The 144179-nt window shown below is 33.5% G+C and overlaps 5 protein-coding genes and 7 pseudogenes across 5 annotated transcripts; 7 read left to right on the forward strand and 5 right to left on the reverse strand.

Moving 5' to 3' along the window:
* Positions 1-4011: 4011 nt before the first annotated feature.
* On the reverse strand, positions 4012-5778 carry LOC120198821 (pentatricopeptide repeat-containing protein At4g11690-like). The gene is given in 2 exon segments (XM_039200084.1): positions 4012-5180; positions 5183-5778. Coding segments are annotated over 2 exon segments (1719 nt in total). The 5' UTR covers positions 5733-5778.
* A 23584-nt stretch (positions 5779-29362) lies between these two features.
* On the forward strand, positions 29363-30786 carry LOC120198833 (annotated as a pseudogene).
* A 17211-nt stretch (positions 30787-47997) lies between these two features.
* On the forward strand, positions 47998-51347 carry LOC120198834 (probable protein phosphatase 2C 4). The gene is given in 5 exon segments (XM_039200090.1): positions 47998-48692; positions 48695-49857; positions 49960-50073; positions 50668-50932; positions 51037-51347. Coding segments are annotated over 5 exon segments (2196 nt in total). The 5' UTR covers positions 47998-48154; the 3' UTR covers positions 51153-51347.
* A 2961-nt stretch (positions 51348-54308) lies between these two features.
* Positions 54309-55815, forward strand: LOC120198835 (epsin-3-like). Its single transcript, XM_039200091.1, has 4 exons — positions 54309-54582; positions 54665-54787; positions 54866-55027; positions 55113-55815. Exons 1-4 carry the CDS (start codon positions 54446-54448, stop codon positions 55636-55638), a joined length of 948 nt encoding a protein of 315 aa, XP_039056022.1. The 5' UTR covers positions 54309-54445; the 3' UTR covers positions 55639-55815.
* Positions 55816-56445: 630 nt separating this feature from the next.
* On the reverse strand, positions 56446-58228 carry LOC120198837 (annotated as a pseudogene).
* A 6060-nt stretch (positions 58229-64288) lies between these two features.
* LOC120198818 (cyclin-dependent protein kinase inhibitor SMR14-like) lies at positions 64289-65457 on the forward strand. The gene has a single exon (XM_039200083.1). It carries the CDS (start codon positions 64676-64678, stop codon positions 65123-65125), a length of 450 nt encoding a protein of 149 aa, XP_039056014.1. The 5' UTR covers positions 64289-64675; the 3' UTR covers positions 65126-65457.
* A 25700-nt stretch (positions 65458-91157) lies between these two features.
* LOC120198822 lies at positions 91158-92664 on the forward strand (annotated as a pseudogene).
* A 646-nt stretch (positions 92665-93310) lies between these two features.
* LOC120198838 lies at positions 93311-96071 on the reverse strand (annotated as a pseudogene).
* An 8728-nt stretch (positions 96072-104799) lies between these two features.
* Positions 104800-109640, reverse strand: LOC120198823 (probable protein S-acyltransferase 16). Its single transcript, XM_039200085.1, has 11 exons — positions 109598-109640; positions 108577-108711; positions 108235-108274; positions 108014-108107; positions 107598-107694; positions 107343-107426; positions 107161-107201; positions 106998-107063; positions 106825-106884; positions 106254-106694; positions 104800-105533 (listed from the first exon to the last, which is right to left on the reverse strand). The coding sequence occupies exons 1-10, from the start codon at positions 109638-109640 to the stop codon at positions 106533-106535; spliced, it is 822 nt and encodes a 273-aa protein (XP_039056016.1). The 3' UTR covers positions 104800-105533; positions 106254-106532.
* Positions 109641-111266: 1626 nt separating this feature from the next.
* LOC120198839 lies at positions 111267-115185 on the forward strand (annotated as a pseudogene).
* A 16232-nt stretch (positions 115186-131417) lies between these two features.
* On the reverse strand, positions 131418-132513 carry LOC120198817 (annotated as a pseudogene).
* A 2790-nt stretch (positions 132514-135303) lies between these two features.
* Positions 135304-137454, forward strand: LOC120198840 (annotated as a pseudogene).
* The last annotated feature ends 6725 nt before the right edge of the window (positions 137455-144179 follow it).

Below are 144179 nucleotides of genomic sequence, written 5' to 3' on the forward strand. Positions count from 1 at the left end.
ATCATTGTGTGTATATGCAAAAGCTCAAAGATGGATCTTTCATTTATCTTCTCTTGTACGTTGACGATATGTTGATCGCTTCGAAGAGTCAAAAGGAGATAGACAAATTAAAGGCTCAGTTGAATCAAGAGTTTGAGATGAAAGATCTAGGTGGGCCAAGAAGATTCTTGGTATGGAGATAAGCAGAGATAGACAGAGAGGGAAGCTTTGTTTAACACAAAACCAGTATCTGAGAAAGGTATTACAATGTTTTGGCATGAATGAAAATACCAAACATGTAAGTATCCCATTGGCTTCTCATTTGAAACTTAGTTCTCAATTATCTCCTAAAACTAACGAAGAACGAGTGTATATGACAAAAGTTCCATATGCTAATGCAGTTGGGAGCTTGATGTATGCAATGGTGTGTACGCGTCTGACATTTCACAAGCAGTTGGAGTTGTGAGCAGTACATGCATGATACTGGAGAAGGACATTGGCAAACTGTGAAATGATTCTACGGTATCTCCAACAAACCGTGGATGTTGGTTTAGTTTTTGAACAGGATGAAGCACTTGGTCAGTGTATGGTTGGATATGTTGATTCCGATTATACTGGTGATTTGGATAACCGTCGATCAACTACTGGGTATTTGTTTACTCTTACTAAAGCCCCAGTAAGTTGGAAGTCTACATTGCAATCTACGGTGGCCTTGTCTACTACAGAGGCAGAACACATGGCAGTTTCAGAGGCTGTAAAGGAAGCAATTTGGCTTAACGGGTTGATGGAAGACTTGGGAGTTGTTCAAAGTCACATTAGTCTCTATTGTGACAGTCAGAGCGCTATTCACTTAGCGAAAAATCAAGTCTACCATTCAAGGACTAAGCATATCGACGTGAGGTATCACTTTGTGCGGGAGATCTTTGAAGAAGGAAAGATTCTACTTCAGAAAATTGCAACATCAGAAAATCCTGCAGATATGATGACCAAGGTGGTAACAGTAATCAAGTTCAATCATTGTTTGAACTTGATTAACATCCTGAAAGTATGAACACCTTGGGTGTGTGGCGCTTGTGAGCGCAATTAGAGGCACTATAAATTTGGGAGTTGAAGAAGTTGAGTAGGCTTGGTAATTTCAAGCCAAGGTGGAGATTTGTTAGATTTGTCTAGAAATTAAGTTGACAAGTTGGAAATTTCATCTTGGTTGGTGGCCAACTTATTGGAAATTTCATCTTGGTTGGTGGCCAAACTTTGAACATGTGAATTTTATATTTGGTGGCTAACTTGTACACATTGGAAAATTCTTTGGTAGGTGGCCAAACTTTGAACATATTGTTCTTGAAACTCAACTATAAATAGGCCTAAGTATTTCCATTAGAAATCATCACAAAAACAAGTTCTCTCTTCCTCTTGTATTCTTCATTCTCCCACTTTGGGAATTCTAAAGAATTCCATTTGTTGTAATATTGGCGATATAGTGAAGTTATCATCCGGTGTGGTGCCCGAGGAGTAGACGATATTCTTGTCAAACCTTGTAAATTTGGTGTGTTCTCTCCTTTATTGTTTTTTATTCGGTTCTTTTCCATTGTGTTTCAATATTCAATAGTTTGACAGGTTTATCCGCTGTGCAACCTTTGGTGGTTTTAATCTTGACATTTTAGGTCAATTTTAAAACTACGTTCGTGTGGGAAATAACCCGTTTTCCCCAACAGGTAAAAAGTTTCCAGAGCCAAATGACTCGGTTGTGACGAAACTAAGAAAGGATGCTTCTGGTTCGATTCCAAATCTTGTGTTAAAAATTAGATTTGGTTGCATTATTGTTGTTCTTTCCTTAAATAAACAGAAGTAGATCCGAAAAAGAAAGTTTAAAGCTTTAGCTTGAATTTAGTCCTCTAAGTAGATAAGTTGACAAAGGAAGGGAGAGATAACATTTTGGTACTATTTTTGTTAGAATTTTATGCCCCAGTGTAGTATTTTTGAATAATTACTACAATCCATCCGAACAGATTCATTTAAATAAAATTTATGCATTTATATATTGTGCACATTGTGTATTCGAACTTGAAATTACATGTAAAACAATAAGTGAAAGCAAGATTGATTACCTAACCATTTAACTAATTATAAGTTAAATTATAAGATTGTTTGTAATGCATAAGATAACTTATATTAGTTGATGGCCTAAATAAGTTTGTAGCCTAAAGAATTATCTAGAGAAAGTATTTTATGTTATGATAATTATGTTGTCTAAAAGTCTAAAGATGAGAGTTTTATTTCTACCAGAGCAGGATTACTCTTAAATAGAGTCATAAACGTGTCAGTTGGGACTAACTATGCATTAGACTAAACTTAAGATGAATTAAACTTTAATCCCAATGAAATGTAGAATTATATATGTGTTACTTGCATGCTTTAACATACCAAGAATCAATATGTCTCGAGTTAGTAGGCTGGTGGTTGGTATATTGAGTTTGTAACTATAAATGATATAAATACATTTGTATGGGTTAATTAAAAAGTAAAAGTATATCATCTCAATAATATTGTGTGATTGACTAAAATAAAACATGTTTTTGAGTTAGTCATCAATGATGAATGATTTAATTATTGCTTTGTGTGATAGTATTTTTATCATATAATGATGATTTATAGTAAATAGAGGGAGCTAGTTATTGAAATCCCTAGGGATTTTTTTGAGTTTTCTCCTACTCTTGGTTTTCAGTTAGATGCCGACACTTTTAGCATTCGTGAATTCGAGAACATCAAGAAAGATAATTAGGTTGAAAGCGTACTACTTTCAAAAAGTAGGTCGGGTCAATCAAAGTATCTAAACACCTCTAATAAGGTTGTTCATGAACGATTATGAGATTTTTTTAATTGTAACTTAATTATTAAGAAATGGTTAATCGTTAACGGTTAATTATTATTAACGATTCGATTACATGTTAATCTACGGTTAACTTATTACAATTATTTGTCAAATTTATATATATATATATATATATTAAATTATTTATATACAAATTTTATTAAATATATATAAATTATAAATAGTAGAAAACTATATTAAGTTATCTATATAAAAATCTAATAAATTAGAAATATATAATTATAAATTTAATTTCTTAACGGTTAACCGTTTATCAAAACTTGTAACCGCAACCTTAACCGTTAACCATCATTTTTAACGGTTCGATTAATTAACATATTAAATGTAACAGTTATATTTGTTAACGATTACGGTTAACGGTTCTGGATTTTTTTGAATAACCCTACTCTCTAAAGATAATCTTCCATCAACTTTGTATCTCTTCCAGTATTGGACATCAAAATAAACATGTACTTGATTAAAATAGAATTTATTATAGTGGATATCATGAACTATCTGGTTGTAAAAGAGAAAGGAGAGTAAATTTTTGTTGCCTAGCTGTTGTTATAGTTCAGATACCGAAAAATATAACATCAGAAGCGTTAGTATTCTAAAAGTATAACAGAAAAAACGTTAGGCACATATTTTTAACAAAAATTACTTAAGCACTTAAAGTTAACTTTGAAGATACTTTGGACACCTATTTTTACATTAAGCCTAATATAAATAATTAAAATATATGTTTTAATGTTAAATGATGAAAATAAAGGAAACTAAAGTGAGCACTAGTTGCTTATTTACTACTAAAAACCCTAAAATAAATAATTCCATATGATTAAAACCTTTATTTACTTTTGTTTATTATACAATTATATAAATTATTCATATATTCCTCCTTTTCGTTCAGTATAAAAAAGAGTTTAATTTTGTTATAGGATGTCCTATAATCATTAAATTTTAGTTGAAAAACTAATTTCTTTTATACAAAACTTTGTATTTGAAAATTTAATTTTATTCCAATCCTGACAGTTATGAAATGTAACCCCCCTTGTCGCGTTTAACTTAATATGAGTTGAATCCATCGAGTGGTCTCGGTAATAAAAAGAAATGTTATTATCCTGAATATATATTACCTTATAATTTTCCCAGACTACTAAAAAAATTTAATCTGAGCTAGATATCTTCAACAACGTATTGTGTTTTGTTTTAGAGATTAAATTATACATGGAGACTGAAGGTTTAAATCCAGACTCAATCATCTCCTTCACTAAAGCCTCAGCCTCTTGCCATTTCCCATCCTTGCAGAGAACTCCAATAACAGATGTGTAGCTAGCCACATTAGGAACCAGCCCTTTCTCCCCCATTTCTTGAACCAACCTTAGGGCCCTATAGGCGCTACCCTGTTTGCAATACCCCTGAATCATCATGTTGTGTATAACATCATTAGGCTTCAACTGCATTTCACCCATCGATTTGAATAGTTTCCATGCATCCTTCATGTTGCCCTTTACACACAACCCATGTATCAAGACACCATAGATGTAAACATCAGGAACCAAACCGGCCTTCTCCTGCATGAACGAATATAACTCGAATGCTTTCTCTGTGCTTTCCGATCTAATCAATGCATCGAGAACGATCGTATATGTTACTTTAGAAGGCCTTATACCTCTCTCTTCCATTTCCTTCACCAAATTAGCAACCTTCGTTGAGTCTTTAGCTCTAGAGAATCCCGAAATAAGAATATTATAAGTCACCAAAGATGGAGATTGACCCTTGGTTTTCATTTGATCAAATAAAAACATAGCCTTCTCCAACTCCCCACCGTTACAAAAACCATCGATTAGTGAATTATATGTAATCAAATTTGGACTTATACCAGACCTTTCCATTTGACCCACCAATTTCTCAGCCTCCCATAACCTTTTCTCCCTACACAACCCACCGATCAATATATTGTACGTAACAACGTTACACGCTACTCTTCTTTCACGCATTTCATCGAACATCTCGAAAGCTTTACCTATTTTCCCCTCGTTGCAGTATTCTTTCATCACAGAATTGTATGTGTATAAACTCGGAATCACCCCTTTACGCTGCATCTTCTCATAAAGCACTAACCCATCTTTCCCAAGTCCCTTTTTAAACAACCCATTGATTAAAACCGTGTATGTATACTCATTAGGAACCGGACCAAGCTCCTCCATTTTAGTAAACAACATTTTTGCCCGTTCCAAGTCACCATTTTTGCAGCACCCATCGATCAAAGTGGTGTATATAACAACATTTGGAGAAAACCCCAACTCTTCCATCTGATCTAAAAGCTCAAACTTTTGCCTAGATCACCTGCCTCGCAACACCCTTTGATTAATATCCCAAAACTATAGACATCCAACTTAACCTTCCCCTTGGAGTCTTTAAAAAGCGTCCAAGCTTTCTCGAAAGAATCAAATTTTATAAGGAAACTCAGTATGTTATTAAGACTATTGGGTCTAACGACAGGGTTTTTGTCTACCATTTGATTAAAATAATAAATGGCTTCATCGGGTAACTGGGATTGAACATGGGCGTTTATAATGGATTCATACAGAAGGATTTGATTAATCGAATTGGAACTAAGAGTGGGTTGAGTTAAGTATTGGAATAGAGACAAAGAAGAGAAGAAAGGAGAGGAGATTCTACCTGTGATTACCTGGAGAAGAAGGGACTGAGAATGTAAGAGCATGTTGGAAGAAAGAAGAATGTGTAGAGTGAAGGCTACGGATTCATGGGAGTGTTGCAGGCCTTGGAGGATTGAAGAGTTGAAGAATGAGAGAGCTTTGAGAGGTGGGTTCTTCACCATTTTTAGAATGAGTGCTCGAGTTTGAGGAGCTTGAAGCATCATGGTTTCGGCTTTGGGATTGACTGGGATGAACAAGTAAATATATAATAAGATTCTTTTTTATACCATTGGTTGTAAATCTAAATTGAATATTGTAAAGATTTGTAAGGTAATGATTATTTTAATTTGTTTAATTTATAATGTTAAAATTAAATTTTGTTAGAGAAAAATACTAAAATTGCTGGCTCTAAGGTAGTGGTAACGAGAAATGGCTATAAGTATTTTTGTATCTTTTGCTGATTTTTTGTTATTTTTTTGCTTTCGGAGAACAAATATGGACTTACGGGATCCCTTGTCAATGGTCACAAGCATGTCAAGAGACTTTCCCTTGAATATCCTTAAGTGCCAACGAATAGGACATTGATAAGGCACAATACATAATCTAACATCATTTTTTCAGAAACAGTCATTTTGTTCATATCCAGTTTAGAGGAGAACAACCAATAACCTGAACGATTCACTCTAAAAGCCAATCCGCTATTCTTTCAGTTCCCTTCTTTGGTTTCAGTGCGTTGCTCTCTAGCTAGGAATAGGTAAAACACTTGATGCCCCGTAATTATATCTCTTTGAAGCCGTTTATTGTTTCTGATAATCATCGACAATATACGTTGCCATCCTTGGCTTGATCATTTAGGACTTATGGCACCTGGAGCTGGTTATTGCCATGGAGTATGAAAGTAATGCTTTTGAGTTGTACTTGTAAATTGCGGACATCGGAAATCTGGGGTTAGAGTGTTATGGTTTGATAGTTTTAAGTGGCAAGTGCAATGGTTATGACCATAAGCATGAGCCGATCATGTGAGATTCCTATTATGAGACTTCGAATAAGCAACTAAATCAATCCGTCTTGGCATTATGCAATCTTGTTTATTATTATGACATAGATTCATATACAACAGAAAAAGACAATTGTAAGAGATCTACAAACAAAAAAGTCCATCTAAAAGCTCATCGAAAACCAAATCTTCCAGCTCAAGAGCCACAGATTCGGCTTGGGATTGAAAGATCATCCAAGCATCTTTCTCCATATCCCGATCCACGATATCATCCAACGATTGATCATGTTTCAGTTGGAAGGCCAGGTTCCTACTAACTTTTCTCCACACCTCTCGGAGAACAATGTTTCCATTAAACATTAAACCAATGCGACAGCTTAAGGGCTTGGTGAAATAAATAGCTGTTTTTTCACTGATCTCAACGAGTGCTTCATTAACTAGATCGAAAACCAGCCTCTGATCATTATCACAGTTGGTTCCGGATTCATCAATGGAGGAGCATTCAAGTCTTGGGTGCAACAATGTCTCCAATTCCTTGAACAACGAAGGGTTCAATGGTTGGTCTGGTGAGTACCATGAATGGAGGCATTTGTTTTGTAGGAAACCTGATAGCTCCAGAATATTTATGACATAATTGTAACTGGGATCATCCTCTTTATCATATTCAAACAACATGGTGGCCTTTTCTTTTGAGAAAGTAAATGTCTCTACTTCACATTCAGGAAGGTTTTGATGATTCAATGCTGGACCTGGTAAAATTTTTTTAGCTAAAACAACTTTGATACACCAGAACAAGTAATATATTCATATTGAAAAAGTAGAAAACTTTACCTTCTGAAGTTTTTCGAGTGAGATCTTTGCTTGGATTGTCTCCAAAAGCACTCTCTTGTTCTTGGCGAGGGCCCATTTTCTCCATTAAGTCACTCGGTTTAGCAATGTGTTCACCATTTATATCTATCAATAAATTAGTTGAACTCGAATCATGGCTGATTCCTTCTCTCATTTTCTCCTGCAATTCAGCTTCCATAACAGCTTCTACTAGTTCAAACTTATCTATACCTTCATGAATAGTGATTATTTTTGGTTCATTATGTTCATCGTTTTCCTTGTTTTCATCATAGTTTAGGATACTCCCAATCGGAACCTCGAAAGAAGGACCATCACAAGACACCGCATGTAGGAGGGAGCGGAAGGAATCATTATCAGATAGAGATGAAATACTTCTGAAAATCTTCAGACCATGAAGCTCCCTTGATGGAACCTGACCTTCTTTGCTTAATTTCAAGCTCTTGGAGTGATACAAATCAGCCTCTTTGCTTACATCATGCTCAAACAATTTCGTATATCGATTTAGTGACTCGTTTATCGACTTTGTTCTTCTCATCCTATTGAGTCCACCATTGCAGGTTTCATTATCAGTGCCATCTTCATTTCGACATTTGTTATTGACATCTTTTATGGAAATTTGCTTGAGGGTCTGCTTAATTTTCTGCTTAAAATCTGAGTCTATTCATAACTAAGCGATTCCACCTTTGAGAATCAGATCCCTGGGACGATTGAGTACCAGCAACTGATTTTTCTCCTTGTCTGAATGACCAAACTTCCTTCTGCTTATGCTCAAGGGTACTAAATTGAAGATACCAAGTACAGGGCGAACCGCGTACAGGAAATGACCCGGATCTCATTAATTTTACTGCCTCGGAAGTTTGTTTTCTGGCCAAATGATGTGAAACACCAACTCCCGGATCTTGAAAAATATCTACTAATAGATCTTTGTTTACCTTGAATAACTCCAAATCATCCAGGCCTTGCTTACCGAGCTTCTTCGCATGCTGGCTAAAATTCATTCTGTCATGAATATCCTGCTTTTTACTCCCTAGAGTGTCAGCCCGAGACGAAGTCGAGCTTGAATAGGAGACGTGATCTCTCTTACTGATGAGAATAATTGGATTAATCCAACCGAAATCGAAACCTGAATATTCAAAATGATGTAGCTTTGGTGTTGCAGAAAAGCCCGGAATCCATTGCTTATGCTTCTCTTTATTAGTCGACGCCTTTGTGGAAGCTTTATTTGAGCTTTTGTCAGTGGTTGAGCCTGTTTTTATTGTTTTCTGTGGAACCAAGTAAAATTAGATATAACCCCATTGATATTCTGTTGCATCCAAATTAAGGAAAACAATTCCATTGCACGATAGAACAGCTACAGCTGTTATGTCAACTTACTTGCAAGTGATCAGCCTCAGCACGTAATAATCCTTGGGTTTCAATGACACGCTCCATGGAAATAGTTCGTGGATTTACACAGCCTGCAATCGATAAATTAATGCATATAAGCGCGCGTGCGTGTGTATATATATAAAGGATGAGACAAATAATAAAAATATCGATGCATAGTATTAAAGGATGAGACAAGCTGAGGTTTTACTTACATCTGCCATGGCTTCCTCTGTTGTACTTTCTGTGTCGGAAAATCTTTTTGACATTATACCATTGATGGTAGTCAAATATGTCCCCCATGCAATCTGTACCGTCATGATCATAACTCTCGAATTCAACATCATCAGCAGCTTGTTCATGAAATTCCTTCCCCATATTGAAACACAAGTAAAACCTGATTTAACAAAATAATACTAATTCAATGGCAAAACATTCATTAAAACAGCTGTTTTCAATGAACTTTGAAACATAAACACAGCAAGTAAAATAAACGCATTAAAGCCTCTAAAAGCTGACCTGAGATTTTGTTTCTGAATGAGACCCAGAGAGAGCTCAAATCTTTAAAAATCTATCAACATATGAAACAAAGAAGAGAAGAAGACGATGAAGGTACTTAGCCTAAAAACCAGAAGAAAAACAGTGTGAAGGCTCACAGTTCACCCGCCAAGACTTGTCCACAGTTTTGGTTTTAGGCAAAGATCAGTCTCAAACTTAAGCTAATATGGCCAATGGAGTAAATCTATGAAGTAAGCAAGGCGATACCAATTAACATTAGCTGACCAACCATTATAATATTATAACAGCAGTAGATAAAGTTAAACACCCACTTTCGTGCAGATTACCGACTCTTTTTACCCTTTGTTATTATTATTGTTATTTTGTAACAAAACATGCATGCATGATGTTTTAGTGGTTGTGAATTCAACTAAAGAGTTTTTTTAATAATTTAAATGATTATAATGTAATATTTATCCAGATTTTTAATTAATTGGTAATGTACATAGATCCTGCAACACAGCTGCTCAAACTTGAATTCACTCAAAGAGAACAATATTAGTGAGATTATTCGATAAATTCTTCAACTAAGAGTCAATAATGAGTCATATATCATTGAAAGGTATTGATTGCGATTCTTGTTTTTTTAGATACAGTTAATTAGATAAAAATGGAAATCTAATCCACAGGATTGTTACTAAATTTTTGGATTGGAGTTTTCTTTCAACTTAGTTGGAGACAACCGCACATATGGCACACCTTATTTGGGTTAATTAGGGTTCTTTCTAGGTGAGAAAAAGGGATTATATTTCATAACTTCCATTTTCAAATGGTTCCAAAGAGAATTTGTTCTCTTGGAATAGATAATTTTTAACGTTTTATAATGTCAATGCTGGAAAAATTCTACGGTGAACGTCACACACCAAAACACATTATTAATTAAATTATTTTTTATTAAGTAAATATTAAATGGATAAATTACACATTTAGTATCTAAAATATCACTTTTGTTTCGTTTTAGTACATAATTTTTCTCTCTAAATCATGTCTAATGTTTAGTTTAAGTTTCAATTTGGTACACCGTCATTATTTTTTTTTAATTTCCACGTCACCTTTCTCTTTCTCCATCAACATTTTTAACTAATTTTATTCAATCAATTAGTATCTAAATCATTCTTTCCCCCGCATGAATTGAAATTTGGACTCTTGAATGATATGCAACACACTCAACCATTGAGCTAAGCTAGTATTTTGAATTAATTTCACCACATTTTGTATTTAACTTATATAACAATATCACAAATTAAAAATTCCGATGATTATAAGATTTAAATATGAGACACTTTAAATTAATGACCAAAAGTTTAACCACTCAATTATAGTGTGAATATCTTTTTATTATATTAACTTAATACTTACTTATATCATTACTAAATTAAAAGATTGTTTTTTCACTTTATTTAAAAATAAAAAATAATTAAATAATTTATATGAATTTATAAAATTTATATTAAATCATTGTAAGAAAAGTATATTATTTTAAAATATATATATATATATTTAATAATTTAGAAAATTATATTATTTATTTACTTGAAATAATATTATTTGTAATTAATTTATTTAAATTTAAATAATATTATTCGGAACCAAAGTGATAGTTAGGTACTAAATGTGTAGATTACCTTAAGTTTTAAATTAATAAAAAATAAATATATTATTTAAAAATAATATTATTTCAAATAAATAAATGATAAGTTTTTAAAAATTAAATAACTATTTTAAAGTATTATAAATATAATTTTTAAAATGATTTAATATACATTTTATAAAAATATATGAATAATTATTTTTTATTTTTTTTATTTCCAAATAAATGAAAATTTTATTTTTTTCATTTAATAATGATATAAGTAAGTATTAAGTTCAGTATAATAAAATTAGATTTGCAGTATAGCTGAGTTGTTAAGCTTTTGATCATTAATTTAAAGTGTCTCATATTCGAATGTTGTATTTATCAGAAAATATTGATTTTGTGATGATACAATTATATAAGTTAAATACAAAATATGGTAAAATTAGCATAAATAATCAGTATAGATCAATGGTTTAATGCCTTGCATCTTATGCAATAGGCCCAAGTTCAATTCACGGAACGACAAAGAAGATCTGGAGAATTAAAAAAAATTAACATTTCATGTCGTGTCAGTATTGTTATATTAAAAAATAAAAATAAAGTTTAGGTATTAAAATAAAATAAAAATATTTGTTTAATTACTAAACATTTAATTGACTATATTGAAAACTCAAGGACTAATCAATCTAATTACAATAAAATTTAAATTTTAAAATGAATAAATCATTAAATAATTTTTGAGTTGTTTAATATTTATTTAATAAGAACAAATTAATTGATAATGTGTTTTAATTAGTCGTATTAACAGTGTGTTTCGTTTAAATGAAAAGGAAGTACAAAAGAGGAGAAAAAGGAAGAATTATATGCAAACTTGTATCTGACCTGCACCTTCAATTCGAACTAGTCAGGATTTGTCCCGTTTTATTATTTTGGGTTAATTACATTTTATTTCCTTTTCTATGTAATTTAACTTAAAAAAATTTTACGACGCTCGTCGAGTGTGTATATGCACCGTTAACGATGAAAATCATTAAATTAATTTATAAAACATTAAATTGTAAAATACTAAAGGTATAAGTATAAATTAATTAAAAATCTAAATTTAATTTAATTAAAATACAATATTTATAAAATATTAGTTCTTAGAGTAAACTATATCATTGACCACCTAACTATTTACTCTTTTTACTCTTTTTACTTTAACCACCGATTTTCAATTTTGTTAATCGGGTCACCTAACTATTTAAATCTTGTCAATCAAGCCAACTGATGTTAGATATTAATGGAGGAGACGACGTGGCAGTTAATAAAATTGGTATAATTACACATTTAGTACTCATTACTTACACATTCTATTAATTTGGTCCTAACTTTTAATTAATTCAATAAATTTAATCCTCAATCAGATGGTGACATGTGTCACTATATGATTGAATTTTTTTCTTAATATTTTTATTTAATTTAATATTTTTTCATACAATCAAATGGTGTCACGTGTCACCAATTGAATGAATAGAAAATAAGTTGAATCAATAACCACTATCAGTGGGTTTGAACCAAAGACGTGAAGAGAGGTAGCAAACGCCCCAACCACTGGGCTGCACCATTCAAATGACAAATCTATCACGACATAATATATATAGTTAATGGCAATAAAAAAAAGGAAAATAACTTAATAAGAATTCCAACATAGAATAACTGAATATACGATAATATGATATATATATATATATAAATATATGCACACACAAATATTATAACTGGTTAATACGTGAATGCATTTTATTTATATTTTAAATCATTTTAATGAAAAATAAGAATAATTTTAATATATTATAATTAAAATATAACGAAGAGCTCCGTTGACTTAGAATTTTTCTAATAGTTGATGGCTTATTGCAGTAAGCATTTTAGCTTATGCATTGACTTGTTTATACCCCGGTTAGAGTAAGAATTTTATATTTTATTATTTATTCACTATATATTTGAAGAAAATTTAGGAGAAACTTGATTTTATTGAATTAGTCTATTTTAATATAAAGTTGTTAAATAAGATTAGAATCCGATCGATGTTATAATATTTTAATATATAAGATATGATACATTTCATTCCAATAAAATTAAAATAATGAAGAAAATTATTAGTTTAAAATATGTAAAATGATACATTTCCATTATAACATATTAAATTCACTTTTATTTTAATTTTGCATTAAATGTGATTTGAAGTATAAATAAAACATATTCATTTATTAATCAATTATAATATTTGTTTATATACATTTTATATTTTCATACTATTCAATTATTTCATGTTAGGACCAAATTAATATATTGAATGTGTAAGTAATAAGGACTAAATGTGTAATTATATAAATTTTATTAATTGTCACGTTATCTCCTCCGTTAATATTTAATGGCAGATGGCTTGATTGACAAGATTTAAATAGTTAGATGGCCCGATTGACAAAATTAAAAAGCAGTGGTTAAAGTAAAAAGGGAAAATAGTTAGGTGGTCAATGGTATAATTTACCCTAAAAAACTAATATTTTATAAATATTATATTTTAATTAAATTACATTTAGATTTTTAACTAATTTATAATTATACATGTAGTACTTTATAATTTAACGTTTTGTAAATTAATTTGATGGTGTTCATCATTAACTGTGCTCATCCATGCTCGTCGAGCGTAGAAGCATCATCCTTTAATTTAATATCTTTTTACATGATTTCTTTTTTTCTTTTACTTGTCTAATTTCTACTATTTTAATTTAATCTTTAATATACTTATAGTTAATTTATTCATTTGTTATAATTTATTATTGTTATTTTTGCAACCAACATATTTTTTTATGTCGTGTTCATAAATAACCTTTATTTTTTTATAATTCCATTTCATTACCGAAGAAAGCAGAAGAACCTGCTACAAGAAACAGAGCGTTACATAAACAACAAATAACACAACTAAAATCAACAGAAAGTAGGATAAAACAGAACACTAGCTCAAATACCCTAGCTGACACAGAGGGTAGCGTTCTTCTGGTTTGCTCTGCTAATAGACCAGACACTAAGACGAATACTAATAAAATCACGGATGCATTCAACACATCGCCCACCAGTATGGCTCTATCCCCAAATAATCTGTTATTTCTCTCCCTCCAGATTCTGTACACATGGCCAGCAAGTGCCAGTTTCAACAATTGTACAATAAAAGTCTTACCCTTGAGGAGTTGAGAAGCCCATGCCAGCTCTCTATCCCATGTACTCACGTAGCGTTTGATCTCACACAAAGACAAAACATTGCCCTATAAATCCCTTGTAAAACCATCCAAAAAAATAGATGGTTGCAAGACTCAGTGTCACAAAATAAGCAATTTTCATTATCTATATTCAACCCCATTCACATAAGTCTTGTCCGAGTGGAAAGCCTATCTAGAATGGCCATCCATAAAATGGTATTATGTTTAGGGATACGACCTGGGAACTAAACCAACTTGTGCCAAGCAACCTTAGGCCCCTTTATATGTAAGTCCTCCCATATACACCTAAGGTCGCAACCAGGGCCAACAAATAAATGTGAGACATCATGCCTCAGTTTGAGAATTCTTCTGAAGCACCAGCTGGCATTTTGGGGGATACTCATATGCCAGAAGTCCAGATTTTCAATCACATACGCGTGAATCCATGCCACCCACATGGAGCCTTTGTTGGCCAATAGCTTTTTAATTAGAAGCACCATACAGGCTTTATTCCAGCCCCTATATAAAAAATACCCAGGCCCCCTTTAGACTTCATCAAACAAATTTATCTCCAACTAACTCGAGCAACACCATTTGCAGACAAGTCAACCCATTTCCAAAAGAAACGAGAGCAAAACTGCTCAACTCTCTTAATTATAGCTTGAGGGAGGATCATCTGCTGCACCAGAAGTTGGCCATACTAAACAGGATAAACGAATGAGCTGCAGCCTGCCAGCAAAGCTTAGGTGTCTATTAGCCCATGAGTTCAATTTGGCCTTAATCTTATCGATCAGGCATTGACAGTCCTTGTTGAAATCTTCCTTGTCACCAAAGGAACTCCAAGGTATCTCACTGGGAGAACACCTAATTTAAAGCCAGTAACCTCTTGAATGAAAGCACACAGATTAGCAGGGACACCAGCAGTAAACATTTCACACTTGCTAGCATTAAGCTTCAACCCCGATAGCAAGTAAAAGGTATTTAAGACAGATTGAACACCCATTACAAAATCTATAGTGCCCTTACAGAATAAGAGGATATCGTTAGCAAAACAAAGATAGGTTAGATTTATCTTCCTACTCTTAGGATGGAATTGAAAAATTCCCCTCAAAGCAGTTATATTCAGTAGTTTGGATAATACACTCATAGCTAGGACAAAGAGGTAGGGTGAGAGAAGGTCCCCTTGTCTAACACCTCTAACCCCCTTAAAATAGCCTACAAGGCTCCCATTAAACATAATAGAAAAGCAAGGATTGGTGAAACAAGCACAAATCCAGCCTATGAATTTATCAGGCAACCCCAAGGCACAGAGAATGACTCTAAAAACTCCCAGTTAAGTGAATCGAAGGCCTTTTGAAGATTGATTTTTAGTGCACACTTAGGGGAATTATTTTTCCTAGCATACCCCCTAACTATCTCCTGATCAAGGAGGGTATTATCTACTATGCTTCTCCCTTTGACAAATGCAGTCTGATATTAGTTATCATTCCAGGAAAAACAACAGACAATCGATTAACTAAAATTCTATCACTATCTTATAGATCAAAGAGCATCATGAGATGGGCCTGAAGTCCTTGACTGTACTTGGATTATGAATCTTAGGAACAAGGACAATAACAGTTGCATTAAAAGATGGTAGAATAAAAGAAGCTTCAAAACAGTACTTGATGGTAGCCTTGAAGTCCTCACCAATAATTGACCAAGCTTTCTTGAAAAAAAATAAGGATTGTATCCATCTGGTCCAGGGGATTTATCATTCCCTTGACCCCAGATAGCCTCCTTAATCTCCTCATCAGAAAATGCTCTACACAAGGAGTCAGCAGCCCCATAGGCAAGGAATAACCAAGTAGGTCCCTCATGGTACTAACATTGCAACCCTTGATATTAAGATCAATCTTCCCAAGCCAATTTTTAAAGAGTTGATCACCTCATTAGACATGTCTTCAAAAGAGTCCAACCTACTGCCATTCTGATCAAAGAGCACTCTGATGGTATTACTCTTTCTCTTGCTGGCAATCATGTAGTGAAAGAAATGAGTGCCCTGATCCCCTCCTTAATCCAGTTGGCCTTTGCCTTCTGCTTATAGAAGAGCAATTCAGCTTCCTCAAGGATTCTCAGCTCTTTTTAAACTTCATATTCCACATTAGCACAAATACCAACAATATCAGAACCCAAGTTTGCCAACTGGATTTTCGACAGCTCTCACATTTTTGTTTAACCCGGCCCGAAATGTCATTGAAATGTGTTTTATTAAGATCTTTAAGACAACATTTCAGTCTTTAAGCTTTAAAAATAAATTGAGTTGGATTACCTTCCGTTGGGGCCTGCCAAGACTCTTCCATAATTTGCAAAAACCGAGGGTGCAAGGCCCAAAAATTGAAATTTTGAAGGGTTTTGGCCTAGCAGCAAGAACAGGCTTGTGTAACCAAACAAAGGTAGGACAGTGATCTGAGTTACCTGGAGCCAGAAATTCAACCTCTGAGTTACAAAAGATCCAAACCAGCCAGAGTTAGTAAGGACTCGATCAAGTTTGCGGGCCAGGAAGCTGTCCTATTGTTTGTTAGACCATATGAACAAGGGACCTATGAGAGTGTGGTCAGAAAGTCCCAGCTCCTCAACACAATTCTGGAACTCAGATATGTCAGTCATCAAGCTAGCACTGAAAGGGGCTGAACTTTCCTCAGGATTGAGAATGACATTAAAATCCTCTCCTAACAACCAAGGATCACTACCCACAGTATTCTCATTAACCTGAGTTGGTTCCATAGTTGTCTTCGAAGAGCACCATCATTCGAACCATATATAGCGAAATATAAAGAACCTTACCCCCAAAATCTTCTTTAATAGAAATACATTGATAAAAAAACTGAGCAGGCAATATAACTTAAACTTTTCAGCCAAAGGACCCAAATACGACCATTAACAACATGAGTCCCAATCACCAAAACTTTGCTTCAAAATAATCTCAGCTTTATCCTCTTTCACTCTTGTTTCTAAAAGGCTCAAGATACCAATCTGATAACTAGTAGCCTAGCGTAAAACTTTGCTTTGCTTAAGGGGGTTATTAAATCCCCTTATGTTCTAGAAGCAAATTAGCATAAAATAGGGGTTGAGGAAGAAACACCACCACTTTCTTCCAATTTTTTTACTTTACCAACGTGTTCTTTTTTCTTAAGTTTCATGTCTTGAACAATTTTCTCAACACCAAGGGAAGCAATTCTCTGCTTCCTTCCGAATCCACCAGTAAGTTTTCAGGGTTAATGGAATTAACACCTCAAATTTATTCCTTGACCCGCCCAATGCAGCTTTACTCCTCTCCTTAGCAGGTCTACCTCTACCTCTTTTCAGTTGAGGATTACTACCATGGCTGGTAGCTATTGTAAAAGTTGCTTGAGTAGGCTGTAATATATCTGGGGCCCTCTTCTTACTAATGTTATCATTGTCAGTCACACTGCAAATCCCTTCCACTCAAGTAGAGTAAGCAGAACAAGACTGATTTTCAGAATTGCAAACCACATTTGCTTGAGTAGCTGTAAATATTCGAGGCCTTTTCCTTACCAATGATATCCTTGTCAGTCACACTGCAAGTCTCTTCCACTACAGTAGAGTAAGCAGCATAAGACTGATTGTCAGAATTGCAAACACATTACTATTACCAGCTGATTTATATAATCACAAGCCACATCACCATTGTCAATATCTAAACCATCCACCTTTTCCACCTCAGTACTATTGATGGGGCGATCAGATTTAACAGTCTCCTTTACTCTCCAAGCTTGAACAGTTTTAACCCCCTGAGGACAAAATTTACCCGAATGACCAAAACGGCCACATTCACAATAAGAGGAAAGAATCCAAGGAACTTTGACTTTAATCCTAGTCATTGTGTTATCGCAAAGCATAAAAATCAATGTGATAACTGACAACTGTCGTTTCAGTGTCAAAATAAATTCCTTTTTCTCAATTAATAAATAAGGAAATACGTAGTATAGAGAAATAAGGGTCGAATCCTCAGAGACTTAGAAAATCACAAATTTATGTTTGAATGGTTTTTAACCAGGCGAAAAATAGTAAAATGGGGGGTTTGCAATATGAGATTTAAATAGTAAAAACGATTAAATAAATTAAAGCAATTAAAGTAAAAATAAGATGATGAAGATTGTGAATAAATACGATAAAAATCGCCTCAAGCTTCTCTTTGATTCAATTTCCTTTAGATCATCGAATAAGATTTTCTTTTCGGATTCACGTCGGTTACTTTATCTACAAGGGCTATCCCTATGACTCTATCTTGTATATCGAATACCCAAGGCAATCTTTGATTCCGCTTCGGGAATTGATTCTATCAACATCAATTGTCGTAGATCAATTACTGTTTAAGTTCATGGCGACCGACTCGGATTGTTGCTTCGATAACCGTCAATTCCGATCTCAATTCCCTCTTGGTGAAGCTATCTTGCCAAGTGTGTTCCCAGGAAGTCGAATTGCTTTCTATAAGCTGAATCTTCCTCCCACACGTTTAATCGCAACAACCTCTTGACCAAAGTCAATATTTGATTTTGAAAACTGTTTTGATTTTTAAAAATAAGCGCAGAGATTGAGAGAGATATTCCGAAGATATTAAGGACCGATTCAATTCTTCCGTTGGAATTGAATCATCGCGACAACTCTCGACTTTTGAAAAGTTTAGCTAAGCATGACAAAAGTCATACTTAGCATTTTGAAAACAAAACTTAAAATAAAAGAAAAATGGTAAAAAAGAGAAAACTTTAATAAAACTAGAGAGAAAAGAAGAATGTAATTTGAGTGATGAGTTTAGGCTTACCCCAAGTGGGTATTTATAGCCTCTCAAAGCCTAATAGATAAACAAAGAAAATAAATAAAATAATCCTAAAAGATAATTATTTTTAATTTAAATTCAAACTTAAACTAGTCTCCTAATGCAACTCTGCTCGTCAATCTTCTAGAAGGCGTGCGGATGAAGTCTTCTATAAACCGCCGCTAACTAGACCTTCTAGAATCTGCCACGTCACACCACATCGTGGTAAGAGTCATGCCCATGTCTCCAGTCGTGACCAAATAAAAAAAATACAGAATTCGCCCGTTTTGTCACTAATTCTAGAAAGTAAGGACCTGTACGAAAACAAACATAACAGACCAATTTAGCAGCAATAATTCCACAAAACCGAAGAAATAACAAGCACAGATTGATGATTCTGAACACTCATCAAATTCTCCCTCACTTATCTCATGCTCGTCCTCAAGTATGATTAATCAAATTAGTCAAAAACACCATTTATCGTTATTTGTCAAGTTTCACATTTAAGGAAGCAAGGTAGAGACCACACTAACTATTCAAGTCAAGAAATCAATCAATTGAACATCACCAATTGGAACAAGTCAAGTGCAATTGTAATATCCATTCATTCATTAATCTCAATGCTCATAACTCAACACCTTACCGAGATTCACTCAAATCACTCAATGTGTTTGGGGTAAAGAAACGCTCAATGTCAAATCGACACGATATTACCATAAGCCTGCAAGTAAATCAAATCTCCACTACTAATAAGAATAAGAAGCATAAATCAAAGGGTCTTTTATTGGTTGTAACGGGGCTTAGGTAAAGCTAGGGAAAAGGCTAAATATACGGATAAAAATTCAAGGCAATGAACTAACAAATAATAATCTCAACTCCATCGGAACATTAAGCACAACAAGATAAAAAGACGACATATCAAACAACAAATTTCTTATGCATTTGTTTTCAAACTTTTGTTGTTATGTTTTCCATTTTTATTTCATGTCTTTTTTTCTTTTTCTTTTTTTCGAACAACATTTTTTTTCGAGCTGCTGTTTTTTTTCTTTTCGCATTCAATATTTTTTTCAATAGAGTGTACAATGGTAAAATTATTCACTTGCCCTGAAAATGTAGAAAAGAGGGATAAAATAAAAAGGCTCGGGTTTATAAATGTGGTGAAAACAAAGAAGCAGGAATAGGCTCAAAAGTGTTTAACTAAGGGGAAAAATGCATGGGTAGGCTATTTAGTGTGAAAACGGGATGGTTAATCCTAAGGTGCCAAAATCATTTTTAAGCATCATGTTCATGTGTAATCTCGACAGTATTCAACATACAGGTTCTAGAATATCAATACCAAATTTGACACACTCAATCAAACAAAATGCGAGCAAAAATGATATGCTCGTAAAGGCTCAAATCTCACCAGATTGTTTCATGCGTTGAGCTAATCACATTTCAACCAACAAAGGCATGAATATCACAAAAGCACCAACTTATCACAATTCATGTTATTCGCTATCAAGAATATCCTAACCTAAACAATTATGTGTTCTCAAACAAGCATAGCATTCCAAAAAAATTCAACAAGACAAAGACAATTAATGAAATTTCCGCAAATTCAACCAACACATACTAGATTCAAAACATATAGATAAGTAAAAGGAAATTCAATCCTACACTACTCCCCCTCACTTAAAGCGTTTTGCCTCAAAACGTAAAATTAAAGTGCAAAAGAAGGAATAGAGTTCTCCCCGGATTTAGTGTCGACCGCAGCCGCGGCCTCGGCTGCGGTGAGATGCGCTCGGACGTAGAAGTGGGCTACTCGGATTGATGTCGTGAACTGGAAACATTATCAGGTGGTGTTGTCGATGGAAAACCAGCATCTAAATCTCTTGTAAACCGAGATAATACATTAGTAATAGTTGAATGAAAATAGGATCTGAGTTTAGGAGTATTATCCGTTGTCGCCAAATGATAGGAACAAAATGGAAATCCAGTAGGAGTGGTCGAGAGGAAGAGGTTGCCACAGTTGGCATGGACTAAATGATGGAGATGACGAGAGCAACGAAGAGGAACGGTGAACAGTGCTTGGTCTGGGGTGGAGGAACGTTGGCGGTGTTGGGTCGGTTTCATGTGTGCACCATTGCGAGCAGTAGCGAATGGGTAGAAGGTCGGGTTGAAACACGTTAGCAAGGGTGTTGTGGTTTGGTAAAGTCAGTGACGGTGAGAAGAGGAAGAAACGATAATGTTCTTGTTGGGGAAGGAATGAAGTGTTGTGAAGAATAAGATAAGGTTGGGGATTTTTTTTAAATCTCTGTCGTGCATGGGAGGGGTGTTTGAATTTGAGTCAAAGTGGGATTGTTTTTTATGATAATGGGTGTTGAAAATTGAAAAAGGTAGATTGATGAGAATAAAGGTGGGGTCTATGGTATAGTAAAAAAATGAGATTGGGGAGTGGGGCGACAAAAAATAAATAAAAGGTGGGAAAATTTGTTTTTGGGTTTTGCTATCGTGCTCCAAGCCTCCCTTTGGTTTTGCTAACGTGCGCCGTTAATGAAACGGTGTGCATAGCTGGGCTTCTCCTTTTTCCGCTTTATTTACTGCTCAACATATTCTGAAATTAACATTGTTCGAATCGTAATTTCGCAAATCCTCGTCGTTTAAGTTTGAATAAAAATATTTGGTTCCTGCAAAATAAAATTAAATTAAACATGCTTGAATGAATAAATGAAATAAAAAGTAAAGATAAAAATAAAAAATGTAACGGAATTGAAAACAATGGGTTGTCTCCCATGAAGCGCTTTTGTTTAACGTCGTTAGCTCGACGACCTGATTCAGACTACAGGTTCCGTGACAGACACTTCCACTTCATTTGCTTTTTCCAACTAAGAATTTTCTTATGAGAAATTCGATAACTCTCATAAATATTTCTTCGAATATTTCCCAAATTAAAAATCTTGTCGAAAAGAATGGTCGTTAAAACATCTTTTTTACCAAAGAATGATTTATTCAAACAATTCCTCGATGGTTTCAACTTAATTTTTGGTGCCTACAAAAGGGAATGTAAATCTTTAGTTTTTAAAGGAGTTAAGATCAAATTTGAATCAACAACTAAAATATTTTTCAACTCCCTCATGTCGTTTTTTTATTATCTGATTCCTTGCATAAATCATCAACGAAGTTAAATTCATCATCAACAAGCTCAGTAATGCCAACAAAATTAATACTATGCACGTTGTCCGGATATCTCATTGCTTTATAAACATTAAATTTTACGATCTCACCGTCGAACTCCATAGTAAGAATACTGCTTCGAACGTCAATTTTTGTATTTTCCGTGCTCAAAAAGGGACGACCGAGGAGGATTTCAGAGCCACTGTGGCTACGATCATTTTCCATATCAATCACATAAAAATCAGGAGGGAAAATTAAGTCTTCTACCTCTACTAGAACATTTTCTATGAGCCTTCAGGATGAATAATTGATTTGTCGGCGAGCTGAAGTGTAACTCTCGTCTCCTTCAAAGGCTCGGTGGAAATTAAATTATAGACGGAGAGAGGCATTACATTGATAGAGGCACCTAGATCGCACATGGCTCGCTTAATCCTAACTTTACCAATTTTACAGGGTATTACGAACATACATTGGTCTTTCAGTTTCGGTGGTAATTTTCGTTGGAAAATAGCTGAGACATGCTCTCCCAAATTTACCTTCTCGTTTCAGGTTAATCGCCTTTTATTAGCGCAGAGATCTTTAAGGTATATGGCATACCTCAGTATTCTCCAGATTATATCAAGAAGCGGAATATTTATTTCCACTTTCCGTAATACATCCAAGATTTCTCTCTCATCTGATTGCTTGTCTCTTTTAATAAATCTTTCAGGAAACGGAGGCGGAATGTCATAGGGAGATGGCACAAAATTAATTTTTGATTCATCTTCATTCTTTTCTCGGGATTCTACGTCAATTGTTTCTTCTTCTTCATGGGAGTTCGAATTTTCTTCTTTCTTCCGGGATTTTGCGCTTATTTCCTTTGGGTCTGGTTGTTCAATAATTGTACCACTTCGGAGAGTGATGACGCTAAGATTCTCTATATGATTCGGCTCATTTTGTGATGACAACCTCTTTTGTGACTCTAATCTCCTCACAATTTGAGTCAGATAGCTCATTTTCTTGTCTATCTCTTGGAAATGGGTTTCAGTACGAATCTGAAATTTTTCGTGGGAAAGTGCTAACCTCTCGACAATTGATTCTAATGATGTCTTCTACTGTTGTTGTGGTGGTGGAGGTGGTCTCTCTTAATAACCTTAATTTGACCTTGAGATTTGAGCATAACTAAAATTCGGATGATCCCTTCATCCTGGGTTGTATGTCAAAAAATTTCTGATTGCATTGACTTGAGTTGCTGCATCATCTTGAATCAGTGGACAACCGTCTGTCGGGTGATCAGGTAATGCACATATTCCACATAATCAGTTTTGTCATGTCTTTCCTGCAACAAGAGAGTTTATGACTTCAGTTAACTTATCAATTTTATTTTCCAAGAAATATGAACTTATCTCATGAACCCTTCGAGAAGGTTCATTATTTGTGTGAAACTGTTGGGAATTTGCAGTCATCGTCGATATTAAGTCTCTAGCCTCAGTAGGAGTCATATTCACCAAGGCTCCATCGCTGGAAGCATCGTTCATCTTCATTTCCAGGGGAGATAGTCCTTCATAAAAGTATTGAATGAGTGTTTGTTCGGTTAACCCATGTTGTGGGAAACTAGAACATAACTTCTTAAACCGCTCCCAGTAGTCGTAAAGTGACTCTCCATCAAGCTGCTTGATTCCAAGTATTCTCCTTCGTAGTTCACTTTCTTTTGCCGTAGGGAAAAACCTGTCAAGAAAAAGACGAGTCATTTGAGCCCATGTAGTAACAGAAAAAAGAAAAGCTCTAAGTTTTATTTGGTCCTCGGTTACTCCCTATGGTCTCATGCTGGAGCAGACTATGTGAAATTCCTTGAGATGTTTGTGTGGATCCTCGTTTGGCAATCTGCGGAATGTAGGTAGGAGATGAATAAGGCCAATTTTCAACTGGTATAGAGTTTCACCTTGGGGAAAATCAATGCACATAGGTCCTTGTTCAGTGGGTGCCGCAGCTAACTCCTGAATAGTAAGTTCGGTCATCGGATTTATATTACCTGAATTTGATTCTTCTTCTGGGTTTGTTTGTTGTCTCTTTCTTTCCCGAAGTGCCTGTACGTGGAGTCTCCTAGCTTTAGCTTCGATCTCCGGGTCGTACTCCACTAATGTGCCCGGATTAGTCCTGATCATAAATCAAAAGCAAACAAAAATTAGTAACTTTGGCGATGTCCCCGGCAACGACGCCAATTTGAAAACTGTCGTTTCAGTGTCAAAATAAATTATTTTTTCTCAATTAATAAATGAGGAAATACGTAGTATAGAGAAATAAGAGTCGAATCCTCAGGGACTTAGAAAATCACAAATTTATGTTTGAATAGTTTTTAACCATGCGAAAAATAGTAAAATGGGAGGTTTGCAATATGAGATTTAAATAGTAAAAATGATTAAATAAATTAAAGCAATTAAAGTAAAAATAAGATGATGAAGTTTGTGAATAAATACGGTAAAAATCGCCTTAGGCTTCGCTTTGATTCAATTTCCTTTAGATCATCGAATAAGATTTTCTCGGGATTCACGTCGGTTACTTTATCTACAAGGGTTATCCCTGTGACTCTATCTTGTATATCGAATACCCAAGGCAATCTTTGATTCTGACTTCGGGAATTGATTCTATCAACATCAATTGTCGTAGATCAATTATCGTTTAAGTTCATGGCGACCGACTCGGATTGTTGCTTCGATAATCGTCAATTTCGATCTCAATTCCCTCTTGGCGAAGCTATCTCACCAAGTGTGTTCCCAGGAAGTTGAATTGCTTTATATAAGCTGAATCTTCCTCCCACACGTTTAATCGCAACAACATCTTGACCAAAGTAAATCTTTGATTTTGAAAACTGTTTTGATTTTGAAAAATAAGCGCAGAGATTGAGAGAGATATTCCAAAGATATTAAGGGACCGTTTCAATTCTCCCGTTGGAATTGAATCATCGCGACAGCTCTCGGCTTTTGAAAAGTTTAGCTAAGCATGACAAAAGTCATACTTAGCATTTTGAAAACAAAACTTGAAAATAAAAGAAAAAAGGGAAAGAAAGAGAAAACTTTAATAAAACTAGAGAGAAAAGAAGAATGTAATTTGAGTGATGAGTTTAGGCTTACCCCAAGTGGGTATTTATAGCCTCTCAAAGCCAAAGAGATAAACAAAGAAAATAAATAAAATAATCCTAAAAGATAATTGTTTTTAATTTAAATTCAAACTTAAACTAGTCTCCTAATGCAACTCTGCTCGTCAATCTTCCAGAAGGCGTGCGGATGAAGTCTTCTAGAAACCGTCGTTGACTGGACCTTCTAAAAACTGCCACGTTACACTGCGTCGTGCCAGGAGTCGTGCCCATGTCTCTAGTCGTGACCAAATAATAAAAAAATGCAGAATTCACCCGTTTTGTCACTAATTCTGAAAAGTAAGGACCTGTACAAAAACAAACATAACACGACCAATTTAGCAGCAATAATTCCACAAAACCGAAGAAATAACGAGCAAAGATTGACGATTCTAAACACTCATCAATCAGGAATTTTGGATCCAGCTGGGATCTCAAAACAAACTCGGGCGAATTCTAGTCTCTCTCTAGATGTTGTGATCAAATCCATAAGCAAAGGTTTGTCAATTGCATTAGCAATGTAGCTCAACCCCATTTTTTGAAAACAGCTCCATAGGGATATTGAACAATTGGATCCAAATAGGCATTCTAACTAAATTGAAATGTAATTCTTTCAAACTTGGCTCCCACTTCCTAAGGAATAATGGCTTATACTGAACGTGACAGAGACCATTTTCTAAAACCCAGTCCATGGCAGAAGAATTAATGAATGAAAAAACAAACAGATTTAGTCCAACCAAGCTAACCTTAACCGGAGCACCTTTACACCACATCAGCTTGACGATCTTCTGCAAGGAACCAAAATTCGGGGAAGCTTCAACAAACTAACCAACCAAAGCATACTTCCATACATGAATCCCTTCTTCAAACACGTGACGCGGGGGTTTCACAACGAAAGAGCCTTCAATCTCCGTCGGGGGAAAGAAGTCCAACTTTTTCTCATTTCCCGCAGCAAATAACTTCCTCCAGTCCATGAACGACTCACCAGACATAGCCCAAAAGAACCCCTAAGAAGATAACCAGCAAGAACAACAGAATCAAAGGAAGGAATGACTTCGTTTTCAGTCGCTGTTAGTCTAGCTAACGTGCATCGAGAGAGAAAACTTAACGTGCGCCATCCCCCACTTGGACAACCCAAATCAAATAACATTCTTTTCCATAAACATTTTATTCTTTTTTGAAATTTAATGTAATGTTTTCCTTTTATGTGATTAATGAAATAATATTCAAAATTGATGGAGTATGATTTTGTTAGTTATTTGAAATAGAAAAATATTGTTCTTTAACTACGGTATTGTTGTTTTATTACGATAATTAAGGAGATAGTGCCCAAAATAGGTATGTTGTGACCTCTTTAATTATTCATAATAGAAGAAAGTCTTTTTAGAGAAATTGAGCTTTTTAAATAGAAAATAAAAGTTAATGTATATATTTAGTTTGAAATAAGTTCGTTCTTTGATTGAATTTTCATTCATATTAAATTAAAAGGGTCATAGATTAGAATTATTTTTGATTTCATAATTTCAAAAATCAAGCCAACAGTCATTTTAAAAATATATATGTTTTGATTTTAAGTATCGTGAGGTGTTTTAACTTTCATTATACATAATCGACTCTCAAACCTAATTTCATTATTGTTTTCAAAACGAAATTTAAAAATTATGTTTTCAAAAGGGTTTTCCAAACTCTTTTTTATAAATGTGTGATCATAACTAATATGAAATATTTAATAAAGACTCTTGTTTTCAAAACACATATATTTTGTAAATAAAAAATGTTTTCAAACACATATAAATGTGTTTTAACTATTCTAGAACCCATTAAATTAAGAAATGTCTAAAATGCTCGTATTTCATATTTATACATAATCCTGAAATAAAATAATTAAAAATCTATACAGATGAATTGAACTTAAGACCGATTATATATGTTCTAGGTACTCTTTTTCCTTGCAACTCTTTATTTTTTGATTTAGTTTGCTTCGAGATTGTTTTTTCAAATATTTTAGACCATATAAGTTTCCTTTAATTTATATATGTTTTAGGTACTCTTTTTCCTTATAGATCTAACATTTTAAGTCGAATAGGAGGCTCAATTTTTTTTTTCCAAACATATTAATAATATAGTTTGGCTTGACAGTTTTATAAGCGTGAGATGTGAGTATGACATACCAATAGTTTAGGACGAAATTGAAATATTCATAAGTTTAGGGACTAATTCAGAATAAGGGTCTTAGTTTAGGGATAAAATTAAAATGATTAAAAGTTGGGGTCTAATTTAGAATGAGAACCATAATTTAAGGATAAATTGAAATATTCAAAAGTTTAAAGATTAGTTTAAAATAAAGATAATAATTTAAAGACGTGTGATGTAATTAACTCGCACACATTATATACTCTCTTTTATTAGTCTGGGCTAAACACAAAGTAATATATGTTTAAAAACTTTTAATCATTTGACAATAAACACTTGTACACTCCTATAAACGTGATGCTCGAATCTAAAATTTTAAGAAATAATAATCTTTTAAGTACTAAATTAGTTTGATTCTTACCGTTATACATTTTTTATGCGGTAGTGATGGAGATGATTGTTTGGCATTATAATAATAATATGGTTTTTATTTTATAAGATGTAGGGAATATTTGAAGTGAGGTTTGCATGTGGAGCCGAGTTTTCTTCAAATGGCAGCTTCGTGGATGGTTCGAGCAAGCCGAGACTCGTCTAATCCAAAAACCAAAAAAGAAAAGAAAAGATAAACACCCTTTAATCTTTATCGTTAAAATTCATTATATAATAAACGATTCTCTGCTGATAACGATTGCATTAATGACTCCCATTGGATCCAATTCCACTTGTTTCATGTTCAAATTCTATATAGTAAATTAATTTGAAATTTTAAATAAAAAGTCAAAGTGTCTCAAAGCTGATTTTATGTTCAAAATTTATTTACAGTCCATATATTATATGTATGTTATGGATTTAGTCCAAACATTTTAATTTGATATGTTCATTTTATTGCATAAATTCTAAAATTAAGTCTTATTCAAAAGGATGATTATTAGTTTATTGAGTCAAAGTCTATTATTGATCCCCGTAATTTTATTAGAAAAATAATAGTTACTCCATCTCAGTTTTACTAGAGATGTCCACAACTCAAAGCTCACGCCTTTCCACTTAAAAGGTCGCTACTAAAAGACTTGAACAACCTATAAGTCTGAAATCTAAATATCGGACCACTAGATCTATTTATCTTATTGCACTATGAACAATTCTAATAGCCCTATACCTGCAACATTAGATAAAACTATTACAAATTCTCCTAAATTATGAGGGCGAGGCTTTGTTTTTTTCCCCTTCTTCTTTCTTATTCAAAGTTTCCTTTTATAAAGAAACGTTGATGGATGACGATTTTATCATCATTCTCAACTTTTTGTCTAAATTAAAAGGATAGATCGTCAACAATCGACTTATTTCATTAATAATATTATTTTATATTTATTAATTATTTTTTTTAACTTTTTATAAGATTTGATAATATATATTTTGTTTAATAATATATTATTATAAAAATGATAGGAGGGTCTAATTGAAGGGTTGAGAAAAGTTAAGATAATATTATAATATAAAATGATTTGAAAGGACACGTGACATTAACATAATCCAGAGGAGTCTGTCTGTCTGAAGTTATTACAAAGATCAAGCTGTGGTTAGGACAGTAAACTTGTACATAATGCTCTTCCTTTTTTAGTAATTTCCATTTATAAAACCTCCTCTTAACAACAGTACGTGTCTTCACTCAAATTAGAGCGGCGACTGAGCATACAGGTATTTTTTTTTTTTGAAAATATCGTTGCTTTGGTGGGACTTAAAACCGTGTCATGTTGATGACTAAGCCTAAGTCTTAGCAATTCAGGCTAGGCACCTGCAGCTACTGAGCATACAGCTAACAAAAACAAAAAAGGAGCTGATTTGAATAGAATTGGAAACTATTTTCCTTTTTAATAATAAATTGGCAATACTATACCCATACAAGAATATTTTTCCTATAAAATAAATGTTTAATTAATATTTATAGTCTGGAATTGTTGTAAAACATCCATAAAATCAAATCATACTCTCACTCGCTCACTGTTTGAAGAAGCCTCTCTCCTCACAGTCCACCCATTCTTTCTTTTCCTTTCACTCTCAAACTCTGCAAAAGACAGAGAGGGAGAGAGCTTGAAGGCATGGCAGTTTCATTCCTTATTTCCCATATTGCCCATCTCACATTCTTTTATTCCCTCCTTCTGTCCTCCTCCGCCTCCTCACCCACTGCCGTTACTGATCTTAATATAACCTCCATTCTCTCCTCTTTCCAGAACTTAACATCCTTTTCCTCCCTTCTCAGCTCCACTTCCGTCGCCTCTGACCTCACGCGTCGCCAATATCCCATCACTCTACTCGCCGTCCCAAACACCTACCTCTCCATTCATCCTTTCTCCGACCTCACTCTCCGCCTCCCACCTTCCTCACTTGGCGACATTCTCCGCTACCACATCCTCCTACAATACTTCTCCTGGACCGACCTCCTTCAGATCCCGCCTTTCGGCATCCTCGTGACCACCCTACTCCAAACAACCGGCCGGGCCCCTGGCAACTTCGGCGCCGTCAACATCACGCGCAATCCGTTAACCAACGCCATTACAATCCAATCACCCTCCCCTGACTCCGCTTCAAAAGCCAGCGTTTTGTCCCTAATCAAAACGCTGCCGTACAATATCACGATCCTCGCGGTTAATTCTCTCATAGTCCCGTACGACTTCAACTTAATGGCTTCCGAAACCCGCCCTCCCCTCGGCCTCAACATTACCGAAGCCTTGATCGACGGCCACAATTTCAACGTCGCCGCTGCAATGTTAGCCGCTTTGGCGTCGTCGATGAATTCGAAGCCGACGAAGGAGGAGCTGGGATCACACTCTTTGTCCCCACCGACGGTGCTTTCGGCGATCTGCCGGGAAACGTGAGATTGCAGTCACTTCCGGCTGATAAGAAATCAGTGGTTCTAAAATTCCACGTGCTCCATTCTTATTACCCATTGGGTTCGCTGGAGTCGATCGTGAACCCGGTTCAACCCACACTAGCGACTGAGGATAACGGCGCTGGGAGCTTCACTCTCAACATTTCTCGAGTCAACGGATCCGTTGCTATAGATACGGGAATCGTTCAATCGTCTGTTACCCAAACGGTTTTCGACCAAAATCCCGTTGCCATTTTCGGGGTTTCCAAGGTTTTGTTGCCCAGAGAGATTTTGGGAAAGATTCGACGGGGGTAATTCCGAAGCTGTGGACAACTGTTCAGCCGCCGGAATTATCACCGTCACGGGAGAATTCTGCTTGGTTAATTAGCCCAGCTTCATCGCCGGAGGGTTTTCATGAGGGGATGAATTCTGAGGGTCAGATATTCCGAGCGCGAAGCTGCATTCTTGCTCTCTATTGTATAGTATTGTATCTATTGGTATGAGCTTTTTTTTTAACTCCAAATTACTGATTTTTTTTGGATACCTTACACAGTGAGATGAATTATTATTGGCTGCAAAAGAAGCCATTTTCTTTTGAATTTCTGGAGGAAGATGCTCATCTGTGTATGTCGTAATAATACTTTATACTATTAAAAATGCATAATTGTATAAAATTGTGGATAATCAGTGTATCGGTGCAGCATAACCTCTTTATTTAGCTCTATGCATGAATAAAACATCTGGGTGTTTGAAGTGCAATCTGACCAACCAGTTTAGCTAGTCTGAGTAATTAAAATTGATCTTAGTTTGAGGTAAATTCTGAACGTATGTAATAGAATTTGATTGAATCAAATTTCAATTTGGTTTAGTTTTATTACAGATTTAAAAACACAAGTAATTAAGTGTTAATTTAGTTAAGTAGATCGAAATTTAATTAAAATATTATTCTCTTAAATTATGTATATATAGTGAATATTTTGAGAGGATTACAAGATAATATATGTCTAAAATTTTTATTAGTCATTAATAATTCACACATACTTTGCTATTCGAACTTGAGACTTTTAGAAAAAAAATAATATTTTCTCTAATCATTAAAGGCGTTTCATGGGTTCTCTTAAATTACTATTATTATTATTATTATTGATAAATCTGAGGTGAAAATAATATAGTATTTGTTCAAAGATTTTTCAATTATTTAATACTAATCGGTCATATCCTTACATATGTTGTGGTGTTCGAACCGAGAACTTCAAAGAAAAATAATAAATTTTTTAACCACTTAATTCACTTGGTTCATATTATTATTATTATTATTTTATTTTATATAAATTTTAAATAAAATAATTAAAAATGACTAGAATTTTAATGCAAGTGTAAGGAATATATATATACCTATATAGATTTTTTTATCACCTCATTCCCAATCATTCAAGAGAGTGAAATGAGTTCAAAAATAAAAATTTAGGTTAATAGCCGACTGTGATCAAAATAGCGAATGGTGTGATGGACGATCATGACGGACGAAGATTAAAATCTGAATTGATTTGAGCAGAAGAATAGAGAAATAAAATGGAGAAAGAAGAAAATAAAAATAATATTTTTATGGATCATTTATGTTATTTTAATAATTTTTATATGGATTTATAATGATAGTATGTTCATATAAATTACTTTTTCATCACACTATTTATAATTTATCAAAAATAATTTAAAAATTAAAAGATAAAATTAAAAATATTATAATTCATCTATAATATTTTTATTCACTCAATAAAATGCAACATACATCATATGCGTACATTTTTCAAAGGTAGAGTAAGATCTAATGACCTTATTTACATGGATGGACTAAGGGGATAAATTGGGTTAGTCTCCTTCTGAAAATTTAAAATTATCGTATATTTTATATTTTTATATGTATTTTTTATTAAAAATCAATTTGTCCTCCTGAAATTTTATAAATTTGTCCCTTCTAAAATTTTAAAGATTCGTCTTCCGTAATATAAAATTGTGCATTTGTCCCTACTAATCTATACCGATCACGTCGAATTATAACAGAAATGCCTCTATATTCTCTATTCATATATGATTTTGACACGATCAAATATATCAACCAAAATTTATTATTTATCTAATATTAAAAACATAAATTACATAAGTTATCACTGAACTTTAGGCGGTGTGTGGTTTATATCAATAGATTTTTAATTAATCCAATTATAATATTGAACTTTGGTTTCAATTATATCATTGGATTGTTAAATTTTAATGACGTGATGACTTAAATGGATAATTGTCACTTTGATAACGTAGACAAAACAACATCGTTTTAGCACATCTATTGATCCTCAAAATGATGTTAGTATATATCGATCTTACCACTAAATTTTAAAAAATTTAGTTTTAGGGTTTGAACTTTTCCGACCACCACTTGGAGCCAATATTTACTCATTATCGATCGCCATTCATGATAAGATCAATATAAAAATATTTATATTTCACTCATTTTTATTCTCATCAAATTGGTTTTCCACGAAATCCATCTAAATGTTCATTAGCATAATGTAAAAATCAAACAAAAAATCATCATCCGCTGGATATAGGTAGGGGGAATCATCATCCGCTCCCGTGTTCATTAGCATAATGTAAAAATTAGTAATGTGGTGCTCCAACTTGTCTCATCTTCCTAATAAAAGGAATCCTACCTAAGAATGGGCATGAGGAAGTTCTACAGTGCAACACCCTTAATATATAGTTAAAAAAATGTTACTGGTTTTGTTATTATTTAAATAATAAAATCGGTAAAAAAATACTTAAAACATTGTTATTTTTACTTAAAACATCAATGTTTTTTAACAAAATCGATAAAGCGCTCAACAATAATAAAATCGGTAGAAATAATAATATTTTCAGTAATTTTTTACCGGTTTTGTTATTTAAATAATAACAAAATCGGTAGTATCTTTTTTTAACTGTATATTAAGGTTGCCGCATGTGATCATTTCCGATGGGCATGGGTCGGGTTTTTGGTCCGCCCGACCCGACCTGAGATCAAGGAACCCTCCACCCGAGACCCGACACGACCCGACCAAAACAAGATTTCACCCGACCCAACCAGACCTAATATATAACTTAAAAAACGACCCGACCAGAAATAATAAAAAATATTATTTTTATTCAATAAAAACAGTGACTTAATTAAAAGAAATAATATATAGAGGGGTATTATTGTAATTATTCCTGAATATATAAGGTAAAATTATAATTTTTTCCGGTCGGTATTTTTTATTCTAAATCCGAATCCGACCCAACCCGACCGAACATCATATTTAAAAAACTTGACCCGAACCTGAATTTTTTTTTATAAAAAAACCCGACCCGGAACCCGTCGGGTTCGGATCCCATGCCCATCCTTAATTCCACCACACTATAATTTTTTTTATATTTAATTTAGATTTTTAGAACTGGTATTCGAACTGAATAAAATGCTAAAATAAATAAGATAGTCAAATAAATTAAAAAAAATTAACCGGTTAATTTAGTATAAGGAATTATTTCCTCACTAGTTTTTAGAACATTATTCTTAGTTTTCAACTAATTTATAAATATATTATTGATTGAATTTAATTAATTCAATGTTTATTAATTTAAACTTATTAATAATATTATAAAAAAATAATCAACCCTTGTCTTCATTTTTAAGCCCAAAGTAACCTTACCAGCCATAGTCGACTCTTGTTTTAATCTATAGGCCCAAAGTAACTAATAGACAAAGAAGGTTTACCCCTTTTGGACCTTTCTCTTTTGATGGTCCAATCATGATAGAGATTAAACTAAGAACAGATGAATATGGAAGAAAATTATTATTCAACTGACAATAAATGTACATACATTGTGCAGGCAAATAACAATTCCTTTTATCTCTGAGGTTTTTTAATGAGTTTCGAATTAGGTTCTATGTTAATGAAAATGGACCCTTTTATAATTAGAGTAAGAAGAGGGGTTGGGGTTAGGGTTTCATAATGATCTTATTCGAATGAAAATATGTTTTGTCGTCCTTCCTTCAACTATCAACGTTCTTCTCAAGTCGATACCATGTTTTGCTTCAAGACATAAAATAATGTCACCGACATCTAAACCAGAAAAGAAATAAACATTTGATATCGGGGTCTCATGACCAATTCAATTTGAAATGTTATTTGAATTATGAGTGGATGAATTGGTCATAAGAAAAGAAAATAATTTTGGGTCAGTTAAAACAAATCAATCCCAAGATGTTGGTATTTTACTAGTAAATCTTTTGATATAATAGAATAAAAGAAAGTTGAAGACATATAACCAAAACGTCAAAGCAATTGAGTTATAGTTGGAATTTACCAACAATGACGTGATCAAAGCATGTTGCAACATTCGAAAAAACGATAGATTTTTTTTTTCATTTTATTTATGATTTGGAAAACAGTATGTCAAACCTCTTTATTTATTTTGGTATTGATGGTGGCACACATAAGACAAGATGTTATCCCACGGCACTAGATTAGGGTGAGACAGACAAGATGCCACTCGAGTGGTCGCGTGTTTTCCCTTTCTCATCAATTCAATCAGGTTGGTTTAAAGACGCAATCAATTGACTTATCACAAATGGTTGAGAACAGGGAACATTGAGGATTTACAGATAACAATATTATAACTGATTTGAAAGATATATGTTTCTTGAAAGTTATGATAATTTAAAGAATTTATACGAAAGTGTTTAGTTGACAGAAAATCGATGAATTTTCAAAATTATTTTCAAAGATATATATATACCCTATTCTCACACTAGTGGGAGATAGATGGTGGTGGCGATCTTGATAGCTGATGACAATGACCATGGTGGTGGCTCACTTGCCTCTCTTATTTTTTTTTTTATTTCATTAAATTTACTTTTAATTTCTACATTCAAACTCTCTCTGGATTACGTGTTTACTCGTGGCTAGCATTCTCTCGTTTAATATATCTTTCTTTCCAAGACTTTGACACCAAAATTCTATATTCTTGCAAATTAGGTTTACCCTTTTTCTTAATCAGAACTTCAACATTCTTTTTTGTAGTTTTGAACCCAATTTCTTCAATTAATTATATAAAAAGATTGTTTGAATCCCCTTTTTGCTTGTCTAGTTTGAAACCACTACCACAAAACTAGTATTTTTTAAAGTAAAAGAGGGAGGGTGACCTTTTTATTTTACCAATTATTTGTTTCTTCATGTGATAATGATTTTTTACATTGTTAAATCTGCAAAGAAAAATGTTTTTTTTGTTTTATTTAATTTGTGTAAGAAGAGTTGGAAGTTATTACATGGATGAGGTATTATATTTTTTACGTAAGATAAGGGGTTCGAATTATAGTGATTGTAAATGGAGTAAATTGAGCTGAGACAGTAGTCCTTAGAATGAATCTTTACAAAACACGATATAGACTAGTCAATCAATAGATTAGATACTAATAATTAATTTAAAAAGTAAGATTCAAACAAGTTGAACTTAGTTGTTCTTAGATGTCTGAAATATATATTTAATGGGCATTTAAACAGACACTATCCAAAGTCTAAACATAAAAAAAGTAATTTTTTTAATAGTCAAAGCGATTATAAAATATTATCTGTTCAAAATCTTTCTTAATCAATGACAATGCATATTTTAAGAGATAACAACACTCTCTTTAGTCATTAAAATCATTTGACGAGTTCAATATAAAAAAAGTTATTTTATAAGTTATTTTAAAAAAGTGTAATTCACTTTTCAAAAATAATTTTTATTTAAATAAGCAGACCATTAATATGTTTTAAAATCTCTCTAAACCACGTCTTTATATATAGAGATCATAGAAGACTCACAATTTTGGGTTATAGAGAAAAATAAACTAAATGGATCTCCAAAACCCTAAAAAGATTTGTGGAAGAAAGAAATGATGCCAAATAGAAAGAAGAGAAAAGACAATGAAGCAGACAGCAGTATGAGTCAGCATAGCATCTCTCAATTTGTATATTAATGTTATTTTTAATATGTCAAGGTGTTAAATACAAGCTTGTTTAATTATATTTAAACATATCGTGGTTATTACATCAAAATTTTAAAGACAAAAGTCCACCATGGTAATAAAAGAAAACACCCACTAATCACTAAACTCCAATACCAGCTCGAAACAAAAACAAACAAACAAAGCGAAATTAACTACTAAATAATCAAAGTTAATTATCAAATCATTATCCTAACTCCTGTATATTTAAAATCAAATTGAAGGCACCCAAAACTACAATGGTATGTAATGTGTATTTGTTTAATTGTCCACCTAGTTGAAACAATGAATCATGCCACTATCTTTCTTCTAGAATTGTTGTAATAGATTAAGGTTGATGAATCAGTCATAGAACACCCATTATATGTTTCTTGGTAATTAAGTATTATATTACTTTTTTTTTCAACTTAATTTATCATCAAGGAAGGATTTTGGTCTAAGATTTAGATTCCTTTTCCTTCTTTTTCAAGTCAAGATCAAACCAAACTAAGCCTATTATTCTCTTCATTTTTAATTTTTTTCTATTTATTGGAAAATAATATTAAATAATTTTGATAATAAAAGTTGATTATCAGTTTATCAGTCAAACATACACTATTAATCGATTAAATACATATGAAATAACAAGAGATTTAATATCTAAATTTTCGGTTGACACTAATCTTAAATTCGATTTATAAATAATCTCTATACTCTTTCCGTTGTTGATAATTTTTTAGTAGTCTACGGTGATTCCAATGTACTATTTGTTCCAAATTCTTTTAACCAATTGACGACGTGTTACAGATGTAATTGCTTGAATTTAAGACTGAAACCACTTGGCTTCAAAATTCTAAATTAATCTCTCTATATATGCATAATTTCATGTTCTTGGAAGAGGGTAAAGAAAAGAGGCAAAGTTTGGGTTAATAGTCAAATTAGATTAATTATAGTCTTCGATGCCATGATTATGTAAGGCACTAAGCTTAGAATGGGCAAATATAACAGCAATCAATTAAAGTGTGAAAATTATGCCAAAAAGTTTATTAATTAAAAGAATTATATATTAAACATAACAATACAACACATCATTTAAGTTCTGATTAATATTAAATTTTAGATTCGATCTTATACAATCTCCTTTCATCTTATAAAAATTATGCATCCAAAAGATTATACGACTTTGAAGATTCATTTGGAAATCTAAGAAAGAAAAACCAAGATATATTCTTCTTTATGAATATTAAGAAAACAAGAAATATTCGATAAAATATATATTATTAGTAAAATATAAGAAAAATAAGTTAATTAATGATATAAACTTGGTCAAACTAAAGATTTGAGGTGATTTGATGATAATAAAATAGATTGATTTTCATATGATATAAAAGTGTATATCTGACTATATAATGTTTTGAATTCTAGAAACATTCAATAACCAAGGCCAAAAGAACATGATAAGGTACGTATTTTCCTTTCAAATTAAATATATATTTGATGTTTTTAAATTTAAAAATAAAAATATAGTGTTTTTTTGGATTAGTCGCTCAATAGATCGATAAATTAATAAATTATTAAAAAAATAATAAAGTTATAAATAGAATGCTTCTTATTGGATTAATCGATTTGAATAAAGTTCTAGAACAAATAAAATAAGGAGATGGTGGCTTAGCATTTTACCCAAGGTTTACTCAAATCATGGAGGCTTTGAATTCTTGGATGGAAGTGGGAAATCCAGCTTTCAAAATTACTAGAGATATTTAGTCTTTAAAAGTAAAAGAATTATTTTAAATAAATAATGAAATATTTTTAAAAATTAATACACATACTTTAATTTGATATAAATAGATCATTTTATATCTTTAATATCATTCGTTAATAATTTTTCTAAAATCATTTTTTTAAAAATAAACATCTCAATAAAAATAATTAATAATATCAATTATTTAAATCAATTGATTACATTATAAAATTAATATACCAAATTATATCGATTTATAGTATAACAAGTAAATTTTAAATTTAAGGGAAAATTAAAACTATAATTGATTACAATTTAATTTTCTTAAATATATAGTTCCTAATCACTTAGTCTCCATCCAACTGTCTTGTGGACGTGTTGACGTCATTCAATTATATTATGTGACTAAAAACCATTTAACTTTGTCTCATGAGACATCACATGTATGATTTTTTTTAGTTTTCATGTGACAAGCATTTTTCTTCCACGTGTCCATATACCAAAATATGTAACCTAAGATTTTTTTCCTATAAAGTTTTAGCCTTTTTATTTTCGTTTTATTTTTCTAAAATAAACAAAGGCGACTCAAATTTAATTTTTGCTTATTAACTTTATTACATCAATAGAAGAGAGCTCCGTCTAGTTTCTTCTTTTAAATTTAACTTGAATTTTACAAAATTTTAAATAAAATATAACATAAATTTAAAATGATTCAAATCCAAAATGGATCCAAATACACATATTGAGAAAACTTAAGTGATAAATTTGAAGTGATTCGACTTTAAAATCTCAATTAATAAACTCGAGTTATACAAAATCAAAAATAATTTGAAATAATCTAAACATAAAATAACGAAAATAAGAAATAATTAAATTTTATGATTAATAGCAGTAACAACATCATCACAATAATAAGAATAAATTATATATTTTATCACACACTTGTTATTTAGTATATGTTTTGGTTATTCATCGTTAAAAAATAACAAAGATGTTAGTGTAATATTTTTATTTTTTTTAATGTTGTTGTAGCATTACCTAATCAATGTGCCACCGATGGATTGAAGCGGTGGTTCACTCACCTAGGGATTGTCAGCTTGCATAAGATATTCTGATGCTCTCCGGTTTAGACCAAGCAACCATCAACTCAAGGACCTCAATATGCAAGGAATGGATTGAAGGCACAACAGCGAAACTGGATAGAGATGGTTTTGCACGGTACGTGGGGCTCCTTTGGAATATTTGGAACTGTCGCAACAGATGGATTCACGATAGAGTGACAGAGGGATTATGAGGTGGTTAACACAACTTTGATGCTTGGCAACGAGTACAAAGAGGTCCTGGGTATCACAACTATTACCCCCTCTGGAATCGAAATAAGAAGTGGGGTAAACCGGGGAAAAACACGATTAAAATCAATGTTGGCAGTGCCTTCATCGCTAACATTGATGCTACGACCATTGGTATTGTTGCTCGCGATCAACATGGGATAGTGGTTGGCAGGATGGCGCGAAAACTGGATAATGCACATACGGCAGAATCGGCAGAGGCAATGACCTTCACATAAGGCATTCACATGGCGATAATAGAAGGGGATGCTATGTCAGTTGTGAATCGCTTGACGAATCAACATGAAGACATTTCGGTTGTAAGATTGTTGCTCAATTGCCGGGCACCGAACATCAAAGTACAATACGTCGACCGTGAGACAAATCGGGTGACGTACACTCTGGCTCATTGGACTTTGTCGAGGACCATTCTTTATGTTTTTTTCATGATGAACCAGAATGTATAAAAAAACAATGTAATTCTTGACACTATTGACATTTAATGAATTTTCGGTTTTATTCAAAAAATAACGATGACGTATTGATATCACCATTAGGTTTTTAATCGTGGTGACCATATTAGAATCAAAACATAACATTAGTTATGATTTTGAATAAAATAATAATTAAATGACCAAAATAAAAATTAAGTAATAGACGAGTGATCAAATAAATAGTTTACCTTAATAATAATTAGTAGAGAGGCGGTGGAAGTTTTAGTGTAGCGTAATAAATTGTACTAACCTACTTCACACAAATTAACAAAAGGATCAATATTTTGCTTTTTTGAATTGGAAATTTCGCTTCTTCAATATTATGTTTTGTACAAAATAGATTATTTTAATTTTAGGGCCCTAAGTTTTGAAAAATTACAAATTGTAAAAAACAATAAATACAAATTTTATCCATTCATTGGCATGGTCATTTAGTAAATTGATTATACATATCCATATTTTCACTTAATATATTTAAAATAATAAATAAATAAAATGTATAATGATAAAATTACCCCTAATATTTGTACAATTGGTCAATGTACACCTTTTTTTAGCATTTTACTTTTCGGTCGAAACATACTATGTTTCATGAAAACTATTAATTAACAATCAATTCATATTATTGATATGACATTCTTATATAAGTCTAATGATGATGTGGTACATATCACATTAGATGATTTGATATTTGTCACGTCATCATTTTAAGAAACATGACACATATTATATTATTAATTAAACATGTTTAAAAATATTACATTAATAACATGAGTTGATTGTTATTTAATTAACGACTTCAATCCAACATAATCTGTTTTGATCAAAATTGAAATGTTACACTAAAATACCGTAAAAAATAGGAACAAAGTGATCAATTGTGAAATTTTAAAGGGTATATTTGTCATTATGCCAAAGTCAAGAGTTGCGGATTATACTCGGGAAACCTGGCGTTGACAAAAGATATTAAGGTCCAGGTGTCAGCTTTGCCTTGCTTTATTTATCGATCCAACGGTGATGGTGGCACGCTTTTCCAGGCACAATTAAGGAGTGTCTTTCTTGTGGCCTTTTATAACTTTTTTGGATAAACAACATGAATAGTCACTTAACTACATAGTAGGTTTTATTTAGACTACTGAATTAAAATATTTTTCAATAAAGTCACTTAACTATTTAAATTATCGTATCAATTAAATTACTAACTATTAACTTTTAACAAGAATGCTGACCGCATAAGTCTCAAGTTCTAGTCTCTCTCACCCATGTTCTATATATTTTCAAACATTAAGATGCAACTTAAGATATGTGCCATATAGCCATCATATAATGGTTTTGATTCGATGGTTATGTGTTTAGCTTCCCAATTTGATTAGGCTCGAATTCTTCTTTTACCATTCTTATTCCATTTATTTATTTTTTCTAATTAGACGCTAACATTGAATTAAACTACAATCATAATTCAGTTGATATAATATGTAAATAATAAAAACTAAATGTGAAATTATATAAATTTATTTAAATGTCATATCGTGATTGAAACTTTTTAGTTGAGTGGTCAAAATAGAACTTATCCTATAGTTTAATGGCTATTCAGGTAGATTGCCTTTTCTATCCAGCTCTTTGACCTATTAACTATGCCTCCATTTATGACCTCTTTCAATTTTTCAACCCCTCCTCTGAGCAAACTATTTATCAACATCTCTATCTTGGCGCGTGGGATTTACTTTTTCAAAATCAAATTAGAGTATAATAAAAACTTAAAAGTTTAAATACGTGACATTTCATTCTTAATTTCATCCGAAACTGAAGTAATTAATTTTGATTTATTGTAATTTAATTATTAAATTTTATATATATTGAAAAGTTAGTTAATATTAATTACCACACAAATTAAATAATTGATCTTCATTAATTCTCCACGGATATAATCTTAGAATAATTGAGTCAGTAATTTAACAATGATATTCAATTTCATAAATTTTTAATAAAAAAAATAGAAGACTAACATCTTATTTTATGTGAAGTAGTTAAAATTAATTCATATTTTAGTTTTTATTTTAGTAATTAACCTTGCAAAGAGTAGATTAAACTGTTCATTGTCTAAACTATTTCCATTGCAATTTTTCCAATGCAAATTATATATAAAATTTAAATAATATTATACTTTTAAAATTTTTAAATATTTTTTTGAATATTATAATACATATAATAATTTAAATATATTCAATACCTTAAATAATTTTTAATAATATATTCAAGTATGTAGTATTATCCTAAAAACCTCGAAAGCTATAGATCTCAACGAAAGGATCCATCAAAAATTGAAACCCTTCGATAATATCCGTTCATTAAATTTGTTTATTTTAATTTTTAAAATTATTTTATTTAAAATATTTTGTTAAAAAACTAATAAATAACAACACAAATATTTTTTTTATTTTATCCATATTTGTCTTATTTTTTTACGCATATCAAAATAAATATATCAAATCTATCAATCATTTTTTGAGATAATTTTATAATTTTTTATATTTTTTATAATTTAATATGTGATCAAATTTATCTCTTAAAATTATATTTTTGGTAGAGAGACAAAAATGATTATACCGATGGAGTGTTTGTGAACTTGCCCAAGAGCGTGAATCCACGCTCTCAAAAATCGAAACTCGATTAAGAAGCAGCTTAAAACACCACTAATATTACAAGCTTCAATAGTTAATATTAGGGTTAACTATTGTGAATTCTTTTTCAAACAAAAAGAAGATACATTTTTAATTTTTTTTTACTCTTTACATTGAAAATGCATCTTTTTTATTTCCAAAACCCAACATCAATTATAAATTTCACTCAGTTTTAAAAAAATTTAAAAATTAACACTTTTGTTTTTAATTTATCAAAATCTGAATTTTATGGTCTATAACAATTTAAAAAATAATCTAATTAAATATATTAAAATTTATTCATTTTTAATTTGACAAATTAACTTTAACTTTTTATATCACACAAGATCAGATTTTGACATGTTACATAAAAATAATTAGTAATTATTTTTAAAGTGATAGATTTATAATTAAATATTTATGATTAAAAATTATATATTAAAAATATTTTATAGAAAATATATTTAATATGCATGTGTCAACATTCGTATGAGGAAAAGAAAAGAAAACAAGCTGTATGAAGTAATGCTTTATTCATTGTATCACTTATGTACAACCAACCAATGTATTTATATACATTTAATTAACAACTAAACTGCTATTAACCACCTAGCTAACTGCCTAACTAACTTGCTAACAGCTTCTCAACACTCCCCCTCAAGTTGGAGAATGATCTATGTCTTTCATTCCCAACTTGATCTTCAAGCGTTCATGCTGATTTGTCCCCAGTCTCTTTGTGAAAATATCAGCCTGTTGTTCCTTGGTCGAAACATGTATGGTACAAACAACTCCCTTTTGTATTTGCTCACGAACAAAGTGACAGTCAATCTCTATATGCTTCGTTCTTTCATGATACACTGGATTTGCCGCGATGTGAAGTGCAGCCTGGTTGTCACAATACAAAGTTGTTGGCTCATGGTGCTCAATTCCCAGTTCCTTAGTTAACCCTCTCAACCAAACCAATTCTGCCACCGTAGATGCTATGCACCTGTATTTAGCCTTAGCCGATGATCGTGAAATTGTGCTTTGCTTCTTAGATTTCCAACAGATGAGAGAATCTCCTAGTTTAACACAATAGCCTGAAACAGAACGTCTTGACATGGGACAAGCAGCCCAATCAAAATCATATAACGCAACTAAGTTGGGTTTACTCTTAGCTGAAAACAAAATGCCTTATCCTGGATTCTTTCGAATATATCTCACAATACGTATAGTTGCTTCATAATGAATTTCCTTTGGAGCTTGCATGAACTGGCTTAGAAGCTGGTCTGCATACATTATATCTGGACGACTGTGTGTCAGATATAAAAGCCTTCCAATTAATCTCTGATACATTCCAGTATCCTCTAAAAGTTCATCAGAACGGTGCTCAACATGCTTATCATACTCAGATGATGTGAGCCTTTGATTCTGCTCATAGGGGGTGGAGACACTACGTGCATTTTCCAAACCAGAATCTGCAATAAGTTCCAAAGCGTATTTTCGTTGATTTAGAACAATTCCTTCTGCACTTCATACAACTTCAATGCCTAAAAAATATTTGAGTTGCCCCAAGTCCTTCATCTTGAAGCTCTTGTGAAGAATATGTTTTAGCTCTTCTATCATTCCTCCATCATTGCCTGTAATTAAGAGGTCATCCACATAAATCAACATTATGACTATTTTTTACCTTCTCATTTTGTGAATAACGAGTAATCATGAAGGCTTTGCACATAACCACCAGCAGTAAGAGCTTCAGTTAATTTTAAGTTCCATTGGCGAGATGCCTGCTTCAAACCATATAATGACTTGAGCAACCTGCATACTCTAAACTCCCCCTGGTTGCGAAAACCATCTGGCATCATCATATAGACTTCTTCATGAAGGTCTCCTTGCAAGAAGGCATTCAATACATCCATCTGATATAGCTCCCATCCAAACATAGCAGCCATTGCAATAACAGTACGAACAGTAATTTGTTTTGCTACGGGTGAAAAGGTGTCATGGAAGTCAATCCCTTCACATTGACTGTAACCTTTGGCAACTAGCCGAGCTTTAAATATTTCAACCGAGCCATCAGAGTTGTACTTGATTATGTATACCCATTTGCAACCAATGGGTCATTTATGTGGAGGTAAATCAACCACTGCCCAAGTGCCATTCTCCTCTAGAGCCTGAATCTCATGTTGCATAGCTTCTACCCAGCGTTCATCACGAGCTGCCTCATGATAGGTTTTAGGTTCAACTAAGGAGGAAACAACAAAAGCTTTTTGCGAAGGTAAAAGGAAAGAAGAAAGATTATTAAAAGAGGAAAATGTACATGCTTGCAATGAAGTAGAAGAAGAGGATTGAGAATGACAAAAAAAATCAGATAACCATGAAGGTGGTTTAGTAACTCGAGTAGAATACCGATGAGAAGAACGAGGGACAACTTGTTGACTCGATAAACTAGAGGATGAAGGACATGAATTATCAGGTACTTGACACGCTGAACCAGAAGCTACATTTTGAGCATTCGTAGTTTCAAGGTTGTATGGAAACTCATGCATGGGTAAAATCTTATTACACGAATAATGCGATGTCACAACTGGAATATGCAAAAAGTCTCGATCAAGATCACTAGACAGTGTTGAAATAGAGAACAAAGGAGAATTTTTAACTAGAAATTGAAAAGGAAAAATGGACTCGTGAAACACCGTATCTTGATTGACAAAAAAAGACTTTGAGCTCAAGTTAAAAAGAACATAACCCTTTTGAGTTAGTGAATACCCCATAAAAACTGAAGGAATAGACCGAAAATAAAACTTATCATGATTGTTGGGGATAATAGCATAACAAAGACACCCAAAAACTCTAAGATGTAAAAGATTAGGCACCTTCCATGCAACATATGAAATGGTGTTTTCCAATTAAGAACCCTTGTTGGTAGCCTGTTAATTATATAGCAAGCAGTTTGGATACACTCACCCCAGAATTTAATGGGAACAGAAGACTGAAACTTAATAGCACGAGCAACATTGAGCAGATGTTGATGTTTTCGCTAAGCAACCCCGTTTTACTGGGGTATATAGACACAAGAACTTTAATGGACAATCCCTTGAGAAGAAAAGAAAGCACTGCCTTCATTGCTAAAGAATTCCCAACCATTATCACTCCCCACAGTTTAATTTTTCCAGAAAAATGATTGACAACATAGACAAAAAACTATTTAAGAATGACAAATGCATCGCTTTTGAGCCTAAGTAAGAACACCCATGTCATACGCGTATGATCATCAACAATTGTTAAGAAATACCGATGTCCACTATGTGTTGAAATACGATACGCTCCCCAGAGATCAATATGAATAAGAGAAAATGCAATTATCTCACGAGAATCACTCACAGGGAATGGTAGATGAGTTTGTTTAACAAGAGGACAAACACCACAGCTTTTAACATGATCAATACCAGACAAATCACTATGTAACTAGGACATTTTATTCAAAGTACTCAAAGATGTATGGCCAAGACGTGCATGCCATAATACGCCATTATCATATTTTAACAATGTAGAAGACAAACAAGATTTTTTTACTGGAAATAACACGACAACCTGACGAGCTAGATGATAACTTCAAAATGTAAAGACCATCATAAGTTCTACCAATCCCCTTCATCTATCCACTGCAAAAGTCCTGTATAAGGCAAAATTGTGGATAAAAGGTTAAAGAACATTTGAGCTCTTTGGTTAACTGTGATACAGATAGTAAATTGTAATGAAAATCTGGTACATGCAAAACGTTGGTTAACATATGATCAGGGGAAAAGGCATAAGTTCCTTTGTGGGCTATGTGTGTGGTTTTACCATTTGGCAGCTGAACAAACGAAGAGAAATCACATGAAACATGAGAATTCAATTTCTCAAGATCAAAGGTCATGTGATTCGTTGCCCCAGTATCTATAATCCAGTCATAATGCAAGGAAATAAGGCGAATACCTGCCATATGCGCTACAACTTGCATGGGCGGATCTTTTCCCAACAATTCAAGAATTTGTTGGTATTGTTCTTGTGTAAAAGTAGGGGCCTTATCAGGAACAGAGTTTTCAGCCAAGGAAGAGGCTGACTCTCCTTCACTATTCAAGACAACGTTGTTGGCAGCCGATCCCTTGCGTTTATTGAACTTGTAATCAGCTGGATAACCAACCAGCTTGTAGCATGTTTCCTTCTTGTGACCTTTGATATGACAATAATCACATACACCATTGAACCGTTTCTTGGTCTGAGTACTAAAGTAGAATGCAGTAGGTTCAAATACATTGGCCAATCTTCCTGTGTTTTGACGCTGACCTTCCTCTTGAACAAGCATAGATTATGCTTGATTTACAGAAGGTAATGGTTTTAATAACAGTATTTGACTGCGTACCATAGAGTATGAGTCATTCAATCCCATAAGAAAATGAAACAATCGTTGTTGATGAACATGTTCTTTATTCTGCCGAGAAACTTCACAGTTGCATATAGCGAAATGAGCAATGGCATCATATTCATCCCAAAGCAATCGCAAGCGTGTGTAATAAACCGAAATGGAAGATATACCTTGAGAATGAGAAACAATTTCTCGATGCAGGAAATATACTCGTGAACTGTCAATCTTATCAAAACGTTCTTTAAGATCTTCCCATACACGTAATGCATTGGAAGCAAAAACTATTCATGCAGAGAGTTCTTGACTAACCTATTCAAAATCCAAGAAAGAACAATGGCATTACAACACTCCCATTGCGCCAAAAGTTCTGGAGATAAACCTTCACGAGAACAAGCTTCATCTATAAATCCAATCTTGTTCTTGGCTAATAGAGCGATACACATGGATCTGCTCCATAAATTGTAGTTTTCCACCCCAGTTAGTTGATGAGAGACGAGCAAGGTTCCTGGAGTGTCTGAAGGATAAAGATAAAGAGGGTGATTGTAGTCGATTTGAGCTATCTCCGGTTGAACCATGATTGTATAGAAACAAAGGAAGAAAGATAGCAGTTGAATCAACTCACCGGCAATGAACTTAACCGGAAACAGCTGCCGGTGATGGCTCTGATACCATGTCAACATTCGTATGAGGAAAAGAAAAGAAAACAAGTTGTATGAAGTAATGCTTTATTCATTGTATCACTTATGTACAACCAACCAATGTATTTATATACATTGAATTAACAACTAAACTGCTATTAACCACCTAGCTAACTGTCTAACTAACTTGTTAACAGCTTCTCAACATCATGTTATGTAAATTTTAATTAATAAAAAATATGTTTATTTTAATGTTATATGTATTATTTAAAATTTAAGATTTAAGTTGAGAGAGTTTAATTTAAATTGTTTTAATATTTAAACTTAAAACTTAAGATTTAGTTTCTATAAATTTTAGAATTTAAAACAAAAATAAAATTTACAGAAAATGTATATAAAATATTTTTTCTTTAAACCCTCTCTTAGTCAACGCCCCCACCACTAACTTACACAAAACATCACAGTAAATAAATAAAGCATTAATCAAATGGCACCCAAAAAAGTGTGTTTTTCTCTTCTTCACTTTGAAGGCTTTTCTCTTTCTCCTACGAAAAGTCAACGTCCCTCTTCTCCTTCTTTCTTATCTTCTTTCTCATTCCCCTGAAATTTCAAGAGCAGAAAACAGGGAGAAAAGGGAAGAAAAGAAATCTTTCAAATTTTTAGTTTTTTTTAAAAAATTTGGTTTATGGGTAACGGTTTCTGCAAGTTAAGCGTATGTTTCACCGGCGGCGGCGGATATGCCGCTGAAGAAGCTCGTCGTAGAAGGGAAATCTCCATGTTACTATCGGATCCCCTCGACGAAGGTCTTGGTCACTCCTTCTGCTACGTTAGACCCGACCCCACTCGACTCTCTTCATCCAAGGTCCATTCCGAGGAATCCACCACTACTTTCCGTACGATCTCCGGCGCCTCCGTCAGCGCCAACACGTACACGCCGCTTTCGACGGCGCTGGTGGACCCGTACGTCAGCTACAGCAGCGGCTGCTTCGATAGGGCCGCGGCTTTCGAGAGCACGACTTCGTTTTCCTCGATCCCCCTGCAGCCGATTCCGAAGAGCTTTATAAACACTTCGGGTCCGATGTCGGGTAGTCTCGTTCCGGGTTCGGGTCCTCTGGAGAGGGGGTTCATGTCGGGTCCGATCGAGAGGGGGTTCATGTCGGGTCCTCTTGATAATATTAACAACAATTATAGTCGCGGGTTATTTTCGGGTCCACTCGACAAAGGCTTTCGGATCAGTTTCAAAGAAGCTTTTCTCATGGAGCTTTTGCTTTTAAACCCAGATCGAGAAAAGGATCTTTAATTCGGGTCCTCCAAAGAGCAATCTCGAAAACCGTTTCTCGCGGCCAAAATTCCGTCGTGGCTCCGATTAAAGGTGTTGTTTCAATTAAAGAACCCGAATGGATAGTTGGTTCCGAAAAGAACCCGATTCATAATCACAACGAGAATTTGACAGTCAGTAGCTTGAATCTGAGCAGTGAATACAGTTTAGACGATGATGAGTCAATGGGTAGTCAAAATCTTCAATGGGCACAAGGGAAAGCCGGCGAGGATCGGGTGCACGTCGTCGTATCGGAGGAACACGAATGGGTTTTCGTTGGGATTTATGATGGATTCAACGGCCCTGATGCTCCTGATTATTTGTTATCAAATCTATACTCCAATGTTCATAAAGAACTCAAGGGTTTATTGTGGGATGATGGGCTCGAACAAGCCCCTGCAAATTCCCCTGAAGACGAAGAACAGAGCAAGGACTTGGAATCAGCTAGTAATTGTTCATATGATGCATGTTCAAGGTGTTTAGAGCAAGAGAATTATCCCGGTGAGAAGGAAGATGTCGATAAGAATTTGGGTTCAAAACTGAAAAAAGGTAAGAATTCCAAGGCGAAGTATAAAGGCGTGGCGACGAGGTGGGAAGAGAATCAGAGGAGGTGGAAGTGTGAATGGGATAGGGAAAGATTAGAACTCGATAGAAAATTAAAGGAACAACTGAGTAGAAACAAGTCCGGTGGATCGAGATCGATGTCAATAAACCATGGTGATGTTTTGAATGCTTTGTCCCAGGCTTTGAAGAAAACAGAGGAGTCTTATTTGGATATCGCTGATAAGATGTTGATGGAGAACCCAGAGCTGGCTTTGATGGGTTCTTGTGTGCTTGTTATGTTGATGAAAGGTGAGGATGTTTACGTGATGAATGTTGGGGATAGTAGGGCAGTTTTGGCTAAAAAAACAGAGCCCGATTACTGGGTGGGAAAGACTAGGCAAGATTTGGAAAGGATCAATGAAGAAACTTTGCATGATCTTGAAGGTTTTGATGGAGATAGATCTGATGCAATCCCTGATTTAACTGCTTTTCAGCTTAGTGTGGATCATAGCACCAGTGTAGAAGAGGTAAAATTTTCTTACACTGATCTTTTTAGTACATAAATAGATGGTTTATCTACCCTTTTTTTACCATTGATGGATTGAGCTTGATGCTTTATTTCATTGCAGGAAGTTCAAAGAATAATAAACGAACATCCCGATGATGCTTATGCGATGATGAATGACCGAGTTAAAGGTTCTTTGAAGGTCACTCGAGCTTTTGGTGCTGGTTTTCTCAAACAGGTAATTCTGTCCAACTTTTAAGATCAAAATATATCAGATTAGATTTTGATTCCTTGGTGGTTTGAGAAATGAACATTTTTGGTAAACTTTTGAGTCTTTGAGCCTTTAAGGGTTGCCCTTTTTTAAGGAATATTGCCCAAAATTGGCCTAGTTATAGTCAAGGTTCTAAAATGAGACACATCAAAATATAAAAAGAGCAGTTCTTGTGGTACTAAGAACCATTTTTACAATTTGGTCAAGTTAAAGCTTCCTGTCCAAAGAATATGGCTTTTCAAAAAAGAAGAGTCAAATGATGTTCTGGAAATGGATGAATAGCATACACAGAAATAGATCTTTTGTTTCCCCTTTCTCGTAAAAAATTCGTCAATGGTTGTGATTGTTTTGCCTTATAAAGAGGGGGTCGTTTATTGAAATCAACTGTTTCCATTTTCAAGGGATGGGCTCTTGGAAGCACTCCCTTTCTGCAATGTAGTGAACCATGGTTTTGCTTTTTATGTTGCAGTTTGGATTTTGAACTTTTGTTGGATTATATTCGAAAGTTTCTGAATTAATCCCATGTTTAATGACTCTCGTTTCGGATTTCAACTATTCCAGCCTAAATGGAATGATGCATTGCTAGAGATGTTCAGAATAGATTACAAAGGAACTTCTCCATATATCACTTGTGCTCCATCTCTCCACCACCACAAATTAGGTTCCAAAGACAGATTTTTGATATTATCATCCGACGGTCTCTATCAATACTTAACGAACGAGGAAGCTGTATCTGAGGTCGAACTGTTCATCACAATGCAACCCGAAGGAGATCCTGCTCAGCATCTCGTCGAGGAAGTGTTGTTCCGAGCAGCAAAGAATGCTGGTACTATCCAAATACCAGTCTCTTTTTTAATCTCCATTCCTCATTTATGCATTATACCAAAAAATAATTCTAAAATCCAAAATACTTGGTGCTGCTTATTACAGGCATGGACTTTCATGAGTTACTCGAAATACCACAAGGAGATAGACGACGATACCATGATGACGTTTCCATTATAGTTATATCTTTAGAGGGGAGAATATGGAGATCTTGTGTATAAGTGGAGAAAACAACATATGGAAGATAGATATGTGTCTGCTAAAAGAAGTCGAAGTTTCCCTTTTTTTTCAACGTTTTTTCCCGGTCACCATTGTAACATAGCTATTAAGCTCCTACGAGTTCCCGAGGAACTTTGTTGTGAAAAGTAGCTGGGTGGTGAAGGGGGTGTAAAGGTGTAAAAGCAGGTTCATGTTGAATATATAAACTATCATAAAAATTGTAGTTTTCCTACTAATAAATGACAAATCCTTTTGAAAAGCTGTGTTTCATTTGTTAAAATGTTATCTACATGTATTTTTCCTCCTTTTGTAACATTATTACAAAGATTTCTTCTTCTTTGATACATTAATACACATTTTTTTAATAGTTTAAGGTAATTATAAGATAGCACCTGTTTCGAGTCCTTATAAACGTATTGTTAAAACCCGAGTCTTCTGGGAAGAATAATATTTTCTTATACACCTTATACTAAAATGTTAGATGTAAAAAATGAAGATCTTTTGCTGCTACTCCTGCAGATCATCATCATTATTTTGGTTTGCAGAAAATGTAGAAATGAAATGAAGTTTGAATTTATTTGAAGCAGAATGCAGCAGTGTGAGTGTGGTTTTCTCTTTGTTGGCCATTTATTGATGGTGAGAAGGTCTTAAAATATATAGGTAAAAGTCATGAATGAAACCTACATACCCCCGCCCACCAAACCCATAACAAGACCCACTACCCCATTAAATGAAGTTATAATTAATTCAAAACCCTTTTTCTTTCTCCAGGGCAAGGAGGAAGAAGGAAGAGATGAAGAATGGAAAACCTTGTCCATTTTTTATGTTAATGGGTGAGTCCACGTAGCACAGGGATGAGGTGTGTGTGCTGTGACCCTACTTCACTACAAATTTAGCCCCATAAAATTTTCATAACTGCTAACAACTTTGAAATTGGAGAGTAAATGCACGGTCGTTGGGGTGATGCAAATGCAATGCTTAATTACCCATTAAAAACCAGTCTTTTATTTTCCATTTAAATGCGTTCTAAACCAAATATTTCATTAGTTCCTCACCCTTTGGTCCGGAGTATATGCAGGAGTGTAAATGAATAGAGTGTTCAACAAATTATTAGTGAATTGTTTATATAACATTCGTTTATTAAGCTAAATAAATGGGTATCAACAAAACTTTTATGTTCATTTAAAAACAAACGAACACGATTAGAGGTGTGTTTGATTCGTTTATATTCACGAATAAACTCGTTTATGGGCTCATTTATAAACTTGTTTACTTGGTTCTCATTTTTCTTTTATTTATTGGTGAAGATAGAGACTAAATTGAACATAAAATAAGCTTCAGAGTTCAAACCGTGAAGCCTTTGAAACTTAAGAACTAGTGGCATAATTTCACCATTTTTTTGATTTGTGAAACCTTTGAAACTTAATGACTGTTTGTATAATTTCACCATTTTACTTTAGTTTGCAAATATAAACGTAAAATGAGAGTGCCAAACATTAAACCACGTTAAAAGAACGTACTTACAAACGTTAAATAAATATATTCGTAAATGTTAAATAAATATGTTTATAAATGTTAAATAAAAAAATATGAACACCTTTAAAAATAGATAAACGAATACACATTAAATATAAATAATTTTAAAAATAAATAAAAAAAATATAAATATAATTTTATTCGTTCAAGTTCTATTCATTTACAACCATAAATATATAAAACTCTAGTCGATATCCCACTGCGTTGCTAGGCAGGGAGTCTTGGGCTAAAGATCCAAAGAAGAAACAGTGACAGTTGGTGGGTTGACTCAGTTTGATTTTGTTGGGCTTCTTTTTGGGGAACAAAGATGTTTGACCGCTCATACTTATATTTTCTAGTGGGCTCCAAAAGTTTTAGAATGGCTTTGGAAAGTTAAAAGAGTTGTAGAGAGGAGAGAAGTAGAAGAAAGAGAATTTTTTTCCTTCAAACTTTTCTCTTAAACCTCAGTAAAAAAATTTGGAAAGTCAAATGTATGAAAAATTTGTGCTAAGTTATCGGTTTAAGCTGTCACATTAATATTCTGTTATTATAATAACGTCTATTAACGATGAACGACCGATTTTTATAAATCAATAATATTAAAGATTAATTTATCATTTTTAAAATTTTAATAAAAAAGTATCCAAACATTAATGATAATTTATGTAATTTATCATTTTTTTAAATAATTAAGAGTACGATGTTGCGGGCAAGAGGAGTAGCCTCGTGGCAGGCGATGTGGGATCGACACAAGAGTCAAAATGCCGACATTTTCAACAGACAAAGGACGTAAGATTAAATGTTTGGGAGATTATTATTACAAGTTCCCCCGTCGTTTTGCAGTATGACATTTTCTTCATCGTAAGCTTCTAATTAAATATGATAATTACGTAATAACCAAACCTAATACACTCATACTAATAGCGTTAATTTTCACTTCACACAAACATTAACCTCATACTTGAAAATACTTTAACATTTTATGTTGGGTTTGGTTCCATAGTTGTGTAACCTAGCTCATACATGTCCACATAAAAGTCTTCACATTTTTATTCGAGTTTGAATCATTAAAAAAATTAATATTTTAATAATTTATAAAATTTATTAATATTGGTTTAAAATTATTTCTAGTTATTGACAATATACATATATTTTATAAACATATTATTTAAATTTGAATCTTTTAAATAGAACAACATTTTTCATTTTAACATCGAAACACTTAATTTATTCTTTAACGATGATAAGACGTTGCATTATATGATATGTCAACATCATCGTTAATTTTTAACGACAAGTGATCAAAACATAATTTAAGATGATTTTAAAAAAAGAAATAGTTGAGTGGCCAAAACTATGAGTAAATACATAATTTACCCTATTCTAATTTGTGTCTGCTAATATTTTTCATGATTTACTACTCTCAAGAACTTTATCTTCGCCTTTCTCAATTTTCCCAAATCTCAAGTCTCAAATTCAAATTTGAAACCAAGCACCCTGTGGATGTTGACTTTACCTCCATTCTCTAATAATGGTAAACTTCTCATTTACATTTAAAAATAAAATATTGGGGCACCTAACACAGTTGAAAACCCATTTATTGTTTCAAATCAAAGAGATCAGCTTTGAAATCTTCTCCCCCATTGTCCCCCAAAATTTCCTTGCTTCCCATGCCTTGTTTTAATATTGTTGGCCATAGATATTAGGTGAATGTTTCTTGAATTTTTTTATCAACAATCTTGTTCTATAGTTTGTTTAATCTACTGATTCAGCTTGGATTATGTCTACATTAAGCAAGAATCCCAGCAACATGGGTTATCCTTTCTTCCATGAATTCAAGAAACAAGCTTCCTTCTTCCTCAAGGAGAAGATCAAAACAGCTCGTTTAGCTTTAACCGATGTTACCCCTGCGCAGCTGTATGATTCTTCTTCAATTTTTTGCCTCTTTGGTTCATAGTTATCTAGCGAGTAAAAAAGGGTGTTGTTTATGATCCTGCAGGTTGACCGAGGAAGCTACAAATGGGAATACGTGGGCACCAAACACCCAAACCCTGGGTTCCATTTCAAGGGCTGCTTTTGAATTAGATGATTACCGGAGAATTGTTGAAATTTTGCATCAAAAGTATGTTATTTTTCCAAAACCTCTTCTTTTTTCTTTTTAATTTTGCTTTGATTTGATGTTTTTGCTTGCATGAACCAGATTGGGCAATTTTGAAAGAAAGACATGGAGAACCTCTTACAATTCTCTGATAGTTCTTGAACATTTGTTGACACATGGACCGGAGAGTACGGCGGAGGAATTCCAGGCTGATCAAGATTCTATTTTAAAGATGCAAAGCTTTCAATACATAGACGAGAAAGGGTTTGTTTTTGTAACTTCACCCTTGGTTTAATTCGATCTAATTCTATTCGATCATAAAAATTCGACATCTCGAATCTATTTGCAGATTCAATTGGGGATTAGCTGTTAGGAAGAAATCGGAGAGAGTGTTGAAGCTGCTGGAGAAAGGGCCTGTTTTGAAAGAAGAGAGGAACCGAGCTCGGAAGCTAACACGAGGGATCAAAGGCTTTGGTAGTTTCTCGCAGAGGTCATCTTCTTCTTCAACGCAAGGCATTCTACAAGAATCATCATCGCATTTAACATATGGAAGAAGCAATTCCGATTTCATCGACCATGAGAATCAAGAAAACCAGCTGCCAGTCACGGACAAGGTTGATAAAACAGAGTGGTGGAACAACGAGACTGCACCACACGAAGCCGAAACCAGTAGTTTCAAAGAAAACATGGGTCCATTGAAGGAAGAAGTTCATAACTGGACTGAATCCGGGGAGTGTAATCCACTTCTGGGGAGTGGAAGTGATGAACCGAGGCCAGGAGTTTCGATCGAAGATGATCATCCTTTCAGCAGCAATGAGAATGGAGCTTCTTGTTCGATGCTTCTTTCCAGAGATGGCATTCTTCAAGGGTGTTGACAGATTCTCAAGTTATACGCAATTAAGCATGGGTAACCGTTTTTGCCGTTTTTGCTCATCTCTCTCAAGTAAAACAACTTAATTACTTGTTATTGAAACTACATATATCTACAGTAAAACAACTTAATTACTTGTTATTGAAACTACATATATCTACTCAGATATTTGTATGTTTAATTACTTGCTTTATGCGCTTGACATATGTCTTTACCTTACATACATATCTTGGGAGAGTATTATTTTAATAAATAATGGTTAGAATCAGTAAATATGGATAAAAGGGGATAAACTACATGATCATTTAATCATGGAGAAACTTTGACTTGATCATAGATTTTTTAATTTTATTAATCAGACCACTTAATTATGTAAATGAAGACAATCAAACTATTTGCGTTAACATTTCACAGAAGAGCTGGCGCAGCAGTTAACAAAAATAATATAATTACACATTTGATTTTTAATACTTATATATTTTATCAATTTGATCCTAATTTTATTTTATTTCAATAAATTTAATCTTCTAATCCGACATATGACACCAATTAATTAGAAGTTACAATGTAGGGTGCAAAAAGGAGGATTCAATCTTGGGACATGGGAGAGAGTTGAGTTTGTAAGGTGAAAAAATAGCCAACCAATTAATGTAGTTACAAAAGCAAAGAAACGCTGGAATGGCGTTGAAAGAAATGCTATGAGAAATTAAAGAAAAAAAGAAGAAGAGGAATTTGAGATCTACCATTATCTCCACCATCTTTTAGAGTTGCTACAAAATGATGATGAAGAAAACAAGAGAAACAGAATGAAATGAGAGAGAAACAGTAATGGTATAGAAACTTAGTAGCCTGAATTTGTTAAGCCAACACATTAGCAACTTCTAGGCCTCGTTGTTTTTTGAATTAGAAGCATTTCCTGTACACGATAGATGGATCAGATTCATCATACTCTGCCTTTGCAATCCACATCTGCATTCCATTCATATCACAATCAGTAATTGTGTTGTGCATTATAGGTTTAAAACATTTTATATTTTAGATGGTTTTATGATTGATTAAGTTGAGTTTCGGGTTTGGATGTTTGAGTTGATTAAGTGAATAATACCTGTTGGAAAGTACTTTGAGATACCAAGATGGAGCCTCCAATCCAGACACTGTATTTCCTTTCAGGTGGAGCTACCACCTTAATTTTCACGCTGCTCGGGGCCAAGGCAGTGATTTCCTCGCTCATTCTGTCAGCAATTCCAGGGAACATGGTCGTTCCACCACTCAGAACGATGTTCCCATACAAATCCTTCCTGATATCCACATCACACTTCATGATTGAATTTTATGTCGTTTCGTGAATGCCAGCAGCTTCCATCCCGATCATCGAAGGCTGGAAAAGGACTTCCGGGCAAACGGAATCGCTCCGCACCAATTGTGATCACCTGCCCATCACGCAACTCATAGCTCTTCTCGATAGAAGAACTAGTTTTCGAAGTTTCCAGCTCTTGTTCGAAATCAAGTGCGATATGCAAGCTTCTCCTTCACATCCCTCTCAATTTCACGCTCAGCCGTAGTGGTAAACGAATAACCACGCTCGGTCAAGATTTTCATAAGGGCATCAGTAAGGTCACGTCCCAGCAAGGTCAAGCCGGAGGATGGCATGCGGAAGGGCATACCCTTCATAGATGGGGACAGTATGGCTCACACCATCCCCAGAGTCCAGAACAATACCTACATAAAGTATGTTATGAATGTCTAACCAAGTGCAAATTTGAAGCGTTCAATGGCTTACCAGTTGTTCGACCACTGGCATAAAGTGAGAGAACAGCCTGGATGGCAACATACATGGCAGGAGTATTGAAGGTCTCAAACATGATCTGGGTCATTTTCTCGCTATTCGCTTTCGGGTTAAGGGGTGCCTCGGTGAGAAGAACAGGGTGTTCTTCAGGAGCCACACGGAGTTCATTGTAAAAGGTGTGATGTCAAATCTTTTCCATATCATCCCAGTTGTTAACAATTCCGTGTTCGATTGGATATTTAAGCCTCATCCCCAACATATGCATCTTTCTGACCCATCCCAACCATCACACCGGTGTGCCGTGGACGACCCACAATACTAGGGAACACAGCCCTTGATGCATCATCACCAGCAAATCCAGCCTAATAACATTACAATGCATCACTAATAAAACATCCTACATAAACCTAAAGATGAATGTTTAGAACCTATGTTAATCGAATTCGAGTTCGAAGTCATATCTTCATGTCTATTTGTCGAACAAGAGTGTCGGACATAATTAATTTTAAAAAATAAAATAAAGAGTTCGGGTAACATAACTTACATCATACCATTGACATAAGTAGGAAAACAGTGAATACTAAATTCATACCTTAACCATTCCAGTTCCATTATCGCATACGAGTGGTTGAATATCTTCACCCTCAGCCATCTTATTGTATCACCGGCTGAAATGAAACATCAAATTCAGTTCAACATATTCCACAAAATTAATGAAAACATAATCCATTTAACAGATTGTTTTATTTTTGGCATGAATGATGAATCACCAGCGCAAAAGCAAGGTAAAATCGTAGAAAGATGATGTAAACTGCCTGCCCTTTAGGTTCCAAAAAGGAAATGGCACGGTGAAAGATGACAAGTTTTTCAAATTTAAAACGGATACGCCAAACTTTGTGCTTATTTTCCAACTTTTTACTGTGTCCTTCGCTCCTATCATCCTTTTATGGTTTATAAGGAGCGCTTCAACCGCGCTCTAATCTGGGAAAAATGCTTTCCAATCCATTCATATTTTCTTTAACAAATAAGATAAACATTCATTTAGTTTTTTTTTTTCAAATAATCTGAGTGATTACAAAATAGTATCTATTAAAATTTATTTTAAGTTATTGACAATATAAATCCGACAAACACAACTACTCGAACTAAAAAAATTATATCATTCACTTTTACCATTGAGACCTCGTGATAGGTCCAAAGATACATTTAGTCTCTAAGTGATGTTAATTGCGTTATAGGATAATTGTAAAAGCCATTACTTTAACAGCAACAATGTTTAACAATTAACATTATTATCGATTTGGAACACCGCTATACATATTTTCATTGACCTCGTTAAAAAAATAAGAAATATTTTCTGGTGCTGTTTAATTTCTTTAACAATTATTTTCAGTTTAAATATTTCATGCAGATTTTCTTAACAATTTATATACATTATCGGTCCATAAAATATAATTTCAATATAAATTTACCATCTTTTATATTCTCAACCTACGTGCGCATTTAAATAGTAAGAGTTAATTACATCACTCATTCTCAAACTATTAGTATCATTCTAAATTAGTTCTTAAACTTTTAAACATTTCAATTTTATCCCTAAACTTTGACCTTCATTTTGAATTAGTCCTCAAACTTTTAAACATTTCAATTTTATCCTAAACTATTGGTATATGCTAATAACATTTCTTTCCAATAAAACTGTTAGGCTTAGCTATATTATTATATTTTAAAAAATAAAATTTAGGTCAAACTATAGTTAAAACTAATTACATGTTTGGATGAAATTGTGAATGAATTTGGAAGATTCAAAAGTTTGAGGAATAAGGGTCATATTTAGTGATGAAATTGAAATATTAAAAAATTTGAGAACCAATTTAGAATAAAAATTATATTTTGCGGATGTGTAATGCAATTAACTCTTTAAATAATTAACTACTCGCTTCTTCATTATGCAAATAGAGCTGCTAGTTTTTTTGTTTTTTTTTTTTTGTATTTAGAAAAGAGAGATAATATTCAATATTACAATGAACATATAATAAGGACATATCCCTATAACTATTAACACAATAAACTAACTACTTGAGATCATATAAGAACCATAAAAAGAAAAGGTTAAAGACCCATCTAAAAAAATTCGAACAAAAGATAGATACAAATATATCTGATTGCATCGATAAACGAATCACAATAGGAGATTAAACTATTGAAAGACCACTAACAATTGAAAATCAGATTGAGCGTCGTGAGAAAACTATTTTCGAACGTAAATCGTGTATCTAAATCTAATCCGGAAGTTCAAAGTAGGGAATATCAACAAGATAACAGATAATCATTATCTTGATCAATCGAGACGTTATCAAATCTAACCCTAAGAAAATTAAGCGGAAAGAAAAAGTTCAAGTGACCTACAAAATATAATGGTGTGCAATGAATATATCAAATATAATACTTTTAATTAAAAATTTAGATACATGATAAGATCATAATAACCCAATTTGTGGGTGAGGAAAAAATATTATGGTGTGCAATGAATATTTCAAAGGACCTACAGAATATTGTGCAAAATTTTGACAGATTTGTTTCTTTCGGCTTAAGAGTAGAATAATAGATGTAAGAACATAAAAAATACCTTCATGATGTCCCACAAGTGTACGTTGATGGTTTAAAAAAACCATTTTATAGATAAATTGTTAGTTGTAATGTAGTATCCAAAATTTATTATAATCTGCATTGAGACCAATAATGTATGAAATAATTACATCACCGCAAATAAGACCAAAATTTATTATAAATAAAGTGTAGGTAGCTATATACTTACCTTGTTAATGTCATGCATTCGCTAAAATATTAATAAATGTCTTTAATCGGTCTAAAGAAAGTCTTTCTCTAGAGGGAATGAGTAAGTAGTTAAAGAGAAAGTCCTTCATTTTCATTAAGTTGGTGCTCTTGTGTTTTTTGTGCCTTATGCAAGAAAAAAACAAAAGCAAATGAAGGAGAAAGAGTGTGGGGATGGATGATGGGAAGCAAAATGATTAAGCATGACTTTCTGCAATTATATATTTTCCATTACACTCGCACTGTTTATATATTTATATTAAAGACAAATTATTGCTTTACATTCATATCTCCCAAAACAATTAGTAGAATGAAATTAATGGGAATGAAAGCATCTTCATCGCCGCATTTAGGAATCCTAAGCGCTTAGTCATGCCATGAAAAATGGCCTGCACTGGAAGGGACCCATGCCAATGCAACCAAGGCAGGCATTTGTGTATATCTACTGCAAGCTAAACCCTTCCTTTCGATTATTATATATTACACCATATGATGGGATCTGCTCTGTGGGTTTTGTTTCTTGGGAATCATTTCACGTTCTTACTTTTTACCTTTTTTTTAAATCAATTATTGTTTAGTAAAATTACCGCAAAATCAAATGTTAGTATTGACAAGACAAATAAAATAATAAATCGAATAAATGAATGAAATATTGTGTCGTAATGAACCATTATCTTAAAAGTAATTTTATCTTGATTGATGTAATCGTATCATTAGACAATGTTTTTGAGATCAATAATTTTTTCCAAAAAAAATCGTAAATTAGAAATTTGGAGTGGATGATAATGATATTGTTCTTCTCTATAAAACGGAAATCGGGAAGGATCAAGAAAGCTTTTTAAGAGAGAAAAGGAAGAGAAATTTTGTAAGTAAAATGTGATTTGTTTGGATGATTTGAAAAAGTTAAAAGGCCTTGATATTTATAGGCTGAATTTCAGCAGAACAACTGTTAATACAACTGCTATAACAGCAGCACGAAATTAAAGACTGGAATAACCCAAATCAACATAGATCAATGTTATAGTAAATTTTGATTTTAATCAGTCAATCAAAATTAGTGCTGTGATTGACGGTAATTTAAAATTAGTTGAAATCATGTGGTAATTAACGACAAGTTAAACCTAATATTCACAGCAATAAAAACATTCCAAATTCAAGATTATTTGTTTAATGAAGCATATAATTTAAGTTTGCTTTTTCTAATAAAATGCTATTGCTGAGAATATATATATATATAAATAAAGGAGAAGAATTCTTTACAGTGTTTTAAACATTTAAAAAGAAATTAACAAACAGCAGCAGCAGCAACAACACATGAGTGTAAGGGTCTTATCAATCAATTACCAACAATTATTAGTGTAAATACTTGTAACATGGTATTGGTTGATACTTGATTGAAGCAAAATACTGAGATGTTGTAGCAAAAATGTACGACATAATTAAAGATAAACAAATTTAACTAAACATCATGATTTAGGCTCTCCCGTTTAGTCAGACATTATTGCAATTGTGATGGATCAAAACATAATCTCATGCTTATATATATATATATATATAAATCTTATAATTATGCATTCAATAATGATTAACGATAAACAGATAGGGCCGTTAACAAGAAAGCAAAGATCATGATACTGCTCGAGAGAAAAAATGCAGGTTTCCTCGACAATGAATTAGAACCCATTGTTCCTTTGCAGCTGCCTCGTAAGGCATCCAAAAGCAGCATCTAATGTCAAAGAGAGCAGGGACTTAAATTGCAGTTGCAGTTGTGTTTTCTATCGCGTTGCGTTTATCGCGATTGAAGATATTACGGTCGTGCAATAACGGTTTCGAACCGCATCAAAACTACTATATTACAGCCAATATTCCAAAAATGAAAAAGTGTGCAAGCTCAACCCGGCCTAAGCCATGCACCCGACAATGTCTCCTTGCTCCCATCGCAAGCGACCCCATGAACTTGTCTTTGAAAACCACATAAAACTTACAACACGAAAAGATGCAAGTGATTTTTCCTTTTTAATTTTCATAGAAAACAAACAAGCAATGATGAGGAATCATGGAAAAATCTCGCGAGATGGGTAAATCGTGAAATGAAAGTTGTAAACCACGTGATTTGATGCATCAAAGTTCGTAGGCATCAGGGAAAAGCGATTGCTTAAACGACATTTTATGTAGTTCGTTTAATGGGCGTAGCTTTTCGTAAGGGTGGAAAGAGAGTGACCGAGACTTCACTCTATCATGAAAATAAAATGTCAATATATGGTTTTGGTCCCTATACTTATTGGGTTTGAATCGTCTGCTATTATTTGACATAATATGATGATATACTTTTATCTTAAATAATTAACAATGTTAACTATTGTGATTAAAATTATTAAATGGATTTTTTTAATAAAAAAACCCAAATGATTTTTTAGGTCGCCTAATTTTATTAGTTTAGTTATTTTAGCTCTTAAAGTTTTTTGAACCAATCAAGTGGCTTCAGTGGTAAAAGAGAATATTGTTCTTCTTAGAGGTTCTAGGTTCGAGTAAATAATTTTGCTAGATGTGTGTGTTATCGATTGATTAAGAAAGTTCTGAACAAATACTATCTTGTTATCACATCCTAGATTATAACACTTAGATTTTTATTTTTGAATGTATAATAAGGATAGAATAGCGTTATTGTTTTGTTATGTTTAAGTCAATTTGACGGAAAAAATAAATGGTCGGGGTAAAAAAAAAACTCAATCAAAATTTAAAGGTTAAAATGATTAAATTAGTAAATTTAGAAAGCTAAAAAGGCAATTTCTGTTAGAACTGCTGATACACCCCATAACGCACCATAAAAAATAATCTGGCGATCTCTTTAGAGATCCAAATACGAGGAACGAATCGAGATGAATGAGATGAGAAATTACGAGTTAAAATTTAGAAAACCTGAATCTGAAACTGCATAGTTGTATTGTGAATCTAATTTCGTTCACACAATGTTGATTTCGAAGCTGATACTATAGTTTCTCGACCTCTATGCAATTCACCTGATTGAAATGAACGATTTTAATTCTTTTAAGTGTTAGAGATTTTTAACCCACAAGGCATAATACAACTGTTAGTCCTTATGCTTTTATTTTATATAGCCTTTAAAAATTTAATTCAACTTAAATTAGACTTTATCATATAATAATGTCTAGAATAATTTTAATATTACAAATAATGAGTGACATCTAGCAATACATCATTGTTACCTAAGTTACATGAAGTCATGGTTAACATAATTTTTCAATCCTTTTGTCTTTTTGTATCTAGATTGAACACAAATCATGAATCAATCATACTTGTATAGTCCATCTAATATTTCTTAATATCTTGATTAGACTATATAAACAAATAACTTTTTTTTGAAAGGGGTGTTTTGTATGACATTAGATAGATCAAAGCATACAAAACAAGGCACGAGAAAAGGGCCTCGCTGAAAAACTTTCGTAAGCCTAAATAGAGGAAAAAGAGTACCCCAAAACCAGTGCCAATTCGAAAACAAAAATCATACATTTTCTAGTCTCACTCAATTAAACGACCTAAGATATTACTCTCATTATGTAGGATGGACAAATGTTATGTTGATCACACTACATAAATTATGAGATGTCCATTATCAATGTTTATGGTGCAACTAGTTACAACATACATCTGCCTATATCAAAATATGTGACTCACACAATTGAGCAAATGATAATATTAAATCTGGAGATTCATATATGTAGTTATTATTATGAGCAATATTGTGACTGTCATATAATCATAGCAAGTAACTTAAATATGTTGTTCTTTAAAGTAATTAATGGTATTAATTATTTAAACTAACTAATTAGATAATACAAGTAAAGGAACATTTTCCAAATTAAAGCACAATATACTAAATACTTAATTAATCAAGCATAGCATAAGGATTAAAACCACAATTTGACCAAAATAATAAAGAGAGGGGGCTAAGCGGTAGAAAGAGACCTTTATGGAGGGAGTGAAAGCGAGAAAGATTTGTGTGAGCTTTTGTTTATATATGATGCATTGGATCCTACGCCAAAGTGGGTTCTCAAAGCCTCTATTTCTCCCTATGTCTTTCTATCAAAGCAAACAAGTTTGAGAACCAAATTCCAAAGAAAAACTGAGAAAAAAATCAGTGAACAGTCGAGGAAGATGATGATGTGATGAATTAAAAACCCTTTGGCATTTTCGTTTCCCTGTCGTCAATATCAGCATTCTTTCTTGTTTTTCTAGGCTTTTCATTCCTCAGTGTTCATGCTAGCTGTTACTTTTCGCCTTACCTGATCCCCTCTTATCTTTTATCCTTTGTCTTCGATCCTAGGTTCATTTAAGACTTTGGGGTTAGTTAACTTCAACGTTTGTCTCGTTTCCTTCATGCACTCGAAAAATTAAGGCCATGGAACTCAGTTTATTGGTTAGGCCTCCTTCAGAATTCCAAGAAGATGAGTGTCAAATTGCATCCAATTTTCAAGATGTTATTGTCGACGATGATGATGAGAGTACTCAACAACAACAACAAAAACAAGAGTTGGTACTAGATGAAGATGGAGAAAAAGGGAAGCTGAAATTGCCATGTTCAGGAGAATTCAACGTTGGTGAAGATGGAAACGATGATGGGTTCAAGACTCCAACTTGTTTGGGTCAGAGAATTCCAGCCAGTCTCAAGTGCCCACCTGCACCAAGGAAACCAAAATATGTCCCGATTATATCATCAAAGCGAAAAGCTGTTCGACGGAGAATCCTACTTGATTTGACGAAAGAGATGGAGTGCTTATTCCCTCCAGCTCTTCTTGCAGATCTAGGGAACAAGATTAAGAAAGTCAGACAAGGAAGTGACTTCAAATGATAAATAGAAATTTCATGATGTTTCTTTGTTTTTATTATCCAAGAATGCGCAGCTTCATTTACGTTTTGGGTGTTTTTAACACAGAAGCCAGATCTAAAAGCATATAAAGGCTTTGCCAAAAGAAGATGAAAGCAAGTAGTTTTAATGAATGAATCGACATAATGGGTTCTTTCTTTTATTTTGGCTGCACTTAACCAGCTAAGAGGCAGAAGAAATGGATTTGAATTGACTTTGTAATTTGTGATTGGAAGAAAACATTCATATCCATATTCAACCTTGGTTTTACCAGAGGGTGAGGTGGGATATCCCTCCTCCTGGTGACAGTAAATTGTAGAGGGAAGAGAAAGATGTAATAAATTTAAGCTACTTTGTGTCCCCTCTTTGCCAACTACAACCCCACTCTTGATGTTCCCAATATACGTATTCATTGCATTCCCCATTTTTATATATCATACGACGGCAGATTCTATTCACCAGCTATGTTAATGGAGCATTTTATTTGAATAATGCTAACTTAATTTATATATCTGATTAAAATTCTTCTTAATTTTAAATAGAGAAAAAGAGTACATATAATCGGACAATACAAACCTACTCCAACATTACAGACACAACGCTAACATCAACACGAGTAATGACAGGAAAACGCCACTTGAGTCTTGAGTCAATAAAAAAAAAAAGCCAAACCGCTCCAAAGAGACTGAAATACGGTTGCTCTTTGGGAAGGAATTAACCTCACCATTCCAACTTACCCACTAACCATTCCTTGGGAAGGAACAAAACAAGCTCCAATTTGACAGCAAGAACTAGCATAATCGAACTCCACACTTCCAAACCACTGCAGCATGTCTTCAAACAATATCCGCTCCACATGAGGGTCAAAATCAGGATAAAAGGGATTCAACGCTTGAAGAAGCGACCACCCACGAGGCCATGAGCGGCTACAATTCTCAAACTTGAGACAAAAGCAGTCTCAAACACAAGCGAGAGATCACGACAGCTAATAGATCGGGTCAGAAAGTAACAATAGAGTCTCCCTTGAATAGTCCAAAACATCCTCTTGTTGACAATTCTAAATTTCAGAAATTATCAGATTTAACACGGCTTCACCAAACAATTAAGATAATCACCACCACTTGAGAACCCATTGATCCTATAAATTCCAACATAACATAGAACCATGAGATAAAATAACGCTCAAGAAAATTACTTCCCATCCAAACCGTGGACATTGTTCGAAACAACAATGCTCTACTACCATTAATTAAAAGATCCATTGAACTGAAACTTCGACCAACCCCAAAAATTAAATCCCCTCTGAATATCCTCAGAATACATCATCACACCAAGCCAATCAATCCATCTCCCTGGGAAACAAGGCAACCACCCTTAAAAAGCTTATTTCACTTTAAAATAAAATCGACACTTCTTACCATTAAGCTACGAAGGGGAGCTTTTGAAATAACATTCCACCAAATTAACAGTCCGAGACTTCAATCAACACTCGAACTAGAAAATCTCAATCAATCCCACAACTAAAACACACAACGCATAAGACCGCCACTCTCAAAAATGGGTTTTCATTTGGTATGCACCAAGCCATTGATAAACAGAAGCTGAGATCAATAACCCTTATTTGCATCAATAGATCACCACAAGCAAAACAAACCAACATCATAGACAATAAAACAATGTTGAGACAATAACCAATGGAAGTAGCCTTACTTCTCAAGAGAATAAACTTCCTGCCCTATCCATGTTAAGGAATCATTACCTCATAAGCATAACATCTTCTATAATAAGAATTATCACAGCCATCAATCAGAATCAAATGCAAAGCAAAGCACACCAAAAAAGAAGACTACTCCACATGGAAATCAATTTTAAAAACTGAATGAACACCACCTCTCAATCATGTCAACTCTTTAGAGCAAACATTCCTTACGTCTACACTCTCCTATATCTTTTCTTTTTAATTACTTCCAGAGTGACAAGCTCCTCAATCACCTCCATATCATCCCCTTTCACCCGAATTCTTTTCACCAACTCTATTAATATGAAATAATACATTTGACACTAAAAGATAAAAATGTATCAGACGCCTTGAGGAAGAATGAGAGGAATTTTAGCACGAGAACACCCTTTCTTCGATAAGGACTTCAATGCTCTTCGAGTTGGATGAAGTCTTCTACAATATCTTCTTTGCTACCTTCAAAACGAATGATGTGGGCCAAGTCTTGAAAGGCCGTTGCACGTATGACTGGAATTGGCTGGCATTAGCGACATTGTTGTCGACAGTGCACTGCCACACCGATGAGGCCTACGTGCACGATTGAGGAAGTTGACCCATTAAAAAAAACCCCATAAAGTCGAGTCTTTTGTTTGGATTTTAGCATCATATGATCTGGATACTCTCTAATGCAGAATCAACGCACTTCAAAATAGCATGATCTTGGACCAAAGGTTTTACAATCCCTCGCCCACTTTAATAGCATAATCTGTCAAAATTGTTACCTTGATTCAGCTGCTCCCTTGAATCTTGATCAACATTCTCAATATTGTATGGATATTGAACCGACCATAGTGGTTAAAGAAAATATTAATTTTTAGTGGTATTGAGTTCGAGTAATTACGCCTGCAGGATGTGTGTGCGCGTTATCAATGATTAAAAAAGATTTAAATCACCCTAGATTATTCAAAATTATATATATATCTATTGAATTCAGTGTTGTTTCGTTGGAATCGTTGGAATCAACAACTCGTACAATGTTTTTAATAACAAATAAAAAACAATTAGATTTTCAATTGATTAGTAATGTGCATTATGATTTTGCTTCAGCTGTGAAAAATATATTTCTGCTATTATGGGTGAAAGAGTTTTAGTTCGAATCATTGAGTTGAGTCATATGCGTTTGTATTTCATAAATAGTATAAAAGTTTGTTTCTAAATTATTAGTAAAAAGATTATTACAAAACGAAGATATTAGCCTTGACTAGAAAATTTAATAAATTAATTAATTAAATAAAAATGACATAATTACTATGCCATGTAATTCATTGTCTTAAAATTAATTTTATTTGGATTAGTGTAATTCTAAAATAAACGTTGTCTACAAGGTTAATACAATCTTTTAAACTTTATAAACTTAAAATAAATAAAAAATGAAATTTATATTGTGTTGCTATTTTTGAAGAAGAAGAATGAAAAATATGAAAAAAGATAAAAGAAGAGAGAAAATTTTTAAAAATAGATGATAATAGGTATATCAAATAGGGAATTGGAGTTTGGAATTTGAAAAGAAAAATATTGGCAAGTCAATGAATAAAACGAGATGAGGATTATAAAATCTGAACCGGTTCTAATATTTTTTTAAATTTTAAAATACAATTGTATTTAATATTGTATCTTTATTTATATTATTCAACAATTCTCACTTAAATAAATAAAGTAAATAAAAATTCTATAACGTTCGTCAAGCGTAGATAAGCACCGTTAACGATGAGCACCATTAAATTAATTATAAAATATTAATTATAAAGTACTAAAGTATAATTGTAAATTAGTTAAAAATCTAAATGTAATTTAATTAAAATATAATATTTATAAAACATTGGTTTTTAGGGTAAATTATACCATTGACCACCCAACTATTTACCCCTTTTACTTTAACCACCAATTTTTTAATTTTGTCAATTGAATCACCTAACTATTTAAATCTTGTCAATCAAGCCACCTACCGTTAAATATTCACGGAGGAGATGATGTGGCAGTTAATAAAATTTATATAATTATGCATTTAGTCCTCGTTACTTACACATTCTATTAATTTGGTCTTGACTTTTAATTAATTCAATAAATTTAATCTTCAATCAGATAGTGTGTCACTATATGATTGAATAAATATAAAATAAATTAATTCAATAATCGCTACTGATGAGGTTTGAACCTAATACGTGATGAGAGGAAGTAAACGCCCCAACCACTGGGTTGCACCATTCAAATGACAAATATATCACGACATAATATATATAGTTAATGGCAATTAAAAAAGGGAAAATTACCTAATAGAAACTCCAACATGAAATAATTGAATAATACGATAATATGATATATATACACAAATATTATAAATGATTAATATGTGAATGTATTTTATTTATTTTTAAATCATTTTAATGAAAAATAAAAATAAATTAATTTTAATATACTATAATTGAAATATAACGAAGGGCTTCGTTGACTTAGAATTTTCCTGATAGTTTATATCCCGATTAGAGTAAGAATTTTATATTTTATTATTTATTCATTATATATTTGAAGAAAATTTTAGGGGAAACTTGATTTTATTGAATTATTCTATTTTAAAATAGAGTTGTTAAATAATATTAGAATCCAATCAACGCTATAATATTTTAAAATATAAGATATGATACATTCAGTTCAATAAAATTAATATAATGAAGACAATTTATTAATTTAAAATATATAAAATGATACATTTCAATTATAACATATTAAATTCACTTTTTTTTTTTGCATTAAATGTGATTTAAAATATAAATAAAACATATTATTTATTAATCAATTATAATATTTGTTTATATATATATATATATATATATATATATATATATATATATATATTTTCATACAATTCAATTATTTCATGTTTGAGTTCTTATAAGATCATTTATTACCATTAACTATATTATAAATTATATAAATTATGCTTTGTATACTAGACAAATTTAGTGGTTAAGATACTTAATTTTTCGGTTTGCATCCCATGTTCAAACCCCACCAATAGTAGTATTGATTTAATTTATTTTACATTCATTCAAATTGGTGACATGTGGCACTATTTGATTGGATGAAAATTTTATTAAATAAAAAAATATTAAAAAACAATCACACAGTGACATATATCATCATCGGATTGATAATTAAATTTATTGAATTAAATAAAAGTTAGGATCAAATTAATAGAATATGTAAGTAATGAGGACAAAATGTATAATTATACAAATTTTATTAACTGCCACATCATCTACTCCGTTAATATTTAATGATAGGTGGCTTGATTGACAAGATTTAAATAGTTAGGTGATCCAATTGATAAAATTGAAAAATCGATGGTTAAAGTAAAAGGGATAAATAGTTAAGTGGTCAATGGCATAGTTTGCCCTAAAAACAAATGTTTTATAAATATTGTATTTTAATTAATTTATATTTATATTTTTAACTAATTTATAATTATATGTTTAGTAATTTATAATTTAATGTTTTATAAATTAATTTAATGGTGTTCATCCATACTTGTCGAGCGTGGCAGTATCATCCTAAAATAAAACATGTCAATTGAAGAGTTTTTTAGATATTATAAGCTTTATAATTTAATTTAGGCATTTTTATGTTCTTTTATATATTAAAGTAAATATAAGATTTAAAATATTATTTTAAAACTAAAGTTTTATTTTCAAAATTAAAAATATAAAAAAATATTTGAATGTATAAATCCTAAAAAGAATAATTGTTAAGGAAAATTTTATAACGTTCGACGAGCACCACTCAGTATTACTAATGATGAGCACCATTAATTTAATTTATAAAAATTTAAAATTCTAAAGGAGTCAACGTATAATTATAAGTTATTTACAAATATATTGGTAAATTCTTTAAAAATAAAATATTAATTACATTATTTTCCATAATCTTTTTCGGGTAAATTATACCACTGACCACCTAACTATTGCCCATTTTAATTTTGACCACCATTTTTAAAATTTTGTTAATCAGGTTATCCAACTATTTAAATGCATTCAATCAAGCCACTTGTCGTTAACATTTAACGGAAGTGCCGACTTGATATTTAATAAAATTAGTATAATTACATATTTGATCCTCAATATTTATAAAATCTATCAAATTGGTCATAATTTTAATTTAATTTAATAAATTTAATCTCTAATTAGGTGGTGACCAAATTATAACCAAAATGATAGAATTTATAAATATTGAGGATCAAATATGTAATTATACCAATTTATTAACTGTCACGTTAGTACTTCCGTTAAAGGTTAACATCAAGTGGTTTGATTGAATGCATTTAAATAGTTAGATGACCTGATTAACAAGATTTTAAAAATGGTGGTCAAAATGAAAATGGACAATAGTTAGGTGGTTAATATTATAATTTACCCAAAAAATTATGGAACATAATGTAATTAATATTTTATTTTGAATAATTTAACTTTAGATTTTTAACTAATTTATAATTATACGTTTAGTCCTTTAGAATTTTAATTTTTTATAAATTAAATTAATTTTGCTCATCGTTAGTGGTATTCAACGGTATTCATCGAGTGTGACATACTTATCCAATTGTTAAAATGAAGTTGGTCACATTTTTATCGAAAATAGTAAAAGAAATATTAAAATTCAATTTTTTATTAATTTGAGATAAATATAAAATAATATATATTCAAAGATAACATTAAATTATTTGACATTTAACGTTTATACTCTTAATATTCATTGTACTCGAACCTAAAATCTTAAAAAAAATAACAATAATTTATTTATAGCTCATATGTCTTGTTTTATGCTTAAAAATGTTCTAAAAATATGTTAAATGACACATTTTAAGAATAAGATTCACGGTCGGAGTTCACTCTGTCATTTCTGGGAATGCATTTTCTTCTTTCTTGCTGTTCTTAGGAGGAAGAAGAAGTATTCTATCCATTCTGCAAAGCGAATCTGCCACAATCATAGCCATGTTACTTTATGATGCTATTGGGACTTGTTTTACACCAATTACTAAATCTTACAACTTTGCAGAAACTGAATCATCCTACTCAAATACCAAATCTTCTTTCCAATACAAAAAAAACTAAAAAAATGTTAACTATTGCCGTAAAGTCGGAGGGGGACCTTGAAATTGTCTGGTGAGGACCACAATTTCTGCTTTTCAATTAGATCACCAGATTATGAGGATTAAACATTGAAGATTTGGGTTTTTCCTTTTGTGTCATAACATTGAAGATATAGTGAAAAACAGCAGTTCATTGGATTCCTTGAGACCCCTATCTTGTGTGTCCTAGTAACTTAAAAGCTTGGGCTAACATGGTGTTCTCTGCAACAAATGTAAAGGTAACATACTAGATTCAGAGTCAGATAATCAGAGAGTTCTTATTATTCATTGCTAATATGTTCCAGACCCAAATATTTTGGGGTAAATTTGCAACTTTGAATGATTAAGGGAATCTCTGTTAAAGTTCTCAGTAACCTGTATGGCTTTTTAGTTCTAGTATATAGTTGTTTTCACCAAGATCAATCAACACAAATATCCATCTTCAAACGTACAAGGTCAGACACATCATAATACATGGCTCAACAGGTAATGTTTGTCATCTCTCTTGTTCTTTTGGATTACTCTCTCGTGGCTTCTTTTCCGAATTCCTCTTTCGTATTATAATTGCGGGTCTATGTTTTTTTTCTTATAATTTTCTCTGATAATGTGTCTACCTCCTGTTTGTCATATTGCCTTTGTTTCCCATGACCGTACAGGAATGATGAGTTTTCTCTTTCTTCTTCCTTCATTTGACGTTGATTGTTTGGAGGGTACACTGAAATCTTATTTCTGAATTGATTTGATTGTAGGAAGATGGTTGGCCCCTTGGATTGCAGCCTCTGAATGTGAAAGTTGGGGTATCAGCATCATTCAATACTATACTTGAAGATACTATTTTTTTTATCCATATTATTATTATTATTAATATTATTATTATCATTATTAATATTATTATTATTATTATTATTAATATTATTATTATCATTATTAATATTATTATTATTATTATTATTATTAATATTATTATTATCATTGTTAATATTATTATTATTATTTTTTATTATTATTATTATTATTTTTATTATTAAATATATTAAATACATATAAATTACAAACCAATTACAATTAAACCGGCCCAGTTACAAACCAACTGAAACCGGTCCAAATCCAACCAGAAACCCTAAATATTTGGGTTTCCAGTTAGGGTTTCCTAACCCTAATCATCCTCAGCCGCCTCATCACAGCCGTTGGATCTGGCACGATCCAACGGTCCACATGGCTCCAGAGAGGAACCCTAGGGTTTGATACCCTAGGGCCACGCGGCTGCCGACAGTCTTCTCGCCGTCTCCGTCGCTGCCACGTCCCGAATGAAGGCTCCAGAAGATCATACCAGCCGTCCATGCAAGGCTACGGGGTGAGTCACCACTGGTAGTCCGGTGACTCACCGAAGCCCCCTCTTCGGACCGGTCCGAGATGAACACCGGTGGTGGCTATAAAAGCCACCACCCACCTGCGAAAAAAAAAGAAGAGGGAGAGACAGCAAGAAGAGACAGAGACTGAACCAAAAAGAAAAAAAAAGGAAAATAGAGAGATATAAAACTACCAACGATCCCAACAGAGCAAAAAACAGAAAGAAGAAGAGAGGGGAGAAGCTTACCAAGGAAGCCTTGACCGTCGCCGGAAACACTGAACATCGCCGGAGAACCGAAAAAACCGAAGGTATATTTATAGATCTGCTCCGATTGGGAGCCATTTAAAGAAAAAGAACATCGGAACCGTCCTTAGGACGGTCCGATCTATTCAATGGTATCAAAATACAATTTTCCGGCCACCGGATACGGTGGCCGGCGGTGATAAACACGGCGGCACACGGTGGCCGACCGGTGACCGGCTTCCCTCCGGTGAGGGAAGCTAGAGAGAGGCGAGAGAGTTTTTTAAACTCTCTCGGTTTAGAGAGAGAGAAGGAAATGAGGAATGAAATGGTTGGCCCTTCGGGCCAGCCGGTTTGGGACTCTTATAGTCCTTCCCGAACGACGTCGTTTCGGGAAGGACTATGCGTGTAATTACAAAATAGTTAAATCCCTTCCGCAGTCCTTCATATTTGTAAACTTTACATTTTGGTCACTAAACTGAATTTATAAGAATTTTAATTCGGTCTTTGAATTTTAATTTTATTCATTTTAGTCTTTTTAATTAAAATAATATATTTAGGATAAATGACAGATTCAATCCCTTAATTTTAATAAATAATTTTTTAGTCCCTAGTTCATACTTTTAATTTATTTTATTATAAAATTTGAATTTTAGATAATTTTATTTTGGTCATTAAATTATTAAATTAGAAAAAAAATATTTAATCCCTATAATTTCAATTAATTAGGAATTAGATTTAGTTTTATTTTATTCATAATTTAGTTATTTTTTTATATGTTTTCATTTTATTGCTTAAATATATTGTTTAGTGATATTTTTTTTATTATATTGTTAAATATTTTTATATATATTCATAAATATGCATATAAAATATTTTTTTTAATATTTGTTTTTTTTAATATCGAAGAAAAGGACAGTCTTAATACAACTGGATGTCCTATTCTGATATTTTAAAATTAAAAAGTAAACAATATTATTTAAATTAATATTTATCAATATCAAAGAAAAGAGCTGTCTTAAGGCACCTAGAAGTTCTTTTCGGATATTTTTAATAAATAAATATTTTTTAATAGAATTATAAATTAAATATATTTTTGCATTTTAATAGAGACAATTTATAATTAAAAAGTACCAATTTTGGGCGTTGTAGGGGTGCTAATCCTTCCCTAAACGTAACCGACCACGAATCCCTTTTTATTATTAAAAAGAACGAATTTTTGGTTATAAAACGCAGATCAGTTCATCTTTTAAATATGGTTTTCTTAAAAACTATTTTAAAAGAAAATTTTTAGGTATTCGACCTACCTAATCCAAAAGGTCGATGGCGACTCACAAATTATTCTCAAAATTATTTATTAACATCAATTTCCCTGTCAAATTATAATATTTCGTGCCCGGACGAAAACCGGTTACGACAGCATGGCGACTCTGCTGGGGACTGGTCAAACTTTTAAAAATTAATTATAAATTGTCTCTATTAGTTAAAAATTAAAAATTTATATATTTAATTTTTAATTCTTTCTTTTCAAATTTTTTATTTTTATTTATTTATTATTTTTATAATATTTATATGTTTTATTTGCAAGTATTTTATTTCAGTATTTATTTTTATGTCAAAAGTTTAACATTTCTCCTCACACACAACACTTGCATTGCATAACATAAAGCTCTATAATTGAGTTGTCCCTTTTAAGTGGGAGTGAAAGCGACGTCTTCGTGAGAATTTATTCTCCGTGTCAGACCTAGCAAGTAACTTTCGGAGTTCATATGCTCTATGTCTTCGTGAGAATTTATTCTCCGTGTCAGGCATAGAGAAATGTATCCCCTCGAATTGAACTCAATCCACTTTAGTCTGTAATGGACTAGGATTGAGGGTTAGCAACCCAAGGGGGGCACTAACAAGGACAATTCGGGTACCTTTACTCCTAGATCTGAAACCCTGCATATAAAAAAAAACCTTAGAAACTCTTCCAATCCGAAGTCATGCCGAAATTTTGTCCAAAATAGGTGTACACACAGGAGAAATGAATTCTGTCTTTCCTGTTAATCTATTTATTGTTTAAATTACATGTTTATTTAAATTATTTAAATTTAGAAAAGCATGTTTAAATTAAATAAATGTTATTATTGATTTTTTTATGTAAACTAATTTATTTTCTTTTTTGTGTTCTTTATTTTTCTGTTTGCATAGCATCATACAGGATAAAAGACATTGATCCTTGTGTTAATAGTCTCATTGGAAAACCTTCATCCATGGATAAAAAGGGTTCAAGTCAAGTAATTCTAAACTCAGAAGTAAGACAGTGGGCTGAAGATTTACAAAGACAAGAAGGAGATAGTCTGCAGGATGATTATGTATCTGACTTGGCCAGTTATGCTTCAGTTTCACTAAAAAGAAATGATCTGCAAGATTTGCGAGGTATTTGGGAAAGTTGGGATTCAAACAAAAAATTGCAGTTTTATCAGACTTATGGAGACATCCCATATCTGCTCTATGTAGAAGTTGATGATGAATTACTCCGAGCCCTAGTTCAATTCTGGAATCCAGGGTACAATTGCTTCACTTTCAATAAGGAGGACTTGGTCCCTACTATTGAAGAATATACAACTTTGTTACATCTTGAAGGTGCTTTGGAGAGTCGAATATATTCAAAGTCAATTAAAACTCAGCCCTTTCGAGTTAAATTAGCAAAGATTGCTGGGGTACGAGAAGAAATGGGTAGCATCCCGTACAAAACAAAAAGGCGAAAGCGAAGGCATTGCTTGGACCAACATCAGGGAGCTTATTCAGAGTCATCCAGACGCTAAAGTACGATTCGATCTATTTGCTCTGGGTATATATGGTATGGTCATCTTCCCAAAAGTATTGGGATATATTGAAGCTGCAGTAGTAGACTTGTTTGAACAACTACCAAAGAAGATTAATCCTGTTTCTGCCATCCTAGCAGAGACCTTCAGATCATTAAATGCTTGCAGAAGGTTAGGAGGTGGACGATTCTCAGGGTGTACTCAGTTATTATATGTTTGGATCCGTAGTCATTTCTGGAGAACAGAAAAGGTTTCATACCGACGCTTCAATACGGATTACTCACCATTAAAAGAATTTCTGGAGCAGGAATGGCCGAAAGAAATTAAGAAAGATATGTGGATTAATGCCTTTCGAAATCTGCAAAGCAATGACATTGTTTGGCGAGCCCCGTGGCAAATACAAAGGGAATTCTTTTACAGGTGTGGTGATTACAACTGGGTAATGCTGCTCGGATTATGGGGAGGAATTGGATATGCACCACTGCTGGTTATAAGACAGTATGAAGGTCGTCAATTTGTACCTGTCACTGTTGGATTACAGTCATCTGAGTTCGCATTCTACAGCAAAAATTATAAAAGAAACATCATGGAAGCCGTTACAGCTTGGAAAACAACTTTTTGTATTCGAGCTAAAGCAGCAAAGGAAATGCTAACTCCTGATTATGAAGAATGGAGATCTATCAGAAAAAACGAAAATATTCCTCTACCAGATCAAAATGAGGATATTCCTATGGAAGATCACATTAAGGTGGTTCCATCAGAGATTGAAATCCTGAGAGCTGAGTTTGAAGCAGAAAGAGAAGGTTGGTCGAAAGAGTTAGATCAAATGAGACAAGATAAAGCTATGTTGGGGGTTGACATTGACTTTCATTCATCACAATGTGCAATGTTGAGAAAAGATAAAGAAAAAGGTGAGGATGAGTACAGAGCCTTACAGAAAGATTACCAGGAGTTATATAAATCTCGAAAAGCATCAGGACCCAGCCAATCGACGGTACAGCTGACCAGAGAATTGAACATTGAGAAAAGACGAGTTGAAGATCTGAAAGGAAAGAATAGCCGTCTACTCAAAAGCCTGGAAAAAGGAAAGCAAAAAATGGAAGATTTCGAGGTCGACAGAAGAGAGCGAATTATAAAACACAAGGCTGAGCATCGCAAGATCATGAATGAAATGCAAAGAGAAAAAGATCGAGCCAAAGATTTAGAAGAAATGAAGAATGAGGTTGTTGATAAATTTGAAGGTGAGAAAAATAGCATGTTCAAGGGATTTGAATCTGAAATGAACCAGTTGATTGCTGAACTTGAAGTCAGAGGCCAAAAGATGGAAGAATCCAATATTGAAAAGGAAAAATGGGAGCTGGAAAGGAAAAATTTTAATACCAGACTTGAGGTAGAACAAGAAGTGGCTAGCAATTGGATGCAAAGATGCAGAAACAAAGATGTTCAAATCCAGAAGCTTAATCAAAGAATGCAAGAAGCACGAACAAAACTTGAAGAGGATCTGGATCAGTCTAGAAACAAAAACTCAGAATTTAATGCTTACATTTCGCAACTTGAAGAATCATTGTTTCAAGAAAAGGTTCGTCTAGGACCTAATGATCTCAAAGAAAGTAATGAAGAAAATGCTTCAATGCGAAGACGCATTAGAGATCTTGAAAAAATCCTGCACAATTGTCAAGTCAGAATCACTGAGTTAGAGCAAACTCTTGAAGGAACAAATGAACAATGGCAAAAGTCAACCGAGTTCTATGTCGAAAGAAGTGAAGAAAGAAGTAATATGGTGTTCGAGGCCATGGTTCAAATGAGCGAGGTTGCCAGATATGTTGGGGAACTAGCTATTGAAGCCGAAATAATTGAGCATCAAGTTGATCCAGTTTCTAAGTGCGGAAAGAAGGTGTCATGGTTAATGAAGGAAATTATAGAGCTTAATAAGAAAGCTATGCCTTATCTGTAGTTCTGAAATATTATAAAGAAACTTTTGTATGCCGATGAAAGTTGTTCTATGACAGTTGACTTTTTGGGATCAATGTTTTTTTTACATACATGCATTTTGCATACATTCATCATTCATTTCATAATTTTCGCTATGATTTATTTTATTAAGATAAAAATTCATTAATTAAAATTTGAAAAAATAATATAAAAGATTTTTCAATCGCAGTTACTCTGGCCAAAAGAGAAATACTACATCACTACGGTACTAGACAAGCCACTAAGAGAATTATGGAGGATAAAATACAGCGTATTGAGGAACAGCATCATAAAGAACAAGAAGAAATGAGAATGAAGCTGGAAAAAATTGAAGCCAGCATTGCAAATTCACAAGACAGTATGATGAAGAAGATAGAGGACATGTTTAAAAGGCAGGCTATTATTGGAAAAATGCCTGAAAATCCTGTATCTTTTGACCAAGAACCCATATATCCTTTAGGTTTTCCATCAGAACCAATTTATCATTCTGGTACTACCCCTATACAAATCAATGCTCGTACATCTGCATTACAAGAAGTCAAACCACATGAAGATCAACAAGTGGATCCTGCATCTTCAGGCAAAAATCCACTTATATCAGATGTGAAAATAGGGGATCTCAATACTGATCAGTTGATCCCAGATTTAAATGAGCTGAATGAGAAACAAAAAGTAAATGAAGAGCTGACCAGACAGATCAAGAGCTTAGAAGAACGAATGAAATCCGTGGAAATAACTGAGTCATTCTATGGGTTTGATGCTAGTGAGTTAAGTTTGGTTCCAGACCTAATCCTCCCTATCAAGTTCAAAGCTCCCGAATTTGATAAATATAATGGTACTACATGCCCTTCATCCCACATCACTATGTTTTGTCGAAGAATGGCAGGATATGTGAAGGATGAAAAATTATTAATTCATTGCTTCCAGGATAGTTTGACAGGACCGGCTTTAAAATGGTATACTCAATTGACCAAAGCCAATATTAGATCCTGGAAAGATTTGGCTAAAGCATTTTTAGAGCAGTACCGCCATGTGACAGACATGGTCCCTGATAGATGGACTCTCCAGAATTTGGAGAAAAAGAATAATGAAACATTCAGACAGTATGCCCAGAGATGGCGTGACATTGCAGCCCAAGTTCAACCACCTTTGTCAGAAAAAGAGGCCACAGTAATGTTTGTCCATACATTGAAGGCCCCTTATTTAAATCATCTAATGGGGAATGCAACCAGAAATTTTGCAGATTTGGTCATTTCTGGAGAATTAATTGAAAATGTTTTGAAAAGTGGCAAGATTGAATCGAATGATGGGTCTAGTTCCAAAAGACCTACATACCGGAAAAAGGAGAATGAGGTCAACAATGCCAATTCTTACAGCAAAGATTCATCGAAAAGTGTTACAATAACCCAGCCAAGGGTTAAGAAAGAGGAAACAAACACTAATCGAGCAGAGTCCAGAGGATCTCGAAAAGAAAATGAAAGGTTATCTTTTACACCTTTACCAGTATCATATGCAGAGATCTATGATTCGCTGTTAAAAGCAGATGTTATACGGCCCTACCCTTTGGTTCCCATGCAACCACCATTCCCTCCTTGGTATGATACAAAGGCACACTGTATTTACCATGAAGGAATTACAGGACATTCTATTGAAAACTGTCTAGCTTTCAAAAGGGTGGTTCAAAATTTGATCAATACTGGGAAGTTGGAATTCAATACACCATCCGCATCAAGTCATCCATTGCCAAATCATGGAGATAAAAACGTGAATGCAATTCAGGAAGAGAACAGAAAGAAAGCAAAGACTGACATTTCTGAAATTAAATCTCCGTTCGTTTGGATATTCCAACAGTTTTCTTTAGCCGGTATAATTCCACAACAATTCAGGCCAAAGCAGAATGAAGGCAAGAATTATTGTGAATATCATCAGGAGAAAGGGCATAAAATTCAACTATGTCCTGAATTTAGGAATTTGGTGCAAAAATTGATGAACAACAGAGAAATAGAATTCTTTGAAGACGAACCCGGGAAAAAAGAAGATGATGTTTGCTCATCAGATGATTCTAAACCAAGTCAAAGAATAAATGATCCTGTGATCATTAATGTGAAATCATCCACGGTGATTCCTGCACCAATAAAGCCAAAAGTAGTTATTACCACTCCTCTACCATTTCCATACAAAGATACCCGCAGGGTACCTTGGAATTATACTACTAATGTTTCAATGGTAGGAGGATCTGATTCTTTAGATAAAACAGAAGAGAAAATACAGAATTTGAGTACTACATCGACGTCTGAAGCAGTGGGCGAGGTCGGTTTCTTTACAAGAAGTGGGAGATGTTACTCTCCCGAAACATCCAATGCTTCAGAACAAGTGAAAGCAAAAGGAAAAGCCGTGACAATACCTCAGAAGGTATTTGAGGATGAATCCCTTCCATCATTCAATGAGCCTGTGACAGAAAAACAAGCTCAAGAATTTTTGAAATTCTTGAAACATAGTGAATATAGTGTGGTTGAACAACTACACAAACAACAGGCGAGAATTTCTATTCTTGATCTTTTGATGAATTCAGAAGCGCATAGGAATGCTTTGATGAAAATCCTCAATCAGACATTTATCCCCGAAGATATATCCCTCAATAAACTTGACAGAATTGTGGGACATATAGCCGCCGACAATTACATAACCTTCACAGATGATGAAATACCAGAAGGCGGAATGGGGTCAGTAAAAGCTTTAAACATCACGACACATTGTCATGGTCATGTGTTGCCAGGAGTATTGATTGACAATGGGTCTGCCCTCAATTTGATGCCTCTAGTTACACTTCAAAGAATGCCTCTGGATCAATCACACATGAAGAGTTATCAGAATGTGGTACGAGCATTTGATGGTACTAAAAAAGAAGTGCTTGGGAAAATGGAAATACCATTGTTAATCGGCCCAGTCGTGTACAATATTGACTTTGTGGTTATGGACATCCACCCCACATATAATTGTCTATTAGGGAGGCCATGGATTCATTCAGCAGGAGCCGTTCCTTCTTCATTACATCAGAAATTGAAATTTGTTGTTGATGGACAACTAATATGCGTCAGTGCTGAAGAAGAAATCATTGCGTCTGTAACAAGCGATGTTCCATATATCGACACCAATGATGAGGCTCTTGAATGCTCTTTCCGAGCTCTTGAATTTGTAAATGCAACCTTTATTGCAGAAGGAAGCAAAATTCCATATCCCAGACTGTCTGATTGCACCAAGATGACGGTACAGCAAACTTTAGGCATCGGAGCTAAAGCTGGGAGAGGTTTAGGAAAGAATCTTCAAGGGATTTCATTTCCTATCAGTATAAAGATGAAAAAAGACCGTTTTGGGCTAGGGTTTAAGCCCAATCTTCAGCAAAAGAACAAAGAGATGAAAAGAAGATGTGAAGACAGAAAGGCAAAATTGAAAGGAGGAGAAATCCTTTGGAAACACATGTCTTTCCCACAGTTGAGGACAACATTCAGATCAGGGGGAACAATTAATGTGGAACAGCAGCTTGTTGAAGCCTTTAAAGAAGAAAAGTTGACGAAAGATCAAGACATAGTTGAAGAAGCTATGAATGGATTATTTATCAACATGATCACGAATAACAACAAGACTGGCAAGTACTTGGATATGATTCGACCATGTCTTCCTGGAGAAACACTCACCAATTGGACCACTGAAGATCTTCCTATAGTTTTTAATATTAATGCAGAGTAATATTCAGAACTAATCTTTATGTTTAGCTCAAAAATATGAAAACTTTTTGTTATCTTGTAAAAGAAATTATGTTAAATATAAGGAACTTTCTTTAAAATTTTCAGATGGCAATCATTCTTTACATTTTATTACATTTATTTATTTCATAAATTTACTATATTCTTTCGTAAATATGTCCGATTTAAATTTGCAGGTGTCACAGTGTTAATAGCATGTTTATTCCTAGATTTAATCCAGTGATAAATTTAGAGCAGCCTATATGTCTGGAAGAGATCAATGGTTGTGAAGATGAACTGGAATGTGATATTCCTACTGAACTATTAAGATTGGTAGAAAAAGAGGACAAACAAATTTTACCACACAAAGAAGAGGTTGAAACTGTGAATTTGGGAACAGATGAAGAAATAAAAGAGGTGAGAATTGGCACTACTCTGACATTCCAGATAAAACAAGAATTGATAAATCTCCTTCAAGAGTTCAAAGATATCTTTGCATGGTCTTATCAAGATATGCCTGGTTTGAGCACAGATATAGTGATACACAAACTTCCAATCAATCCAGAATATAAACCGATTCAACAAAAGCTTAGAAGAATGAGGCCAGAAATGTTGTTACAAATCAAAGAAGAAGTAATGAAACAGATCAATGCAGGTTTCCTACAGGCATCTAAATACCCAGAATGGGTAGCCAACATTGTTCCCGTACCAAAGAAAAATGGGAAAGTTCGAATGTGTGTGGATTACAGAGATCTCAACAAAGCTAGTCCGAAAGACAGTTTTCCCTTACCCCACATAGACACATTGGTGGACAATACTGCAGGACACGCATGGTTTTCATTTATGGATGGTTTTTCAGGATATAATCAGATAAAAATGAATCCTGAAGACATGGAAAAGACGACATTTATAACCATGTGGGGCACATTCTGTTATAAAGTGATGCCATTTGGATTAAAAAATGCAGGGGCAACATATCAAAGAGCCATGGTAACTTTGTTTCATGACATGATGCACAAAGAGATTGAAGTATATGTAGATGACATGATTGCCAAATCCAGAACGGAAGAAGAACATATTCAAAATCTGAGGAAGCTTTTCCAGAGATTGAGGAAGTATCAATTAAAGCTTAACCCCGCAAAATGCACTTTTGGGGTAACTTCTGGGAAACTTTTGGGATTTGTGGTCAGCAAAAAAGGAATCGAGATTGATCCAGATAAAGTTAAAGCAATTCAAGATCTTCCACCACCCAATACAAAAAAAGAAGTTCGAGGATTTTTGGGAAGATTAAATTATATATCTCGGTTCATTTCTCAATTAACTGACAAATGTGATCCAGTGTTCAAATTACTTCGAAAGAACAATCCTGAAGTCTGGAATGAAGAATGTCAAGAAACTTTGGATATTATTAAGAAATACTTATCCAATGCCCCAATTTTAGTATCACCGATGCCTGATAGACCATTAATTATCTATTTGACGGTCTTCGAAAATTCGATGGGATGTGTACTAGGACAGCATGATGAATCAGGAAGGAAAGAAAAAGCTATTTATTATCTGAGCAAGAAATTTACTGATTGTGAAGTTCGATATCCACCAATACAAAAATTATGTTGTGCTTTGGTGTGGACTACTCGAAGACTCAGACAATATATGTTATACCATACTACTTGGTTGATATCAAAACTTGATCCTTTAAAGTTCTTAATGGAATCACCAGCTTTGACAGGCAGAATGGCTAGATGGCAGATGTTATTATCTGAGTTTGATATTGTATATGTCAACCAAAAAGCGATAAAAGGAAGTGTCATAGCTGATTTCCTGGCCAGTCGTGCATCAAATGATTATCAGCCTTTGAACTTCAATTTTCCTGATGAAGATTTGTTATGCATATCCATGAATGAAGAGGACAGAACAAATGATGAATGTGCAACTTGGAAACTTTATTTTGACGGAGCATCTAATGCTTTGGGACGAGGAATTGGGGCAGTGTTAATTTCTCCAGAAAATATTTATTATCCCTTTACAAGTAGACTGGAGTTCTTTTGCACCAATAATATGGCGGAATATGAAGCTTGTGTCATGGGATTGAAAGCAGCTATCGAAAGAAAAATCAAATCTCTCAAGATATATGGAGATTCATCGTTAGTGGTGTATCAATTACGAGGAGAATGGGAAACGAAAGATCCCAAATTATTGGAATACCGAAATTTTACACTCGAATTAGTGAAAGAATTTGAGAGAGTTACCTTCAATTATCTCCCTCGAGAAGAAAATCAAATGGCAGATGCTTTGGCTACATTAGCTGCTATGTTTCAGGCAAATAAGAAGGTTGATATGATGCCAATCAAAATGCAAGTGTATGAAATTCCTGCACATTGTTATAGTGTGGAAGAAGAGGTAGATGGTAAACCATGGTATCATGATATTCTGCAATACATCAAAAATCAAAGTTATCCACCAAATGCATCAGAAATTGATAAAAGAACTTTGAGAAGAATGGCTGCTGGATATTTTCTTGATGGAGAGATTATGTATAGAAGAAGCAATGATCAAATGTTATTGAGATGTTTAAATACCAGCGAAGCTCGAAATGTCATTGAAGAAGTACATAGTGGAATATGTGGAACACATGCAAATGGTCTTTCTATGGCCAGAAAAATAATGAGATATGGATACTATTGGGCTACTATGTACACTGATTGCATTGATTATGCTAGGAAATGTCATAAATGCCAAATATATGCAGACAAGATTCATGTACCCCCATCTCCTCTACATGTAATGACAGCACCCTGGCCATTTTCTATGTGGGGAATAGATGTCATTGGAGCAATCACACCAAAAGCATCGAATGGACATTGCTTCATTCTTGTGGCAATTGATTATTTTACCAATGGGTTGAAGCTGCTTCATATACCAATATTAAGAGGTCCACAGTCTGCAAATTCATAAAAAAAGAGATAGTTTGCCGATATGGCCTACCAGAGAGGATCATTACAGATAATGCTCTGAACCTGAACAACAAAATGATGACCGAACTTTGTACACAGTTCAAGATCAAACATGCAAACTCAGTGGCATATCGTCCAAAGATGAATGGGGCAGTTGAAGCAGCAAATAAGAATATCAAGAAAATCATTACAAAGACTACTGAAACCTACAAAGATTGGCACGAGAAGTTACCTTTTGCTCTATATGCATACCGAACTACTGTTCGAACATCTACTGGGGCAACACCGTTTTCTTTAGTCTACGGGATGGAAGCAGTCTTACCAATTGAAGTTGAGATTCCATCGCTCCGAATATTGAGAGAAATAAAACTGGATGAATCTGAATGGATCCAAGCTAGAGTTGATCAATTGAACCTTATTGAGGAGAAAAGATTGAAAGCTATTTGCCATGGACAGATGTATCAAAAACGGATGATGAAGTCTCATGACAAGAAAGTACATCCAAGAGAATTCCAAGAGGGTGATCTAGTACTAAAAAAGATCTTGCCTATACATAAGATTTCCGTGGGAAATGGATGCCTAATTGGGAAGGGCCATACGTTGTGAAAAAGGCCTTTTCCGGAGGAGCATTGATCTTGGCAGAAATGGATGGAAAAATTCTGAAAATCCAATAAACTCAGATTCTGTCAAGAAATATTATGCTTGAAAAAAAAAAAAAGAAAAGAAAAAGAAGAGAAAGAAAAAAAAAAAGGAAAAGAAGAAAAAGAAAAAGAAAAAAAAGGGTCAAGGTGAAAACCCGCAAAGGGCATCTTGTAACCAAAGGAAGGATTTGAGTTGAAAACCTGAAAAGGCGGCTCAAATGCAGGTTGATATTAGGCATCTGGCAATTGAACTCTCTTAAGATTTTGATCGTTTGGAAGAAGCTTCACATCTACAAGCATTTTGACAACGATTGAGATCTTCCAGACAAAGGCTTACATCATTACTCTAAGTTGTGTCAACTTGATTAATTTAGAAATACTTATGCTTATAATTTGTTGAGACATTTGAATTTTATTATTCTTATGATTGCCAGAACTTTGAATACAATTCTATCTATTTCAAGTTCAATTTATTTGAGATTCAATTTATTTTTGGAAATTCAATTTATTCTTTTCTATTGAATTAACATAATTTTGAAATAATTTAAAGATTTCTGAATATTACTTTATGTTAATATTTTTGAATACATGGAATACAAAGTAAGCAACTCATCACTAGCTTAAAGCCATGAACATCAAGATTGTTACAAGTGGTGCTACCGACAACGAGGTCGAATCCGCTAATTCTACTCATCAATTGCTCCAACCGATCACCATTCAGTTCTTGCACATCTGTTTTCAAAGATATACTAAAACAGTAGAAGATGATCTTTGTAGTACTGATTCCAGTAAAAAGAAACAAGACATTGATATCACTAGGAAACATGTTTCTATACAAATCCTTGTATATGGTTTTTAAGGAAACCTATAAGCATTTCCACCTCATCAGGTTCAAGTGGAGTAACTTTATTCCTTCCAACCCATACTAGATTCCATTTTCAGCACTCATCAAGAACATACTTCTGGACACTCGAAAGTGGCTCTTTGTCATAAGCTTCAAGAACATTACAAATCTTTTCTATCAATTTGGCACTTTTTGGTACATAGTTATAAACAAGTTCAACTTTGTTCTTGGATCCCATGAAGGCCATCACTTCTTTGTCAATGGAAAAGCATCAGAACATAGCATCTTCTAGAAGTGTTCTTTGAGTTATCTGATCTGGTTGATCATAACATAGCATCTTCTGGAAGTGTTCTTTGAGTTATCTGATCTGGTTGGACAGAACATAGCATCTTCTGGAAGTGTTCTTTGAGTTATCTGATCTGGTTGATCATAACATAGCATCTTCTGGAAGTGTTCTTTGAGTTATCTGATCTGGTTGGACAGAACATAGCATCTTCTAGAAGTGTTCTTTGAGTTATCTGATCTGGTTGATCATAACATAGCATCTTCTGGAAGTGTTCTTTGAGTTATCTGATCTGGTTGGACAGAACATAGCATTTTCTGGAAGTGTTCTTTGAGATATCTGATCTAATTGGATAGAATCAAGCATTGAATGTGGAAGATGAATTTGCCAATAGCATCTTCTGGAAGCGTTCTTTGAGTTATTTGATCTGAAGAAGTGCGTCAGCAGCTTTAGTCATTTGAGCAGCACATATAAAATTTATCAATTGATGAATCTGGACCACATTTCTACATGGATATTGAAGCTTCAGCATCTGAGAATCCCATTTTTGTCAAGTATAACAGTTTATTCTCCTCATCAGAATCAAAATTCAAGATTTCTTGGTATTAAAAGAACTATCGATATCTGTGAAATCATCTTGAAAGGTCATTTCATAATCAGATGAGTTGTTATCAGAATCAACATATTGCCAGAATGCAAGCTTTTCAAGAGTTTATACTATTGAGTTTTATTCTCAAGAGGTTTTATGACATTATATCTACATCTACATTTATCAAAGATGATAGATTCTTTGATTTGAAGAAGACAGATATATTGGGTTTCTACAATTGAAGAAATATTCAATTCACTCATCTGAAATCAAATAACTTAACATTCATGCATCATTTTAGGTATTTACAAAATAGGTGCATTTTCATTCATTTTCATCTATGTTGAATTTTTAACAGGAATTTCAAAGATTTTAGCAAAGATTTGAATTCATCAAATTGATGGATCATTCATTTTCAGAGGAAGAGTTCATAATGAGAAGAACTCGTCATCTGAAGAAGGAAGAAGAAGTTCATAATGAGAAGAACTTGTTCAACCTTTTGTTTAAATTCATCACTTGATGGATCATTTGTTTCCAGAGAGTTCATAATGAGAAGAACTCGTCATCTGAAGAAGGAAGAAGAAGTTCATAATGAGAAGAACTTGTTCAACCTTTTGTTTAAATTCATCACTTGATGGATCATTCTTTTCCAGAGAAGAGTTCATAATGAGAAGAACTCGTCATCTGAAGAATGAAGAAGAAGTTCATAATGAGAAGAACTTGTTCAACCTTTTGTTTAAATTCATCACTTGATGGATCATTCTTTTCCAGAGAAGGTTCATAATGAGAAGAACTCATCTGAAGAAGGAAGAAGAAGTTCATAATGAGAAGAACTTGTTCAACCTTTTGCTTGAATTCATCAAATTGATGGATCATTGTTTCCAGAGAGTTCATAATGAGAAGAACTCGTCATCTGAAGAAGGAAGAAAAAGTTCATAATGAGAAGAACTTGTTCAACCTTTTGTTTAAATTCATCACTTGATGGATCATTCTTTTCCAGAGAAGGTTCATAATGAGAAGAACTCATCTGAAGAAGGAAGAAGAAGTTCATAATGAGAAGAACTTGTTCAACCTTTTGCTTGAATTCATCAAATTGATGGATCATCGTTTCCAGAGGAAGAGTTCACAATGAGAAGAACTCGTCATCTGAAGAAGGAAGAAGAAGTTCATAATGAGAAGAATTTGTTCAACCTTTTGCTTGAATTCATCATTTGATGGATCAACATTACCAGGTAAAGTTCATAATGAGAAGAACTCATCTGAAGAAGGAAGAAAAAGTTCATAATGAGAAGAACTCATCAAGAGCCTATTCAACCTTTTGAATGACTCTATCACAAAAAAGAGGTCATCATCATCCCCAGCAGAAAGTTCATAATAAGAAGAACTTATTTAGAGAAAAAGAAGAATTTATTCAATATCTCCATAATGATCAAAGTAAAGTCAAATGGATAAAAAAAAATTTATTATCTTTTCATCTTTGCCTTATTCTTGTTAACACAAGAATGAGCAAAGAGGGGCAGCTGAAGATACTATTTTTTTTATCCATATTATTATTATTATATTATTATTATCATTATTATATTATTATTATTATTATTAATATTATTATCATTATTAATATTATTATTATTATTATTATTATTATTATTAATATTATTATTATCATTGTTAATATTATTATTATTATTATTTTTATTATTATTATTATTATTTTTATTATTAAATATATTAAATACATATAAATTACAAACCAATTACAATTAAACCGGCCCAGTTACAAACCAACTGAAACCGGTCCAAATCCAACCAGAAACCCTAAATATTTGGGTTTCCAGTTAGGGTTTCCTAACCCTAATCATCCTCAGCCGCCTCATCACAGCCGTTGGATCTGGCACGATCCAACGGTCCACATGGCTCCAGAGAGGAACCCTAGGGTTTGATACCCTAGGGCCACGCGGCTGCCGACAGTCTTCTCGCCGTCTCCGTCGCTGCCACGTCCCGAATGAAGGCTCCAGAAGATCATACCAGCCGTCCATGCAAGGCTACGGGGTGAGTCACCACTGGTAGTCCGGTGACTCACCGAAGCCCCCTCTTCGGACCGGTCCGAGATGAACACCGGTGGTGGCTATAAAAGCCACCACCCACCTGCGAAAAAAAAAAGAGGGAGAGACAGCAAGAAGAGACAGAGACTGAACCAAAAAGAAAAAAAAAAGGAAAATAGAGAGATATAAAACTACCAACGATCCCAACAGAGCAAAAACAGAAAGAAGAAGAGAGGGGAGAAGCTTACCAAGGAAGCCTTGACCGTCGCCGGAAACACTGAACATCGCCGGAGAACAAAAAAAACCGAAGGTATATTTATAGATCTGCTCCGATTGGGAGCCATTTAAAGAAAAAGAACATCGGAACCGTCCTTAGGACGGTCCGATCTATTCAATGGTGTCAAAAATACAATTTTCCGGCCACCGGATACGGTGGCCGGCGGTGATAAACACGGCGGCACACGGTGGCCAACCGGTGACCGGCTTCCCTCCGGTGAGGGAAGCTAGAGAGAGGCGAGAGAGTTTTTAAACTCTCTCGGTTTAGAGAGAGAGAAGGAAATGAGGAATGAAATGGTTGGCCCTTCGGGCCAGCCGGTTTGGGACTCTTATAGTCCTTCCCGAACGACGTCGTTTCGGGAAGGACTATGCGTGTAATTACAAAATAGTTAAATCCCTTCCGCAGTCCTTCATATTTGTAAACTTTACATTTTGGTCACTAAACTGAATTTATAAGAATTTTAATTCGGTCTTTGAATTTTAAATTTTATTCATTTTAGTCTTTTTAATTAAAATAATATATTTAGGATAAATGACAGATTCAATCCCTTAATTTTAATAAATAATTTTTTAGTCCCTAGTTCATACTTTTAATTTATTTTATTATAAAATTTGAATTTTAGATAATTTTATTTTGGTCATTAAATTATTAAATTAGAAAAAAAATATTTAATCCCTATAATTTCAATTAATTAGGAATTAGATTTAGTTTTATTTTATTCATAATTTAGTTATTTATTTTATATGTTTTCATTTTATTGCTTAAAATATATTGTTTTAGTGATATTTTTATTTTATTATATTGTTAAATATTTTTATATATATTCATAAATATGCATATAAAATATTTTTTTTAATATTTGTTTTTTTTTAATATCGAAGAAAAGGACAGTCTTAATACAACTGGATGTCCTATTCTGATATTTTAAAATTAAAAAGTAAACAATATTATTTAAATTAATATTTATCAATATCAAAGAAAAGAGCTGTCTTAAGGCACCTAGAAGTTCTTTTCGGATATTTTTAATAAATAAATATTTTTTAATAGAATTATAAATTAAATATATTTTTGCATTTTAATAGAGACAATTTATAATTAAAAAGTACCAATTTTGGGCGTTGTAGGGGTGCTAATCCTTCCCTAAACGTAACCGACCACGAATCCCTTTTTATTATTAAAAAGAACGAATTTTTGGTTATAAAACGCAGATCAGTTCATCTTTTAAATATGGTTTTCTTAAAAACTATTTTAAAAGAAAATTTTTAGGTATTCGACCTACCTAATCCAAAAGGTCGATGGCGACTCACAAATTATTCTCAAAATTATTTATTAACATCAATTTCCCTGTCAAATTATAATATTTCGTGCACGGACGAAAACCGGTTACGACAATACTCACTGCCTCTCCATCTTCCTCCTCAGATATAGACACAGAGGTCAGTCACTGACTCAATGGAAAACAAGTTTTGGTTAAAATATTTTGCTTAGATTACTAACTTTTCAATGGATCTTTGTCTTGGTTGTTGTTTCCCGGGTTGCTTTCCACATGCATGACTCATGACCCTTGATTGTATTGCCTTTTGGTCTCTTTCAAATGTTTTCTCCTCCATGAAATTGTACCAGAATATAGTGGTTTTTGATACCTAGGGTAGTATATTTTTTTTTAGTATGAAGTGATTATAAGATAATCTGTTTAGAATCTTTTTTAACTATCGATAACGTACATACACCTTGTACACATAGCTGCTCGAACCTGAGACTTCTAGGCTGAACAACGCTTTCTTTTACTAATATATCCCATAATGGGTACTACCTAGGGTGGTAAGTTTACAAGTGCTCTTTTTACAGCTCTGGTTTTGGGGATTGGGATTGGGATTGGGATTGTGATCTTGAGCCTTATTTTATTCAATTTCTACCATAAGTCTTTAATAATGGAGGCTGGAGTGTGCTGCTTGGGGTGCTTTTTTCTCTTCACAGTGGGGTCTTCAAGCGTTGAAAACTGCAGCAGGCAGCACTCAATAATTGCAACAAAACAATTGATGCCGGCATTACTTGTAACGTCCTGCTAGTGTCAGCAGCACACACTGAACATTACTGCTCCTGGATCAGAAATATCAGGAGGACATAATTGATTAAAAATGTCATAGATTCTTTTCCACCATGACATTGATATTATCTTAATTTTCTGACAGAAGGGTGACCTTAGATCTTAGAGTTAACTCATGTCTTTTTGTGTGCTCGACTTGATGTCATATAATTTACCAATAACAGTGCTAAGATCGAGTATAGATTGTTGAGTCCCATTGTCTTGCTTGCTTTGATTGCAGTTGACAGGGTCTTGTTTCCATGACAATTACATTACATTTGGGAGCTTAATTGGTGTTTCCAGCATCCTGGAACTGTCTAAAAGATCTGTAAGAGGGAAGAAAGCTGAAGCAAGAAAACAAAACCGGATCAACACCAAGAGATCGAAAGTTTGGGCCTTTTCGTTATGCTCGAGGGATAATGTCGACGTTGAGTGTGACAACATGATCGATGTACCGTCATCACTCGGTCACTTCCTCGAGGCGGAAAGAAGAGCTGCTAGTGGGATATAGGAGGAACCACAGTCCTAATCAGGTCCAAAACCTTAGATCATCTATATGAACAAAATGTTACCAAGTATGGCCTTACAACAAAGGTTTTGGTCTCATATTTTCTGATTAAGTTCCTTATGTTTTATGCAAATGGAAGAATCTGATTTCCTCTGTGATTCCTCAGTGGTTTTACTTGTTTTGTTTTCTTCACTTCTATTGTCGTGTTGCTTGAATCTTTAGCAATTATAGTTGATTATTTGATAATGGTTCGTTTAAGCAGGCCAACAACTTCCTCTGCCTAGGCCAAGCCCGCCCAGAATATAAATATATGTTGACAGGATATTCTATATATATTTTCTTACGGGCAAACTACATATTCAGTCACCCACATATTCATGTGGTTTTGTTTTATTTATACAATTTTTTTTTCAAAATCATATTCAATATTACATTTTCATTCCCTTAAATAATAAACAGAATTATTAATATAATATTTTTTTATTTCCTACCAATAATGATGTGGTATTACTTTATGATAACACACCAATGTCATTGTTAATTTTTTAACGACAAGTGATCAAAATAGAATTAAAATTTAATATTAAATTTAATTTTAAATAAAAAATAATTAAATGATCAAAACATGAACAAATTAGGGATGGGCAAAATGAAAAAAATGAAAAAATGATTTCATCACTTACACTTTATTCTAAAATTGTTGATTCAGGGGAAGGAAAATCAAACAATGTATTACAGTCAAATGATGAACACTCCCCTATTTTTAGCATTGTGGGGCCAACAGTCTTTGATTTGACTCTTTCCACGCCATGCTTTCAACAAAATTTCAAGCAGCAGCCATGGAAGAATGTTGAAAACATTTTTCTAACATTTTTGAAGAAAAATGAATTTATTTCCAAAAATATATTAATCTAATGACCCAATGCTACCTTTAGAATCTCAAGCAAACAAATATTACAACAACAATATGACCCCACCAATCCAACACCTGCAATTCCTTTGCTTATTTTGCCCTACAAATGGACCCCAAATTCTCCTTCTATATACCCTATGGATCCCCTCCCCTACTCTTTTAACTAAGCAGATAGCTGCCCCATTATCAAGGCTGCTTATCCATCCATTCATTTTCTGCACCGATCCTCCCCATCTTGTTAAATGAACCCACTGCAGATAAGCTCTTGAAACTACTGCTTCCCTCGCTCAAATTCTTTGACTTCCTCGGCTTTCTCAGCTTAGGGGAACTGACGTCGATCTCGTGATCGGCGACGTAGCAATCTTTATCTTAGCTACCCCCAATCGAACAATGGTGCTCCGACAAAAGGGGCACACCGGGGCGTTACGCTTGCGGTTGTGGGGTTCGGCTTGTTATGGCAGCAAAGGGCCAGTGTGCATTTTGCACACATTTGGTGGCCGCAATCTTGAACTTCAATTGTACAGACCTGCTCGAAGCATATGCAGCATACTTCGGAATCACTAACCTACATCGAAATAATTAGCCGGTGAATATATCAGTTACATTATTGCCAACTCCAAAGTGTTGTAAATAGTGAAAAACATGGTCCACAACCCTACTAAATAGTAGGATCAATGCAAAATTGGATATTATGGTGACTTTAGCATGTTAGAGTGAAAAAGAGAAACCTATGCACTTAAGATGTTTAATGGGAAAATCTATGCATTTAAACACAAAATAAGTTTCATGGGATAGGTATCAAGAAAAGACAATAGCTTTCATTCGTTGAAGAATCGAACAAAAACTTAATTAAGCTGAAAATAGAAATCGAACACATGGTGTTGGTTCCATAGTTTTACCTCGGAAATAGTGTCGTCTAGCCCGGATTCGGAGTACGAGGGTGACGGAGATGGAAGTGAATAACATATTTGTTTCAAGATGTTCTTTTCCCTTTCCCTGTTTGCTTCCATTAAGGCCTGTTCTAATAGTGATTTCGCCTCGCCGTTGAGCTCACTAATGAACTTTAAAGGTGCTGGCCAGACAAGAGGTTCAGCTGATGAAGGATTTAGCAGGGCGGCACATGCTCCATGTTTGTACTTAAGAGCAACTACATACGGTATTCTCCTGTCAGAAAATGAACATAACAATAGCAAGTTAAGCCAAAAGAAATATATATAAACACATATTACAGACGAAATAAGATATAATTAAACATGTATCGTATCATTATCACATATGGTAAGAAAAAAGAAGGAAAGCATCAAGGCCAAGGAATAGATTCCCACCACTTTACATCAGACTATGTAAGACAAAAGGATTGACTAGAATATAATGAAACTAAATCAGGAATCTCTCGAAATCATTAAACAAAAACATGAAGAAGAAAAGGTCTGCAATAAGAAAATAACGTAGAAATCCATACAAACACAGTTATATTAAACTATACCCAGATGCATCTCTTTGAAGACGATCGGCACCCCATGCTAATAACTTGCGGATACAATCGAGAGAACCACCTCTAGCAGCCAAATGAAGAGGGGTGCTTCCTGGAAAACTGAAAAACAACAAATTTTCAATCATTATATTCATTTGTAAAAGACTAATGCAAAAAAAAAATCAATTATAAAGGATAACTTCAGAAAAAAATTATTACCCATATCCACCAGTTGAAGCACAAACAAGAGCACCATTGTCCAACAGGATATCAACGCAATCAGACCGTCTTTTACGGGCTGCTAAGTGCAAGGGAGTGGCTCCCCTAGCATCTCTTATATTCACAAATCGTGCATATCCCCTGATTTTGATATCCAATCCAAATATATATATATATATATATATATATATAAGATCAATTAAAAAAACTGAGATCAATCAACCAATTAATCAAGAATAGATATTGAGAAATGAAGACAACCATGAAAAGGCAACAGGGCTAGATTGAGCAGAAGAGAGGATGGCTTGAAGGCAGTCAAAGTGACCATAATAGGCTGCATAGTGCAGGCAAGTTCTTCCATGGAGGGAATCAAACATTAAGATCTGAAAAAAGCATATATCAGATCATTCAATTTAAAATTATCTTTTCAACATGAAAAGAAAATAGATTGATTTTCAACTCCCAGGAATTTCAAAAAGAAAATAAAATAAAATGGCTTACATTGGCTCCAGCTTCAATAAGCCTCTCCACACAGGAGATCTTCCCATGCATTGCAGCCAACGTAAGTGGAGTCTGAAACCATTGACAAGGCAACAACAAAAAAAAAAAAAACTAAATAAAGATAATATATAAACAAAAAGAACTTAAAAGCTTCAAAAATGAAAATTACCTGCTTGTGACGATTCAGCACATCTGGGTTCACGGATTTCTCCAAAAGCATATCCAAAATCTACCAACGAATAAAGAACACACATTTGCAGATCAATGAATTGAAACCAAATACGGAAGTAGAAAGCTAAAAAGAGCCGAACATAATCCGAAAAGGCAATATTCAGAAAGCCTTCAAAGGGACTACCCAGTACCCACCTCGATCTGGCCATTGGCAGCAGCTATATGAAGAGCAGAATGGCGTTCATAAACAGTTTTATGATATAAAAGATTGGGTTCTCTCTTTAACAAAGATTCCACGGTTTCAATATCTCCAACTTTAACTGCACTGAACACTCCATTCTCTTGATTCGCCCCACAGCTCAACCCCTGACCCATCTTTCAAGAGAGAGAGAGAAAGAGAGAAAACTCTTCAGAATTACCTCTTTCTTTCACCACCGGTCGTCGGCGAGGCCCTCCGATAGCAGTTGGTGTTGTGTGGTGGTGGCCTGGCCTCTCGCTTAAATTTGGCAAAAGTTCTCATTTAAGTAGTTGCTCTTCAAAAGCGAATGAAGGGGAAGAAATAATTAATTAATTATTTTGTTTGGTACTATATACATTTCTTTTTTTTTATTATTGGAGTATTTTTTTTAGGGAGATCTAAAAGGGAAGATATCAACCGTTTATTACTTCGTTTCAGTGAGAAATATCCGTACGATCGGGAAGGGTAAAATGAAGATGATAAATTGGTTTATACAAATAATAATGATAATAAAATGTCCAGCCAATGAAATTGCAGCGTGTTAATTGGAGTTAAGGTGGTTTTGACTACGAGACGGCGTCGTTTTATCCACGATGATCATCTTTATTTTATTTTTACTTTCTTTTTCCTTTTTTTCTTTTTACGTATTTGGCTAATTATTTTATTGAAAAATCAAAATGCTTTTTTTTTCTTTTTAATTGTTAGGTAAGGAACAAGGGAAAGTTCGTAGATTTATTAAGATATAAGCCAATATATAAATTATCATGCTCATATATTTATCATGTTATCATCTTTTTTATTTTTTATGATTCGTTAAATGATATAATTAGATATATTCATATTTATCTTTTGTTCGAGTTTTTAATTAAAGTTGGTAGAGCACAAGGTTCTTAACCTTGAGATCGTGGGATCGAGTCTCACGGAGGGCATTTCATAATTCGGAGGTCTCTTACGGAAGCTGCTCTCAACCTGATGTTGGAGGTAGCCTACTATCTTACCTCTCCCTTACCTCATATATATATATATATATATGAGAAAAAGAAACAACCATTTTTATATATTTACATATATTTTATGCTTGTTTGAATAATAACAATTCAAGATCACGCTAAGAATGATTAGAATTTTCAAGTGAAGATGTTAATAGTTTGATGATAAAAATAAAATTGAATAATTAAAGGTGAAGAAGTTACTTTTGACGTAACAGAAAGAAAAATAATAAATAAAGTGAGAGAAGTAGAGTTGAAACGAGGGTAATTTTGTTCTAAAAGAATTTAATTTAATTTAAAGTTAATTTAAGATGATTTTAATTTAAAATATTATTATGTTTAACTTAAAAAATCATACAAATTTATTAATTTTTTTAACAATTTCTGCCTAGAGAGAGAGGGAATGAAGATTTCGTTACTAATAAGTACTATACCTACAACTCCAAGAAGATGAGATGTATCAATTGAGAACTTTTAATCATATACTTTAAAGATCGTTTATAATTTGAATCTTTTTCAACAAATCAGTTTGAAAAATTAAACTAAATGTATAACAGGTAAAATGTATAAGACGGTAGAAGTTTGATGTAAACGGTAAACCTAATTTAATTATATTCCTAACTCCCACATTTTACATAGTTTAAGCATGTTTTCGGCAAATCAGACCGAAGAAAAGCATTCCAATGAAGGGATTTGTTTTATTTATTTTCCTTTTTTTAGTCAATTTTTTAACACTCCAATCAAATAGTTTCAATGATAAAAATAAGATAAAATTGTCACTTTTACCCCTATAATAGACATAATTTATTATTTTTGCACTTATTGTATTTTATCATCAATTTAATATTCGAAATTACTCAATTACATCATTTTATACCATACCTCTCACTTAAAACCTTAAATTGAGAGTTTGGAGTTAAATGTTTAGGGTTATCAATATAAGGTTTTAAGTTATGAATAGGGTATAAAATAATATAATTAAATAACTTTGAAGGCTAAATTGATGCGAAAATATAATAGGAGCAAAAATAATAAATTATGTATACTAAAGGCAAAGTGGCCCTTAAGCCTAAAAACAATATTGTTCTCTTTAAAGATTTTGGGTTCGAGCAGCTACGTCTGTAAAGTGTATATTATTAATTAATTAATTAAAAAATTTCTATACAAATACCACCTTATAATTATCCGATACTATTAACAAATATTGTAAAATTGTATGCTAGGCAAATGTGGTTTTTAGCTAAATTAACAATTAATTCTTCCAAACTATCCATTCCTTTTTAACCAGCATTTCGAACCGTGGGGTAACGTCAAAAACTAAACAAAGTGTCACAAGTAAATTTTATTTTGTCATTTATTTTTTGAAGGGGATTACAGATATTTTATTATTTGTAGAGATTTCGAATACAATATTATTATTCTAAAGAGATTAAAATCAATATGTCGATGGAGTTTAAGAAGTGATTTTATTGATGAAGGGTAATATATTCTTATATTATCTTTAGCATGAATATATTTGATCGGTTGACTATGTTGTTTATCTTTATTTTCTCATATTCCTTTAGGTCATGAGTTTTAGACCTACAAGTAATATTCTTCTTCTTTTTTTTAAAAATTCAACAGAAACAAACGACCTTAGTACTTTTTATTTTATTTTATTAAAAAACATTAATATGAAGTCGTCTGAAAATATCCATCGTCCAATCTGGTTCAATAAAACAATCGATAGCGGAAACGATTCGGTAGGTATATCAAAAACCAAAATAGCTGATAAAATATATTATCTTGTAAATAATAAAACTTTTAGTTCAAATATCTTAATTTTAATTCAATTTGATATTAATGTCAAGTCCATTCAAACAAGTAAAGGTCCAAAGTTTCATAATTAATTAATTTAGATATTTAACGTTATTTTAAAAAAATATTTTATAAATAATAAAATATATATTTTAAACATGGTATTATAAATTTAAAAATATATAATATCCTAATTAAAGTTTCCAGAAAAGTGGGAAAATAGTAGGAATGGGTAGGGGGAGTATATGTAATAATTATACTCAATAAATTAAGCTAAGGAGGGAACAAAATGTCGGTGTTATCAATTTATTAAACATTTTATTACTAAACTAATAATAAATAATAATTGGGATTAGAAGGGACCAGAGATTGGGATACAAAGGCACATGCTAGGTGAGCAGGCAAACCAAATAATTTTTTTATATATAATAAATAATATATTTTCGTCTCTAAATTTTAATAAATTTATTTCTATTAAAATTTTATAAATTTATAAAATCCTTTTTCTAATTCATCATTGCCATGGAGGATCTACCTTCTTCACTGCCATATCTACAGCCTTTTTAAAGGTTAACTGCACTGAACAATTAAATTTTTAAATATATACGTTTTCAAATTAAAAAATAATAAATAATTCTATTAAATTTTAAGGACATTATCTGTTCTTATATGTTAGATACGAGTTTTATATAGTAGGTATCAATTTATTGAAAATTTGATCAAATGTTTGTTTAGACCATTATATTTTTAAAAATTATTAAATAATTATTAAATTTGTCGAACTATTATACAATGATTAATGTAACATTATAATACTCGTAAGATTTTGATAAATTTTATGATCATTTTTTAGTAGTTTAATAAAATTTAATGATTGTTTTTATAATAATTCGATAAATTTAATTATTATTTTATAATAAATTAATACATTTAGTGATCAATTTATTACTTTTGAAAGTTAGTGACCAAAATGATTATTTAAGCATAGTTTAATGACTTTTAGTGTATTTTGTCTTAAAATTTTATGATCATTTTATAACAATTCGAAAAAAAATAATAATCATTTTATAATAGTTCAATAAATTTAATACTAATTTTATAACTTTTAAGATTTAATGATGAAAACAATCATTTGAATATAGTTTAATATCATATGATGTAGTTTATCTATTTTAAAATTATATACTACCATCATCTAATCAATCGAAGAGTGCATAAAATTATATAAACTCAATATATAAAAAATTAATTTAAAAAATTAAATTTTACTCAAAGATGATAGTCAATGAAGCCTGCACATTAACGAATAGTCAAATAGTTATCAATTTCCATCCTTGATTCATGCTCAAGTGAACAAAAGTTAGAAGGGGAAAAAACTTAGTTTGGAATTAGAACCTTTCTATCAATTTTACCTATAAATATTCCTAATATTTGATTAAATAATCATTTTAATTTTGATTATTTTTTAAAACATTTTGGTCCTAGTATTTCATTTTAGTATAAAAATGTCATAATGTTTAACTAAATAATCACTTTAGCCCTTATTTTTTTCGAGAGTATTTTAACTCTCAACATTTTATTTTAGGATAAAAAGATTCGTATTTTATAATATTATTTGTTAACAAACTATTTTTATTTATAGATGAGAATTTTGTTCTCAAATAGAACGTTAGGAGTTAAAATCCTAAAAAAAATAAAAATAACTATTTCACCATATATTAGAAACATTCTTACATTATGCCCTGTTTTTCATATTAAGATTGAAATAATTAAGGAGAAAAAAAGGGGTTTTCATATTAAGATTGAAATAATTAAGGGGAAAAAAGGGTTTGAAAATAGTTATCCGAAAATGTCAGCTTTTCACTATTCTAGTGGGTTCCATCCACATTAAGGAATATCCCATCATGCACTGATGATACATACATATGCATGTATGTCTTTTGGGGCCATTGATTTGCATTTTTTGCTACAGTTCTGAACCCATTTCAACAGGATGCATAAGCAAGTTAAAATGAACAACATTATGCATATAGGGTTGTACATAAGGATAGTAAACGGGTATAATTTCGTGGATTTTGTACCGTATTTATTTTAATTGGGGTAGGGATGGGTATAATTTTAGTGGGTAGTGGGCGGGTGTAGATTTAGAAAGTGGTATCCGTCGCGGGTAGTAGATATAAATCCTAATACTGTATAAAATATAATTGGGGCAGGGATGGGTATAATTTTAATGGGTTTGACACCTTACCCGCTCCGCATTTGCTCGTCCAGTTAAATATCCGTTACATTTTGGACCATTATGAATTTAGGTGTAATTTTAAAGACTAATTTATAAATCCTAATATTGTATAAGATATAACTGGTTATTTAACCAAATATTAGGGATAAGTTAAGTTTATGCATAATTTTTTTTCCTTTCAAACCTCTCATTAGTCATTACTGCGCCGATCTTCAAAGACAGTATGGGTTCTACGTATTTCTCAGTTTCATTTGTTACTATCATGTTTCTGCCGATCTTCAAATGATGTTGGATTTTATGGTGTTTTTGGTATAAATGATTCATTGTCTTAGGATATTGGAAGGGATTGCATAATAAAATACTCGTTTTTTAGTGGATATAAATCCTAATACTGTATAAAAAATATAATTGGGATAGAGATGGGTATAATTTTAATGGGTTTGACACCTTACCCGCCCCGCATCCGCCCGCCCAGCTAAATATTCATTACATTTTGGACCATTATGAATTTAGGTGTAATTTTAAAGACTAATTTATAAATCCTAATATTGTATAAGATATAATTGGTTATTTAACCAAATATTAGGGATAAGTTAAGTTTATGCATAATTTTTTTCCTTTCAAACCTCTCATTAGTCATTACTGCGCCGATCTTCAAAGACAGTCTGGGTTCTACGTATAGGGATGGCAAACGGGTACGGTTTCGTGGATTCCGCACCGCATCCGCTCCAATTGGAGCGGGGATGGGTATAATTTTAGCGGGTAGTGGGCGGGTGTGGATTTATAAAGTGGTACCTGTCGTGGGTGGTGGGCGGGTAATGGGTTTGAGACATTACCCACCCCGCATCCGCCCGTCCAGCTAAATATCTATTAAATTTTGGACCATTATGAATTTAGGTGTAATTTTAGAGACTAATTTATAAATTTTAATATTATATAATATATAACATATAATTTAACTAAATATTAAGGATATTTAGTCTTTAATCTGGTATTTAATTAGGAAAATATTCGGCTCTTTGATTAAACCCATAATCCCACTAACCACGTCACTTTCCATGTTCTTTAGCCCATGCTGCCCATCCAAACACAAATTAGCCGTACTATAAGCATTAACATCAAAAGAAGCAGTTTCCATGTTCTTTAGCCCCTCAAAACCCATATTAGGCGCACTATGAGCATTAACATCGAAAGCAACACAACAATCTAGCTCTGTTACTACATGCTCCCTATAATCTGTTTCCATAACATTCGTAGAGCCACTCCTCTGACAAATTGAAGCATGCGCTGCTACCCCATCACGAACTTTCTGGGAACCAACTCCAACATCTCATTAGTTTGTTGTCAGGCGGGTCTAGATGGGTATGTCACTAGTGGGTAGTGGGTGTGGGGATGGATTTGAAAATGTACCCGCGTGGGCGGGTGTGGATTTGAAAATTTGTACCCATCATGGGTGGTGGGCGGGTGGTGGATTGAAAAATAGTAGGTGGGTATAGGGATGGGGGATGGGGTATCTACACCCGCCCCGCCCGTTTGCCATTCCTATCTACGTATTTCTCAGTTTCATTTGTTACTATCATGTTTCTGCCGATCTTCAAATGATGTTGGATTTTGTGGTGTTTTTGGTATAAATGATTCATTGTCTTAGGATATTGGAAGGGATTGCATAATAAAATACTCGTTTTTTAGTTAAAATGTCGAAATCTTATATCAATCTGCATGCATTGATACTGGTTGGAACATATCAAAACTTATCGAAACTGTGGAAACGTACTGAAATTCGGATTGGAATGGAACTTAGACTACTTGATATCAGTTTAGGGCAAAATGAGTAAGTACTAGTTTTATTTATGTGTTTGTTGCTTATGTATAACTTAAGTTTGATGTCAAGCGAGTCTAGTCGGGTACATCTCTAGTTGAGTAGTGGGTGTGGGGATTGATTTGAGAATGTACCCGCGTGGGCGGGTGTGGATTTAAAATTTTTTACCCATCATGGATGGTGGGCGGGTGATAGATTGAAAAATATTAGGTGGGTATGGGGATGGGGGAGGGGGTATCCGCACTCAACCCGCCTGTTTGTCATCCCTAGTTGTACAGCTGGTGGTGTAAGTTCAATCTCCAAGACTAGTATTTTTTTTTTTCAATTCAAAAAGTTGTTAAACCCCAGTTCAATAGTTGATTTTTTTAACTATTCAAACATAAAGTATTTTACTTTGACTAGAGTGCGGTTTTGATCCTTTCTATCATGTTGAAAACTTGAAATTTTGGATTTGATTCATATATTTTAATTTTGTGTAGTTTTACCCTCTACTTTTATAATATCATTAGTTAATCTATAAAATTAATGATGTTGATTACTTTTAATTAAAAGATTTGTGTCAATTAGCTAATAGTATTATAAAAAATAGATGAATAAATTATGTGACGAAATCCTGAATTTGAATAATGCATAAAAACCAAAATCATATTACTGGGTTCAAATCAACAAGTATGACTTATGAAACCCTAAACTAAAATTTTAATATTAGTTTGTCATTAGCCAAATGTGAACTCATTGATGGACAAAGTTTGATAAACGTGTTCTGCATCAGCAACTTGACTGTCCACTTCCTAAAAACCCTAATATTGAAAAATCAAGTATATATATATATATATATATATATATATATATATATATATATATATCGTCTGAAACCAGTTGTTTCAAATTTTATTCCTTCCAAGTTCCATAAGTATCTCGTTGATCATGCAATGAAAGCAGCATTAACATTGGAAATAAATTCCTTATATTGGTTTGACTTCCATTTCAAGCCAATTCTTTCCACCTTAAAGCCGAATCCTCATCAATGACAAGAACGGACTGAGAGTGCTAAAGTAAACAATCTTATTTCTAAAAAATTTAAATATTCATATAGTTTATTTATATTTTTCGTGTATTTTATTGATTATTTAATTTTACTCTTTGAAATTTCTAATATAACTTTGTAATACCTCCTTATATAAAATTCTACGTCTATCTTGATTATCGATTTCATTTACTTGAGCAACAGGGGTAATGATTGTTTAAGCTTTGATCATACCATACCACCTTAGAAATTTTCAGGCTTATTAATTATTATTGATAAGCTTAAAATATAATACGTTGATGCAACGTGCAAACTTGAAAGCAAGTTGCAAAGATTGTTGGGGATCTCTAGGCTAAGATTCCACGTACCTGCTTAGTTAATGGCTAACGCTTTTCGATCTCACTGGCCGAGATTATATACCAACGTTATCAAATAGATATATGATTAAGATTTCAAGTTTCTTTTACTGCAAAACTATGCACCAGTTAAGAAGTAGATATGGCTTGCACGAAAGTGGTTGGGCCATGCTAAGAGGATCTTAGAAGTAGACATCAATACGATTCTAAATGCTGGTGCTGTCCCGCTGAATCTTTTGTTTAAGAAGTTTGTTCCGTACACGATTAAGCATACTTTGGTCGACATATATATTTTATTACTTGGACTTTGTACATTTTAATTGTATCCATTTAAGTTTTGAAATTTGGAGTCATCAATGATAAAAAAAAAAACATTTTCAAATTCGGAAACCCAAATTCTCAAAGTGGAATCATTTTTTAAACAAGTATACTACATGCCAAAAGATGATCTAAAAACCCGACTAATTTTTTTCCGATCAAGTAGAAAAGTATTACATATTCGGAACAAATGTCAGAATTCAAATCCACACTAAGACAACATGAACATTCTTGACCCATAGTGGATCTCAAAATTTTGAATTTAATATTATTCCATAGTCAATATGGATATTTCGGGAAGAAAAAGGAGGGAAAATTGTCTAAAAAAATTATGTTACCACGTCAATATAAGGTTCTTTAAACAAACATTTGATTTAGCTTAAATATTATATTAAGAAGATGAAACTTTAGATATACTTGCTAGAGACTTACCTAAACAAGATGTTAGATACAAAACTAGTTTATTCTTGCTCTGTTTCTTTGGATTCAATTTGTTATATTGTATTATCAATCTCTCCCAACCATTCTAACAAACCACGATAGTTTTCCTGTTGTAAAAACAATATAACCCAAATTCAATCCTAACTCCATTCTACATCCAAATCCCATCATTGCAAATACAATAGTCTTTTGAAGGCAAAAGAAAAAAGACAATTACATGTGCAATGATGGGATATGGATGTGGAGTGGTGCTATGACTGAATCTTGGTTATATTGTTTCCACAATAGAAGACCATGGTGGTTCGTTAGGATGGTGGAGAGAGATTGGCAAATACAATTTCACAAACCGAATTCAAAGAAACAGTGCAGGAACAAACTATTTCTACAGCCAACATCTTGCATAGGTAAGTTTCTATCAAGTAATATCAAATCTTTCATCTTCATAATTTAATGTTAAAGCTAATAGCATTTTACTCAAAAAAGAAAAAGGAACAAAAATTAAAGCATCTTGTGTTTTCTTGATCTCTCATAGTGGCATTGGAACTTCAATACAATGCTTCAGTTTCTGTATTGTTTTATGTGATCCAAAGGGAAGCCATGAACATTGACGAAGCTAGTTTCTTCAGTTGGATCGGTATCCCGCACATGTAATTCTGCTGTCCCTATATTCATATATGCTACTCAGTTATGGTCATTACATATTGTGATTCTAATCTTAGCTGTTAATGGAGGGAAAGGACTGACTAATTACGGGGAGGGTGTTAGACAGACCAAGAAATTAGGTGGTCGTATGCTAAAAATAGTTGGGGCAACGGACCACCAATAACATATTACTTCCAACTATGAAATTTAATATTTCACAATTAACATTTGAAATTATTGAAACGGGAATCACATTAACCGATATAAATCCCATCACCATATCTAGCCATGACAAGCAATGTCCAACAAGGCTATTGCCAAAGCCAGCAACAAAAAGTTGGGCCATGGTTGAGTCAGATTCGGCCAGTTCTGCTACAACAGGCTGAATATGACCAGCACTTTGCCAGATTCGATCTTAAAAGGCCATTAATCCATTATGGTTGTTGATGATAACAGAAAATAGCCTAGCTATAGCAAACAACTCACTTTCACCCATTTTTCTCGAATGAAACAGTAAAAAATGACACAAGGGGAATAGTAATTATAAAATCCTTAATTCCCCTTTATACTATTCTATCTCGTGGTAATTAACTGTAATCATTTTCTCTAAACACAATAAACGAGAATATCGAAACTTTTTTTCTCAATTGGTGGTTAAAATTGCCAGTTCAACTTTTTTTCCAATAAATGGCCAAGATTGAAGAATATCTAACCACAATAAACGAGACACGTACCTGCCATGCACCAAAAATGCTGCACACTAATCAGCACCCTCTAATTGACCTTCTAGAGGCATGTCCTGAAAAACCAAATATCGAAACTTTGCAGTATGCACTCGTGTTTGAGAAGTCAAAACTGTCGCCAAGGAAAACTGGAGCTAAGCATGAGAGAGGCAAAACAACCAGGGTTTGCACCAGAAGCAAGATGAGCAGCAAGACTTCCATCATTTCAACGTTAAGAACTCCTTGACATTTCTCAGGAATCCTTTATTATATGGATTTTTAAACCTCATCTCATGAAAGTTCTCTCCTGGATGCAGACAATTGAATAAAAATGAGAGAGAGAGAGAACATTATAAAACATGGATATCCAGAAATAAGAATTGTTCTAATAAAAATGTCACCTGGTAAAGATGAAACATTAAGTTGGAACTCTGGATACTTCTTCCAGTTTACCTGCACATCATTTCTCATTTTTCTCTTATTACGTTTATTGCAGATTAAATAAACTATTTCTAACAATGCAAACTTGAAAATATGTCCATTTTAAAAAAATAGTTTATCCATGGTCTAGCAGGGAACTTACCCACTCTTCAGCTCTGATATTGAAACATATGCAATAGACATTCCATATCAGAAATAGCCCCTGCAAAGAGATAAAATTCTTAAGTGATAGACTTTAACAGGGAAATAAATATCAACAGATACACCTAGAGGATCCATAAAAAAGAACAAAATTAGAAGTCCAACAATACAAACCTGCCACAGCACTTGTAGAACACAAAAAAGCAATGTGCTTCTTGCCATTACCAAAATGGAACCAGTCTATACCCAAAACATGCAGAAAAGGGGGAAACATCAATATATAAGCACCGATAACTGATGGAAATATATTAGATAAACTATTAAAGCAATGACTTACCCCCATTCTAATTTCTTTTAAAACTTGAAATTTTGAGGCAACTGCAAATAAACATGTGCTTAAGAAAGTAAATGACTTGAGTAAAGTAGGCAAAAGCTACGAATCCAAATGAATCAGTGTTTCGTAAGTCAAGACTAAAGCTAGTAGATTAAGAATTCAGGTATCTTCAAGCTTATTCTTACACTGGGAGGAGCATACTACGTAAGAAATTTCAGCAGTAATAAATCCAACCAGAAGAACAATAAAGATTAAATAATTTTTCTGACCTGCATGATGAAACAAAAATAATCATTAACCACTAAGGAGGATTATATTTAGTTAGGAATAATCTTATAAACAAAGGATAATTTACATTGGAAGAACAGGTTAAGAAGGTATAGAGAAATCAAATAAATTTTTAAAAAATATACTGCCAAAAACATATTGAATTTTCGTACCAATACAGTTTCCAAAAGCAGGGCAGTGGTGGTCAAAACCCTGAACGCATGTCTTGCAGCTCTTACAGTATCGTACTCTCATTTGTAAAAGAGAACCCTGGAAGAGAATAAACAAATAAATCAATAAAATTTAAAGGAAACAAAGACATGGTGGGACCAATTAGAAACAAAATTTTGAATGAGGTTGACCGGAAACTATCAGTCTTAAATTCATTGATAGAACCCAATAGGAGAGATTGCACATTTCAAACAAACTTTACTTGGTAAATACATCTTGCAACTTTAAGAAATTAGAGACCCCTAATCAGTTACTTCAAGCTTTTTTTCAAGCAATGTGAATGTTACTACTGTTATTTCTTCATGAATCGAATCAAATCAAATCACATGAAATAAAAAAAAAAAGGAAAACGGACAACCTCATTGAGAGTTTGAACACCAAGAACAGAATTTTCGTCAAGTTCATCCAAACAGGACTCGTGTGCCACAAAACCAGGATCCTTTATCATGATCCTGTCATTGGAAATAACATAATTAGCGGGTTTTATCAATGATAAAAAAAGTTAGTCGAACAAATTTTCTATGCGACTAAGCAAGTTATGACTGTTGCAAATGACTAAATAAGGCAAAGAGAAACAACCTACATAGACCAATGATGAGCATAATCATCTCTCCATTCGCTGCAAAAATAAAACAAATAATAGGTTGTTTTAAAATAAAAGGAAATTAATTTCCTCATTCCAATTTTGACAATCAAATTACTGGAAAATATCCAAAATATCATTATTAACTACTGAAATGACACCATATTGTAGTGAGCTAAACTTCATCCAAGATTTCAAATAATGAAAACAGATGCTAAGCAATTGAGATTACACTTATGCCAATAGATCTATAATTTCCCCCCAAAAAAAATTGGTGATGCAATAAAAGAGATCATGCGATCAAATTTAGCTTCAAAAAGTGAGGGCAGCAAGGGTACCTTTTCGAACAATAGCAAGATAAACACCCCAAACAAAAAATACACTGAAGAAAACAAAAGCCGGAGCAGATGCACGGAATCCAAGGACGCGTCTACACCACCCTCCAGATCCCAAAACTATAAACAAAATTAAAGCTGCACAGAAAAGAAAGATGCGTATTAATTGAACTTCAGAAAAACGAGAATTTTGAATAGTTTGGCATATTTTTTTGGATTGAAAAGACCAGAGAGTGTAAGTTGAATGAAAAGCGGAGAAGATGAGAAGAAGAGAGGAACCAAAACGAGAGAAAACTAAGTAAGCAAAACGGAGATGCATGAAATTGTATAACGACCAACCGATTTCGACGAAGCTAACATCTTCCTTTGATCATATAATTGCCGCAGCTTCTCCACCTCTGTGAAAGTTGAAACATGAATCAAAGACCAAATTTCAGATCTGATCCGAAAAAAAAAACCAAGGAAAAAGGAAATTTATGGTGGTCGTCATTTCAATGATGGATGAACCCACTAACCAAGAAAGTGAAAGTTTATGAGCCCACTAAAAGTTGGACTATTTAGATTAATATTTTAGTCAGTATTTTATATAAAAATTATATTTTTTAAAAATAAATTTTAATTTAAAAAATTAAGAATAAATTTATGGTAATACCTAACTAAATTGATAATGGATTTTTAGCCTCCTCAGAAGAAAAAAAATTAAGAGATGTGAAGCAGAAAGTAATAAAGGGTGATGGTTCGGGTCAAATTCATTTGGGTGGTTTCAAAAGCTGTGGAAAAAGTCAAATTCAGAAAATATATAATCAAATAACTTTAGAATTGGAATTCCAAGTCGAAGAATTTGATAATTAAGTTATATTATTGGTTTCACATTGTTTATTTCCAGAGACGAGCGTTTTTTGTTTCAGTCTCCGATTCGCTTTGTTGATGGCTGAAACGATAATATTCACACACTTGTCCACAACGATAATATTCTTACTAGAGCCATGGAGTGAATGTACTTCAGCTCAATAACACCACATACTTGTCCCAAGACAAGCCTTTGCTAGTATAAATGATATCCGCATTTCTTCCTGCGACTGTTACTTCGCTTCTAAGTGAAGGGATCAAAGCGTGTGATTAGATAGATTACTGAGAAAAACTCCAGCAAAAGCTTGTCCCCACACCCTCCAAGGAAGCTTCAATGCGGGTGATGATATCGCTTCAATCGTATACATTAAATTTAAACACGTAAAAATTATTTATTAAATTTAAGTATCATATTGGATGAAAACATAATCACATTAAAAAAAACTATCAAATTTTGTCGCACTCAAAATACTATATTGGATAAAAACACATACATCACCATAAAAATGGTAAAATTCAAGTTAGGAATTATATATTAGATTATAAATAACAGAAAAAATAGTTTACAGTAAAACCTCTGGTTAGATATACAGGATCAGGCGATCAAAAATGGACGACAGTGATTCGTTATTAAGTCCTGATCGTGCCACTTGTAGTACAGTAGAATGTTGGTTTCCCTCCAGAACCCACTTATCAAATGAGACCCCACCCAAAGGACATGGACATTGACTTTTTTTATAATATTTTTTTGGCTTCAACTACATCTTGGTAGAGCGGCTCGAATTTTGAAGACCAGCTGAACTGAACCGAGCCGAAGAGATGAGCCACTACATCAAAACGCTGTCATGTAAGAAAGAAGTGACGGTTGATCTTCCCAAACAGCCACCACGACGGCTCACTCCGCCGCCTGCATCACCTATCGAGTCCGTATTAAGGACTAGTTCTATTCTCCCATGCTTGTAAAATGTTAAGCTTAAAAATGTATTTTTAATCTATGTTTTCTCTCAATAAAAAACCTCCTCTCTTATTTTTCATAACATATTTTTTGTTTTCTTATTTTTTTTTAATTTTGAATAAGAATCTATATTTTTCTTACACATTTTTTTCGTCTATTGTGACACACATTTTATATGTTCTTGTGACATTATTCTTATAATTTTAAGTACGTTTTTCGTATAATTTTGCAATCATTTTGGTGCTCATACAAATATTCTCACGACATTTATTTTATGATTGATTTGTCAATAATCACGTATAGTCAAATATCTTCTTTGGTAAAAAGTAATTTACTAATAAAATCAAAATTGAATAGGTTCGCTCAAATTTCTTTGTCACTTCGTAAAATATTTCATTTTAGAGATGTTGTGAATTTTTATAAAAAATATTAAATTTTTTTGACGTTGATCTTCATTCTCAAGATAATATTTCATTTTTATTCATATATTTATATTTAATATGATTTTTGTATGATTATTGTCTCTATTTTCTCTATATATTTAAGTGTATTATAATTCTAATTTATTCTATTATTTTATTAATAAAATAATAAATCCAACTGCTACCAAAGGGAAAAAAAGCGCACATTACGCTAAAATAGGAAGATACATAGAAATGGGCCCCGCCAACATTTAAGTGCAATTCAACTACAGTTCAATGACAGCTACACTACACAGACTCGCAAGCCGGCGTTAGTGTAACAGAAAAATTAACAAACCCATTCCCAGCCTCAGCTGAGCCGAGCCGAGCCGAACCCTGCGCGTAGAGTCGTACACAATGGATCAGACTGTCAGTCTCCTCTTTTTACCCGGTCCGGTTCAGCACACTAAGCCGACCCGAGGAAGAAAAAGTCTAACCAGTCTTTCTGCAATTTTACTCTTCTCTAATGGAGACGATTTTTCATCATTTTAGCTTTCCAAAACTTATGCTCAACCTCCACTGATATCAAAGCCCTTTTCACGTTTAATGATATCTGGTTTCGGAATGGAAGAAGAGAAAGGAGCGCTGGTACAGAGCTTGATCGATGCTGTGAACCAAATAGCTTCAATCGGCGACTATAGTTGCGCCGTGAAGAAGGAGTATTGCAATCTCGCCAGGAGGCTGAAGATGCTGACGTCGATGTTTGAGGAGATTAGAGAAAGCAAAGAACAAATCCCTGAAGAAACGGTAAAGGCTTTGGCATCGTTGAAAGAGGCTCTGGTTTCGGCTAAGGAGTTGCTCAGATTCGGCAGTGAAGGCAGCAAGATTTACCTGGTGCGTGAGTAATTTTTTTACGATTTTTTCCCTTTCCCTTTTGGAACTGTTTGGTTGCTGAGAAAGTGGAGGAAACTTAGCTTGGTATGTGCGTGGACACATCAGAATATTTATTGCATTAACGCTACCTTAAATTAGCTGATAAATATTAAATATCATACTAAAATTTCAGTTCAATCTAGTGGAAGGTGAATAGAATCTGAAACTTTTGTATGGTATTCAGTGTTGCATTTTCTTTTAATTGAAAAAGGAAATAGATGCGATCCATTTATTTCCTGGATTAATTAATATTTAAAACTAGAAAAAAGCATGCCAACATATTCTTTTTTTGCACCTTGAAGTAACTACTATGAGAATTTCTTTTATAATTTTCGTTCCTTGTCTCTTGTTATGTTTTACAAGCTCAATTCTGCATCCGTTAATCTTCTTGTACATGAGGTTTTTAAAATAACTGGTGTCATCATCCTAATTGTAATTGGAAGCCTTTGAAATTTAAGGTAAAAACTGGACAATATTTGACTCTTTCATTCTAAAAATGGATATATTTTTTGTTTCGTCCATATCACGTAGATTCTGGTTGTTCTGTTTCTGGTCTTTGATTGGAGGATCTTTTTGGTTGTAAAATTGGAGCAGAGGAGGAGTTGAAGTTAGAGATGAAGGGAAGGGGATGAGGTGGTTAGTAGTATTCTCTATGAATAGTTCCCAAGTTCCTAGGCTTGATGATATTTTTCCGAGCACTTTCTAGATTGATTATACTTTATTCGGTTGCCATATTCATTGGTTTTGTTGTGGGTTTTCTTGATGATATGTATCCTTTCTTACAACTTGAGGGGAGGGGAGATCAATTTCACTTGGAATACCCTTATATGGAATTTCTGTTCGGGTTTGTTTCTTTGTATTCCTTCCCGTGCATTTCTGTGTCAACAATTGTGTTGGTTTGTCACAGACATCGATTTTGGTGTTTTGATGTTGAAGTTAACAAACGAAGTTCACCTTATGCCACTCACTTTGAACTTGGCAGTAAAGAAGCGCGCCAAGCGGCTCTAAGCCATGGATGTGCATGGTTTATGGTTTGGATTCTTTGCTGCTGACTGATAAACTATTTTTGTTCTACTTGCAGGTTCTAGAAAGGGAGCAGATTATGCACAAATTCCATGAAGTGACAGCTCGATTGGAACAGGCTTTGAGTAGAATTTCTTATGAGAATCTTGACATATTAGATGAAGTTAAGGAACAGGTACAGATCTATCACTAGACATATACTTGGAAGAATTACATGTTACCTTTCTTCTCATGCTATGTTGTATTAACCCCTTTTTGTGTTGCCCAAAGATGATTATTTGAATCACAGTCATCTTCAACATGGAATACAGTGCCATCAAGCAATCACAATATAATATTTTTATTTTCAGGTTGAGCTTGTTCTAGCTCAGTTCAGAAGAGCTAAAGGAAGGGTTGATGCACCTGATGTTGAGCTCTATGATGATCTGTTGTCACTGTACAACAAGAGTAATGATGCAGCAGCAGATCCAGATATACTAAGGAGATTGGCTGAGAAGTTACAATTAGTGGGAATAGCTGAACTCACACAAGAATCACTAGCTCTACATGAGATGGTTTCTCTGAGTGGTGGAGATCCCGGTGCAATATTTGAGAAAATGTCAAATTTGCTAAAGAAAATCAAGGATTTCGTACAGACAGAAAATCCCAACTTGGACGCTCCTGCAAGAGAAAAGAATGGCAGTGGGCAAACAACCACTGACCGAAACCACAAGACCCCAGTTATACCAGATGATTTCCGCTGTCCAATATCCCTTGAGCTGATGAAGGATCCTGTCATTGTTTCAACAGGGCAGGTATATTTATTTTAGATTTCTTTTGTTTTATATTAACACTTCAGTCTTGAAAACCACATGCCCCTCCTATAGTTAGATTGCTTTGAATGTTCAATATTGCTTGATATATTTGCTTGGTTATTGATCTCGCTTGTTTCATTGTATCATGTTGTTATGCCAATATTCTATTTGGCCAAAAGTTCATTCTAAAATGGTCCTAATCATAAAGTGATTCTCTATTTAAATTTGCTTGGAGTAGCTACACTTGAGGTTGGCACATAAATTGGGTGCTGAATGAAAGATGTTTATAATAGCCTTGCATTTTGTTATACGTTTTATGAGAGCTGCTCATGTATGCAAAGGCTGAAGTCTTGTTTATGTTGATCTTCATACTATATTTTTAACAGGTTTTATTACTCTCTTCTGTAGACTTATGAACGATCTTGCATTGAGAAATGGCTGGAGCAAGGGCATGGAACATGTCCAAAGACGCAACAGACTCTTAGTAACACTACTCTTACTTCCAATTATGCATTGCGTAGTCTAATAGATCAATGGTGTGAGGCAAATGGAATCGAACCACCCAAAAGACCCAGTAGTTCCCGACCTAGTAAAACCACATCTGCCTTCTCACCTGCTGAACGAGCCAAAATTGAAATTCTCCTCCATAAGCTCACTTCCAGCAATCCTGAAGACCAAAGAATGGCTGCAGGTGAAATCCGTCTTATTTCTAAACGCAATGCAGATAACCGTGTAGCCATTGCTGAAGCTGGGGCTATACCTCCTTGTGAGCCTCCTTTCAACACCTGACTCACGCACCCAAGAACATGCTGTAACAGCACTTCTTAACCTTTCCATTTGTGGAGTTAACAGAGGAAGTATCGTATCATTTGGAGCTATTCCTGGTGTTGTCGAGGTGCTTAAGAAGGGGAGTATGGAAGCTAGAGAGAATGCAGCAGCCACCCTCTTCAGCCTTTCGGTCGTGGATGAAAATAAGGTGGCAATCGGTGCCTCGGGAGCAATCCCTCCGTTAGTGACACTGCTAAGTGAAGGCACGCGAAGGGGCAAAAAGGATGCAGCTACAGCACTCTTCAACTTGTGCATTTACCAGGGGAACAAGGGAAAAACAGTTAGAGCTGGAGTCATACCTACGCTAATGCATTTACTGACAGAACCTGGAAGTGGAATGGTGGACGAGGCATTGGCCATACTTGCAATACTTGCTAGCCATCCTGAAGGGAAGTCTACATTGGAGCAGCCAAGGCTACGCATGTCTTGGTAGATTTTATTAGAAATGGATCCCCAAGGAACAAAGAGAATGCAGCTGCAATTTTGGTGCATCTTTGTGCTGAAGACCAACATCTAGCAGAAGTAGAGGGACTAGGAGTGATGGGTCATTTGGTGGACTTGGCACAAAATGGTACAGAGAGGGGCAAGCGGAAGGCTGCTCAACTGCTTCAGTGGTTGAGCAGGTTTGTTGAGCAGCAAAAGCAAGCTGAGGCCACAGCACAGCAGACGGGATCACCCTCTGTAGCAAATGCTGTTGATAGCTGAGTATCATTTTGCCTTAAATTATATTTTTGTTTCCTTTGACGTATATTACTCAGAACCATCTACGTTCCTAAAGAAGAAAGCAAAAGGGTAAGTTTGCAGTTAAATTGTTATGAGAAATTGTATGCACCAAAAGAGAAACAAAATCTATGTGAATGTAGTATGGTAATATTGTACGACTGTAATCATCCTCAGTTTTTATACTGGAGAGAGGTTTCTTGTTTTGAAATCAAACTTTGTTTCAAAAGTCACCAATATGTACGATTGCTCAACTTCAGCTTCAGTTCAATTCAATCGGCTGCTCCCATGTTGCGGACCTGATTAACTGTTTCGTCTTTGGTGAAACCAAAGGTACAAAAAAATTCAAATTTACTGATATGACTCCTTTCAATTAAGAGATTGTTCATTTTAGTCATATAAAATCAATATTAGCTCGAGTTTATTTGCTAGGATTGTCAGGAACTAAAAGTATGTTGTCTTGGATAAACCAACTCATTCCAGCAAAAACATGGATTCTATTGCAGGTACGGAGTAAAAGGAAAAAACCCTAAAATCCAGCAATAAGATAAGTAAGCAAATAATAATGTCGATAAAACAACGCAGCAAGCATCAAAACTAAAGGAAGTCATAACCACACAATGCGTGAAGAAAAAACTCCAACCGATGGAAGGAAGATCATCGCACAACAGCTGAAACCATTTACATATCCTAATACTGTTTTACATATTTAACTGCCAATAAAAATAATGTTTCATATTTAAAATATTAATTCTATATATGATGCAAATATGTTGATTGTTTATTGGAAATACAAGTTTTTTTATTTAATTTCTTGTAAATATATAGCGTCCAAACAAGCTCTGATTTTATATGGAAAACATTTTCTTGGCGCCAACCAATCATGAAAATGCTAAAAGTTTACTTGTTACCCTAATTCTTCTTGTTTTTCGAATTCCCCATCCCAAAAATGCTAAAAGTTTACCTGTTACCCCACATGCAGAAATTTACTTATTTACTGCATGCTTTTTTCACTTTAATTCAAGGTTCTATGTTAGGATCAATGAACCAGTTGGGCTGTCTTTCATCGAAGTAATTTGGTGTTTTCCTTTCTTTTTATAATATGAAATAATATATATATATGTGTGTGTGTTTTCAAAAGGCTTCTCTTTTATTGACCATTCCATATCTAAAGTAAAACAAAGCTCTAAAACATCATTAATTCTTCTTTCTAGAATGGTTCGTGTAAACACCCATTTTTGTCCGGTCTCAAAAAAACGTTATTATATTATTATTTTATTATCTATATTATTATTATTATTATTATCTTATTACTAATTAATTACATTTTTTCAGGACTAAGTTACAAAGAGTTATCCAAAGGCCCAGTCCCAAAATCTAGCAACCCAACAGACCCAGATCAGCAACAGTACCAAGCCTCTCCACCGACGAGTTACCAAGGCGAGTCACCTCCGAGCAAGTTGAAATGTCATCATCAATTATGCCGGCCAACCGAACAACAAAACAAATCAAAATTGTATCAAAGTCAAAAGCAAATCCATAAATCATACCTAACCTGTCAATATCCTACCAAAAATAAAGAAAATGCATATGCATCCAAGGAGATTCGGTGAATTCAACAATAAAATTGAAGAGAATGGAGCAAAAAAGAGAGAGGAGATTTAGGGGAAGAAACTGAAGCAGAAAAAAATTCGAAAAAGTTTGTAATCATATGGAAATTATCAATATACAAAGAAAAGAAAATTTTCAGATTCAATAACTCTTTTTTCTCTTCAAGGTATTTTACATGCAAGTATTCTTTACCTTTGTTTTTGAAATAATAAAAAATAAGAAAAAGATTAGATTTATTTTTGTGTGTACATGTGAGTTTTGAAAAAAAATAAAGGAAATGAGTGAAAGAGGAGAGGTTACCTTTTGTCGTTCGCGTTCCTTGTCGGAGTCGGATGCTTCATCGTGTTTAGGGGGCTGAAACGACAGTGGAAGTTTGGGTCTTGATTCCTAAACGTTTTGTTTCCAAGTCAAAGCTTTAGGTCTTTGTCAGGGGGTATTTTGGAGTTCTTTAGGCTTAGGAGAAATTTTGAGATGACAGGTTCTTTTGACTTGCAAATCTGATGCAATCTTCTTCTATAGTAGACCAATAATATCCAAACCTCATGATCTGTCTAACCATTGTGAATCCATTAGCATGTGTTCCACAAACCCCTTCATGAACTTCTTCAAGTATTCTCTTGGCCCCAATTCTATCCACACATCTCAAAAGCAATTGATCTTTGCTTTTTTGTACAAAATTTCTCCATCGAGGATTCTAGTTGTAATGATGAATCAGGGTGTCTTGAAACCGAAGGAGGATTCTAGTTGAAAATCCATAATGGACGGCTCGAATATTCAAGATTTGAGATGACAGATTCCCTCGAAAGTCTAATAGTTCAGGGAAAGATTCTCATACTCACACATCTTTTGTACGATCTGAATCTTCGAGACACATGTCAACTTTCAAGAAAGATTTGGATGAGGAAATATAGTGATTCATCATTTGACATCCACTGTATTTTTTTTTTCTTCTTGTAATGTTTACTTGTTTCTTATCCTAAAAGATTATACTTTTTCATTGCCTCTTTTAAATGAAATTTTTGAGATTGATTCATTATTCATTACATACAATCACCAAAACAGTGATCAATAACAACATTGTTTATTATGTTTTACACTAAAAAGTGTCAGAGTATGGGATTTCAAAACAGGTGTTTATCGGAGAGCACATACAAAAATATGATCATTGAGAAAGAAAGGTTAAATTGAGTAAATCAGTTTTAAACTAATCTTACCTTTCCCAAGCAATGAAGTCCCAATTTGAAGAAGAACAACAAGAGAAGTCATTCATTCTGATTAAATTTCTCAGAAAATCAACTAGTGGCCAAAGAATCAACAAAACAAGATAAACTTTCTCGGGGTGGATCATAGAATTAAAGTTCATGAACGAGAGGTTAAGAAAGTAATTCACAGTCATAACCTAAACATGGGAAAGGGCAGAAACTTCATGTGTTCCGATCAAAGAGCATGAGAGAACTCAATTGCCAGTCTCGATCTACGTATAACCCTTTAAAGAGTCATGACAACTCACATACATTTAGATCATATTTAGGGCATAAAATCATGGCATATGACATTTTTTACAGGATCTTCAAGACCTATATCTTCATTGAATCAATGAATCAATCATCATCAGTTATGGCCAGATCTCCTCATCACGTGGGAGCCGTGTCAACTCTGGATAACCAAGATTCATCATAGTATAAGCAGTGTCGACCAACTTTTCTCATCGCGTAGGAAATATGTTATCCCAGATAACCAGCCATCCTCATCAAGTAGGAACCGTGTTATCACCTTTAGATGGCTAGAACTCTTCATCACGTATGAGTCATGTCATCACTTGACTTGATCTCCTCATCACGTAGGAGTTGTGTCTGTAACACCCTTAACTCATATCCGACCCGAATACAAGTATGAGGTGTTACATTGACTTTTCAAACTTTGACTCTTAAAGAAAATCCTGGAATTTTTAAAACTTTCATTAAAACGAAATACTTTAATTTACATAAGACCATAAAATACAAAATCGATCAGAGTATTTGTAATTAACACTTATTACATGCCAACACTCTATACATAACCAAGTACATACTTTGTCAATTACTTCTGATCTGATCTCTTAGTAGTATTGTTGTCCGTGCTACTTCTATTTTTATTTTTCCTGATTCTTGGTACCTACGTGTAAATCACTTACACGCTAAGTCATAGACTTAGTGAGGCAATAAATGAATATGCAACAATAAACTTATGAATGTTCATACTTACAATTGTATCATGACATTTCGATATGCATGTATCTATCGCACGATAACATATAATGCACATACGAAACTTACCTTCTTGTATCACTTTCACTGTAAATCGATATTTCAATTGTATAACCCATGTATATTATTGAGAATAGAGGTATATGAGTGCATTGAGGTTGTGCACTAATGCTGTCACCACAGCTCGTATCAATTCCCTCATTGGGCACCGAACCTTAGTTTAGTATTAGTCCCGTAGGACTATTATCTATGTACCGTAGGACCCTACATCCCGAATGACTATATCCCGAAGGACTTCTCCTTAAGAACCACATACATAATACAATGGCTCCAATCAGTGTACCGAAGTACCACATATAGGTTCCACATAATTATATATATGTCCGAAGGACCACGTAGAACCCTCGACTCTTGGCATGCCAATTACACCTATAGTTCTCATATCGTATACTATGGGCATTATTCTTATATTTCATATGTTCATGTACTCATGTCATTTCTCTTGTGATCATGTAGCTCATGTCATTTCTCTTGTGATCATGTAGCTCATGTCACTTCATATCATGTTCTCATATCACATGTCATATCACATGAACATATATATGTCTGATGCATGTATCACAACAATTATCATGTATGCATGTTCACAACTATTATATTATGAAAATCAACATAGGGATTAGACTTATCACAAGTCTTATTCCATTATGATATACATATAGTATGCACTTACCTTAGCTTTGCTTTGATTCGATTCTAATCCTTTGATCGTTCCAAAATAAGCTTACTTTTAGTATCTACATAATCACACATGGATCTATATCAGTATTATAACTAATATACTCTAATGATTCACTCTTTAGACTAAGAGAAAAGTCAATTTTATCTTTTAATGAAGGTATGCATCGATGCACTACTGATGCATCGGTGCATAAAAGGTATTCGATGTAGTATTATTGATGGGATGCATCGATGTTTCATTATTAATGGATGCATCGATGCACTACTTATGCATCGATGCATGAATTGCATTCGATGTTTTTATTTTAAAAGAGTGCATCGATGCACTACCAATGCATCGATGCACATTCAAACAATTTTTGGGTTTTAACCTTGATGCATCGATGCACCATGAATGTGCATCGGTGCACTCTGCCCAGAATCCTCTTTTTGAACCCAAAAGTTCATTCATTTTGGATTAAATACTTCATGTTTAATCCTCTTTTTCATTCTTAACTCTAGTACACATCCTTAAACCAATTTATACTCATTTATTTCATCTTAAACCTTTAAATCCTATCATTCATATGTAATTTAAGAATTACATTAATAAATCAACATGTTTGAATTTCGTTTTTAACACTTCGTATATCTTAACTAGATTGATGACAAGTCAAATATAACTTTCAATTCTAGTTATGAACTCTATTCCAAGATTTCATTTAAGAACTTCAAATCTTAAATCTCTCCTAACTCCATCATCCCTTGATGTTAAGATAACTTAAGCTTTCCTTAAGCTTAGTTATCATCTAATAATCAAAACCCAATATTAAATTTAACAAGAAACTCAATAATAAGAAATCTTACCTTTGCTTTGGTTCACACGTACAAGGAAGAAAGAAGAAGAAGATAACTATGGAAGGCTTTGGTGTTCTCTTCTTTTCATCCCACTTGTACTCATATATATCCTTATCCCTTCTTTAATTAATTTTCCTTGCAAATGACTCTTTTTCCCTTCTATTCCTTCTTCCTTTCAATTCAATCCTACACAATCATTTACATATAAATCTTTATATTATTCATTCATTCTATTTTAATCACCAAAATCTGAAACTTTCCAATTTAGTCACTAACCCGGTATTGAGGATGTTACAACTCTCCCCCTTAAGAAAATTCGTCCTCGAATTTTCATTATGCAAAGAGGTAGGGGTACTTAATCCTCATGTCCTCTTCACGTTCCCATGTTGCTTCCTCTACTTTGTGATTCCTCCACAAGACCTTAACCAATGGAATAGTCTTGTTCCTTAGTTGTTTAACTTCGTGAGCTAATATTTGAACAGGTTCTTCCTTATAAGTTAAATCTGGTAGAACTTCAATTTCTTCAGGAGTCACAATGTGAGATAAGATCAGATCTATATTTCCTAAGCATTGAGACATGAAAAACATTGTGTATCTTTTCCATTTCAGTTGGCAAAACTAACTGATATGCTACTGATCCTACCCTCTTAGTAATATCATAAGGTCCAATGAACCGAGGACTCAACTTTCCTTTACGTCCAAACCTCAATATTTTCTTCCACGGAGACACTTTCAAGAACACTTTATCTCCGACTTGAAATTCAATTTCTTTCCTTTTTAAATCAGCATACGATTTCTGTCTATCAGCTACAGCTTTCAGATTATTCTGAATTACTTGAACTTTCTCTTCTGTATTCTGAATCAACTCAGGACCAATAACTTCTCGATCCTTAAGTTCATACCAGTTCAAGGGCGTACGACATCTTCTTCCGTATAGAGCTTCATAGGGAGCCATTTTGATGTTTGACTGATAACTATTGTTGTACGCAAATTCAACAAGTGGTAAATACCTTTCCCACGATCCTTTGAATTCAATGACACAAGCTCTTAGCATATACTCCAAAATTTGAATAGTTCGCTCGGATTGACCATCGGTTTGAGGATGAAACGCTGTACTGAAGTTTAACCGAGTTCCCAATGCTCTATGTAATGACTTTCAAAACCGTGATGTGAATCTAGGATCCCGATCAGAAACTATGGAAATAGGTACACCATGCAACCGTATAATCTCTCTAATATACAACTCAGCATACCTATCCATGGAGAAATCAGTTCATACTAGAATAAAATGGGCTGACTTAGTCAATCTATCCACGATTACCCAGATTGAATTCTTTTTGTTCAGAGTTAAAGGCAAACCCGTCACAAAATCCATCGTTATGTTTTCCCATTTCCATTGAGGAATTGAAATCGGTTGTAACAATCCTGACGGAACTTGTTGTTCAGCTTTGACTTGTTGACAAGTCAAACACTTTGATACAAATTCCGAAATGTCTTTCTTCATTCCCGACCACCAATATCGACTCTTGAGATCCATATACATTTTGTTCCCTCCTGGATGCATTGTCAATGGACTACAATGAGCTTCCGTTAACAAATCATTCTTTAATTCATCATCATCCGGAATTACTAATCTTTCTTGATAATACAAGTTCTCATCAGACTTAATCTCATAATCCGTACCCTCTCCATTCTTTATCTGTTGTATCCTCTTTAAACATTTTTCATCTTTAACTTGCAATTCTTTAATTCGATTTAGCCATACGCGCTTGACTGTCAATTCTGCACAAATTGCACCATCTTCTCTTAACTATAATCTAGCATCAAGAGTTCGCAAAGCTGCAAACGTCTTTCGACTCAAGGCATCAGCTACCACATTTGCCTTTCCAGGATGGAAATCAATCACCACATAATAATTCTTGAGAAATTCCACCCATCTTCTTTGTCTTAAATTCAACTCTTTCTGAGTCATCAAGTATTTTAAGCTCTTATGATCCGTATACAAGTAGCACTTTTCACCATACAAGTAGTGACGCCAGATCTTTAAAGAAAACACTACTGCCGCCATCTCTAGGTCGTGTGTTGGATAATTTTTCTCGTGCGGTTTTAGTTGTCTCGAAGCATAGGCTACCACTTTGCCTTCTTGCATTAATACGCATCCCAAACCATTATGAGACGCATCACTATACACTATAAAGTTCTTTCCAGACTCGGGTTGAACTAACACTGGAGCTTCTGTAAGAATCTTATTTAACTTTTCAAAATTCTCTTGACATTCTCGAGTCTAAACAAATTTTACTTCCTTTTTCAACAGTTTAGTCATGGGTAATGCTATAATCGAAAAGTTTTTAACAAACCTTCGATAATAACCAGCTAATCCCAGAAAACTTCTAACTTCCGATACATTCTTTGGAACTTCCCACTCCAGAATAGCTTTAATCTTTTGGGGATCCACTTGAAATCCTTCTGTAGAAATTACATGTCCAAGGAATGCCACTTCATTCAACCAGAATTCACATTTAGAGAATTTAACATAAAGCTTCTTGTCTTGTAAAATCTGTTAAACAATCTGTAAGTGTGAACTATGCTCTTCTTCTGACTTTGAATATATTAAAATATCATCAATAAACACCACAGCAAAGTGATCCAAATACGGTTGGAAAATTCTGTTCATTAAATCCATAAAAGCAGCTGGTGCATTCGTAACTCCAAACGGAATCACGATAAATTTATAATGACCATATCTTGTTCTAAACGCCATTTTCGAAATGTCTTTTTCTTGAATCTTTAATTGATGGTAACCCGAACGTAGATTAATTTTTGAGAACACTGAAGCGTCCTTTAATTGATCAAATAAATCGTTGATTCGGGGAAGTGGATACTTGTTCTTGATGGTCACTTTATTGAGTTGTCTGTAATCGATACAAAGATGCATTGATCCATCTTTCTTCTTAACAAATAGAACTGGAGCTCCCCAAGGTGATACACTTGGTCTAATAAACCCTTTGTCCAATAACTCCTTTAATTGAATCTTTAATTCTTGTAATTCCTTTAAAGCCATTCTATATGGTGCCATTGCAATGGGCGCTGTTCCTGGTATTATCTCAATCTGGAATTCTACCTCTCGGTCAGGAGGTAAACCTGGCAACTCTGCAGGAAATATATCGAGAAACCCTCTGACTATAGGAATCTCTTCAATCCCTTTCTCCTTTGTTCTAACATCCAATACATTAGCAATAAACCCTTGACATCCCTGTAGCAGTAACTTCTTTACAGTCATCACTGAAATCACACTTGCTAATGGATTCCATCTTTCACTAAATACAATAACTTCTATTCCTTCAGAACTTCTCAATGTCACTCTTTTCAATCTACAGTCGACATCAGCGTAATAACGATATAACCAATCCATCCCCAGTATCACTTCGAATTCGTCAAAAGGTAATTCCATCAGATTAGCAGGAAATTCAATTCCCTGAATCTGTATGGAACACCCTCGGCTCACCATATTTACCCGAGCACTGTGCCCTAGTGGATTCGTCACTATTACTTCATTGCTAGTTGTTTCTAAAGGAATGTTCAATTCTCTTACTAACGTACTAGTAATATATGAATATGTAGACCCCGGATCAATCAATACAATAACACCTTTGTCAAATAATAGAAAGGTACCTGTTATAATATCTGGGTCCTCACAATCCTCATTGGTCTTGAGGTTGTACACTCGAGCAGTGGAATGTATCTCCTGTTGAGCAGAGGACTCTGACTGACTTCTTCATCTGCCTCTACCTCTTCCCCTCTAGGCTACAGAAACAGACCTCTCTGGTTGTACAGATTCACTAGTTAACATTGGACAATCCCGAACAAAATGCCCAATGTTCCCACATCTAAAGCAGACTCCAGAAATCATCCGACATATCCCTGAATGATTCTTTCCACAATGTGGGCATTGTCTGGCTTGACTCTGATTAGATCTCCCAGCTCCATATCCCACTGACTAAGTTTGTCTACCCCTCATTTGATTTGATCCTTTAGCGGAGGATGCCATTGATTCTGATTTAACCTGGGGTCGAAAACTAGCATCTTTGCCCCTTTTTGATGGTGCGAAACTCGAAGAAGCACCCGATATTTTGACTGTATGAGCTCTCGAATTTTTAAATCTCTCGTAATGAGCTCTTTTCAGAGCCTTGGCACGGTTAAATACTTCTTGAAATGATGATAAATTCAAGATAATCAATATTTCCTTTAACCGAGGACATAAACCCTCTACGAACCACTCACAAGCATCCTTTTCAGTAGGAACTAGCTCGGCAGCAAAGCAGCTCAACTTATTGAATTCACACTCGTACTCATATACAATATGATTACATTGCTTCAGATTCATGAACTCTTGCTTCATTTAACGAACAAATTGATCTCTAATGTACTTATGCTTGAATTCTTCTAAAAACAAAGACCGAGTTACTTGGGAGTTAGACATTCTCAATGTAACATTGGTCCACCAGATCCTTGCTTGTCCTCTTAACAAGGAAATTATCCCATCCAGCTTCTCAGCATCGGAACAATGAAGTCCCGTAAGCATAACTTTTATTTCATTAAGCCAAAGGTCCACAATAACAGGACCTTCATTGGCTTCCCCTTTAAACTCTGGAGCTCCCAATCCCTTCAACTCTTTCGCAACATTCATTTTTGGAGTTGAAGTAACAGGAGGTTGGAAACGTGTCAATACCGCGTTAACGTTCTAAAGAATATATCTTGATCATTTACAGGCATTCCAGAGGATGTATGTTCTTCACTCTGCCTGGCCAGGGCAGGTGAATTACTGCTTTCAGCGGGTCTATCGTCTCCCGCTTCATTTCTAGTTCTACTTTGTCTGGACATCTATAAAAATACAACCATATAGTTCTATTAGCAAAACAGCATACTTACTATTCCATCAGATCAGAAGTTTTCACTATTTTGTTGGCATGTATACCTTATAAGACACTCTTGACTTCGGTTTATGCCGAGAATCGACTAAACCGTAGCTCTGATACCATTAAATGTAACACCCTTAACTCATATCCGACTCGAATACAAGTCTGAGGTGTCACATTGACTTTTCAAACTTTGACTCTTAAAGAAAATCCCGGGAATTTTTAAAACTTTCATTAAAACGAAATACTTTAATTTACATAAGACCATAAAATACAAAATCGATCAGAGTATTTGTAATTAACACTTATTACATGCCAACACTCTATACATAACCAAGTACATACTTTGTCAATTACTTCTGATATGATCTTTTAGTAGTATTGTTGTCCGTACTACTTCTATTTCCACTTTTCCTGATTCTTGGTACCTACGTGTAAATCACTTACACGCTAAGTCATAGACTTAGTGAGGCAATAAATGAATATACAACAATAAACTTATGAATGTTCATACTTACAATTGGATCATGACATTTCGATATACATGTATCTATCGCACGATAACATATAATGTACATACGAAACTTACCTTCTTGTATCACTTTCACTATAAATCGGTATTTCAATTGTATAGCCCATGTATATTATTGAGAATAGAGGTATGTGAGTGCATTGAGGTTGTGCACTAATGCTGTCACCACAGCTCGTATCAATTCCCTTATGGGGCATCGAACCTTAATTCAGTATTCATCCCGTAGGACTATTATCTATGTCCCGTAGGACCCCTACATCCCGAAGGACTATGTCCCGAAGGACTTCTCCTTAAGAACCACATACATAATACAATGGCTCCAATCAGTGTACCGAAGTACCACATATAGGTTCCACATAATTATATATATGTCCCGAAGAACCACGTAGAACCCTCGACTCTTGGCATGCCAATTACACCTATAGTTCTCATATCGTATACTATGGGCATTATTCTTATATTTCATATGTTTATGTACTCATGTCATTTCTCTTGTGATCATGTAGCTCGTGTCATTTCTCTTGTGATCATGTAGCTCATGTCACTTCATATCACGTTCTTATATCACATGAACACATATATGTCTGATGCATGTATCACAACAATTATCATGTATGCATGTTCACAACTATTATATTATGAAAATCAACATAGGGATTAGACTTATCACAAGTCTTATTCCATTATGATATACATATAGTATGCACTTACCTTAGCTTTGCTTTGATTCGATTATAATCATTTGATCGTTCCAAAATAAGCTTACTTTTAGTATCTACATAATCGCACATGGATCTATATCAGTATTATAACTAATATACTCTAATGATTCACTCTTTAGACTAAGAGAAAAGTCAATTTTATCTTTTAATGAAGGTATGCATCGATGCACTACTGATGCATCGGTGCATAAAAGGTATTCGATGTAGTATTATTGCTGGGATGCATCGATGTTTCATTATTAATGGGATGCATCGATGCACTACTTATGCATCGATGCATGAATTGCATTCGATGTTTTTATTTTAAAAGAGTGCATCGATGCACTACCAATGCATCGATGCACATTCAAACAATTTCTGGGTTTTAACCTTGATGCATCGGTGCACTCTGCCCAGAATCCTCTTTTTGAACCCGAAAGTTCATTCATTTTGGATTAAATCCTTCATGTTTAATCCTCTTTTTCATTCTTAACTCTAGTACACATCCTTAAACCAATTTATACTCATTTATTTCATCTTAAACCTTTAAATCCTATCATTCATATGTAATTTAAGAATTACATTAATAAATCAACATGTTTGAATTTCGTTTTTAACACTTCGTATATCTTAACTAGATTGATGACAAGTCAAATATAACTTTCAATTCTAGTTATGAACTCTATTCCAAGATTTCATTTAAGAACTTCAAATCTTAAATCTCTCCTAACTCATCATCCCTTGATGTTAAGATAACTTAAGCTTTCCTTAAGCTTAGTTATCATCTAATAATCAAAACCCAATATTAAATTTAACAAGAAACTCAATAATCAGAAATCTTACCTTTTCTTTGGTTCACACGTACAAGGAAGAAAGAAGAAGAAGATAACTATGGAAGGCTTTGGTGTTCTCTTCTTTTCATCCCACTTGTACTCATATATATCCTTATCCCTTCTTTAATTAATTTTCCTTGCAAATGACTCTTTTGCCTTCCATTCCTTCTTCCTTTCAATTCAATCCTACACAATCATTTACATATAAATCTTTATACTATTCATTCATTCTATTTTAATCACCAAAATCTAAAACTTTCCAATTTAGTCACTAACCCGGTATTGAGGATGTTACAGTGTCAATCTTTGATAACCAGTCGTCCTCATCGCGTAGGAGCTAAGTTATCATCCTTCTTAAAGATGGCCAAGAACTCTTCATCACGTATGAGCAGTGTCATCACTCGACTAAATTTCCTCATTATGTAGGAGTTATGTCAACTTAGATAACCAAAGTCCTCATTGCGTAGGAACCGAGTTATCAATTTTCCTTGACTAGATCTTCTCATTATGTAGGAGTCTTGTCACCCTTAGACGACCAGAACTCTTAGCACGTATGATCCGTGTCGTCTCCCAAATCAAACATAAAAAAATGGGACAAAATTGGTTGTTTTTTTCGTCTTTGCCCTATTCTTGTTAACACAAGAATGTGCAAAGAGGGGTAGCTGTAAACACCCATTTTTGTCCGGGTCTCAAAAAATGTTATTATATTATTATTTTATATCTATATTATTATTATTATTAATCTTATTACTAATTAATTACATTTTTTAGGCCTAAGTTACAAAGGGTTATCCAAAGGCCCAGTCCCAAAATCCAGCAACCCAACAAACCCAGATCAGCAACAGTACCAAGCCTCTCCACCGACGAGTTACCAAGGCGAGTCACCTCCGAGCAAGTTGAAATGTCATCATCAATTATGTCGGCCAATCGAACAACAAAACAAATCAAAATTGTATCAAAGTCAAAAGCAAATCCATAAATCATACCTAACCTGTCAATATCCTACCAAAAACAAAGAAAATGCAGATGTATCCAAGGAGATTCGGTGAAGATTTCAACAATAAAATTGAAGAGGAATGGAGCAAAAAGAGAGAGGAGATTTGGGGGAAGAAACTGAAGCAGAAAAAAATTTGAAAAGTTTGTAATAATATGGAAATGATCAATATACAGAGAAAATAAAATTTTCAGATTCAATAACTCTTTTTTCTCTTCAAGGTATTTTACATGCAAGTATTCTTTACCTTTGTTTTTTTAAATAAGAAAAAATAAGAAAAATATTAGATTTATTTTTGTGTGTGCATGTGAGTTTTGAAAAAAAATAGAGGAAATGAGTGAAAGAGGAGAGGTTACCTTTCGTCGTTCGCGTTCCTTGTCGGAGTCGGAGGCTTCATCGTGTTTAGGGGGCTGAAACGACAGTGAGAGTTTGGGTCTTGGTTCCTAAACGTTTTGTTTCCAAGTCAAAGCTTTAGGTCTTTGTCAGGGGGTATTTTGGAGTTCTTTAGGCTTAGGATAGAACCGACCACCGATGGTGGTGGTCGGATAGCGATCTTGGCCGAGCATAGAAAAAGAGAGGGAGTGTCGCTTGAGAGAGGGGGAGAGCAGAAATGAAAAACAAAATTAAAAGTGAAACCCACTTAGGGTTCTGCCAAGTTACCTACGTGTAAATGGCTAATATTAGCCTAAATATCAAGTTTTTGGGTTAACTACACTTAAGACACCTTAATTTAAGTGTGAATTTGTTATTGTCATCATCCTTTATTTATTTTGGTTTATTTACATTACTAACCCTCTGACTATACTAATAATTATTCTAACCCATAAACATATTTGGCTCTTAACCCCTAACATTTTACCTTCTTACATTTCCATTATGTCGTTTCTTTAATTTAAGTATTTTAATTTTTTTATTTACATTCCAGTTATTTTCAATTTTTGTGTTTTATTTATTTTATTCTCAACACTTTAGATTCATTATTTTTAATTTAATCACTAATATGTTACATCCCATGTTTATTTATTTTAGATTTCAGCATTTTATTTTTTATTATTTTAGTCATTAATATGTATGTTTCTTGTTTATTTCTAATTTTGGCACTTTTTTTCTGTTATTTTATTTTTGTCACTAAGCTTGGTGGTAGTATATTTAATATTTTGTGTCTGTAATTTTTAATATTTATGCTTTAGTCTTATTTAGTTATCCTTTATATATATGGTATTTTTTAATTCGGATGTTGATTCCTCTTTTATTGGCAACTTTCAAGCGTGCTCATATGATAATAAGAACCAAATAATCTTTTAACTTTTTTCTGCTATTTGTTTGACTTATAAACCCCATATACTAGTATTCTACATTATTTATATAATTTAAGCAAATGGGCTCCATGTTTTTTTTACTTTCGGCATTAGCACATGGTTTTTGACTCTAATTCTCATCCTCTTAAAAAACACCCAACTAATAGTTAAAGAAATCATAATGAAAGCCTTAAGCAAAAGCTTTGAATCACATATTTCTTTATTTTTCTGGACATGCTCCAGTGATTTGTTTTTTATATAAATAATCATTATTTTTTTAATATACAAAAATAGAAAATTTTATTATGTGGAAAATCTACGATGTCATCTCCCAACTAAAGGGAAAGTATTTTTTCAAAGATTTTTCACATAAATGGTTGTTTTATATTCGATAATTTTTTGTGTTCCATGTTTATTTATTTATTTTTCATCGTTGTTCATATTCATTTTTTATTTTATTTTCTGTGCAAAATTTGAGAATAATATTTCAATGTGAGGGTAATCTATGAGAAAGTCTCTAACTATAAAGGAAATACTTTCTCGATTGTTCACACTTATTTAAATAAAATCGAATGAATAAAAGGATCGTATTATAAATATATTTTCGAGTTTATAATTCCCAATATTTAAACACTGTATAATCGTTTAGGTATTAATTTTGGGCGTTGTGGGGTGCTAATCCTTCCCTACACGTAACCGACTCTCGAACCCATTTTAATCGAACTTTTGGTAAACGCAGACCAATTTTTGTCTTAAAAAATGATTTTTCTTAAAATTATTTTTAAAAGACGTTTTAGGTGTTCGACCTACCTAACCCAAAGGTTGATGGCGATTTTTTTTTCAATTTAATTCAAATTAAACCAAAATCATCAAATTTTCCAAAATAAAATCGTAATTGTTTATAAAATGATAAAAGAATTTTTTAAAAAAAATGGTTATGACAATTTGCTTGCTTTGCTTTTGGTTGAAAATTGCAATGAATTTTTGGCGTTTTCTATGACCCTTTGTCTTAATTTCACCTCAAAAACTTATTAATATCTCACAATGATGCATGAATCTACTGTAATATAAAGCTAACGAGAACCATGCATTATTTGTGCGTAAAATTTGATGCATGGCCTGCAGGTGAAACAGATTTCCTTGGTGACGATGAAGAATATTCACCCAAATTTTATTGAATTTAAAGATTCGGTGTTATTGGTATAAATTATTTTCAAATTTAAATATGTAAATTAAAAATTAATTTACACCATAAACATGGACTAATCTATTAACTTCATAAACATGCTACATATCATGCACGATGAAGCTTCTTAAATTGATAACAATGGCGGATGAAAATTCCTTTCTAATCGATCATAGGGATAAACAATAAGTGCATGCTAATATATTTTTCTCTTTTTTTCCGATGAGAAGCCAAAGTGCAGATGACTTCATCAACTTTTCTTCAGCTAGAATTCCAACAGGTTTCTTTGGAGAAACAGGAACATACATAGGAACCATGATTTAATGTAACTCAAACAACAATGTCAATATTTAACAAAGAAAATCAGCTTATCAAGTTAACAGATCCCAAAAACTTTGCATACAAACATAGATGATCAAATTTGTAAGAAAAACAAAACAAAATACATAATTCTACCTTTCGTTGTTTTTCACCATCCATTATATAGTCAAGATGATCAAAGGAACCTTGCAGCGTTTTTATGTCAAATATCTGACATTAAAGCCGCCATTAAAGCTTCAAGAAAGATTGAAACTAGCTTCTAGATGGTTAGTAGCGGAAGAGTTGAGAGTGAGACCTGATAAATCCGTCCAATTATTTACTCCCCAGTACTGATTATTGTCCGATAGATTTACCCTTCGGTTGTTTTCAGTTTTCACTGAAGATGCTCCAATACCTCGCTTTGAAATGGATATAAAGCACCATTAGTTGGTTCAAAGAAAGGGAACTGCACCTGCTGCTGTTGATGATGATGAGTTCCTATGTGAAACCCCATATCATCTTGCCCACTAGCACCACTTGCCGCGCCCATCTGACTCTGAATTCCACCAAAGCTTAACCCATACTGAGAAAATTTTTGCTGAGAAGCCATGAAGGGTAAATGAGGTGATTGCTGCGGCAAATGAGCGGTGATTTCACTTGCTTCTCCATCAAAGCCGAGGATTTTGAGCTACTGCTTTTGTTCTTCTTGTTTCTCCGGCAACCCCCGCCAACCGGTATGTTTCGAAGAGCTCCTCGGGTCCAATACCGCCGACACGTCTTGCAAACGTGGCGAGGCTGAGAGAGGCTGTAGTTATTGAAGTAGCAGAATTTGGTGTTGGTGGATTCACACCTTGGACACTTGATCAGAGCTGCTTCCGGGTGTGAAGCTTCGCTATCCTGGCTCGATCTGCCATCGAGCCGGGTCTAATGGATCCACCACCGGCTCCGACATGAGTAGGTGGAAGCTGAGGATTTTCAGTACTACTGCCAGTGCCGGATCCTTGCTGATCATTATGCTGCTGCTAAAAAAATTTGATAAACTTGAAAGAAGAAAATATATTTGATATATTCAGGGAAAAAAGATGAAAAAAGGAATATGAATATTTATCTTTTTCATTTTAGGTGCAGAAGCTGTGGATAAAAATTGATGAAGAAGAAAACAAAAAAGAAGCTTACCTGGTGCCAATTAGGGGAATCTAAATAGACTGCAAGAGATGAAAAAACCATGGTTAAATATAATTTGTTTATAAAAGTTGTTGGAAAAAACAAGGTGGAGAATCACTCCAAGGGAATACCAGAGACCAAAGAGAAAAGAAGAGAGAATTAAAGGAAAGAGAAGCTTTTGTTTCAGAGTTTTTGCCTTTTATTATTTTTTTTCATTAAATTATTGTGTGTGTTTTTTTGTTCTATTACTATTTTAGGGTTTTGAGTGTACTAAGCTCTTGATTCTGCTTAGTTTTAGTGCTCGAGAAGAGAATTGTTAATGCATGGATATATATATATATATATATATACGGTATAAGATCCTATTACACAATATAAAATTTTTTTAATTTTATATAGATTTAAGATCGTTGGATGAGTAAAAATAGATGACTGAGATTACCAGTGAAAAATAAAAGATATTTACTTGAAAAAAATAAATAATCAAATCTCAATTCTCAACTATCTATATGCACTCAACTAATTATCTTAAATCTATGCATAACTAAATTATTATCACCCTTTTTTTGCCACTTTGGTCTTCACAGAAACTATTAGTTTTTCTTTAAATTATTGTATCATTTATCTATCTATTTATATTAATCAATTTCCTAATCAAAATGGACCTAATCACTTATATATTCATATAATTTAATTGAATCCATCAATTGGAGTTGTAAAAGGGAATGTTGTTCTTTTTAAAGGTCATGAGTTTGAGCAACTGCATCTGCAAAGTGTATATGTTATTAATAGGTTAAGAAAATTTTAAACATATATTACCTTGTAATCAGCCAAACTATTAAAAAACATATAATTTAATTAAAATTTCTTAATTAAGTTTGGTATTGTAAGTTAACAAGGTATTAGGTAAACATTTTTTTAAAAATATAATTAGTTTTATATGAATTTTTAATCAATTGTTGTGTATCTTTAATTATTTATTTAAATTAAATTTAAAATATATCACAATACATTAAAGTGGTTTATAAAGAAAATAAAAACACTTTACCAATACATGCATAAAATGATAATCTGAAAAAAAAAATCTAACATACAAAAACTTATATAGGCTACTAAATTTATAAACTTCATAAATCACAAATTTTAGTTAAATAAAAAGATTTTCGAGGTCCCTCAATTGGATAATAAGTAAATTGGGTCCTATAATAATAAATTGAGCAATTTATTTCTTATTAATTTCGAAGATGAACAACTAAGAACAATAGATGATTGTGTTCAGCTTTTCATCCGCTTATTATACTTTGATTGGTATAATTATAGATTTAACCTTCACCGTTTATATGTTTTATCAATTTGATTCTAATTACATGTTTCATAAATGTCTATATGAAAATAATAGTTGAGTAATCAAAAAAAAATATAAAGATAAATGAGTGACTAAATAGATGGTTTACCAAAAAATACATAAAAAAACATAAAAAAAATGAAGTTGGGCAGCAAAGATTAGAACCAACTACTCATTAAGTGGCCTTAGCGATAAATTTTCTTTAAAGATCTCGAATTTGAGTAATCGCGTCTATATGTCTCATCAATAACTAAGAGGTTAAACTTTTTCCTATGTTATGATACTGTTGTTGTATTTCGTTCGATCGTTATACCATAAGCCATGCGGTTACAACAAACCTGTCTAACCGTTTGCCGAGTTGTAACCCTTAACAGCTCGAATAATCTAACGATTCAATACATATTAACATCTTATAATCTCAACCCTATCCGAAAAATCTTATCTTTTATATCTAATATTTTTTCCTTCTAATTCTCTAGATATAGAATGGATATTTGGACTTGAACCCCTGACTCAACCTTTAGGTCAGTGAAAATTTAATATAGACATTTGGACCGTTGGTCAAGACACCATTGTGTCAATTATGTATACAAGATCTTTTCAAGTCAATTATGGGCATCCATGCCAAATCATGGTAAACACATATCCTTTCCAATTTTTCTATCAACTTTGAAAGCTGGTTAAGGAAATCTTGTTCTGGCTTAAACTTTATGCTTATACCATTAATTATAAGAGGAATCAATACCAATTTGCAATTTGTTTTCTTCCCTTCATATTCCTATGCCCTATTTTTGTTGACTGAGACAGCAAAGAGAATAGGTAGTAATTGTGGGAAAATAAAGCACTTTGTTTGGTGGCTTGAGAAAAATATGCATGGAATGGGAAACACGATGCCTTGGGACATGCATGCATAACTTCTTATATAAGGAATCTTGCCTTTTATTATTAAGAAAATGGTCTAAGATATTAAATACGTTTTCATAATGAAACTTTTTTACTCTTTTATATTTTCTAGACTGTAGCATAAAATATTACAAAAAATTGTTTTGAATTATTATTATATTAATTATTTGTTAACTATACGCTTTTATCAAGGATAAGTATGAACTTGGATAGTAATTGAATTGATAAATGTTTACGTAAATGTCTAAGTAATATATTTTCGATTTGATAGGTTTAGTTGCACTTATTGATTAAATATGATCATATAATGTGTTGATAAATGTTGCTGTAGAAATAGTATTAATTATTTAATTTGTTATAAATATAAATGAATCGATACTAAATTAAATTACCTAAAATAAATAATCCGATCAAGAATATAATTCTAATAACACCCAAACAAGTTCTAACTTCCATAACAAAGAAATAGTAAAGCAGTATGAATAGGTAAAACCCTATGTCCATCAAATACGGTCAAGACCTCAAAGCAGTTACACTGCATAAAAAGGATCACCCTCCAAAACTCCATTGACACTTTTTTTTTTCTTTTAGAATTCTTGTTTCTTAAAAGTGTTTCATCAATGGCTGGCAAAGGTGAAGGTCGGCGATTGGTATCGACCTCGGCACTACGTACTCGTGCGTGGGAGTTTGGCAACATGACCGGGTTGAGATCATTGCTAATGATCAAGGCAACAGAACCACACCTTCCTATGTTGCTTTTACTGATGGTGAGCGTTTGATTGGCGACGCTGCTAAGAACCAGGTTGCCATGAACCCTACTAACACTGTCTTTGGTAAGCCTTGTTGGATTCTTTTCGGTCCAACTGAAATATATCATGTATGTAAATAATATATATACCTATGCATTGATGCATGCTTTGTTTTCGTAATTTCACGATATCAGATGCAAAACGGTTGATTGGGAGGAGGTTCAATGACGCTTCAGTCCAAAGCGATATGAAGTTGTGGCCTTTCAAGGTTACCCCTGGTGCGGCCGAAAAGCCGATGATCACCGTCACATACAAAGGCGAAGACAAGATGTTTGCAGCCGAAGAAATCTCATCTATGGTTCTCATGAAGATGAAAGAAACAGCCGAGGCCTATCTAGGTTCCACTGTGAAGAACGGCGTCGTTACCGTTCCTGCCTATTTCAATGACTCCCAGCGTCAAGCCACCAAGGATGCCGGCGTCATTGCAGGCCTCAATGTCATGCGAATCATCAACGAACCGACTGCTGCTGCCATCGCTTATGGACTCGACAAGAAAGCTGGCAGTGCCGGGGAGAAGAATGTGCTCATCTTCGACCTCGGTGGTGGCACCTTCGATGTCTCTCTCTTGACGATCGAAGAGGGTATTTTCGAAGTCAAAGCCACTGCTGGAGATACACACCTTGGAGGGGAAGATTTTGATAATAGGATGGTGAACCATTTCGCGCAAGAATTCAAGAGGAAAAACAAGAAAGACATAAGTGGAAATCCGAGGGCTTTGAGGAGACTGAGAACTTCATGTGAAAGAGCAAAGAGGACCCTTTCATCCACTGCTCAAACCACCATAGAGATCGATTCGTTGTACGAAGGGATCGACTTTTACTCGACGATCACTCGAGCCCGATTCGAGGAGCTTAACATGGACCTGTTTAGGAAATGTATGGAGCCAGTTGAGAAGTGTTTAAGGGACGCTAAGATGGATAAGAGTACTGTACATGATGTTGTTCTCGTAGGTGGATCTACCAGGATTCCCAAGGTTCAATCTCTATTGCAAGACTTCTTCAATGGAAAAGAGCTCTGCAAGAGCATTAACCCCGATGAAGCCGTCGCCTACGGTGCGGCCGTACAAGCAGCCATTTTGAGCGGTGAAGGCAATGAAAAGGTTCAAGATCTGCTCCTTTTGGATGTCACGCCGCTTTCACTCGGGCTGGAAACCGCGGGTGGTGTAATGACCGTTCTTATTCCAAGGAACACCACAATTCCTACCAAAAAGGAACAAGTTTTCTCCACTTATTCAGACAACCAACCTGGTGTTCTGATTCAAGTTTACGAAGGTGAAAGAACAAGAACAAGGGACAATAACTTGCTCGGTAAATTCGAGCTCTCAGGCATCCCACCAGCTCCAAGGGGTGTCCCTCAGATCACCGTTTGTTTCGACATTGACGCCAATGGCATTCTGAACGTATCAGCTGAGGATAAAACAACAGGGCAAAAGAACAAGATTACAATCACCAATGACAAGGGTAGGCTGTCCAAGGAAGAGATTGAGAAGATGGTCCAAGAAGCCGAGAAATACAAATCAGAGGACGAGGAACATAAGAGAAAAGTTGAGGCTAAGAATGCACTGGAGAACTATGCGTATAACATGAGGAACACCGTGAGGGACGAGAAGATCGGTGCTAAGTTGAATCCGGCTGACAAGAAAAGCATAGAGGATGCTGTTGAGCAGGCCATCAATTGGCTGGATAGTAACCAGTTGGCCGAAGCTGATGAGTTCGAGGACAAGATGAAGGAGCTTGAAAACTTGTGTAACCCCATCATTGCCAAAATGTACCAAGGTGCTGGTGGTGATCCGGTTGGTGGAAAGACCGGCGATGCGCCTCCTGCTGCCGGAAGTGGAGCTGGTCCCAAGATAGAGGAGGTTGACTAAGAATGAACAAATCTTTTTAGTTTTTATTTCTAATTGGATCTTGAGGGCAATAATAACTTGTTAGGATCACATTTGGGTTTGGTTTTCATATATCAGTAGATGAAGCATCGGTATTTTCCTTCAAAGACCATTTTGGTTCTCTTTTAAACATTTGATTATGTTGTTTCACTTCATTTGGCCACCCTCATTCTGCAGTTGAAACTTGATTAAAAATGACTAAATTGTTAAAAGAACCCTCAAACTATATACTATTTTATTTAAATAAACCCCAAAAGTTTTTTGTAATTTCAATGGCAAGAATCAGCTTTGATTTCGTACAACTCTGGTTCTACCATAAACACATAACGCTACTAAATAGTAATACATCCGTCAAGAAAGTTTATTATTACTTGTAAAATTATAAAGTAGCTTTCCTGATTAACCCAAAAGAATTCTATGTTTGATGACTTAATCCAACTGTCAAGCAAATGATTTTTATATAAATTGTTTTAGAATCATTATCACATGGCTGTTGCAACTTAAAACCAATTATAGAGAGGAATAAAAATTTGTATAATTTTTTTGAAATAAATGTTCATAGAAAAGATCAAAGTTGATTCAATTTAGGAATAAAAACTCTTTAGACATAAAATTAAAAGAATGTGCCTAATTAAAATACTAAACAAAAAAAATTGTGAAGTTCAAGTCTATTGTTCATCTTTTTTTCATATGCTACAGTGGAAGTTAAATAAATTAAAACAGAAGAAACCTGTAAACACAATTTGACATCAACCCTAATTAATTAAACAACCAAAATTAAGGGCCTTTCCTAGCATAGATTAGGCCCGTGACATCAACCCTTTGCTAATCACAAGTTCCTTCCAAGCTCAAGTAGCCAATCAATTGTAAGACTGACTTGACAAATACAAATCTTCCAAGGCCTCTGCTCTCTCTAAAAGTAAACAAATACATAAGGTGTTCTAAGAAACAAATTATATGTTGAATTAGGAGTTCATTCAAATTAATCATAGTCAATTGCATTATAATATAAGAGTAGTGGAGTAGAAAACCAGAAAGGAATGTAACAAAAAGAAGCAGCGACGCAGCTGCTGAAAGTGGGAATGTATAAAATTGAACGTTATTATAGAGAGGAGGATGGATTATCAGGTTTAAGGGGGAAATTGACTACAATCAGTATGAATTTTCTACAGATTACTACCCTGCCAGCCAATCACATAAACTAGATGAGAAGAGGTGTTAACAATCTCAACCTATAAGTGCACATATTTATATCACAAAGTAATAACAAAAGGAAAAAGCATAATTATGACGTGTTTTGAAATAGTTTGTATAAAATAAAGAATAATTGACATGAATCTAAACTTGAAGTGAGGAAAACGAGTAAAAACTCAAGTAAAAAGTAATACCTATTCAAAACAAGCGATATATATTACTTGAAATTAGTTTATTGCTAATTCTTGTACAAAAACACAGGAAAAAGTAACACTCCAATCAAACATAGCATAAGAGAAGCAGAACAGCTTAATTTAACCACGAGAATGAAAAACAAACATCTGTATGCTCTGTAATTGGCGTAAAAGAAAACTGTAGTAAGCTTTTAACCTTAAGTGCAGGTGTCATGCAAGTCTTATGTACTTTACGTTAACTTATGGAGTTCCGAATGGCTGTACGCTTAACAGAGCATAACATTCTTCTCAGCAGGGGGTATGTAGAAATAAGTCTTAACACTCCATATGAAGATAGGAATTAAAAACTTACGTTAGATCAATTAGATTGTGAGAACTTCGGGAGAAAGTACCTTAACAACTACACATCTATAACTATAATCGGATTTTCCAGATGTATCCAAAAATAAAATAAAAAGAGCAACTAAAACAAAGATTAATTCAATCAAACAACTCCTATCTATATAATTTCTGGAAATAAACTTTGGTTTGAACATTGCATAGAAATATTTCAACTAACTCGAATTAAGAAAAATAACAAGGAATTTAAAATATTTATTAAAAAGGAGAGACTAACGAAGGGGAACTACAAATCGGTAAACTTCAACGGCGAACACGTAAAAGAGGGGGATGGAACGACCAACCTCTTCTTTTTCTTTTTTGATTTAAAAATCAGGCGAGACCCAATACCACCAACTTAAGCCACAAGCAAGAGAAGGTATACCATAAAAAGTTGACACAAACTTATTAATGATTCGAGATAATGCCAACAAATCCATTCTACTGCTAATAGTCTTGTGGTGTTGGTTACACAAGATCTTTCCCATCATAACTACTCTAGGCGCGTAGACGGTGCATGGCATCTGCCACACCTTCGTTTTCCGACTGACTGCCTTCATTCCCCCAATTTATTTACTTATTAATAATTTCAGAAACTGCCGATGGTGTTCTCACAATTTCTCAACTGAAGCCCATCTCTTCAAGTCTTCGTATCCCACAAATCCTTCCCCGATAAGGAGGTATACCACTTTTGTAACCAATTCTTCCGTGCACGACTTAGGTATATCTCGATGATATTGGTCAATTTCAGGAGCCAACACTTCGATGAATTTCAATCAAGTATAATATAAAAGTCATTGTTTTCCAACTTATTCCCCAGCTCCTGTATCTCATCGCTAGTAGAATCTAGTTTTGTTTGGGATCCTTCTAGTGATTCTATCTCCAATGAAACCAATTGGTGAAGACTTAAGAAAAAATATAAAAATTATGAAGAATTAAAAAGTACATAAAAATCAACATTTTATGTAAAAATATTAAAATATTCAAAAACTCAAATTATTAATTAAAAATAAGAATTTTTTTTAATAAATTAAAAAAATGGAAAGCATTTAAATTATTTAAAAAATAAATAATTCAAATTAAAAAAATTAAAAAATATGGGAAAGTATTACAAATTATAAAATTAATAGAAATTTCACAATATTCAAATTTAATTTTTTTTAAAAAAACAAACATATTTGTGGAACAAATTTTAAATTGTTCATCAATCTGACTGTTGTTATTTCTAAAATACTTTTTAATAGAATCAATTTTGTATTAAAGTGATAATGATTTGACCAAATAGAGTTGTTAGCTAAATGTCTGGATTATTTTATGATAATGTAATATAAGCTGCAATTACATATTTTATGATGATTATAATTGATAATAAAATATTTTCATTAAATTAAGTTAAAAAAATATTATATATAATTTAAGTTTAAATTAGTTTAGGTTTAGATTATTTTATATCTAAAATCATTTAGACTCAAGTTTCTTTATATTCAGAATAGATGGTTTGAACCTTTAAATTTTTTTATGGTTAAATTACATGGGGTCGATTTTCTTTTTTGTTTGAATTAATCACCGATAATTGATCTATTGACCGACTAATCCAAATCGGATATTACAAAAACGAGGGACAACCATCCCAACCTAATTTGTTATATTCGCAAAAGCCAGGATTCGAACCCCTAACATTGCTTAAGGAATCTAGTGTCTCATCCCACTAACCAATTGATTATTGATGGATCGATTTTATTTAAAAGCATGGTAATTTTATTTTGGATAATATTTTGTTGAAATAAAATATGAACTCCTATACAGTGGTTGAACAGAAAAACGCCTAATTATTTTTTCTTTATTTTACCAATTAGAGTTGTTAGCTAAACAATTGGATTTGTTGAGAATTCGTTAGCTAATCTTAAGACGAAATTCGGGTAATCCTCAAGTCCTAGATAGAGCTCAATTAAGATTACTTAAATCTTATATATACAATCTCACAATTAATAAGTTCAGAACTAAATTAATTATAATATTAATGTACTTCATATTTTAATATCATTGTTTTCATAGAGGAACATAGGCATAATCTTATATTAAGAGGTAAAATTCTAAAATTTTAAAAAATACAGACTTAAAATATTAGGAGACGACAACAAATTGTCAATAAAATAAAAAATATATATTTAAAATATATATTAATTTAAATTTTTTAAAAGACGATTGCTCCCACGACCCCTTCATCTATCCCGGTTTTTAGATTTAATGATATAAAACCCCTATAAGATGAATGTGTGGAAGGAGAAAACCAACTGATTCATTCTGAATGAAGCCAATAAAAGAAAGGACCACGTTTCTCTATTACCTGGGCTGGATTTCAAGTAATCTCCATTTCCCACATTTTCAATTACATATTCTCTCCGCGTAGAGTTATGATCAATTTGATATTGTTTATTAAAAAAAAGTCTAAGTTTCTTTACCCATTACTTTGGTTTGGTATGAATCAAAAGTTTGAATTGGTTCAATCTACCAAATATTACCTGCCTCAACACAATGATTCTGGTCTTTTGTTTCTTCCAATTCAAAATTTATATACGCTGGAACTTAGATTTCATCACTTTTGGGGGATATATTTAAGGATTCAAAACATAATTGTTTAAGTTATAAAAGAAAATTGGAGTGTGAAAGTGGGGGCAAACTTTGGGTGGAATCGCGTGATAACAATGACGTTTCCTGTTGTTTACGTAAAACCTCACTACTCTCTCTGCCTACTAGGGGTGTATTCGGTTCGGTTCGATTCGATTTTTTATTAAAAACTGAACCGAACTAAAATAAACAGTTTTTCAATATTTAAACCGAAACCGAAACCGAATAGTTAAAAAACCGAAAAAACCGAAATCGGTTTTTTCGGTTCGGTTCGAGTTTTTTAACGGTTCGGGTTTTTCGATTCGGTTCGGTTCGATTTTTCGGTTTTTCAATGAAAAAATCACTTGAAACTATAATTTTTTTTACAAAAATTGCCTATTCGGTTTAATATGGAACAAATGGGTTCCATATGGAAAACTCGAACCGAACCGAATCAAAAAAATGAAGCCTTTAAACCGAACCGAAAACCGAACCATTTAAAGCCAAACCAAACCGAACCGAACTATTTTACTCGATTCGTGTCGATTTTTCAGTTTTCTCGATTTCGTTGCTCACCCCTACTGCCTACCACTTTTTGTAAGTGTTTCCACCATCTATAATGTCCACATTAAATGCCTCTTTTTTAGTTTTAATAATATTTAATTTATTAATCAATTATTTTAGATTAAATTTTATAGATATTTATAATGGAAGTGATGCTTTCAATTTAAATTATTAAGTTACAAACGTCAAAATTTAAATTCTAAATCTTATTTAAAAAAGTTAATATCTCATATTACTAAATCAACTTGATATTTTCTTGACGGGTTTTTTTAGTTACAATAAAACTGCAAGGCAGTAAAAAACAAAGTGTTCATCCTCATATCTTGGTCAAGGATATTTGGAGGGAAAGCTTTAGTTTACCGCGCGCGTGTTGCTGACTAAAACACAACTGAAAGGCTAAATTTTCTACAACAAGGAGGAAACTTTCAACTGTTTTGATTCGGAACAAAAAGGGTTAGCTGTAAACAATTTTCCACATGTTTTACCACTGTAATTACTTACAGAAATCAAAGCAAGGCTAAAAGGGACATGGAGGATGGGGAAAAACCAGATTGTCCCCTTTCATACTTTGCATAACAAGATGTTACAGGATTGATCATGGACCATGGTTATCTACCAATTTTTCCCCTTTCTGGAAACTTTTTAAACTAAAACCATGGTAGATGAAAAGAATAAATTAAAAAAAAAAACAAGAAACTCATCTAGCAGAAGACAAGATTCAGGAATCTAACGCATAGTGTCTGTCTTGTCCGGTGGTCTGAATGTTGTAGAATAACAAGGCAATGACAGTATCTGAGAAGAACTCGAAGGGTACTGCGGCAAACATTGGAGAGGTTCCACGTTCGTATCAACAATGAATTTTAAGAAAGACCCTTGTATCTCACCTTGAAGACGACCTCCATTTTCATGTACCTTTTTCTCAGCTTCTGTAACATCTCAATCCGTACCCGACCCGAATACGAGTCCGAGACGTCACATTGACATTTCAAAACTTTTATTCTTGTAAAATAACTGAACATTTGAACTAATATTAAGAAAATACTATCATATATTGTTCAATTGTGTTTGGTATAAAATTTTGAGATAAAAACGTATTTATGAACAGTGAAATACGGTATGAACAGTACCATGAACAGTTACTTAAAAACGTTCATAAAACTCGTAAAAATTTAACCGTTCATTACTATACAATTGTCATTTACATAAACACATTTAAAACATTACAAAACTCTATCGTATGACTTTTCAAAACCGATTAGAACATATTGGATTTAATCTTTTATTTACAGCCAACCACTTTCCTTATTACAAAATACATACTATACATTTCTTTTCTGATTTGATCTTTAGAAAGGAGAACTGACCTGTCTTGCATAACTCTTATCAATCTTCCTCTTCTCAGAACCTACGCGTGAAACAATCGCACACTAAGTCTACGACTTATTGAGGCATATAAAACATATAATAAAAATCATAAAACATTTCATAAAGAAATACACTTAACACCATAATCTTCATGTAATACAGTTCATATAACTAAAACATATATGCTTTCATATAACCAATACATGAATCCTGTAATTTATTCTATATAATAAATCACATATGCATATCAACTTCAGTATATTTGTTTAATCTTTTATAGCCCAGTACACCAGTGAGAACTTAAGGTATGTGAGTACATTGAGGTTGTGCACTATTATGTTGTCATCACAGCTCGTATAATTGTCCCGAAGGACCAGTCCATAGGTTCCGAAGAACCTAGGTAATCAGTCCATATGTCTCGAAGAACATAGGTAAACAGTCCATATGTCCCAAAGAACATAGGTAAACAGTCCATATGTCCCGAAGAACATAGGTAAACC

Source organism: Hibiscus syriacus, unplaced genomic scaffold (genome assembly GCF_006381635.1).
Source record: "Hibiscus syriacus cultivar Baekdansim isolate YM2019G1 unplaced genomic scaffold, ASM638163v2 tig00004810_pilon, whole genome shotgun sequence".
Classification (NCBI taxonomy): Eukaryota; Viridiplantae; Streptophyta; class Magnoliopsida; order Malvales; family Malvaceae; genus Hibiscus; species Hibiscus syriacus.

Coding starts and splice junctions, on each gene's coding strand:
- LOC120198823 (XM_039200085.1), bottom strand. CDS start 109,640: ATGCGGATATCATTTATACTAGCAAAGGCTTGTCTTGGGACAA. Junction 107,427..107,597: donor TGCTTTTGGAAACTGTATTG/GTACGAAAATTC, acceptor TTCATCATGCAG/GTCAGAAAAATTATTTAATC. Junction 106,885..106,997: donor TTCTACAAGTGCTGTGGCAG/GTTTGTATTGTT, acceptor ATCTCTTTGCAG/GGGCTATTTCTGATATGGAA.
- LOC120198835 (XM_039200091.1), top strand. CDS start 54,446: ATGTCTACATTAAGCAAGAATCCCAGCAACATGGGTTATCCTTTCTTC. Junction 54,788..54,865: donor GTTGAAATTTTGCATCAAAA/GTATGTTATTTT, acceptor TGCATGAACCAG/ATTGGGCAATTTTGAAAGAA. Junction 55,028..55,112: donor CAATACATAGACGAGAAAGG/GTTTGTTTTTGT, acceptor ATCTATTTGCAG/ATTCAATTGGGGATTAGCTG.
- LOC120198818 (XM_039200083.1), top strand. CDS start 64,676: ATGGAACTCAGTTTATTGGTTAGGCCTCCTTCAGAATTCCAAGAAGAT.